The 143,835-nt window shown below is 34.0% G+C and overlaps 3 protein-coding genes across 3 annotated transcripts; 2 read left to right on the top strand and 1 right to left on the bottom strand.

The window, feature by feature from the left end:
- Positions 1 to 57,319: 57,319 nt before the first annotated feature.
- On the top strand, positions 57,320 to 61,860 carry LOC128230203 (BTB/POZ domain-containing protein KCTD7-like). The gene is made up of 2 exons (XM_052942270.1): positions 57,320 to 57,713; positions 58,939 to 61,860. Exons 1-2 carry the CDS (start codon positions 57,534 to 57,536, stop codon positions 59,653 to 59,655), a joined length of 897 nt encoding a protein of 298 aa, XP_052798230.1. The 5' UTR covers positions 57,320 to 57,533; the 3' UTR covers positions 59,656 to 61,860.
- Positions 61,861 to 66,566: 4,706 nt separating this feature from the next.
- LOC128230305 (glutathione hydrolase 1 proenzyme-like) lies at positions 66,567 to 81,160 on the bottom strand. Its single transcript, XM_052942474.1, has 16 exons — positions 81,096 to 81,160; positions 80,657 to 80,727; positions 79,737 to 79,869; positions 78,660 to 78,768; positions 76,680 to 76,831; positions 76,042 to 76,165; positions 75,370 to 75,437; positions 73,769 to 73,842; positions 72,958 to 73,163; positions 72,266 to 72,359; positions 70,971 to 71,184; positions 69,722 to 69,871; positions 69,417 to 69,513; positions 68,695 to 68,818; positions 68,221 to 68,337; positions 66,567 to 67,805 (listed from the first exon to the last, which is right to left on the bottom strand). The coding sequence occupies exons 2-16, from the start codon at positions 80,703 to 80,705 to the stop codon at positions 67,639 to 67,641; spliced, it is 1,878 nt and encodes a 625-aa protein (XP_052798434.1). The 5' UTR covers positions 80,706 to 80,727; positions 81,096 to 81,160; the 3' UTR covers positions 66,567 to 67,638.
- An 11-nt stretch (positions 81,161 to 81,171) lies between these two features.
- LOC128230304 (serine/arginine repetitive matrix protein 2-like) lies at positions 81,172 to 134,190 on the top strand. Its single transcript, XM_052942473.1, has 13 exons — positions 81,172 to 81,263; positions 86,171 to 86,427; positions 91,670 to 91,783; positions 118,178 to 118,345; positions 121,397 to 121,471; positions 121,640 to 121,711; positions 126,726 to 126,773; positions 127,011 to 127,085; positions 127,650 to 127,751; positions 128,080 to 128,259; positions 129,920 to 130,072; positions 130,693 to 130,805; positions 132,252 to 134,190. Exons 2-12 carry the CDS (start codon positions 86,189 to 86,191, stop codon positions 130,787 to 130,789), a joined length of 1,323 nt encoding a protein of 440 aa, XP_052798433.1. The 5' UTR covers positions 81,172 to 81,263; positions 86,171 to 86,188; the 3' UTR covers positions 130,790 to 130,805; positions 132,252 to 134,190.
- The last annotated feature ends 9,645 nt before the right edge of the window (positions 134,191 to 143,835 follow it).

Below are 143,835 nucleotides of genomic sequence, written 5' to 3'. Positions count from 1 at the left end.
ACATCTATGTAGAGTAGATGTTCAACATCTATGCAGAGTTCATGTTATACATCTATGTAGAGTACTTGTAGTTTTTATGTAGAATTGATGCAGTACATCTATGTAGAGTTCATGTAATACATCTATGCAGAGTTTATGTAGTAAATCTATGTAGAGAACATGTAGTTCATCTAATAGTATGTGGAGTGCATGTAATACATCCATGTAGAGAATATGTAGTACATATATGTAGTGTACATGAAGTTCATCCAATAGTATGTGGAGTGCATGTAATACATCTATGTAGAGAATATGTAGTACATATATGTAGTGTACATGTAGTTCATCCAATAGTATGTGGAGTGCATGTAATACATCTCTGTAGAGAATATGTAGTACATATATGTAGTGTACATGTAGTTCATCCAATAGTATGTGGAGTGCATGTAATACATCTATGTAGAGAATATGTAGTACATATATGTAGTGTACATGAAGTTCATCTAATAGTATGTGGAGTGCATGTAATACATCTATGTAGAGAATATGTAGTACATATATGTAGTGTACATGTAGTTCATCCAATAGTATGTGGAGTGCATGTAATACATCTATGTAGAGAATATGTAGTACATATATGTAGTGTACATGTAGTTCATCCAATAGTATGTGGAGTGCATTTAATACATCTCTGTAGAGAATATGTAGTACATATATGTAGTGTACATGTAGTTCATCTAATAGTATGTGGAGTGCATGTAATACATCTATGTAGAGAATATGAAGTACATATATGTAGTGTACATGAAGTTCATCTAATAGTATGTGGAGTGCATGTAATACATCTATGTAGAGAATATATAGTATATCTATGTAGTGTACATGTAGTTCATCTACGTAGAGTGAATGTAATACTTTTATGTATTTAAAGGTATATGTAGTACATATATGTACAGTACATCTGGTACATCAATGTTTAGTTGATTTAGTACTTCTATATAGAGTTGATGTATTTCATATATGTAGAATTATTGTAGTACATCTATGTATAATACATGTAGCGCATTAATGTGGAGTTTATGTAGCACATTTATGTACAGTACATGTAGCACAATTGTGTTAAGTGCATGTAGATTATCTTTGCATAGTTTATGTATTATATATATATATAGGGAGAGAGAGAGTAAAAGTAGTACATCTATGTAGAGCTCATGCAGAACATCTATATAGTGTACATGAAGAACATCTATGCAGAAAACATGTAGAACATGTATGTAGAGTACATGTAGTACATATATGTAGAGTTCATGTAGTACATCTATATAGAGTTGATGTAGTGTATCTTTGTATAATTCATGTAGTGCATCTATAGGGAGTTTATGTAGTACATCTATGTACAGTACATGGAGTGCATTTAAGTAGAGTACATGTAGTACATCTATGTAGAGTTCATGTAGTATATATATGTAGAACCATTTATTGAAAAAAAGTGTTTAAATAGGTACAAGTATGTCTATGTAATGTACATTTACCAATTTTGGGTTTTCGTCAGATTCTGTGATGGAGGGAAAATAATGGATTATCTGACCCAGTAAATTGCACCTTTCCTTTTGAGTCCAATTCTGTATATAGCTCCACAAATTATCACACAAATTAAGAGTAAGAAGTAGCAATCAGATATTGTCTGTCACCCTATTTTCTTGCCGACTTTTTTAACCATTTTATGGCGCAAGATATGAGGGTTATTTATTATGTTCTAACTAAAATATATAGAATTAAAAAATGGTGCTATTATCAGTAAATGGTCCTACAAGCAGCAACTATCATTAAAGGTAATAAAGATCACCCAAATGATCAAATAACCTGGAATTGATAACAATTATTTGACTAACTATCTGTTTGTCTTTTAATTTTAGATATTTTTGTGCAATTTCTTAAGTGTTTCACTTTTTAGAATAAGGAATTTATAAAGGCCCCCAAAACAATCAAAGGGAATGGCACTGACAATTAATTTACTGTATTTTAAAACCATTGTCACAACAGAAAAGCTGACGTTTGTTTCACTATTACTTACAAGTACACGTTGAAACATCCAAGGGGAGCTCCCAACCCGTTTGATTGGTTCCACTTTCAGGAGCATGGCCACGATTCGCTACAAATCTGCTTCTGCAGCTACTTAGAGTTTTATCCCCTGAGATAATCTCTTTAAAATGCCTGCCAATATGACTGCCAATTCCGGTCACGCAGTAATTTTCTGATCCCAAAGAAGCATTCAACTTTCCCAAAGTATGTCAATGATGGACCTCTTTCCTGAGCATTCATATCTTTGCTGTCTGTGTCTTAAATATCTATTTTTTCTTTAAAAAACTTCACATGACCTATTAAGAGTCATATAATGATCATGTGATTGCAGGCAACAAGCACAGCCAAAGGCTGACCAGGACACTTTTACCAACAACTGGCACTTCAGTTAAATGATTTCCTTCTCTAAATTATGAAAATTAAGTATAATATTACTTACATCTAGTCTTACATGGCCCTTAGTGCAGGAAGCGCATAGAATTACATACACTTTCAAAATGTTTTGATTCATATAACATCATCAATAGAACAATTAAAATCAATCAAAGTCACATTACGGTCTCATTAGCGAAGTAGAGATGCAATTAAACTGTTCAAGGAGATGTTTCATTTTTATTAAAAATTCATCCTTCTCTTCCTACATAATCAACTGAGTAATCCTTTGACAAAAATGAAATTGAAAGATATTAATGCATCACGAAACGGATAACAAAACTTTCAACCAAGAAACAAGAGAACCTTATGACGTTGTAAGTGCTTGTCGGAAACTCGACTATAATACTGATATTAAGTTGTTTGCGAGGTTGTAAAATACAATATGTACTTGTTACTTGTCATAAATGTTACAGTTGCCGTTTTCCATTTTAGAAATTTGCTTCAAACGTGCACGTGTAAGCTCGCTGATAGTCGCGTAAATTCTTTCCTCGTAGAGGTCATTCCAGACATGTGATTTAAAATATACATAACTGTTTGATAAAGTACACAAAAAGTAGAACACACGTAAACATAACCATTCGAGAGGTTTTTGCTTTGTCTCTAAATGATACCCCAATTGAGTCAATTGTATGTTAAAGAAGAAGGCTTTTCAATAATCTATTTAGCTAGTTAGCTTTTCGAATTCTCTTAATGAAATGTAAATGAAAAGTATAAGTTGTATTCAACGAGAAAAATAATAGGAGAAGTTTGATTTTACTTTTTGTCAAACCGTTTTCCATCAGCAACAACTCATAATTCAAAACTTAAAGTACGTCCACTGGGACAACGCTGTAGAATCTTAATTCAATGTATTCGCAAAAATAAAATTGTAACTGAAACAGATCCACGAAATAACAAAAAAAGAAGTATCAGTAAAAATTAGAAAATAGTTTTAAAACCTCAGGGGCATTGAGATAGAAATTAACAATAATATGAAAGTCTTTCTTTATTATCTATCCTTCCACAATTTAATTTAATTTGTATTTTGGTTCCTTCATGCTGCTCTTTCTTTTTAAACCTTACGCCAGATATATGTGGTCAGATTTGTATGCAAAGTATTATCTTATATACTTAATTATTGAACTGCTTTCAAATATAGCCTAATACTCGTACATCAGAGAATATTAACAACCGCCTAAACTGATTTCATGTCCACAAGAACCTAATAAAAAGCATTATTGCATGCTGGATTTATTTATGGCAGTATAGACCTCGTTTTAACAATCAACTTGCTGGTTTTGCATTCTATGAAATGCTAAAAATAAGCAAAACTTTAGGAGAAAACAATCCGAGATCCAAGTACATATCACATTATTATATACAATTTAGATCCGAACTCCTGTTGTGAAATGATCTCTGATTTCGTTTGACCAAAAGGGGGACTGACAAACTGGAAATAAAGAGAGCGTAGCCTTGTGCATTAATTATGAGGCACGTGTGTATAATAAAATGGTAAAAAAGCATCATCATGCTGATTTTGTGGTAGTTGCATATCTAATAAAGTTGATTGTCACGTTTCCGTTAAAATTAGGATTTAGGAAAACCCTAGAGAAAATGTCGAGGATGTGAAGGACCCAAGGTACAAGGAGTTCCAACGCATACGATCTTATAAATATCATTTGTACTTCATTGATAACACAGGTAACTTTTGCAAAAGCATAAAGTATTGAAAAATCTGAATACAACAAATTAATGAAAATTAGAATATCACGCTCAAATAAATAAAAATTGATATGAAAATAATCAAACAAACTGATGCTTTAGCCAATTACTATGACACAATAGAAATGCCTTTTAATATCCTGGCGATTGATCTTTCACCTAAATGACTCACAGAAAATCCAAAAAGCACCAGGAATATTTCTTTCCGATGACACTTTCAAGAATAATTGACAATCTCCTAGGAACATTGTCGACGATACTGACCAAATTTGTTCGGAAATTGTATCAGCAGCAGTATTGCTTACGTTACTCGATTTAAATTTGAAATGACAGATCAAATGGAGAACATAATTTGACTGGTTAAACTTGCCCTGGCAACACATATGGCCTGGTAACACAATTATCACTTCAACCTTTTTTTTGAAATCCTACATTATAAAAGAGCCGATTTGGACGAGTCACCTGATCGTTGTCCACTCTCAACCCAAGTATTATACCAATATAAATGTAAATGATGCAATACTGTGTTGAAAGTTTTAAACTTTGCTATGTTTAACATGTATTCAAACATGAAAAACGAACTTGAACCATTCACTTCGCCCCGCCCCCCCCCCAAAAAAAAAAACAAAAAAAAACACACACACAAAAAAAAACATAAAAAAACAACACAACAACACTGTCTCAAGTCTTAATATCATTGAATGATAAATACTAGATATTTTCTGCACAAGGTTTAGCAACACAACAGCCACTTTGAACTACACCTATTTTATCCCTTTAAATGTTTACAACAACACGCAAGCTCAAATCTCTTAACGATATCTGGAAACATAATTTCTCTGCAATTTAAATTATTTATATACCCTGAGGGTATCAATTAAAAGTTCGTTGAATAATGTTTAAGAAATATCATGTCAAACTAATATTTAGTAATATGATTCTTGTTTTTGTGGTGCCACAAATGTTACTTGCCAGCATTAATCCTTCTAAATCAAGAACTGCCCTCATCCCGTCATCCAATGGTGTGCCCTGACGGGGCAAGAAACCAAACAAAATGGTCATGTTTCATAAGGACTGATAGAGAGATTAAAACACTTTATAGTTAATACCCATCGAAATACAGTTCCAAAGTTCAGCAATTTCTTAACATTGTTCCACAATGACTGCTTCAGGGCAGCATTCTGATGTAAAGATGTTTGTAGCCAAACTGGTTCAGTAAACCTCTATTAAACCCAATAAAGCTTACTTTATCCCAAGGAAATTCAATTCAACAGACTTTAATTGTCATACAACCCTCAGAATATAACCAAGGCTTTTGCTTGGATTAAAACAAATGGTAAACACTGACACTATGTCAAATGTTTCTAGAAACACTAAAGGTGGCACAAAGTGTGCTTTTATGTTTCTAATATGCTGTGTTTGATGCATGTCACAAATACCCAAAGAACAAGAAAATAAACATCCATAATTTTGTTGTAGGGTCAATTCTACCTGCAGACAAAGGAGACTGAGAACCAACAGTTAAGTTGACAGTGTATACAGTTTCATTTTCTGTTGCCGGTTGACTGGTTTTCCAGAGCTTATCCCCCGGTACAAAAACATTGTTCTACTTTAACAGACATCGTTGATTCAAAATAAATAAAATCATTGATCAACAGTATGAATTTTAAAACTTTCATATAACCTTTTATTTATACCAGCATGGGTAAACCCAGTTATGTGAATATTTGTTACATCTATTAAATAAAACTTCTTCATTCTATGGCATTACCGGTCATAATTACCGAAAATTATGATGGATTGGTCAAATTACCCAGTCATTACTATTTATCAATCAATTCGGTGTATTGTGCAAACTAGAATAAAATAAAAAGTGGACAATTCTGCACAATTTTATTCAAATGGCTTGATACTACCTGCAGTGATCCAAAAACATGTTGACTTCTCTACCTAGTTCTAAATACAGGAATCTTGATCCGTAAGATTATGTTTCCTTGGTTGGACCTTAACCCATCTCTAGGTCATTAGGCATAAAATAATATCACTAAATCTTTCTTACCATCGGCAAATCCATTGAAACTTTTAAATTATGAAAAGCAACAGGTTCCTTAGCAGGAGTTAATAAGCACCCTAAATTAAATATCCAAGAAAAGAGACGCTGAAATGAGAGAAAACATTTTCTTGTGAAAAGGCAAAACCCCCAGAAGAAATGAAGTCTGTCGCTCATAAATACTTCTTTTCTCCCCTCTGGGGATCCCATTTGCCAAAGTCAATATAGACCCACATGGCTTAATCGTTTTGATGAGGCAAGACATCATTTTGATCCGGCTTAAAACCTTCCCTGATGATAGGATTTAATTACATTATCGTAATTAATTATTTAATCGAGCACTAAATCTCCTGTACAAAAATGAATGCATCTACTAAATACATGTTAGAGTAAATTAGTTATAAATGTAAACTTTTCTCTTAAATCTGCACTCTCACAGATTGAACATTTTGATGACTTTTTTATTTTTTGTGTTTGAACGAGCCAATTTTTGCTAAAATCCATGAAAACCAGTTATATTAAACTGCTGACAAAAAATAAGATCGCATATTTTTATATTTAAGTTCAAAAATTGATGCTTTATGTATTGTTCTTAAACCATTAGTAACGGTTTAAGACATAAAGCATTAAATTTCGTACGGAAATAAAATAAATCTGCAATCTGATCTTTTGTCCGCAATCTTATATCATTGGTTTGCAGATATTTACGCAAACATTTGTTCTTTTGAAGACAAAAAATGAAAACGTTGTAAAAATGGTCAATCTGTGAGAGTAATCTCTTAAAGTTAAAATTTTTTCAAGTAAGCTAAGATAAACTTACGCCTCTAATCATTTCAGACTTAGAAAACAATACGCGAGACCTCCATAGAGTTATGTCTGTGTAGCAAAACATATACCTAGGTAGCTGTTTGCGATAATAGAGTTTTTGCCAACAAGTTTATCTGGGAATCTATTGGCAATAATAGTGTTTGTGCCAAAACACATACCTGGGTAGCATAATAGTGTTTGTGCCGAAATATACACAAAAGTAGCTTTTGGCAAATTTAGTCTTAGTGCAAAAAATACACCTTGGGAGCTTTTGGCTATTATTGTCATTGTGCCAAAATATACACATATGATGTTGTTGGCCATTTTAGTATTTTTATTAAAATATACACCTAGGTAAACTGTTGTGCCGAGATATACACCTAAGTAGCTGTTGGCCATAATGATCTTTGTGCCAAAGTATGCACAGAGGTAGGAGTATTTGTGTGTCAAAATATACACCTAGGTAGCTGTTAGTCATAATGGTGTTCGTGCCAAAATGTACATCTACGTAGCTGTTGACCAAAAGTCTTGAATTCAAAATTCACCTACGTAGCTGTTGACATATGGTCATTGTGCCAATACATCTATGGAGGTTGAACACAATGGTCTTTGTGCAAATACATACAGCTAGTTTGTTTGCACCTTATGACAACAATGGTCTTAGAGCTCCTTAACACCTAGCGGTAGGAAGCTAATGGCCAATTAATTATTGCAATATGGGAAGGAACCAAACGGCTACCTCAGATATTTTATTTTGGTATTTAAGTTGTCTATAAAGTTTTATTAGTTAAACAAATTGATTTTTTTATGAATCGTAATAATTTACTAACTCCAGTTGTTTCAATTCCGGCTTTCATTTGATTTTATTTTAACTGTGGGCATCCTGCTTGGCAATAACTGCAAGCATGTTTTTGGTAAGTAACAAAACAGTTCTGTGAATTGTTCCCGATCAATGTCTGTTATTTTCAGAAATATAAATAATGCAAAGGTGTGTCTTCTTTATGTCAGGCCCGTGGAAAATACAGAATAATTGCAGAAAACGTTGGTATACATTTCATTTGAAAGCAACAATGAACCCTTGTATTTTACAAGACATGCTTTTGAGATAGATATTGACGAAACAAGCGGAAGAATCGTCTAAATGTTCAATTTAACCAATGCTGACATTGACAATCACATTATGAAAGTAAATATTATTTTCAACCCCCTTTGTTTGAGTGATATGGTCTTAATTTTAAAATGATGTCCGTCCAAAGCTGTAACACCAGTTTTATTATCTCCACTCACTTTTTTTTAACATTGCAATTGACATTTGTCCACATATTTCAAAAAAACAGAATTCCAAAGTAAAAGCCTCTAGCACTAGGAAATTGCAGGATGAAAATGACTGTACAATGTTGATTGCTTCATGTAATTGTATTAACTTGTATTTACAATGTTACTAACATGACACCTCTGTCCATCTTTTGAATACGGGGCCAACTTTTATTAGATTTTCTCTTGACGATGGCCTTTCCCAGACAAATGATTTGATACTGCTGGCATCCCGGTGTTAAGTTTGGCCGTATTAAAGGCTATACTTGACATAAGGAAATTGAATCCCTGGAACAAATCAAAGATGTTACAGGGGGCAGATCCACGATTTTACGTTAAAGGAGCGCGACTTTGGGTTTGAACATTTGAAAAGGCAATAATCCGCTAGTGCGTTCACACAAAAATACAATGATTATTAAGGTTTGGAATTACAGGAGTTGTTTTGAAATCAGTGTATAATGCTGTCAGTTAACCTCAAACGTTTCATATTAAATGCTAGTCAGTACTCCCTGCAATAAAACCTCTTTACTTATTTATATGTATCTAAACTTGCTATTAATTACACAAACTTTGACTTTAATCTCTTACATTACAATGAGTTGCAGTAAATAATAACATCATTAAAAAGTTTGCAGTCTAATACTTACAAGATTTTAATTTGCATTTAAAATCAGGAATGGATAATTCAGGTACCTTTTTGTGTTGTGACAAGTGAATCCTTCTCATAAGAAAGAAATCTATCTCCGCCAAAAAATTCTGTTTAGCTTTTTTATTTCATAGAAGTTTCAAGACATGAATTTGATTCAAGATTCGATATGGAAACTATGGAATATGTTTTATCGTAACGAGAACATAAAACAGAAGACTCAGAATGGTTCTTATGATAATTGGTTAGTTTTGGTCTAAATCAGTGAAATATACAAAAGTAATATCCATTAACAAGAAATACAAAAGTATTTTTCTCACCATGAGAAATTATAGTTAATGCTTCATCAGATATGGCTACAAATTCAATTTACTGAATTATTCTCCAACCGTAGTAAATGGAAACGCATTTGCGAAGATAAATGGGATTATATTTTTCTCTTTAAACGCCGACATACTTGACTTAAACCATGACAATAATTTCATAATAACGATGTAGTGGGTGGAAACTCAGAGTTTATGTTTCACTTTCAATATCCTTTACGCCTTCTTTCAACTCGTTTTAATTTATGTCTGAGGCATTAATCATAACGTATTGTGTGGTTGCTGTTTTTTAATACAGAATTGTTCCTTTTTAACTAATTTTGGGCCGAATTTCGAGTCATACGAGATTTTGAGAGTTTCTAACATTTTTAAACTGCAGTTATTCTGAGTTATTTAACGCTAGATCGTTAATAGGAGTGACACCTTTGATAATACGGAGGAATAATAAATACTTTTAGGTTAAATGTCACACAATTGTGACGAGGTCATATGACACCAAAGCAGGACTTCATTCCCATTAAACAACCGTGGTATTGGTCAGTATAGAAGCATGTGTTTAGTGCAACAGTAACATGATTTTTTAGGAACGAACTGTTTTTCGTGAATAAATGATTTCGAATATATTTGGTTATTCGAGTTTATCAAGGTCTGCCAACGTCTTTTGGTTGCAATATGGCTTTACCCCGCCCTAATAATCTACATTGCATTTAAAAGCCATAAGAAATAGAAATCAGTTTATTCCCAGTCAAATCCAGATATAAGAGTGCTTGAATAAACAGAATGAGATACAAGAGATCCGGTAGTAATACGTTTTGCTATATGACCAGTTTGTTCATTAATGTGCTCGGTGTATAGTACCGATACTCTGGATACAACTTGCTTTTATTTTCAATAATGTTTTCTTTCTTTGTTCCTAGTTTTAGTACAATGATGCTTTTTATTATGAAACTCTTACAGTTTTAAACCTTTTAATTTATAAGACAGACAGACAGACAGACAGTTTATTGACTTGCACATAGTACATCGTCACAACACATACATATTATAATACAATTTGTCAACGTGTATGGGCAATGTTAATAAACAATAATAAATACAAATTATAACAAACAAATATGTAGAAAAAAAGAAAAAAGAAAAAAGACAATAAATAATAAATGAGAAATGAGAAGGTGAACATGGTTTATAAATGAAATTAAGTATTGACATTTAGTAAGTTTGATGTTATTTTAAGAGATTCTTTAACAAAGATACAAAGTTTTATAAGTTCCGTTCTGTTAGCTGAATTTATTAACTGGATATATTTAAATACTGACGGCTTTACAAAATAGTATTTCTTTAAATATTTTCTTCTAAGAGCATCAAAATGAGAACAGATGCATATAAAGTGAAATTCATCTTCGATATCCAAAGAATTACAGCATTGACAATATCTTTCAGCTCTAGGTATGTTATTTCTGGCATATCTACCAGTTTGAATACGAAGCGGATGAACAGATAGACGTAATCGACTAAAGTAAAATCTTAAATTTCCTGGTATAATATCTAAGTAAGTTTCATATGCAAAACATGATTTAACTGTTCTATATATATCCAATACGCTACTATTTTCAACTGTTCTGAACCAATCTTGTTTGAAAGTATCGTATAATCTACACTTGAAAGATTCAATAAAGACAGCTACATCAATATTTAGAACATTATCAAAGACGTGGCTAAAGCCGAAATCATTTAACATTTTTTTAACATTATAAACCCAATTGCGACAACCTTTAGTGCAATAGTACACAGCTCGGTTATATACTGTTTTGATATTATATTGTCAGTGGTAACAATCTTGAACCAATATTTTAATATATGAATGTATCTATGCAAATACAAAGGGTATCTGCCTAATTCCCCATAAACACACGCATTGCAAGTATTAGTTCTAACTCTCAATAGTCTTTTACAAAATTTTAAGTGAATTCTCTCTATTTCTTTAGATTTAGTAAATCCCCAGACCTCTGCTGAGTAATTTAATATGGAACCAACAAAGGCGTCAAAAAGTTGACACATAATCTTGGGTTTAAAATCGAAATCATTACACTTATGAAATAAAACATTCATTGCCTTAAGGGCTTTTCCAATCAAATGTTCTTGGTTCAAACTAAAATTACCAGTATAATTAAATACAACACCTAAATAATTAAAATCGTTAACCACTTGTATATCCTGACCATTATAAGTCCATCGTTCGTTAGGCAAAAGCCTGCCTCTTTTTCGAAAAACCCTAATTTTTGTTTTATCAGTATTTACCTTTAATCCCCATGCATTACAATAAGTTGATAAATTATTTAATTGAATTTGAATATCTTCAGGAGATTTGCCTACAATGGCCATGTCATCAGCAAATAATAACAATATTAAAACAATATCATCTAAGTGCAAACCAGAGTTAACATCATTCTGTAAATACAACTCTAGATCATCTACAAATAAAGAAAATAATAAAGGAGACATAACTTCTCCTTGGCGTAAGAAAAGAAATCAGAATATGAAGACATTGATTTTACACAAGATTTGACTTTTTTGTACATGTCGCGAACAATTCTAAGTATTTTCCCTTGTATTCCACATTTGTACATCTTTAACCATAGTGCATTTCTATAAATAGTATCAAAACACTTCATCATATCGACAAAAATAACGTATAATCTTTTTTTCTCAAACAAATAATTCTGAATTAATGAATAAAGTATAAAAATGGCATCCGTTGTAGATCGCCCTTTTCGAAATCCGAATTGAGCATCCGAAATAATGTTATGATCGTCACATAATTTATCTATACGTTTATTAATAAGGCAGACTGTGTGTGATGCTCATGGTTTCAAACAATGACTGCATCGTATGTTTGAAAAGTTTTTTGCATTAGGTGCTCTGAATTGTGTTCTTCCGTCTGCAGATAGAGCTGGGATCTCTAATCATAGAAGTACTTGGGGTTTACCTTTAAGTTTATAATCATTTGTTTTATTGTTAAGTTTCCTCAAGTTAATGCATACTTTGATAAGATTCGCCTATTGCGTTTTTTTTTCTTTATTTAGGATTGTTGGGATAAGAGTGAGGTTTGTGCACTTAAACTGGTTTAAACCACCAGTAAATTTACATTTTACTGACCGTTCCAAGGCGGTACCTAACAATCCTTGATAAACATACCCAGTTTGTTTATACATAGTGTGTATGCAATATGCTGATTGTGGAGTTTTATGATGTTGTTCTATTTTTCTTGTTTGTGATTTTTCGTTTTTATGGTCTGTCTTTGGCGTTTACCCAGTGCCATTTAACCGGGTTTATGTTTAAACTTTTGGCTACTGAGCTTGTTTCTGTTGTTTTTCGTATAAATATTGACTGGGTTTAACCAGAACCAAGTAGACGATTTCCAAGTATTACATTTTAAATGCCGAGCGCTAGGCAAAAGGGTTTCAGGTATTTTAACGTATTTCGGGTTGACGCGGCCGGAGTTTCAACCACCGACATTCCGCAACCAAAGCCAAAATTCTACCATTATGCTATCGGGGCGGTACTGAAAAGATAGGCGTCGTATTTTATGTAATTATCATTCTTTGCCAATCATGACAAAAAAGATATTAGACTAGTCAACAAATATCTTCTTAATATTTGAACAGACAATGTAACATTCTTTGGGAAGATATTTATTTGCATTGTGACAAATACATATTTTAGCACTCATAACATCAAAAAACTGTATTGAAATGGAAATATATAGAAAGATCGTGTTTGATAAATTCTAAATGAAACATTGTGGAAAATGGCTTATGATTATTTACAATGAACAGTTAAGTGATTTTCAATATTGATACAATACTATGTCAGTAGCATAATCAAAAATACAGCTTAAAAATTGCACTGCTCAACCTACTATGAATGTTAAATGTACCAAACATACACATTCTGAATGGAACATATTACCATACTAAATTATAAATGTTCAACATAGTGGGATATATACTTCATTCTCTTAGGTGTCTTTTCAGATATTTTTTTTATAAGTGTGGTACTAACGCATTATCTGCTGTTTAAAATTGACTAGTTGGTAATTTATTACATTTATTCATACACGTCATGATGGAAGGATTCAGTTTAAACACGCAGACTTATAATTTAAAGTAAAATATAAATATAAATAATGTGTTAATATTAGGAGCAGGAACACCAAAAACTGAATAGTAATGCATGCTAATATAGGACACAGTTTTTGGAGTAGATTTACAGATTTTGGACCAATTCAATTCTCTTATATTAATTGGATAATATAATATCCTAAATGAGATTCATATTGTTGTTTTTATTATTATTTAATTTCATCTATAAATGTGACTGCTGTTACTGCTATGACTTCGACGTCGGCTGCTGTGTCGATGTGATGTCTTGTGTCGGGAACTACTGGTGTGTAAATGACAGCGATGTCGGTGGCGGTGATTGTGACGTTCATCTTCGCTATCGGAACTGCTTGGTGGGGGTGTAGGGCGGTGGTATGGTACAGGGCGTTTACGAGCACTGTAATATCATATTTTGTACGATATACTACTGAGATATGACAAGCAAGAGTCTCCAATTACTCTTGTCAAATCCTATTATCATCAAAATGTAAGAACAACCAGTTTTTATTCTAATCATTATGTCGGTATATCATATATTTCATTAACCAAATTAAAACTTGCGATTATTTTTAAATAAATATATACAAGACTTTATTTAATCACATTTACATGTTTAATCACCTATTTTCGGTATTTATTCCAATTTCTTTACAAAATAACTGAAGAGTCTTTATTTCTACACATATGCTCTATGTTTGTCAATTTATCAGTAGTGAGCAAGTGTCATAGTGCAACAATCTGTTATTTGTAAATTGTATCCAACATTTCTAAATCAAATAAAAAAAATATAAGTTTATATACATGTATTTCATTAAGTAGCCAATAAACCCGGTATTCAACAGAGAAAAAACACGCTAAGTCCATCAAACTACTATTATTCAATAACACTAAATAAAACTTCTTTTCTTTTTCCTAGTAAAAACATGTATAATATATTCATGCAGCTTATTTATGCATCAGACACCAGCTTAAATAATATCTTTAGTTTAAATTTTATTTCTTTTACAATGATTTAGAAGAAATTTATATGAACTTTGAGTTTGATCTTGTGTAATAAGGGAAACCGGAGAACCTGGAGAAAACCTGCTTGTCCGGCTTGGTGACCATTAAAACATTTGACAAAGCCGGGACCCAACCCAGAGTTGCTTTGGTAAGAAGTTGCCCTAATCACTAAGATATTTGGACAACTCTATTTTTGAAATTCTCTTCTTGTAACTATGTATAATGCTAATATGAATTCTTTTTATTGTCCGTAGTAAAATCAATTCTCAGGAAAATGAAATTTAACATGCATGATGTCAGTAAATATTTCTAATACTACATTCCAGTCAAACTAATGTATATTTTTATAGTGGCACTATAAATACTTTTCCTTCATCATAGTTTTCTGTTTAGTTTGGAAGGAAGAAATACATGTTTCTGAGCAATAACTTACAATTATGAGAAATTTCCAGGTTCGAACAAGAGCCGAAATGAATGAGTATTAAATATGTGGGACTTTTACAGAAAAAAGTTTGCAAGTTTGCAGAAACTCTAAAAAAAAAACATATCAGGACTCTAAGCATAATTCTCAAATCTCAAAATCAGATTTATATAATTCATTGTCTGTTCTTTCCAGCTTCATGCTCATTCTTTGGTATCACAGAAAAAGAGTAATGTACGAATTAAGGTATTTTGTTCTTTTCCAATTTCTTATTCGTTTATGACTGTTAGTACATATATAGTAAGTAAGTGAATAGCCGCTTCTAAGTAAGCTCAAACTTCTCCATAAAGCAGGTGTAGGCACAAATTGTAAACATCACAAATCTATGGACCATGATAATACCAGCTGATTGTGGGGATAAGTATCTATTTCTGGATCGTGGAGGGGGTGAAGGTGATCTCCTTGGCGACCGATTTCTATCTTACCTTGACTTCTCAACACTGGCGACCTTGCCTTTCAGGTGAAGATATAAATAGCAAAAACATAAAGAAAAATAAAAATCAACAGAATGTGAACACAAAAAATATAGGTGTCATATTATCAATCAGCTTTTGGCAAAATATCAAAGTATTTTTAAGATTAATTAAGAGTCCTTTATTTAACCCTTTATTATAAAGGCTTTTTTCGAAATACTTACTCAGATTGTTTTCTTTAAAATACAAACGGCATAATTTATTTGCTAGTATTTTAAAAATATGAGTTCCTTAGAGCGATCATACGATGTAAGTGATGATAAATTGGTCCCATAAAGTACAATATTCACTAGGTAAATAAATAGCGATGGAAAAACAAAATTGACTAAAGACACCACAACCGAAATTAAGCGATAAATAAAGCATGTCAAGAATATACATAAAAGTATAACGTGTACTATTCCAAGTAATCTTTTTATGAAACACTTTAAACGCAACACTAATTCAAACCTAAATATTCCCCTTAAAATGACCTCAATAATTTGAAATTATATACATTATTTGACGAAAACGCAACATTACACCATTTATACCACAAAATTTAACAATGTCACTTCTGACTTATCCCAACCAAGGGGTACCTAGTTATTCTTCTTTTATCCAGGTGGCTAGGAGAACCCTTACGTCGTCTAATGGACGGGCTCCTAGACTCACGATCTAGGTCACGGACGCGCTTACTCCGAGCAGTAGCTATAATAAAACACAATTCAAAGGAAAATACTAGTAAAACCGTCTGGAAACTCAGTTGAATAATTAACATCCAGCTGTACAGAAGCAACCCCTCCCTACCTTATAAGTAACTGCCCACCTGAAATCACTGCTCGAGCATGAACTAGAGCTGACCAATCGTCGTCTGTGCTTCTTCTTCTTGGACGGAGAGTCACTAAGGGGAGATAAAAATGTTGTAGATTTTTAGCTCGTGTTTCGTCTACTTAAATGCAAACATAAAGTCTGTTATGTCAACAAGCTTAAGGTACATATTATCATCAATAACATATTTGCAAAACTGTTCAACAACAAAGAAAATAAATATCTTTATATTTTGTAGAGTTTGATAAGCATAAATATAAAAACTTTATAACTTTAATAACATTCACTTTGCTTATAAATAGATATTCTACCCATATCAGTCATGGATAGAAAATTACCTTTTCATACGTTTATGCTTGCGTTTCTTGCTTTTTCGACTCACGTACCTTAAATATCAGAAGGCCATGTTAAACATGGTAGAATCTGTAAAAGCGATTCTTATAAACATCATGGGAGTACATGTTCCTACAAACAATAAAATCATTGTTTCATGCCCGCAATGCAATTAAAATGGAAAATTGATAAACAAACATTTCAAAGTATTGTATATATTTCTAAGTTTAATGAATGAAATTTCAACTCGAAAGTTTTTGGAGCCAATACTTATGTGAAAAACTACAGAAAAAAGTTCGGTAGCAAAACGTTTAACACAATTCATGTTTAATGGCACTGGGTAAACGCCAAAGACATAGAACACAAAAACAAAAACAAATCACTTGATTAATATTTGTACAAAAATAAGTCCGATTTGATTTTTATACAACGCCAATTTATGCGTTTGATTCAACATTAAAGACCACTTAAAACCTGAAAAGCAAACTGTCTAAACAGTTTCTGCATGAAAGATTTTTTCAAACACCAATATTGAATTGTTACGGGTATGAACATTTTTTGTTAATGAACATATTTCTTGAATTAAGAACAGCAATGCATTATTGAAAACAATTTGAAAATTAAAATTTTTACACGAAAGAAGATTTGTTTTATGTTGGTTTTTTTCACTGACAGCTGGGGATAATCTCGATATGAATCTTAGGAGTTATTTCTTGCCTAGGTGATATTTTCAACAGTTCATTTTTTATTGTTGAAAATTTATCCTAGGTACAAATGTGTTCCTAGAATTCTTGATGCGTAATTCCCCTAAAATGCTAATTAACAATGTAACAACTCAAGATTTAAGTAACTTCATTTAAATACCAACTTGAGAAACAATCTGATGAGAGAGAATAATAAAATGTATGACTACAAACAGACAAATATACAAAATCTCTGTCACAACTTTTCTTAGCTTACCTGTAAACTGGTTCTAATGCTAACTTGCATCATTGTTAAGGTTGCAAATGAGGAGGTGCAAGGTTTAGTCATAGTGTTCACACTACAGTCAACGTATTTCACACTACAGTCAACGTATTTCATGGGTAGTAATGCAACAAATTACAAAATATACCCTAAAGATCATCTTGATAAGACAAATATTCCTTGATAAAATTTTGATGGTTGACTTACTGAGTTTTATTTTTGGAAGCATGCCAAAGGAACATAAGAAATGAATTCATACGACAAATACGGTGTAGGTGGAACATCGTTGATCACATTTATTGTTAATAAAAATGGGCAGTTATCACCATAACAGAAACAGTTAAATTCTACATTTCAACTATAACTTAAACAGTCAAATTTTACATTTCCACCTTTACATAGGCGGTCAAAGTAGAAGTTCACCATTACAAAAGCGATCGCTTTTTAAATTCCACCATTACAAAAACAGTCAAAATTTACATCTCCACCCTTAAAATATGGTCAAATTCTACAAAAGCACAATATATTTACATATGGCCAATATTGTCATTATCATATACATACAATAACAACGGGATAATCACATGCCCTAACAAAGGATAAATTCCATAACAAATAAAATTATATTTGGAAAAAGCACAATTCATATCACTGAACAAATATTTCCTCTAGTCTGAAGACCTAAGGAGGCAAATCAAAGCCATAAACTTTAATGATGTTAAATAAGGAAAACAACTTCAGAAAGATACAGAACCGGAAACTGTTGTAATCAAATACTCCATAGCTTTTCCATCAATTTACGACTGTAAAGTCCTGAGGGGATGTTGTCAAAATATTTCTGTTATTTTGGACAAGGCATGGTATGTGTTCCCATATCAATTTTAAAGAAATTTCCCAAAAGGATAAAACTTCTTTGGCAACAAGCCGATTTTGTTTCCAGCAAATACTAAAGGAAAAGGTGACAGACAGTATAATGAACATTTATACAGAATATGTTTTTTAATCGAACAAGAAAAAACTAGTCCAGACTCTTCACAGAAGCTAGTCCAGACACATTATATAAACTATATATGATCAAGATTTAAAAAAAAACAACAATCAGAACTAGAATTTGATTAATTTTAATGAACATTGATGTCAATAAAAATTATTCAGTCAGTGGTTACAAAAACTAGTAAAAGATTTACTATCTCTTAAATGGGTGTAGTCATTGATAATGTGAAAGTATCAGTTACATTTTTATTTTATCCACCAAAATGAAATTAGCAGGAAAAAATAACACATAACGTTAAATAAAAATATTGGTTTAGTTCACAAAAAATATATATTAGGATGATATCATGATTCTGTTATTAATAAAATACAGCAGTCAAAACTGTTTATTTAGAACATTCAACCTTAAAAAGAAATTATGTAAAGCAAAATGATATATATTTTTTACAAAAGTTAAGTTTTTTTCTTACAATATTTAGCATAACTTTCTATTATCAATTTTAAATATTTACACCTCACCTTCCATTCCTTAAATATTCTGCCTTTCGGCAATTGCGGTAATCATCCTATGAACGCAACATCGGACATGTTCGGATCGCGAATCATCGAATAACAATATACACGGACATTGTTTACCTCGTTAGTGTTTGTATTGTGTCAGCAGGTCCCGTAAGAAATAAATAAACATTTGAGAAAGTATTCATTTATGATATGTTAAATGATTGATGCCATTAGGGTTTCAATTTAACGTTTAAACGTGATTTCAAGTGGTTGAACTTTTCCCGCGTTATTGTGACATCATTTAATAAACTGGCCCCAATTTCTCGAAACTTCTCAAGTCCCTTATAACAGGATTAAGCTAATCTCACTATTTTTGTTGTTCTATAAAATGTGTTATATTTTCTTCTTCAATAATTTTTAGAAAGTATGTAGGAATAATCTGTATGATTATCAGAATAAACCATTTTTCATTTATCAAAATTTAAGTATGTATTTTGGCTAATTGAAATAAGCGACTTAAGCCTGTTTAGCTTAAAAATTGGGGCCTGTTTCCGATTACAATATGTACAAGATAATGTATGAGCTGTGTGATGCATGTATGTAATGATAACGACAAACGTCTGGTATAAAGTGCTGGGATCAAAATTAACTTGTTCACGATTTATAAGGTCGGAAATCAAAAAATATAATTTCATCTTATGAAATGTGAAGAAAAAAAAATTGAATCAATAATAATTTGAGTTTGTTTGTTAAAAATATTTTAAAAGGAGACTAAAACGCTTCATATTTCTAAAAGCTTTAAATAAGCTGTTATATATATCGCGTTTGAAAATAAAATTATCTTAGTCTTAGATTTACAAAATACAACTCGAATGCGTATCTGCCAGTTGCTGTTTGGTGTTTGTTCAATTACTACAACATTAAATCTATAAGAGAGTCCATAATTGTTTTTAGACCTGTGTGTGATACTCATAGTTTCAAACAATGACTGCATCGTATCTTTGAAAAGGTACTCTGAATTGTATTCCTCCGTCTGCAGATAGAGTTGGGATCATTTATCATTGAAGTACTTGGAGTTTACCTATTAGATTATTAATTATTTGTTTTATTATTATGGTTCCCCAAGTTAATGCATACTTTGATAAGATTTACCTTTTACGTTTTTTCTTTATTCAGGATTGTTGGGATAAGAATGAGGTTTGTGCACGTAAACTGGTTAAACCCCCAGTAAATTTACATTTTACTGACCGTTCCAAGGCGGTACCTAACAATCCTTGATAAACATACCTAGTTTTTATATAATATATATGCACTGTGCTGTGTGTGGAGATTTGTGCAGTTGTTCCATGTTTCTTGTTTGTGAGTTTTTGTTTTTGTGTTTTATGTCTTTGTCGTTTACCCTGTGCCATTAAACGGGGTTTATGTTTTCACTTTTGGCTATAACTTTTAACTATGTCTATAGGCCAATATTAGTGGTGGCTCGATTATCATCGGTAGTCGATTAATCGTCACTGCGGGCGGAAAGTCAACGACATTTTTCCGGAATCAAATTAAGTTTGTTTTATTATTTTGTTGACAATCTGACATAAATGAGCTTGTTGTCTACTGGAAAAAGTTACAAGATTACAAACTACATAAGTAGTTTTATTTTTATTTTATTCTTGAGCAATGCAATAAGTGTATTTTTTGCCAGTACTTAATTTACCGATTAATAAGTCCATCGTTCTGTTAATTCAAATTATGAAAATGCAGCCCTTTTCCAATCACAAGCTTATAGTAATTATGGGATATACCATTGCAAAACACAACATATGGACACATTATCCGAAAGTTTTACAATTGGCTGCAGATGTATAAACATCGGTACAGAACATTTTCCTCAGAATCATATACCAAACAGTAAAATTTAACAACACATAAAACATCTGTATTAGTATGAATTATAAATCAATATCTTATATTGGTGTAGTCCTTTCTGCGATGTATATATCAAGTTCTATGAAGCAAATAAAGATATACCATATTAAAAAGAAAAACAACCATCATATAGAAGTACATAAATATGAGGAGTATTTAATAGTATAAAAGAGAACCCCAAATGCACGAACAAAGCAGAAACACAAAGGTATACATGTCAGAGTATACCATTATATAACAGCTTTCTTGTTAAACTAAATTTTAAAATTTAAAGGAGATCAGAGTCATGCCAGATTTAAAAAAAAAATGACAAGAATATATTATGATCTTAATCAAATGTTTGAACATATTTTTTATTTTAATGCATTATTATGTTTAATCTATTTGACTTAAATGATCAAAGGAAAAAAAGCATGTGGTTTAGGTACAGATAATAAAGTATAAGCACTATTTTGGCGCTTTTTAAACTGGGGAATTTGTGACATTCTACTTATTAATTGAGAAACCCCATATAATTATAAAGGCTAAAATTCTGTATCTGTATACAAATCATTTTTAAGTCAGGCCCCAATTTCTCGAAACTTCTTAAGCTTAACGGGCTTAAGTCGCTTATTTCAATTAGTCAAAATACATACTGAAAAAGGATTTTGATAAATGAAAAATGGTTTATTCTGATACATATTATTCCTACATAATTTCTAAAAATTCTTGAAAAAGTTAATATAACACATTTTAAAGAGAAACAAAAATAGTGAGATAAGCTTAATCCTGTTATAAGGGACTTGAGAAGTTTTGAGAAATTGGGGCCAGATGAGTAAATAATGCATTAAATTTAACAAAAAATGTGCATTCACAAAGTATATTGTGCCTTTTTGGACAAATATGGTATGCATTTATATTAATTATCCTGTGTACATGACTTTTTACACGCATTACCTTGATTTCTTCTTGCGTTTACGAGTGGACGGTCCAGGAGATGTCTCATGCTCGGAATCAGAATCTTTCACAATCCTATAATACACAAATTGTTAATATGCAATAAGCTCCTTGAATAGAACTTTGTAACGGTAAACGACGTTATTAATGACATTTTTGTCATATTACAAACATGAGGGCTGAGGAGGGAACACCATTGCTCGACTGTTTTTATTTTTTCTAGTCTTGCATATGAAGAAATAATTATAAAATCTATAGTTATGAGCCTTGCTCTAAATGTGGGTATTGTATCTGGCAATGTGCGTACCGAATTTCATATTAATGTGTTTTTTCAGTCAATGGCAAGGTTAAAGTTGGCACCAAACCAATTACAAACAAGAACAGACAAGTTTAAAATGCTTTCTGTAGTTTGACCAGACCTCATTATCAATTTATCAAGTCTTGCAAATGATAAGTGAAAATTTGAATGAAGTCATTTTAAAACCTATAAGGAGTTCAATGAATATGGAGCAGACTGACACAATATATAATCAGTGAAAATTCAGTATTCCAAATAATACCATCTCAATCAATGTCAACACCAATACAATAAAGATATTAATTGATGTATCAAATCCATCATTACAGAGACGTTCAAAAACTAAATCATTTTCAGAATTCGCCATAGCATACTTTATATCTACGGATCAATTATATCAGTCTCAGAAAGGGATTTCAAAATTCTAAGCCTAATAAAGGGGATAAAAATATTCAGTAATCTTACCAAAAAGCAGTATTTTTTTTAATTTCAAAAAAGACCACAAATGAAACAATAGCTATTTACAAACTTCGCATTTGTGAACAAAGAGACCAAGAAAGAAATCTCAATACTGACTCGAAGGCATTAGAAAATCAGATGATGATTTTTATTATTTGTTTAAACGGCAACAGAATACACCGAACGTATTTCTTCATTGATTTTAATCCAAAATATTCCCATGAAGGTTTCGATAATACTAGTCATGTGATTAATCATGCATATTGTTATTTCCTTTTCATGGTATTTCTTATCCGATAAATTGGAATTAAAAGCAATTAAGGGAATAATAGGTTTATTTTTCCCAATTTCATTCCGTACATGTTGTTAATGTCATTAAGATTATCAAACATTAATATCAGTTCCTTTACAACCGAAGCTGTCACACTACTTTTAATACAGCAAAATGTGTCTGTTAATTTGATATGAATGTTGTTGCTTCGGATCAGTCAATTCTTAGTCAGTAGAAATCAATATTGAAAGTGTTTTTCTGATTACTGTATCTATTTTAATCAATTTTGAATGTCAATATCTTACGCAGTTTCTAAGTAAAGTAATATATTGTGTAGTTTACTATGAAGCGGGCAAACAATACGTGAAAAATCGGGAAAAAACTGAATTCAATAGATATGACATAGTGAAAATATTAAAACAAGCAGACACCATTTTCGCTTTGACAAATTTTATCCGTGAAAATGGCAAAGGTTTTTAATGGTAGTGTTGGGAATCGGTTCTAGTTTCGCTATCGATAATCGGTTGCACTAAGTACCCAATAAGTGATTGTGCAGTCAGTTTCTGACAATATCTTAATTTTATTTTTATTGTTGTACAAACACTAATAATCGTTAACAATATTAATGTTGTGTATGTATAATGCCATTTAATGTTGTTATTGCTTCCGGCCATAGTGTTGACGATACAACTGAACACTTCCAAATGTATAAATAAACCCAAAGGGGAAACTTAGCAGTCATAAACCGAACTCAAATAACAAGAGGAAACATGAAACCAACATAACGGTTGAATCGATGATTTATTATATCCATATACAATTGGTTGTCGCAGATTTCAGACCCAACCAATCAATTTTCGATAATAATTGATCATCGGAACATCACTTTCAAAAAGTAAAACACATACACATAAATTATTAAAAACAATCCCGATGTTGCTCTCCGTTGACATGAATTGTAATACCAACAACCGTATATTGTACATAGATGTTCTCAACATCTTAAGGTTTTACAAACACGTGGTATAATTCGTAGGACAAAGGGAGATTTACACAACTTCACAAACTGGCAGTGCACAATTATGCCAATTCACAATAATCATGTTTATTTATTATTTTAATAAAGATTACTACAAAGTAAAATCTATCGTTCAATAACGTAACTTTGAATTAATTTACTACGTTTATTGAGATTCCCCCGAATGATGCTAACTCTGCCCGACAAACACATTTTCTTATATTTATTTCTATATCACCTTGAAGCAAAATTGACTTGAAATGGTGCATAAGCCTAATACCATAAATAGGACACAGGCATTTGTTTTCATTGAATTACGAGGCAAAAGTGCGTATATATACAAAGTATAACACGGTAATGACCACTTTCAATTTGCAGAATGCTGACATCAATAGTGATTCCTCAACATATTTTTGACAAACTAACCGATTGAAAAACTCGCACAAATTAATCAAAAGACATCAAACTAAACACAAATTAATTGCCAACAAAACTGATTTTTATTTTAAATATTTAATGAAAATGCACAACTTACGCATATATTTTCTGTGCCATTGCAAGGGCCTTCGTTGCATCTTCCTTTGTTTTTCTGTAGGGATCAAAGGAGCTGCTATCATTGTAATAATCTCTGATGCCAAAGGCTTCCCCGAGGCGGGCATTCTTCTTGGCAGTCGCTTCATCAATTTGATGTGTCTGTTTCGCTCTGAAAGTATAAAAGTACAATGTATTCAAGTCCCCTACTGTTGCTTTCATAAAAACCCATTTTCGTACCTATTTAGCTATATTTAGCACACAAGCAAATCGAACTTGCTGTGTCTTAATCTGAAAAACAAATTAATCTAAATGCCAAATATAAAACAATATAAAAATATAATAAGAAAATATATAACAGTTGACTTCTTTCGGGTATCAAATTTAGACAAAAGAAACACTCCCAGTCAGAGTGCAGTCAGTTTAAGGGACATGCGTGTCAATGTGACTTGTCTATGTTACAGAGAAGGATAATGAGTATAAGAAACAAGATCGGCAACAGAAGGGGAAATTTAAGCAATTATATCGAATATTTCAGTGCATTTATGTTAAATATTCCTGTGAGAATAAGATCTAATAAGATCTAATAAAGTTTAAAGTCATTCTCTTGAAAAAATATTTTGTTCCATCTTAACGAATTTCCAAATAAGTATTAAGCTTGTATCCCCTGGCAAAATAGCTTTGCGATGCTTTCGTGTTTTAACTTAGTGTTTGACTTTACTGAACTAAAACTGTTCGCCCAATTTTTAAGTGCCCTACGCATCTGTTTGGACAAATAAGATTTTACTTTTTGAGGACTTGCTTAATAAATAGCCAAATATAAAAAAGACAAACATTGATAACATGTAGATTATATTGCCTTTAAAACGCACCATTTATTACTAAATGTGTTACTAACATAATTATTAGCTGTCCTGCACAAAACAAACATGCATACATATTTTATGACTAATTCATTAATAAATTCATCACATTAGATTGGAATAATTTAATGGCCATAGTATCTTCTTTATTCCATTCTTGTGACTTTTCATAATTTTGACATTACTAATTTGTGTTTTATACATCTTGAACACTAAGTTGGTTGATGTCAGAATTAGTATGTATATATCAAATAAAATAAGCCGCGCCGAGCTTCACCATATTCAATTTCATAAATACAAACTAAAAACACTAAACCCCTGCATAAATTAATAAGAATAATGTTTTTACAAAATACAACAGCATGGCTTCATTAATATAAATATCTCTTTGTTAAATTCCATAAGGAAAATACTGGAAAAAAGTGACGCCTGGAATCTAAATAATTCGTAAGCCGTTACCTTTGAAAATAAATCAGGTTTTTTTGTAACTGTCTGCAAATTTCTTACACTAAATACAAAATTATATGATCTAAATTTGTACCAGAAAGGTATTTTTCTAGGACAAATAAAGAGGTATTCAATAAAACCATATTAATGACGACAATTACAACCAATCATAGCAACAAATTTTCTGACAAATTGCACAAATAAGCCTCTTTCTTCGCCATTAAATGAGCAATATCTAAATAAGTACGCATTAATACAATGTTTCCGAATATATTCGGCGCAAAGTACGTACGTGTTTCAATTTAATGTTTATCACTCAGCTTACAACTTTGGCTTAGAGACTTACGTATGATTTTCCCTATTTTGGGCATAATGCTGTACTAGCATGTACCATCCCAATAACTGACTATCTATAAAGATTGTGGATGAATTTTAACTTAAAATCGCAAGCCATAAACAAAGCATGATAAGCAGAAAGTTTGATTCCTCTTCCTTTCAAGGTTCATTCATTACATTTTTCTAATGGCTGCAATACTGATGTGAAAAACTACAAAAACAATCTCAGTAGCCAAAAGTTCAATCATAAACCCCGTTTAATGACATCGGGTAAACACCAGTGACATAGAACACAAAAACAAAACATCACAAACAAACAAAAATGGAACAACAGCACAAAACTCCAAAAACAGCACAGCAAAATCCACACCGCCTGGATTTAATAATTCACAACTCCAGCAAAGATTATAAGGGACAAAGGAGTGTAAATAAATTAATGTTATCGAAAGGCTGTTTGGTGAAATCAATGATATTCCAAAAAACCTGCAACATAATTTATAGATACAATTAGGAGATAAAAAAACTGGCACTGCAATGGCGGCTTTTCTGCATCAAAGCTTTAACTACCTCATTCAGGGCTTGTTTCATTTCAGGAACTTTTCACACAAATATTGAGCTGACAGAATATCATATCACTTAACAAAATTTAAATCTACACCTAAAATCAACTACAATCCTTTAATGAAACAGGAACCAGTCTGTTTACCAAATTGGCCAATTGTTACTCTAATGATGCTTGTCCTTTTTTGCTTAGCATAATAATAATTATGAAATAATAATTTACTAATATGGAAATACAACAAACCTCTCAGTATTTAAAAGACAACTTGCATAAATACAGTATGGAAATGCTCAAAACAAACACATTATAGAGACAGAATTGTCGGATTTATTATTCTGGTAGGATAGAGGGGAAAATGGCATTCTAACGTATAATACAGGTAGTAAAACTTATGTAGAATACATGTAGTACTTCAAATGTAGAGTACAAATAGTACACATTTTTGAGAAGCGATTACGCTAGCCACCCCGATTACCGGACAACATCTATGTAGATTGCATGTAGTACATCTATGTAGAGTGCATGTTGTACATCTATGAAGAGTGCATGTAGTACATTTATTTAGAGTGCATGCAGTACATCTATGTAGAGTGCATGTAGTACATCTATAAAGAGTGCATATAGTGCATTTATGTAGAGTGCATGTCGTACATCTATGTAGAGAGCATGTTGTACATCTCTCTATATATTATATAGAACACCTTTGTAGATTACATGTATTACATCTATGTAGAGTCCATACAGTACATCTATGTAGAGTACATGTAATATATCTATGTAAAGAAAAACATATACTTGAACATCTATGTAGAAACATGTACTAGTACATCTAGATAAAACATGTACCAGTACATGTATGTATAAACATAAACTAGTCCATCTTTGTAGAAACATGTACTAGGAAACATGTACTAGTACATCTATGAACAAACAAAGCCTAGTAAATCTTTGTAAAACAGGGACTAGTACATCTAAAAGGAACATATACAAGAACCTCTTTGAAGGGACATATACTAGTACATCTATGTAGAAACATGTACTAGTAAATCTGTGTAGAAACATGCACTAGTACATCTTTGTAGGGACATGTACTATTACATCTATTTAGAAACATGTACTTGTTCATCTTTGTAGAAACATGTACTAGTTCATCTATGCAGAAACATTTACTAAAGCATCTATATAGAATTATGAATTAGAACATCTAATGTAGAGACATCTACTAGTACATAATATATAGAGTACATCTATGTAGAGTACATTGTTCACATTTTGAGTTATCGTCCAAGTCTGGAATTATTCATAATTTGACCCAGTATATTACACATATCCTTTTGTAATCCTTTCTGTACTTAGATTCACAGAAAATCACACAAAATAAGAGAAAGAAGCATTAATTAGACATTATCGGTCATCCTATTTTCCTGGCCGACATTTACGTTTAACCATTCTAAACTAAAATATATAGCATGAAACAAATAGCTGGTATTGAGGGCGATAAAGGTCCACCAAACAATCAAATGGAATGGTGCTGTAAATTGACTAACTATATTGTTTGATTTCCTTTAGTTATATATTTTTTGCATTTTTAAAGTTTCTTACTTTTAAGGAATAAGGAATTTACTGTATTTCAAAACCATTGTCACAACAGCAAAGTTGAAATTGCTTTCCTTTTTACTTACATGTACACGTTGAAACATCCAAGGGGAACTCCCAACCCGTTTGATTGGTTCCAACTTTCAGCAGCATGGCAACAATTCTCCACAACTCTGCTACTGCAGCTAGTTAGAGTTTTTTCCCCTGAGATGAGCTCTTCAAAATGGCTTCCAATATGGCTGCCATTTCCTGTCACACTTTCATATCTATGTATGTCGTTTGAATGATTTTCTGATCCGAACGGAGCATTGAATTTTTCCCAAAATATGTCAAAGATGGACCTCTTTCCTGGGCATTGATATATTTGCTGTCTGTGTCTTAAATATCTATTTCTTTTTATAAATCTTTGGTCACATGACCTATTCCGAGTCCTATGATGATCAAGTGATTGAAGGCAAGAGGCACAGCCATTGGCTGACCAGGGCACTTTTTCTAGAATCAGTACTCCATGGTTGTCACAAGGTATTGTCTTATTGTTAAACATAACTCACATTTCTGTTAAATGATTTCCTTCTCTAAATTATGAAAATTAAGTATACAGTCAAAAACATCTAGTCTCACATGGCCGTTAATGCAGTACGAACATAGACTTACATATATTTTCAAAATGCATTTTAAATATTAAGAATTCTGCATTGTTTGTTTTATTTCAATTAGTGAGATTAAAAGAGATATTACTCTATTGATTCATATACCAATCATCAAAATGATAATTAAAATCAATCAAAGTCTCATTTACAAAGAAGAGATGCAATTAAACTGTTCAAAGGAGATATTTCATTGATCTATCAGGATTCAAAACTCATCATTCTCTTCCTACATAATCTAAAGAAGTAAATCTTCTCATAAAGATTGAATTTTAAAGATACAAATGCTTCAGGAAATGATGATAATACCTTATATCATACAAGAAAGAACAGTATGACGTTGTAAATGTTCAGCTGAATTTCAATTTGCCTTTAAGCGTGCACTTGTTACAGCTGGCTGATACTCATGTATCCTCTTTCCTCATGCTATATAGAGGTCATTCTGAACTTATGTAATAAACACATAACTGTACAATAGAGTGCATCAACAGTAGTCCACACGTAAACATAAACATTCAAGTAGTAAGGATCAATTTCATTTTGAAGACGAAGGCTTTTTAATAAGTTATTTGACTACAAATAACGAAATATTAAAGAAAATTTTCTGTTGTTTTCAACAAGGAAATAATAGAAGAGGCGGGATAGAAAAAAATAATTTAACTTCATGTCAAACCGTTTTTTGTAAGCAACAACTCTAATTCAAAACGTCAAGTACGTCAACCGGGACAAGGCTTTAGAATCTTAAATCAATATGTCTTCGCAAACATTAAGTTTTAACTGAGACAATTCAAAAAGTAACAAGATATGTCCGTAAAAAGAAGTACATAGTTTTAAATACTCCAGGGACATTGAAAAAGAAATTAACCAGAATATTTACACAGTTTTTTTCTTTATGATTAATCCATCCACAATTCAAATATTTATTCTGTCTCATTCATGCTTTATAAAAAAAAAAATCATACGCGAATTATTTATGAGGCATGTGTGTATAATAAAATGGTAAAACAGCATCCTCTACTGCTTTTGTGGTGGGGGTTTTATTGTAAAATGGAAAATGTCAATTTTAGTGAGAAACAACAAAATTTAAATTAAACAAAATGCCAAGCATTTATTACAGACACTTCTTTCAATCTTCTTGACTATTTATTTTGTCGCTAAAATGTGTAACAATGAAATGGATCACTGTAAGTCAACAATACCCCTGAAAACGTCCCATGTTGACCATGACTAACAAATGTGTATGCCTTCTGAAACACAATCAGTAGCTGTTCCTAACAAGACGCCAAATACAGAACTGTCTTTTATCAAACAAGGGGCATCATTTAATCAAGAGTAATTGGCCTTGCTACACATATGTACATTGTCACTGGTTACATGTGTACAGCGTTAAAGATTTGTGCATGCTGATGCTTAAGCCGATGGCAAGAACAACACCAAACGGCAGCGTACGGCACTTGCTTTGAAATGCTTATAAAAACTCTTTTTTTCAAAACCAGAGGTCACACTTATGTTAGGCAAATCTACAATGACCAAATAAAACCGTCAACACTCATTTTCTGTATAGGCCTTGTTCCGATTATAGTCATCTTATTGTAAAAAACAACAATGGTAATCGGTTTCTGAGCTTCATTAATGAAATCTCATACTAAAGAAAACCCCACAGGTACCTTTACTGACTTTTCTACTTACAGACTGACTTTTCTACTTACAGCGGAGACTTTCAGTACCTGATACGATGCAATCAGTGCAGAGAGGCACAGGATCTCCAACAGACATAGTTGCGTGACCACAGCAGATTTGGGTAAGACATGAGGCAAAAACTGTAGCCTGATCTTTTTTATGTCAAGGAATAGCCATTTAGAAGCAATATACACTAAACAGATAGATGTAATGATAATATGACTATTCCTGCAAGAGGATCGAAGACGACTTTAATGATTTCAGCAGACATATGATGCATATGGTAAAAATGATTCCACCTGGTGAATGTATACAATTCACCATGGCTTTTCTTTTGATATAAGACACACAAATATTAACAAGAACGCCAACACTTATCTTTTAAGCGGCATCAAGTTATTCCTGCCAGAGTTATTCAAGCTTTGCTGTACATGTGCGTTCGTCTCGAAACATGACTGTATCAAGTTTACCATTTTTGAGTAGATTATGGCCGTGGTTAGCTTTAACACTATGAGGACAATGCTGACAAGTAAACAAATGGTATTGGACCTCCATTGATAACTCATTAGCACCAAACATATCAAAAACTGAATACCACAGAATGCATGATTTTCAAACATTTTCCCGGTCAAGGTTAAAGCTTTCGCACTACAAGGAATGACAACGCATACGATCTTATAAATAGCATTTGTACTTTTTGATAACAACAGAAAATATTACAAAAGCATAAGATATATAAAATATGAATGCCAAAAAAGATATAACATTTCAAATAAGCAAACATTGATATAAATAACAATCTAACAAACTGATGATTTAGACAATTACTAAGACATAAAAGTACTGCCTTTCAATATCTTGCCAATTGATCTTCCATCTAAATGAATTCTAGGAAAGCATAATTGCACCAGGAGTATTTACTCATAATGACTCTTCCCAGGTCAATCGACAATGTCCTAGGTAAATTGACAACGATAGTAGCCATATTTCTTCGACAAATTGCATTAGCAGCAGTACTGCTTACGTTTCTTGATTTTGTTTTTGGAAACTGACACAGAAACATTATTTAACAGATTAAATTTGCATGTGATAATATAATATTATCAGACTATCCATAACAAAGGCTTGGGAGTGGATTCTAATAATCTTATCTGTTTTTTTCATATCTGGTCAAGGGGTTTAACTTTGCAGTAATTAAATCCAGAGTTATAGTTTTTGCACGGCATATGCCCTGGTTAAACTAAACAGTGAGATTAATTAGATTCTTTTATATATCGTAGTGGTAAGATTTTTGATTTTACTTACCACACTATAGTTATCCGTAAAACAATCTTTTAAAAACATTTGAAACCCTGCATTGTATTTTAGCAGAATTAGACGTTCAAGAGAGAACGTTGATCATTGTTAAACCAATTAAGCTACCAATTCTAATGTAAATTGGGCAATACTGTATTGAAAATTTAAAACTTTGATTTTTTAACATGAACTCAAACAAATTATAAAACAACTATTTCAATTTAAAATAGGCATAACTGGTGTTACTAGGGCAACTTATCTCAATGATGAACTTGAACCACGCCCACAAAGCACTGTCATCAATTTTCATCATAATTGGATGATAAATACTGGAAGTTATATTATGCACAAATTTTAGCTAACACCACAGCAAATTTGCCCTTCGCCTAATATATTATAGATACTTTAACATAATTGAACACAAACAAGTTATAACCACCTCTATTTCAATTTAAAACAAGGATAACTCTTGAATTCCTTGTGTAATTTATCCCAATAATGAACTTGAACCATCAATTTCGCCCTCAAAACACTGTCATCAAGTTTCATCATAATTGGATGATAAATACTGGAAGTTATATTATGCACACGGTTTAGCTAACACCACAGCAAATTTGACCTTCGCCTAATGATAAGGCTACAGCTCAAATCTTGAAATGTTATCTCGAAACATAATTCTGATTTTCCAATTATTCATATACCCCGACGCTCACAGTTGAAAGTTCTTGACATAATGTTCAAGAAAAATCATACCAAAATATATTTTTGTTTAAGTACTCTTTTTTAAGTGGTGTCACAAATGTGTGTGACAAAGAAAACACTTACAGTCGTTAACTGCAGCGCCAGCATAAAATTATTTCTAAATCAAGTAAGTGTCTGTGGAATCTTTATTTAAAATCCAGGCAGCAAACTAGTTCACTGAGTGAGTTTTTCTAGTGTTTAACAAAAAAAATCTATGAGTTTTGATACTGTTATCATTCAATTAAATCGAAAAAACCCATTAGAAATGAATTTAAAGTGTATCGCAAATTCATAACAAAGTAAAGCTACATAGTTATCTGACAAAATTATGATTTATCTCTCTTAAAAACAGTGCAATAAACACAAAAAATAATCTGAAAGCACTCAATAGACAATAATTTAAGACATTATTCACACGAAAACTGTGAAGATCATCGGATACGAAAAATGATTACACAAAATGGTTTTAACTTATAAAACACATGCAACCGTCACACAAAATATCCATTTTCCCACATTATCCTATCATTTCGCACAAGCATCTTTCACTGTTGTATTGGAGAGCCGGTGCTTTAGGTACAATATGCCCCAATAATGAAAGTAAATCGAGACAGAAAATGTGACAGAAATAGTAGGAGGAAATTCTTTCGTCACTCGTTCTTATCTATTAAACATCAACTATTTGGCCAATATAGTAAGATAGTGCTCAAATAGGAATATCCACCTATTCTTGCAGACATAAAATAAACATAACTGCACTGTTGTATCCCAATAAATGTCAATTGCACAGTAAGGAAACAGTAATATTGTTTAGAGTTTTTCTACCAAAGGTTTTCTTAAAGTAACTATTGTAGGAATAAGGATTGTGTAGGACCAGTTGTACCGGGATCGTGAATAAAACGATGTAATTCCCAACTTCAAAAATCGTACAATCTGATTAGCAAGGGACAAAACACAACAAAGGAAAAGGGGCATATACAGTACACACGTGTTAAACCTTCCTTCAGTTTCCTTCCGTGGATTTTTGCTGTCGCGCCCAACACAATGAGTTTGTCGACTTTTTCGCGTTCATTTGAGGGGTTAACTCGGCGAAACTCCTCTGACACTTGATAATCATCTGTGCTAAAATAGATTTTGTTTGAATAAAGATTCATATCGATTATGATGGCTACAGTAAATTACTGTTTTTGTTTTCCCCTGCCCTTTCAATTTATTTCTCGGATCCACTTCCGAGAAAATATTTGACGGACTATAAAGCATTATATTTTGCATAAAGTTCGATTAAAACATAAAATGCAGTTATATTTAGCCGTGCATTTCAGAACGTGACATTTGCTCTTGTTCACAATGCTAAATTATATCATGACTGAATGTTTGCATTTTATATTGATTAAGAATAAACGTAAATTAAATTAATTTAACCCGTAACAAGCTGTGTAACTATTTTATTTTAGGTAAATTACAACTGAAAGATTTAATTGATTGAATAAAAAATATCCAATAATATCCAATAATTATTTGCTGCATTTTTTGATCGCGCACATGACGTCCGATGTCATGATTCAGAATTATGTAAAATGTTGGCTTTATACGATGAAATACACAGAGGCAATATTGTATATCAACGATTCAATGTTTATTACTAAAAGGACAAAAATAAGTATTTAAGGTTTACACGCACATAAACAAATACATATGTATTTATATAATTATATAAAAACAACTAAATACTCGTTCGGACAGTAATAATTCGGACACACAGAATCATTTTTTTCTTTTATTTTTATTTTGCCTATCTTATTTTCGTTCATCCAAAAGTTCATTCATATTTTTAGTGAATTCAAACATTTTTATTATTATTTTTCCGATCGTATGGTATTTCCGACCCAGCCTTTACACAAACGTGGTAACTACAGTAGTTAACCAGTTAACCAACCTAGAGTAAAAATGGGATCATACGGTATTCCACTGGCCGATTCAAATGTTCACCAAACACACCGCGCGTCGCTTCATTTAACTCCTTGCAATACATTACCATGGCACTTTAATCTATAGTACATTGTTCACATTTTGAGTTATCGTCCAAGTCTGGAATTATTCATAATTTGACCCAGTATATTACACATATCCTTTTGTAATCCTTTCTGTACTTAGATTCACAGAAAATCACACAAAATAAGAGAAAGAAGCATTAATTAGACATTATCTGTCATCCTATTTTCCTGGCCGACATTTACGTTTAACCATTCTAAACTAAAATATATAGCATGAAACAAATAGCTGGTATTGAGGGCGATAAAGGTCCACCAAACAATCAAATGGAATGGTGCTGTAAATTGACTAACTATATGTTTAATTTCCTTTAGTTATATATTTTTTTGCATTTTTAAAGTTTCTTACTTTTAAGGAATAAGGAATTTACTGTATTTCAAAACCATTGTCACAACAGCAAAGTTGAAATTGCTTTCATTTTTACTTACATGTACACGTTGAAACATCCAAGGGGAACTCCCAACCCGTTTGATTGGTTCCAACTTTCATCAGCATGGCAACAATTCTCCACAACTCTGCTACTGCAGCTAGTTAGAGTTTTTTCCCCTGAGATGAGCTCTTCAAAATGGCTTCCAATATGGCTGCCATTTCCTGTCACACTTTCATATCTATGTATGTCGTTTGAATGATTTTTTGATCCCAACGGAGCATTGAATTTTTCCCAAAATATGTCAAAGATGGACCTCTTTCCTGGGCATTGATATATTTGCTGTCTGTGTCTTAAATATCTATTTCTTTTTATAAATCTTTGGTCACATGACCTATTCCGAGTCCTATGATGATCAAGTGATTGAAGGCAAGAGGCACAGCCATTGGCTGACCAGGACACCTTTTCTAGAATCAGTACTCCATGGTTGTCACAAGGTATTGTCTTATTGTTAAACATAACTCACATTTCTGTTAAATGATTTCCTTCTCTAAATTATGAAAATTAAGTATACAGTCAAAAACATCTAGTCTCACATGGCCGTTAATGCAGTACAAACATAGACTTACATATATTTTCAAAATGCATTTTAAATATTAAGAATTCTGCATAGTTTGTTTTATTTCAATTAGTGAGATTAAAAGAGATATTACTCTATTGATTCATATACCAATCATCAAAATGATAATTAAAATCAATCAAAGTCTCATTTACAAAGAAGAGATGCAATTAAACTGTTCAAAGGAGATATTTCATTGATCTATCAGGATTCAAAACTCATCATTCTCTTCCTACATAATCTAAAGAAGTAAATCTTCTCATAAAGATTGAATTTTAAAGATACAAATGCTTCAGGAAATGATGATAATACCTTATATCATACAAGAAAGAACAGTATGACGTTGTAAATGTTCAGCTGAATTTCAATTTGCCTTTAAGCGTGCACTTGTTACAGCTGGCTGATACTCATGTATCCTCTTTCCTCATGCTATCATAGAGGTCATTCTCAACTTGTGTAATAAACACATAACTGTACAATAGAGTGCATCAACAGTAGTCCACACGTAAACATAAACATTCAAGTAGTAAGGATCAATTTCATTTTGAAGAGGAAGGCTTTTTAATAAGTTATTTGACTACAAATAACGAAATATTAAAGAAAATTTTCTGTTGTTTTCAACAAGAAAATAATAGAAGAGGCGGGATAGAAAAAAATAATTTAACTTCATGTCAAACCGTTTTTTATAAGCAACAACTCATAATTCAAAACGTCAAGTACGTCAACCGGGACAAGGCTTTAGAATCTTAAATCAATATGTCTTCGCAAACATTAAGTTTTAACTGAGACAATTCAAAAAGTAACAAGATATGTCCGTAAAAAGAAGTACATAGTTTTAAATACTCCAGGGACATTGAAAAAGAAATTAACCAGAATATTTACACAGTTTTTTTTCTTTATGATTAATCCATCCACAATTCAGATATTTATTCTGTCTCATTCATGCTTTATAAAAAAAATAAAAAATCTTACGCGAATTATTTATGAGGCATGTGTGTATAATAAAATGGTAAAACAGCATCCTCTACTGCTTTTGTGGTGGGGGTTTTATTGTAAAATGGAAAATGTCAATTTTAGTGAGAAACAACAAAATTTAAATTAAACAAAATGCCAAGCATTTATTACAGACACTTCTTTCAATCTTCTATTGACTATTTATTTTGTCGCTTAAATGTGTAACAACGAAATGGATCACTGTAAGTCAACAATACCCCTGAAAACGTCCCATGTTGACCATGACTAACAAATGTGTATGCCTTCTGAAACACAATCAGTAGCTGTTCCTAACAAGACGCCAAATACAGACCTGTCTTTTATCAAACAAGGGGCATCATTTAATCAAGAGTAATTGGCCTTGCTACACATGTGTACATTGTCACTGGTTACATGTGTACAGCGTTAAAGATTTGTGCATACTGATGCTTAAGCCGATGGCAAGAACAACACCAAACGGCAGCGTACGGCACTTGCTTTGAAATGCTAATAAAAACTCTTTTTTTCAAAACCAGAGGTCACGCTTATGTTAGGCAAATCTACAATGACCAAATAAAACCGTCAACACTCATTTTCTGTATAGGCCTTGTTCCGATTATAGTCATCTTATTGTAAAAAACAACAATGGTAATCGGTTTCTGAGCTTCATTAATAAAATCTCATACTAAAGAAAACCCCACAGGTACCTTTACTGACTTTTCTACTTACAGACTGACTTTCAGTACCTGATACGATGCAATCAGTGCAGAGAGGCACAGGATCTCTAACAGACATAGTTGCGTGACCACAGCTGATTTGGGTAAGACATGAGGCAAAAACTGTAGCCTGATCTTTTTTATGTCAAGGAATAGCCATTTAGAAGCAATATACACTAAACAGATAGATGTAATGATAATATGACTATTCCTGCAAGAGGATCGAAGACGACTATAATGATTTCAGCAGACATAAGATGCATATGGTAAAAATGATTCCACCTGGTGAATGTATACAATTCACCATGGCTTTTCTTTTGATATAAGTCACACAAATATTAACAAGAACGCCAACACTTATCTTTTAAGCGGCATCAAGTTATTCCTGCCAGAGTTATTCAAGCTTTGCTGTACATGTGCGTTCGTCTCGAAACATGACTGTATCAAGTTTACCATTTTTGAGTAGATTATGGCCGTGGTTAGCTTTAAAACTATGAGGAATATGCTGACAAGTAAACAAATGGTATTGGACCTCCATTGATAACTCATCAGCACCATACATATCAAAATCTGAATACCACAGAATGCATGATTTTCAAACATTTTCCCGGTCAAGGTTAAAGCTTTCGCACTACAAGGAATGACAATGCATACGATCTTATAAATAGCATTTGTACTTTTTGATAACAACAGAAAATATTACAAAAGCATAAGATATATAAAATATGAATGCCAAAAAAGATATAACATTTCAAATAAGCAAACATTGATATAAATAACAATCAAACAAACTGATGATTTAGACAATTACTAAGACATAAAAGTACTGCCTTTCAATATCTTGCCAATTGATCTTCCATCTAAATGAATTCTAGGAAAGCAGTATTGCACCAGGAGTATTTACTCATAATGACTCTTCCCTGGACAATCGACAATGTCCTAGGTAAATTGACAACGATAGTAGCCATATTTCTTCGACAAATTGCATTAGCAGCAGTACTGCTTACGTTTCTTGATTTTGCTTTTGGAAACTGACACAGAAACATTATTTAACAGATTAAATTTGCATGTGATAATATAATATTATCAGACTATCCATAACAAAGGCTTGGGAGTGGATTCTAATAATCTAATCTGTTTTTTTTTCATATCTGGTCAAGGGGTTTAACTTTACAGTAATTAAATCCAGAGTTATAGTTTTTGCACGGCATATGCCCTGGTTAAACTAAACAGTGAGATTAATTAGATTCTTTTATATATCGTAGTGGTAAGATTTTTTAATTTTACTTACCACACTATAGTTATCCGTAAAACAATCTTTTAAAAACATTTGAAACCCTGCATTGTATTTTAGCAGAATTAGACGTTCAAGAGAGAACGTTGATCATTGTTAAACCAATTAAGCTACCAATTCTAATGTAAATTGGGCAATACTGTATTGAAAATTTAAAACTTTGATTTTTTAACATGAACTCAAACAAATTATAAAACAACTATTTCAATTTAAAATAGGCATAACTGGTGTTACTAGGGCAACTTATCTCAATGATGAACTTGAACCACGCCCACAAAGCACTGTCATCAATTTTCATCATAATTGGATGATAAATACTGGAAGTTATATTATGCACAAATTTTAGCTAACACCACAGCAAATTTGCCCTTCGCCTAATATATTATAGATACTTTAACATAATTGAACACAAACAAGTTATAACCACCTCTATTTCAATTTAAAACAAGGATAACTCTTGAATTCCTTGTGTAATTTATCCCAATAATGAACTTGAACCATCAATTTCGCCCTCAAAACACTGTCATCAAGTTTCATCATAATTGGATGATAAATACTGGAAGTTATATTATGCACACGGTTTAGCTAACACCACAGCAAATTTGACCTTCGTCTAATGATAAGGTTACAGCTCAAATCTTGAAATGTTATCTCGAAACATAATTTTGATTTTCCAATTATTCATATACCCCGACGCTCACAGTTGAAAGTTCTTGACATAATGTTCAAGAAAAATCATACCAAAATATATTTTTGTTTAAGTACTCTTTTTTAAGTGGTGTCACAAATGTGTGTGACAAAGAAAACACTTACAGTCGTTAACTGCAGCGCCAGCATAAAATTATTATCTAAATCAAGTAAGTGTCTGTGGAATCTTTATTTAAAATCCAGGCAGCAAACTAGTTCACTGAGTGAGTTTTTCTAGTGTTTAACAAAAAAAATCTATGAGTTTCTTTCACTGTTGTATTGGAGAGCCGGTGCTTTAGGTACAATATGCCCCAATAATGAAAGTAAATCGAGACAGAAAATGTGACAGAAATAGTAGGAGGAAATTCTTTCGTCACTCGTTCTTATCTATTAAACATCAACTATTTGGCCAATATAGTAAGATAGTGCTCAAATAGGAATATCCACCTATTCTTGCAGACATAAAATAAACATAACTGCACTGTTGTATCCCAATAAATGTCAATTGCACAGTAAGGAAACAGTAATATTGTTTAGAGTTTTTCTACCAAAGGTTTTCTTAAAGTAACTATTGTAGGAATAAGGATTGTGTAGGACCAGTTGTACCGGGATCGTGAATAAAACGATGTAATTCCCAACTTCAAAAATCGTACAATCTGATTAGCAAGGGACAAAACACAACAAAGGAAAAGGGGCATATACAGTACACACGTGTTAAACCTTCCTTCAGTTTCCTTCCGTGGATTTTTGCTGTTGCGCCCAACACAATGAGTTTGTCGCGTTCATTTGAGGGGTTAACTCGGCGAAACTCCTCTGACACTTGATAATCATCTATGCTAAAATAGATTTTGTTTGAATAAAGATTCATATCGATTATGATGGCTACAGTAAATTACTGTTTTTGTTTTCCCTGCCCTTTCAATTTATTTCTCGGATCCACTTCCGAGAAAATATTTGACGGACTATAAAGCATTATATTGATTAAGAATAAACGTAAATTAAATGAATTTAACCCGTAACGGGCTGTGTAACTATTTTATTTTAGGTAAATTACAACTGAAAGATTTAATTGATTGAATAAAAAATATCCAATAATATCCAATAATTATTTGCTGCATTTTTTGATCGCGCACATGACGTCCGATGTCATGATTCAGAATCATGTAAAATGTTGGCTTTATACGATGAAATACACAGAGGCAATATTGTATACTAGTATCAACGATTCACTGTTGATTACTAAAAGGACAATAATAAGTATTTAAGGTTTACACGCACATAAACAAATACATATGTATTTATATAATTATATAAAAACAACTAAATACTCGTTCGGACAGTAATAATTCGGACACACAGAATCATTTTTATTTTATTTTTATTTCGCCTATCTTATTTTCGTTCATCCAAAAGTTCATTTATATTTTTAGTGAATTCAAACATTTTTATTATTATTTTTCCGATCGTATGGTATTTCCGACCCAGCCTTTACACAAACGTGGTAACTACAGTAGTTTACCAGTTAACCAACCTAGAGTAAAATGGGATCATACGGTATTCCACTGACCGATTCAAATGTTCACCAAACACACCGCGCGTCGCTTCATTTAACTCCTTGCAATACATTACCATGGCACTTTAATCTCTATACCGCTCGTGCTCTTACGTCACACAATGTACCGTTTGATATGCAGCCGACGCATATGAAACATTTCAATGCATATGTGAAAGGTTGAATCCTCGCAGTTGTTTGTTTTGATTTCATGCGGTTGGACTTTCATAATGCGTAATAAATTACCATTGATAATTATGTTTAAATTAATGTAACGATAAATGAAATGTGTATTAAAAATTGCCATTTAGCGTGAATATGCGCAAAGACTGATCGTACAAAATATGTTTTTTTTATAAGACATACAGAAAATAAAAAGGCGAACAATATCCAAAATATGTGCATTGTATAGTCTGTAAAATGTGTCTACTGTGATCTACCAAGTGTCTGGATATATTACAAGCGTCTGCCAATTAGAAAATAACTGAAATCGGTCCGGCGTGGTCAGAATCAGTCTAGACCGGCAAATTGTCCGTTTTAATAGGCCTGATTATATCTTGATTATCATCAGACGCGGAGTTCTGATGCGGGGTCACACTATCGGACAATTTCCAAAGCTACCGTTCATTTTAAACTCCGTAAAGAAGCAACCCTGAGAACTCGGAGGATTTTCAGCAAGTGAAACAGTTTCAACCTCGGAGAAAATCTGTGATCAATGACTTTGGAGGAAGTGGGGAGAATTCTACAGTGACTTTTTCTGTGCAACATTCTGATTAACAGCTGTTTGTAATAAAACTGACTCAGTAAATCTCTATAACAACCCAATAAAGTTATTTTATTACAAAGCTAATTCAATTCTTAAGATGTTAATTGACATACAACCCTCTTCTTGTTTCACAATCTCATTCTCATTACAATATCTTCACGGCCACTAAGCACCAGCTCCACCACTTATCGTTGATGCAAAAAATAAGCTTTCGCCACGTTTGTATGATTAAAATTTTAAGTGATAAATTTATTGAACAGACATATTTCGAAAATCGGAGAATGTGGTACCGTGGAAGAGCACTTTTACTGCAGGTCGACAATAATTTTGTTTCAATAGTGTGCGAACTGTGGTGCCAGACCCTATTCTCCCTAACATTTTTTGAGATCTGCTAGCATTTCAGGTACATTTTATTGCCTTCATACATAGTAAGAATGCAAATATAACTGTTATGTATAGTACTAACGCGGGTGCACAATAAAACTAATAAGCACTTCTTAAAAACGAAATATTATATATTTATAAAAGTGGTGGCGCTGTTGATCTAGTGATGACGGTGTCAAATAGTGGCTGCGCTTTCGAATGCGCATTGCGCCCGACGTTACAAAGATTTAAGCTTTTGGAATTAATACAAATAAATACAAAGTAAAGGTGGCTATGTTTATCTTACATTGTTTTGATTGTTAGACACACGTCGATTTAGAATCAATAGATTCATTGATCTATAATATTAATTTTAATACTTTTATATAACCTTTTTTATACCACCATGGGGAAAACCTAGTAATGTGAAAACTGGTTACATATATCATTAAAACATGGTAATTATGTGGTATTACTCGAAGAAAATTTTATCCATTCATTACTTTTAACGAATCAATTCAGTTAATTGTTCAAATTTATGAGCCTTAAACTAGCTAATGAACAACTTTTAAATTGTTATGCACTTGGGCAAAGTTGACAGATATATCCGGCCAGCGGCTCTAAAGCGTTGATTTCTCTACCTGCTCCTAATTCTATAGTAAAGTGCCCATAGACGACTTCTGATTCGCTTTAGAGTCTGTTTCCTTGGTAGAAATCGCAGAGGTTACTGTAGTGGGGCACGTATCGTACGATCTCTTTCCGAAAAAAAGATAATTTCTGATCAGATATATATTTCGAAACTTAGAAATTTAACGGTCAGGTATATTGAATATTCTTTTGATTTTGAACTCATGATCTCCATGTCAAGTGCCACACATAAGCGCCACTTGACATCTCTCATCAATGACAAAAACATTTAAATTTAAGAAACAGCAGGTTCCTTAGAAAGTGTTGAATAGCTCAGTAAAATCTTATATGCAAGAAAAGAGACAATGATATGAAAACAAACATTTTCTTGGGAAAAGACAAAACACAGACGAAATGTAGTGATGTTCATATGTATGTTTTACTCCCCTCTGGAAGTACCAGTTGCTAAAGTCAAATGTCCTACTCATTTTAAAAAGGCAACACATATTTCTGAACTGCCTTAAAAAACCCACTGATGAATAGACTTAATGACTAGTGGTCATTAGTTATTTCTCCGAAACCCATTTCATCAAGCACTAAATCGCCTGTACAAAATGAATGTGTCTACAATGTACATTTTTCGTTAAAAGTAATTACTCTTTTCTCTTAAGGCAATCGTATAAGGTGAACTATTGATATTTTTCTTGTAAGCAAAGATCAACACATGCCTCATTATCTCAACTTTTCTAATGCTTTGTTAGATAGCATTGTTAGTAATATGCTATTGACCATCAAAGTGTCTATGTTTAAACTAGGGATGGAAACCGGATACCAAATCGGTATCCGGATATTCGTATCAAGTATTCGAATACTATCCGGATACTCGTATCAAATTGTTTTCATAATAAGTAAATTTCCTATTATATGTCACCCACCTTCTGTTATTTGACATAATTGTCCTCTTAATTTATAATTCGTCATATGGCAATTTCACTTTTTCATTCATTCTTTCTCAGTCTTAATAATTTATAATGTTATAATTAAAGCTAAACAACTCATTTTACGTCTTAAAACTCATGATGAATACCACATAAACACCTCGCGAATTTGATAGTCACCTCGGCCGAGGTGGTTGCTTGGTTACTGCCACGTGCTTTCGAGTTTGTTATTTATCAGCAGGTTTCATGTTAAATGACGCTTTGATTATTTGATAGTCGATTGTAATTTTATTTCATTACATTGTTTGATTTAATGCAATACCTACAATTTCTGCAGTGTTTTGTAATAAAGCATATAATTGCGGAAAAGATAAGAAGACAAAAAGAAGATCCGATTTTTCTTTATTTACATGCGTGTACTTTTTTATTTATCGAATAAACTAAACGTGTTTACATATGGTATTTAAAAGAAATTACAAGATGCAAAATGATGGAAAAGTGAAAAGATAAACAAATTTGTTTTTGTATTTATTGTTCAGATAGCAATGATTTCTTCATGCATATTCATCAAAAATACGATTGGTCATTAATAGCTTTGATTGCACGACCCTTATCATGTGATTGGACGATCAATTCCTACGGATTAATGATCAATCCGTTTAATATCAACTAGTGTCAATTAAGCACATCTGAGATCATAAAACAACACTTGTCATTGTAAACAAGGTCACAGAACTTTACAAGGTGCTGCACAAGGACACAATATCACGCCTTGTGCAAACACCCAATTAGCAGACGATTTGTGACACATACCCGCTTCGCGACAGACACTGTTGATCACCTGAAATATTTCATCTGAAAAGTTTTATAACAATTGCTATGTCTCTGCTAAGCTATTTCATTGGAATTTTAATTCTTAACGAATATTCGAATATCCATTTTGGTATCCGAATACTTGTGTGATATCCGGATATCCGGATACTCGGATATTCGCTTCCAACATAAATTTGGGTAGCTGTTGGCCACAATAGTGTTTGTGTCCAATATATACCTGGATTAAAGGTGATGCTATGTGCCAAACATATACCTAAAATCTGTTGGTCACAATAGGGTGTGTGTCATAACACATACCTTGGTTGATCTGTTGTCCATAATAGAGTATGTTGGCCAATAGCTTCTTACCAGTTTGTGTTTATCTTCAAGACCGCTGTTGTGCTACAGCTAGTTCGGTGTAAACATACTATCATGGCCATCAGCTACCTGTTTTAGCACATTTACCTTATGGGGTCAAAAACAACATAGGTGTCTAATTTGGCTTCAACACGTATCGTTTACAGCTACGTAGATCTAGATATTGGTACGAAGACAATTATGACTTATCGCTATCTCGGGGTATATTTTAGCACAAAGACCATAATGGTCAACAGCTACCCAGGTGTTTATCTGGGCACAAACATTATTATGGCCACAGTTTACTTTGGAATAAACACTACTATGGCCAACAGTTACCTGTGTGTATATTTGTCACAAACAATTTTATGGTCAACAGCAACACAGGTATCTATTTTGGCATACACACGTTTATAGCCAACGGCTACCCAGGTATATTTTGGCACAAAGACTAGTATGGCTATCAGCTATCCAATTATATGTTTTAGCACAGAGGCTATTATGGCCAAAATTTACCCAGGTATTCATTTTGGCACAACGACTATTATAGGAACACAAATCAGCTGTTGGTTTGCCATATGGTCTTCAAGGAGCCAATAAGCAATCCCAATGATGTGTTTGACTCTTGAATAGTACCTTTAGCTCTCTTATTTAAACAGTCTAATTTTAATAGTGTGATAAATCTAAAGAATAGAATATCTCTAAACGTCTAAATTTCGGCTTTGATCCCTGTGGGGTATCCTTGTTGGTAATAACTGTATTTATAAGTGAAAAACCATTGGTGTCAATTGTTTCCAATCATGGTCTGTTATTTGTTGATTGCTTTTTTCACTGACACTTGCATCCCCCTCAAGGAGTTCAAGAATATAAATGTTGTAAAGCCCTGTCTTCCTTATATTATGCTCGTTGAAAATACAGAATAATTGCAGAAAAGGGATTGAATTTATTTCATTTGAAAGCAACAATAAACGCTTTGTGTGTTCAACACTTAATCTCATTAAGTTCTTACCAGCAATTTGTAAATGTGTTTGTAAATGTCAAATAAAATTTGTCTTGACTTGTTATTAAGAAGCATTGAATCAAAAATATATATAGCCTCTGTATTTTATCGTAATCAGACAATATTTTACACCATTTTGAACCATGTAATCGGATGTCATGCACGTGATCAATACAACGTACCGTATAACTACATGTATATGCTATTTATTATTGTTGGTTTTAAAAAAGCTAGTGACAGGTTAGGGATTCTTCAGTAAACCAGGCTAGAAGGCCTTCAACAATGCGCTGTTCGTGTTGAAAGGGTGTTTGACCCGAGTCACACTTAATTAAAATAGTGACATAACCTGTAGCCTCTGGTGTAATGTATTTTTCAATGTCCAAGCTATATCATTGACAAGCATTAGTGTTTTTGGTAAAGGTAAGTATATTGCAAAGAAATATCCTTCAAAAAATTAAAAATAGCCACCTTCATACCTGTTTATTTACACTTCGCAGCGCTGAGTATAGCGTTAAGACTCGACGCAGGCCAAATTATAGTAATGAGGTTAGCGTTAATATGCTAAAATGGCGAGGTATTGCGAAAATTAGATTAAACAGATAACGCGGCGAATAGCAAAATCTGTTATTCGTGTGCTTTTGTGGTGTTTTTTTCTCTCTTTTTGTTTTGTGACAAATGCACACTTCTCATAAGAAAGAAATTTATCTCCGCCAACAGACGTTTTTTTTTTGTTTGTTTTGTTTTTTGTTTTTTTATGTCATAAAAATATCACGACATGAATATGGTTACAATATTGATAGGAAAGCTACAGATTGTTTTACAATAACAAGGACATTATAAGAAGAGTGAAAATCATCGGGTTCTTTTGATGATTGGACAGTTTAGGGATGAACCATAAAATTCAAAAAAGGGAATAAACAATTTTCTCACGTTGGGAAATTCTTTACTTTCTATATCAGATGAGGGCGTATATTCAATTTACAAAATTATTCTCCAAGGTAAATAAATGGAAACGCACTTGCGAAGATAGATGGGTATCATTATTTTTTATTTCACTCTAATAACGCAGACGTAGTTGACTTAAAACCATGAAAATGATCTCATAATTATGATGTGTTGCCTGGCAACTTAATGCTCATTTTCTTTCTTTATCAGACAATAATTTGAAATTGATATTTCACTTTCAAAATTCTTTGAGGCTTATAAAAACTTGTATTAATCTATGTCTGAGAAATTAATCATACATTTTTTTTGTTATTGTTCTTTTTTAATTGATACAGAATTGTTTGTTTCTGTTCAAGAATTGGCCGTATTCTCTATGCTGACCACTCTTTTTTGCTACACCTTGTTTCCGGTTTTTTTATAATTGCTATGACATATGCTCCTGGACAACACATGTGTAGAATAACAAGGACTCGCTTACTAGCATATGTCCTGAACTTGTTGAATAAAATGGTGTATTATATGGAGACGCATAGCAGATCCTACAATATTTCAATGTAAACATAATATTCCAATTTTAAAAAAAAACTAAAACTTTTTGTACTGAAAAGTTGTTGTGTAATTTTAAAGGTTATTAATTTTACACATATTGTGCTAAAAGTCATATTAACTAACACTAAGTCACTCTTGTCGGCAATTTGTTGCACGATAGTGGGGTCTTGTGTTTGGAGGGAAAATAGTAGAACCTGGAGAAAATTCACTTGTCCGGCATGGTGATCACCAATCAAACTCAAATGCCTAAGGCGGGAATCAAACCCATGATGTCTTAATGAATAGCTAGTGCGCTAACCGGGCAACCAATTTGGTGTGTTCTTAAAGAATGTAACTTTTAGTCAAAATGGCATTTTTGTAAGCAATCAGAAAGTCCCAGCCCTATTCCCAATTTGGTTGAAAATACCCCCACTGTAATGTAGGGTTTAGTGATTAAATCACGTCTTTTTGAGCCAATTGGGGTGATGCAAACCCTAATGGGATCACCACATTCTGATGTGTTCATTTAAAAAGTTTCCAACAAAAACCACAATCTAAGTTACATTTAGTCATATAGTGGTCTTATTCATTTAGCCATTCATGTGTGCACGCTGGTAATTATAGAGACATTAGCTCCAACGCTTATGAATCAGTTTTGTTTTTGCTACAATAATAAACAATAGTGAAGTATGGATAGAAGGAAACCTGAACTATAACCGGCGCATGTTTCAGAAATCTGATATCTCATATGAAAAAATGCCATAACTTCATTATACTTCTAAATTCAGATTTTTTTTTCAAATGTCATAAGCTAACATCCAGAAACAATTTGCAGAGCATGATATTCTTTTTGATGTTCTACTCAAAACTAATATCTAGCATTGCATTGCTTGGAATAGAATGGCAGGGAAAAGAAATAGTTCAACGTATTTAAACATCATTATCGCATTATGTTGCATGTCAACTCTTTCTGGATAAAAAGCAATTAAATTGGTTGGACACTAATGGGTGTGATGTCTGGAACTCCTAAATTTGGCACGGATTCCTAGATTTGGTGTTCGTCAGACACCTTCATAATTCGGGCAAACAGAATGATTAATGCTTTATTTTATCTTTGAGTATTATTTTCGAATTTCTGAAAACTTCTCTCAAACTGAAGACTTGCCATAATGGCTTTATACTAGCTAGTGTGCTACCACATTCAGATACATAATGAAAATTTCGCTGTTGTATTCATTTCTAAATGGAAGGATGGCCGCCATAATCTTTTCAATGGACTTTGGTCGTCATCGCTTTTCTAAATAAGCAAGTGTGATTCTGTCCAGTGATATTGGCGGAGGCACTACTGTGTTTTGTAAAGCTTATAATCGCTTCAAATAGTTATCCTTTCTCCTCGGCGATAATTTATTTTCATGGCCGTCTTGATTGTAAAAGGATAGTCCGATGGACTTCTCCGCCTAAACAGTGACTTATACAGAAAAAATAGTTTTTCATCTCAAGGCACAAAATGACAACATTTGATTTGGAAGTATAGACACATAAAGAGATGAATGTTATTTCATAATTTTCTTAGGTCAAAGAATATGCTTACAGAACACAAATTGTTAATGAATGTTTATATACATGTACCCTTGACATATTTCATGTGGGAACTTATTCATATGTCATAATAAATGCACTTAAACTATATCAAAATGCAATAAAAAAAAACAACATTCATTCCGCATTCCCATGCTTGAGCAATCACACATCAGAATTAATGACAGTTTCCATTAATTCTGCAAATACTCCAAATACTGGCAATTTCTTTAACATTTTTATTTTTATTTGACATCACGGAAAATTTGCCTATCTGCCTTCGTGCATTTCCTGATATGTCTCTCGAAGAGACAATGATATTTACTGCCATCAATTTATATTTCTGCTCCATGAGGCTGATTTAATCAGCCATACCGTTTAATCACCGCGGCCTTATTCAAATATTAATTTCCTTCTTTTGCAAGCGCAACAATGCTACATTAGTGTTATTTTCTCCTATGGGATGTATGGATCGTTGTCGTCTGTTTAATATAACAAGAAAAAGTCCTCCCCCTCCCACACACACACACAAACACACTTCAGCAAATGTGCAAAGATCAATGAGTATGTCTCTCAGGCTCAGAAAAAAACAAAGTCATGCAATATGAACAATGCACCGACATAACTAACAGAAAAAGTATGTAAAATAAAAAGTTCACACTGACATCAAAATTAGTACATTGATAGTTTCAATCAAAACGGGCTAGTTGAAAATATTGATGCACGGAAAAATAACCCTTTACCTTCGCCACATCAACTATAATGTTTTAAAAGGCATTGATAAAACATAAATAACAGATGTAGATAAACGTGTTGCTTTCCATGGTGGGACGAAATTAACAAATTCGTTCAGAAGTAATATGGGATAATTCCACTGAGTTATTTTATGTTTGGCCATTTCTTCGCTTTATTTTCTTACTAGCGCTAAAATTTTCTTTTTCATTCATCTCGACTTTTTCCTGGAGAGTCAAATAGTATTCGCTGTGTTCAGAGTTAGCCATTTCTTTGTACATTTATTGCGTCAATAGTTCAGGCTTTTGTACTTTTTGAACTTTTTTAAAATACTCACGGCCTATTACAGGCATACAGAGTTAACAAAAAAAAATGCAATAATAAAATGGAATGGCGAACAATGGATACACATAACATACAAAGAATGACATGGAAATTACTCTCTACAACACTAAAACAAGACATATGTACAATGAACAATGACAAAATAGTTATCTCAATAGATAATGAAACTCACCACCAAGGTCATTTATATCTCATAATGTACACGTTCGTAAAGCCCTATCAACATTCATATAACGACCACTCACAACAGGAATAAAATTGTTCAAACATCTTAATTTACATATCATATAAGCAAGATTCCATGAAACATTTGTAAGATAGTTTTCCAACTTAAATTCTATTTTGAATAATCTGTAGCTCATACATTTAGAAAAAGTGTTAATGTCACTTGACCAAGTTTGCTTATACTGATCTTGCAAAGTCAATTTTACTTTACTTTTAAACATATTTACATTTATAACCGATTGGGAGAGCCAATACTCAGACAAACCTAAATTATTTAATAAACTTTCCACTTTAACAATCCATGGGCAACTGTAGACATTATTGATATGCAAATTATATATAAGTTTATATAGGACAGCACAATATTTATCTGCTTTTCTGGAGACTAAAGAACTCCAAAAGTTGAGCATTCTTCACTCAATCTTAAGATTAATAGGGTAAACACCAAGTTCACCAAGAACCATAACAGTTGGAGTTTATTTATTTAATTTAAGTATCGTTTTATAGAATTTGAGTTGGAATTGAGTAATAATATAATTATTTTCAAAGCCCCATACCTCACTACCATATAACAAAATAGGAGTTACCAATGTATCAAATAGCTGTATTTGAATATCTATAGGAAGTAAAGGTTTTCTAATTTAAATCATTACTGAAAACAGTGCTTTTCGACAAACGCCATTCGGAGCTCCTAGGCGGAGTTCGAGGAGTTCCGAATGGACAAATGCATTTCCAATCGGAACACCTCGACCAGTATTATACAGAATTGTCTATCTTGAAGCTTGCCGGAGATGACCGAGTTGTTACGATTGACGCATTCCATGATACTTCTAAGGTTAGACACGGGCACCCATTACGTGACGAGCAATAAACAATAGCGTCCTCTTATCAACAGGATGACTGACACGCCTGACAACATTAGCCAGAATACTTCAAATAGTTGATTAATTGTTTTCTATACTTATTAGAATTTGTAAAATACCTTTTCATGCTTATATAAAATTATTTGCTATCATTGATTATTTAAATATAATTTGGAACACATAAATCGTACATTCGTAAATATCATTTAAGGAAGGTTTAGGTATTTTACTTTAATAGGTAGATTATATATTACCATTAAGAATATCAACTGTCGTTCGGCGCATATAAATAGTATGGAGGGCATTCTGTCTCCGTTCAGTTGTCTTGTATCGACTAGTTGGTGCAATAAAATCGCATCATTGAGCCACGTATTTTTTTACATTTTATGTTTCTTTTAGTAACTCCGAGTTCATTTCATACTGTTTCGATCATATATGGCTTGGCGGACAAATGGAAATGCCTGATATATTTATCATTTACCTTCGTAAGACACTTCACCAGATAAAGTGATAGTGTCTGATTTTGATAGACCGATTATTACTGATTTCATACAAATAATGTCAACCTACTTTTAAATGTACTTATATTTTCGTATCGCACTCTCAAAATTACGAATTTTTGCACATTGAGTGTGCTTTTGTGGTGTTTTTTTCTCTCTTTTTGTTTTGTGACAAATGCACACTTCTCATAAGAAAGAAATTTATCTCCGCCAACAGACGTTTTTTTTTTGTTTGTTTTGTTTTTTGTTTTTTTATGTCATAAAAATATCACGACATGAATATGGTTACAATATTGATAGGAAAGCTACAGATTGTTTTACAATAACAAGGACATTATAAGAAGAGTGAAAATCATCGGGTTCTTTTGATGATTGGACAGTTTAGGGATGAACCATAAAATTCAAAAAAGGGAATAAACAATTTTCTCACGTTGGGAAATTCTTTACTTTCTATATCAGATGAGGGCGTATATTCAATTTACAAAATTATTCTCCAAGGTAAATAAATGGAAACGCACTTGCGAAGATAGATGGGTATCATTATTTTTTATTTCACTCTAATAACGCAGACGTAGTTGACTTAAAACCATGAAAATGATCTCATAATTATGATGTGTTGCCTGGCAACTTAATGCTCATTTTCTTTCTTTATCAGACAATAATTTGAAATTGATATTTCACTTTCAAAATTCTTTGAGGCTTATAAAAACTTGTATTAATCTATGTCTGAGAAATTAATCATACATTTTTTTTGTTATTGTTCTTTTTTAATTGATACAGAATTGTTTGTTTCTGTTCAAGAATTGGCCGTATTCTCTATGCTGACCACTCTTTTTTGCTACACCTTGTTTCCGGTTTTTTTATAATTGCTATGACATATGCTCCTGGACAACACATGTGTAGAATAACAAGGACTCGCTTACTAGCATATGTCCTGAACTTGTTGAATAAAATGGTGTATTATATGGAGACGCATAGCAGATCCTACAATATTTCAATGTAAACATAATATTCCAATTTTAAAAAAAAACTAAAACTTTTTGTACTGAAAAGTTGTTGTGTAATTTTAAAGGTTATTAATTTTACACATATTGTGCTAAAAGTCATATTAACTAACACTAAGTCACTCTTGTCGGCAATTTGTTGCACGATAGTGGGGTCTTGTGTTTGGAGGGAAAATAGTAGAACCTGGAGAAAATTCACTTGTCCGGCATGGTGATCACCAATCAAACTCAAATGCCTAAGGCGGGAATCAAACCCATGATGTCTTAATGAATAGCTAGTGCGCTAACCGGGCAACCAATTTGGTGTGTTCTTAAAGAATGTAACTTTTAGTCAAAATGGCATTTTTGTAAGCAATCAGAAAGTCCCAGCCCTATTCCCAATTTGGTTGAAAATACCCCCACTGTAATGTAGGGTTTAGTGATTAAATCACGTCTTTTTGAGCCAATTGGGGTGATGCAAACCCTAATGGGATCACCACATTCTGATGTGTTCATTTAAAAAGTTTCCAACAAAAACCACAATCTAAGTTACATTTAGTCATATAGTGGTCTTATTCATTTAGCCATTCATGTGTGCACGCTGGTAATTATAGAGACATTAGCTCCAACGCTTATGAATCAGTTTTGTTTTTGCTACAATAATAAACAATAGTGAAGTATGGATAGAAGGAAACCTGAACTATAACCGGCGCATGTTTCAGAAATCTGATATCTCATATGAAAAAATGCCATAACTTCATTATACTTCTAAATTCAGATTTTTTTTTCAAATGTCATAAGCTAACATCCAGAAACAATTTGCAGAGCATGATATTCTTTTTGATGTTCTACTCAAAACTAATATCTAGCATTGCATTGCTTGGAATAGAATGGCAGGGAAAAGAAATAGTTCAACGTATTTAAACATCATTATCGCATTATGTTGCATGTCAACTCTTTCTGGATAAAAAGCAATTAAATTGGTTGGACACTAATGGGTGTGATGTCTGGAACTCCTAAATTTGGCACGGATTCCTAGATTTGGTGTTCGTCAGACACCTTCATAATTCGGGCAAACAGAATGATTAATGCTTTATTTTATCTTTGAGTATTATTTTCGAATTTCTGAAAACTTCTCTCAAACTGAAGACTTGCCATAATGGCTTTATACTAGCTAGTGTGCTACCACATTCAGATACATAATGAAAATTTCGCTGTTGTATTCATTTCTAAATGGAAGGATGGCCGCCATAATCTTTTCAATGGACTTTGGTCGTCATCGCTTTTCTAAATAAGCAAGTGTGATTCTGTCCAGTGATATTGGCGGAGGCACTACTGTGTTTTGTAAAGCTTATAATCGCTTCAAATAGTTATCCTTTCTCCTCGGCGATAATTTATTTTCATGGCCGTCTTGATTGTAAAAGGATAGTCCGATGGACTTCTCCGCCTAAACAGTGACTTATACAGAAAAAATAGTTTTTCATCTCAAGGCACAAAATGACAACATTTGATTTGGAAGTATAGACACATAAAGAGATGAATGTTATTTCATAATTTTCTTAGGTCAAAGAATATGCTTACAGAACACAAATTGTTAATGAATGTTTATATACATGTACCCTTGACATATTTCATGTGGGAACTTATTCATATGTCATAATAAATGCACTTAAACTATATCAAAATGCAATAAAAAAAAAACAACATTCATTCCGCATTCCCATGCTTGAGCAATCACACATCAGAATTAATGACAGTTTCCATTAATTCTGCAAATACTCCAAATACTGGCAATTTCTTTAACATTTTTATTTTTATTTGACATCACGGAAAATTTGCCTATCTGCCTTCGTGCATTTCCTGATATGTCTCTCGAAGAGACAATGATATTTACTGCCATCAATTTATATTTCTGCTCCATGAGGCTGATTTAATCAGCCATACCGTTTAATCACCGCGGCCTTATTCAAATATTAATTTCCTTCTTTTGCAAGCGCAACAATGCTACATTAGTGTTATTTTCTCCTATGGGATGTATGGATCGTTGTCGTCTGTTTAATATAACAAGAAAAAGTCCTCCCCCTCCCACACACACACACAAACACACTTCAGCAAATGTGCAAAGATCAATGAGTATGTCTCTCAGGCTCAGAAAAAAACAAAGTCATGCAATATGAACAATGCACCGACATAACTAACAGAAAAAGTATGTAAAATAAAAAGTTCACACTGACATCAAAATTAGTACATTGATAGTTTCAATCAAAACGGGCTAGTTGAAAATATTGATGCACGGAAAAATAACCCTTTACCTTCGCCACATCAACTATAATGTTTTAAAAGGCATTGATAAAACATAAATAACAGATGTAGATAAACGTGTTGCTTTCCATGGTGGGACGAAATTAACAAATTCGTTCAGAAGTAATATGGGATAATTCCACTGAGTTATTTTATGTTTGGCCATTTCTTCGCTTTATTTTCTTACTAGCGCTAAAATTTTCTTTTTCATTCATCTCGACTTTTTCCTGGAGAGTCAAATAGTATTCGCTGTGTTCAGAGTTAGCCATTTCTTTGTACATTTATTGCGTCAATAGTTCAGGCTTTTGTACTTTTTGAACTTTTTTAAAATACTCACGGCCTATTACAGGCATACAGAGTTAACAAAAAAAAATGCAATAATAAAATGGAATGGCGAACAATGGATACACATAACATACAAAGAATGACATGGAAATTACTCTCTACAACACTAAAACAAGACATATGTACAATGAACAATGACAAAATAGTTATCTCAATAGATAATGAAACTCACCACCAAGGTCATTTATATCTCATAATGTACACGTTCGTAAAGCCCTATCAACATTCATATAACGACCACTCACAACATGAACAAAACTGTTTAAACATCTAAATTTACATATCATATAAGCAAGATTCCATGAAACATTTATAAGATAGGTTTCCAACTTAAATTCTGTTTTGATTGATCTGTAGCTCATACATTTAGAAAAAGTGTTAATGTCACTTGACCAAGTTTGCTTATACTGATCTTGCAAAGTCAATTTTACTTTACTTTTAAACATATTTACATTTATAACCGATTGGGAGAGCCAATACTCAGACAAACCTAAATTATTTAATAAACTTTCCACTTTAACAATCCATGGGCAACTGTAGACATTACTGGTATGCAAATTATACATACGTTTATATAGGACAGCACAGTATTTATCTGCTTTTCCAGACACTAACGAACTCCAACTGTTGAGCATTCTTCCCTCAATCTTAAGATTAACAGGGTAAACACCAAGTTCACCAAGAACCATAACAGTTGGAGTTTATTTATTTAATTTAAGTATCGTTTTATAGAATTTGAGTTGGAATTGAGTAATAATATAATTATTTTCAAAGCCCCATACCTCACTACCATATAACAAAATAGGAGTTACCAATGTATCAAATAGCTGTATTTGAATATCTATAGGAAGTAAAGGTTTTCTAATTTAAATCATTACTGAAAACAGTGCTTTTCGACAAACGCCATTCGGAGCTCCTAGGCGGAGTTCGAGGAGTTCCGAATGGACAAATGCATTTCCAATCGGAACACCTCGACCAGTATTATACAGAATTGTCTATCTTGAAGCTTGCCGGAGATGGCCGAGTTGTTACGATTGACGCATTCCATGATACTTCTAAGGTTAGACACGGGCACCCATTACGTGACGAGCAATAAACAATAGCGTCCTCTTATCAACAGGATGACTGACACGCCTGACAACATTAGCCAGAATACTTCAAATAGTTGATTAATTGTTTTCTATACTTATTAGAATTTGTAAAATACCTTTTCATGCTTATATAAAATTATTTGCTATCATTGATTATTTAAATATAATTTGGAACACATAAATCGTACATTCGTAAATATCATTTAAGGAAGGTTTAGGTATGTTACTTTAATAGGTAGATTATATATTACCATTAAGAATATCAACTGTCGTTCGGCGCATATAAATAGTATGGAGGGCATTCTGTCTCCGTTCAGTTGTCTTGTATCGACTAGTTGGTGCAATAAAATCGCATCATTGAGCCACGTATTTTTTTACATTTTATGTTTCTTTTAGTAACTCCGAGTTCATTTCATACTGTTTCGATCATATATGGCTTGGCGGACAAATGGAAATGCCTGATATATTTATCATTTACCTTCGTAAGACACTTCACCAGATAAAGTGATAGTGTCTGATTTTGATAGACCGATTATTACTGATTTCATACAAATAATGTCAACCTACTTTTAAATGTACTTATATTTTCGTATCGCACTCTCAAAATTACGAATTTTTGCACATTGAGATTGACAGTAACTATATACTAATACAGCTGAAAGCATTTATGTCTTATGCAACATGAATCATGTGTAATAGAAGTCTTGAACCATATTTTAAAATATACAATATTCAGTTACTCCTTACACTTGTCTTTCTCAAACTTCATAACAGTATATTTTATAAAAACAAAACATGGGTGACAAAATTGAACAGCAAAAATGCAAAGTTGCGAATGAATGCAAATGTCATCGCATCTTAGATTATATTGATGACAAATTGCATAAATTAAGAGATAAACTTTATGTATTTCATTCTATTTTGTAATATTAATAGAGCGAATCAGAATGTCGATTTCGTTTAACGAACATCGGCAAAAACAATCCGTTGCCTAATTAAAGCCATAAGTTATTTCAATATCCGGTAATTTGGAGACCGGGTAATACGGGGAGAGACCGGGAAATAGTATAATGTGCTATTTCTATGACCGTAATTGTTGCACTCATCGAACCGAAACGTTATTATTGACAACAAAAAACAAGTAAAATTTTGACTTCCAGGTCGTTGGCATATTACTCTTAGATTGTGTTGCAGTTATCAGAAGATATGTAAATTCATATATCTGAAATTATTTTAACTTCGTGAATTGACTTGCCAAGGCCAGAAATTATGCAAAACTCGTCTAATTGATTATGGTCAAAGTGTAGTAAACTTCTGAACATGAGTGATTCAGAGACAAGTGATAGCTCCGTGGAAGAGATTGAGATAAAGCCTGTAAGGCCTGTCCCTAGGTCCAGACCAAAACAGAACTCAAAAGACAAAGCAAGGAGCCCGGCAAGATCCCTGAGTCCAACTTCGGTTCTAAATGGAGAGGGGACCGTTGCAAAAAAAGTTTTAGATGTAAGTATTTTTCCTGACTGCAATGTAACGTCACACCAATGCCCTCTCAGGCTAGCACCTAAACAGAATTTCTGCACATGTAGTTCCATTGGCACTGAGCAGGATTTGGATAATGACGATTGTATTGGGGTAGTCCAAATAATTGTACGTTGGCAGATTTTCTTTAGATTTTTGATATGGCAAATCCTTCACGTACAAATTGTTTAGTATCAAAAGTGGGTAGTTGTTCTGATCAGGATTCCGGGTTAAAGCATATAGAGTCTATAAAATATCATAAAAACAAGAAATATTACTAGATAATGTTATTTTATATTAGTTCCGTACACAAAAAATAAATATCCTACTTATAATTATGAGTTTGACGGCTTTTTTTCATTTCATTCTGTCAAAGCATAACGATATATACATGAAGGGCACCTGCAAGGCTTCAGGGCACAGTTTTAAATCGCTCGGAACATTTCGGCCATGGCCGAGTTGTTACGATTGTATAACGAGGTCTATCTCGAAGCTTTGTCGGAGGATAGTCATTCTAAAATGCCGTCCAGGCTTTTGTTTTAATGATGGTTAGTCATTCTAAAATGCCGTCCAGGCTTTTTTTTTTAATGATGGTTAGCCTGGACCAGGCTAACCATCATTAAAAAAAAAGCGTGGACGGCATTTTATAATGACTAACCAGGCTAACCATCATTAAAAAAAAGCCTGGACGGCATTTTAGAATGACTATGTCGGAGGAGGCCGAGTTATTACGATTGTATCTAGTAATTCCCCTTCGCATTATTATTTTCTGTGTCAGTCAACTTTCGTTTTATTGGAAATGTAAACAACTTGTTTTAATGCATTAAATGCTTGTTCAGTGCAAAATAACATTTCACTTACATGGTAAAATATGAATATAACTCTTTATGATCAATTTCAACCATAAAATACTTCACTTAAAACAATTTCAATATTTTTAAAACACCCCCGTTTTTTGCACATTCCCGTTTAGACGTTAGGGATTGGAAGAATCCCGTATAACACGTCTATTATTTTAGACTAGTATTGGATAAACCTAAATGTTAAGCAGAAGATTAAATTAATGTGTTTGTAGTGCCATATAATTATTATTTTTAATCTTAAATTTATTTATCATATATATATTTTTGTGTTAAATTATGTATATAAAGAATCTTGTTTTTGCATGATTTGTTGAATAGATGTTAACTTGCATTTTTATTATTTTCAGAATTACACTGTTACTTCTTCTATCAATACGAAGATTGAGCCCTTTCCAAATGTTATCCCTTTGAATGTCGGAGGAGTCAAGTACATGACCAGACTTTCAACTCTAAAGAAATTTCCAGACTCCATGCTTGCTGCATTGTTTAGTGGTCGTTACACTGTGGATAAAGATGCTGATGGAAATTATTTCCTAGATTCCAATGGAATTTTGTTTGGATATTTGTTAGAATTCTTACGCAATGGATTTGTCCCTCCCAGGGAACACGCAGTTCCTTTATACAGAGAAGCAAGTTATTATGGACTGCATGAGTTGGCTGAAAAGTTAAACTTAATGCCCGCTGTAGTTTCTCTTATTGTGAAAGAATCACATAAGTCGCAATTTCCGAATTATGAAGAAATAAAAGAGGAGGTTATTAGAGTTGCCATGGAGAATGCAACATTTACGAAAATGGGAGAAGTTTTTATGTACGTGTTTAAGTCAGAATTCATTCCAAAGACAAACACTTTCAATCCAAACCATGGCTGCATTATTGAATCTGCTCAAGTGAAGTGTGGACCTTGGGATGGTCCTGTGGATGAAGAAGTCTTTGTCAAGTGTCTCGAGTCCGATTTGATTGACGATGGTTTTGACGTTAAACCTCATGAACCGAAAAAGAAATGCCGATATTATCATGGTCAGAGTTGTCAGAAATTTGTGTACAGGCTTCAAATTATGTTCTGATATTTATTCATATCTGTCTTTCAAAAGGATCAATGACTAGATGAACCTTGCCTTTTGATTTGAGAGCAAGCCATAGTTGCAGTTGGTCTTTGACTTCAGACTTTGTAAATATTTACCAAATGTGATATTCAAATTATTCTGTGTTTCTTCTAGGGTAAACAAAGGGCATTGTAGTTTTTCTAAAAAGGGGTCAACTGTAACGTTCCCTTGCTACAAGGCACCCAAAGACCTCTGACATGTCATCTAAAAGCTTACATACATATGTGCATGTATGCATCTGTTAGTAATGCATGTGACTTCTGAAACCGCACCCCAAAACATTTACCCCACCCCACCCTAATTCCCAAAAAAGCTTGCATTGGTTTAACATGTTCTTGATGAGGGTGTTGAAAATGAAATGTACTGTACCATTTTAACCTCAACAACATTCAATTAGCGCTAGTTTTCAAACAGTACTTCTTCATATTTAATAAACAAAAAATCTGATTTTAATAGGAGCCTTTCGACAGTCAAAAGGCAGAATGGCGCAACAAAAGGCACATCAATTTGAAATACCCTTATGATTTACTAGTATATTTTGTATAATATAATTCTTTATATTTATAAATTATTTAGGGCTAGGTCAACAATTTGATGGCCATAATGGTTAACTGTGTCGGCTCTGAAAGAAGTTTGTGTTGAAAATTGTTCATGGTACATGTATAATTTATGAAGCAGAGTAATAATATAAAAAAAAAAAATTGAAATTATTTCAGTAGTTTGTTGAAAAATGAGTGTCTATTTTACAAATTATATTCAGTTTGTTCATAGCAGTAGTAGATAGTTTTAATAATGCTCTTTTTTTCTAGTGTAATACATCAATTACATATTTTGTTGTATAACTTTAGTGTACCAGTAATATACATTTAATTGATAAAAAATTGCCCTATTAGAATATCCTCAAACTTTAACCGAAATATGAATATAAACTACATTTTTTGTGATGCAAGTGTCATTTGATAAAAATACCCGGTAAATTTACATGAGTTTTCATTTTATGCTTTTAATTGCTTTCAGACTCTAAGGAAAAGTTGTAAATTTCATCAAATGCTTGCTTTTTTCCTGAACTTGTTTGATAAATGTTTGTATTTAATTGCAACTCACATAATTATTATGAGATCCTCTATGTTTTGAGTGCTAGTCATGGTTGAATCAAAAGAATGAATTCCATTTAATTCAGCACAGATGTAAAAAGTGTAAAAAAGCCTCATTTGTCGTACATATAATTCTTGATAGGGATGACAGCTTTTCTTATGTCTCAGCTGATATGAATCACTATCTAGTCATTTTCTGGGGTAGAAACACTTTTTACAGAAATACATTTTCTTATAGTTGCACTTGTCTATCGTTCCAAAGTTGTTTAAGCTACACTCAAAGTTTTGACAACTTTTTTTATTTTTTTGTCTTGGAATGAGCCAATTTTGCAAAAATGCATGGAAACCACTAATATTAGACTGCTGACAAAAAATTAGAATGCAGATTTTTATATTTTAAGTTATTTTTTTTATGTATTTTTCATTTTCTTAAACTGTTAGTAACAGTTTAAGCCATAAAACATTAATTTCAAACGGAAATAAGAAAATCGGCAATCTGATCTTTTGTCAGTAATCTTTTATCATTGTTTGCAGATATTTATGCAAAAAAATGCTGTTTCCAAGACAAAAAATAAAAAAGTAGTAAAAATGGTATATCTGTGAGAGTGCAGCTTTAATATGAGCATCAATATATGACATAAATTTATATTATAATAGTATATCAATAAATATTGCATCAATCAGGCGCAGCTTCAGAATTTGGTGTAAGATTGGGCGTAACTTTTTTCTATTATTTGATACATGTAACATGATTTTTTAACAGCTCTTCTGCAATTAAAATGAGGTCAATGGGAGCCTGCTCTGCCAGCTATAGCCACTTGCGTGTTAATTTGTTATCTTACCATTGTGACATTATATTTGTTTTGGGTACATAAGTTATGATACTCTTATGTTTTCATTCTGTTGATTGTATTTTTGTTATTGCTTGTTTATGTGTCTAATGTGTTATGTTTGCAGACAGTTAAATATGAGAAATAATTTTTTTTTAGAACAATTGACATATATATTAAAAATTCTGTGCAATTAACAATGACTACTTACAATATAGTGTAGATTATACAAGATGAAAGGAGATTGAAATTGTTTTCATTCTTAGCTTGTCCTTTTTATGCCCCCAAAGGTGGGCATCTTAAAATCACACTGTCCGTGTGTCCGGCTCAATTACTCTTGTCCGGGCTGTAACTTTCCCTTGTATGGACAGATTTTAAAATAACTTGCCACATGTGTTCCTCATACCAAGACGACATGTCGCGTGCAAGACCCGTGTCGTTATCTCAAAGGTCAAGGTCACACTTAGTCTTTATTCACAATTGGGAGTGCTGCATATAGGACATAGAGTATAGGTTGTCGTGTCTTGCCTGTAACTTTCCCTTGTATGGACAGATTTTAAAATAACTTGCCACATGTGTTCCACATACCAAGACGACCTGTCACGTGCAAGACCCGTGTCCCTACCTCTAAGGTCAAGGTCACACTTAGTGTTTATTCACAATGGAGTGCTGCATATAGGACATTGAGTATAGGTTGTCGAGTCCGGGCTGTAACTTTCCCTTGTATGGACAGATTTTAAAATAACTTGCCACATGTGTTCCACATACCAAGACAACGTGTCATGTGCAAGACCTGTGTCCCTACCTCTAAGGTCAAGGTCACACTTAGTGTTTATTCACAATGGAGTGCTGCATATGAGGACATAGAGTATAGGTTGTCGTGTCCGGGCTGTAACTTTCCCTTGTATGGACAGATTTTAAAATAACTTGCCACATGTGTTCCACATACCAAGACGACGTGTCGCATGCAAGACCCGTGTCCCTTCCTCTCAGGTCAAGGTCACAACTTAAGTGTTTATTCACAACGGAGTGCTGCATATAAAGATATAGTGTATAGGTTGTCATGTCTGGGTGTAACTTTCCCTTGTATGGACAGATTTTAAAATAACTTGCCACATGTGTTCCACATACCAAGACAATGTGTTCCTCATAGAGTATAAATTGTCGTGTCCGGGCTATAATTTTTCCTTGTATGGACAGATTTTAAAATGACTTGCCACATGTGTTCCACATACCAAGACGACGTGTCGCATGACAGCCCCGTGTCCCTATCTCTAAGGTCAATGTCACACTTGGGTGTTTATTCACAATGGAATGCTGCATATATAAGGACATAGAGTATAGGTTGTCGTGTCCAGGCTGTAACTTTCTCTTGTATGGACAGATTTTAAAATAACTTGCCACATGTGTCCGACATACCAAGACGACATGTCATGTGCAAGACCCATGTCCCTACCTCTATGTTCAAGGTCACACTTGGTGTTTATTCACAATGGAATGCTGCTTATAAGGACATAACAGTGTCGGTTGTCAAGTATGGGTGGTATTTTTTATGTTTAGAGGCAATTTAAAATAACTTGCCATATGTATTAGACATGTAAAGGCAAGATCAACTTTTCATGTACTGACCTTGTTCATAGGTCAATGTCACAATCGGGGGGCATTCTCACATACTGTGACAGCTCTTGTTTCAAAAGAAATTTCGAAAAAAAGGTTGAGGCTTTCAAAAGGTTTTTGTCACGCATGAGCTTTAACCTTTACCATGGGCAGTGATTACAAACAGTCTCAAGTCTGAGTTCAAACTCAAAACTCAATATGGCAAAACTTCATTCTAGCAAAGCATTGATGTTGTAATTTGCTGAAATATATCACTTTAGGAGTGTTGTACTATTATTTATCTTTGTAAAAGAAATGGAATAAATATGATTTTTTGTTCCTTCATAAAAAAGCTTTTCTGAGTCGAGTCTCGACTTGGACTTGAGACTGTTGTTAAACATGGCCCCAGAACTCTCAACAAGAGTCATGACTTATTTTGTATTTTTTATCCAGAGCATGTCCATACTAGTAATAGGCAAGATACTTAAGCCACATTTAAAGAAAAGCATTCATTGAACCATATGTTGTTCTGCTTTTTTGTAACAAAGGGCAAATGGAAAGTGTCACTTTAATAATGCACAACTCTCTATAAAAGTTGTCTCCCTTAGAGTATACTTTGATAGGGCTGCAGCATTTCAAGGATAATAATCCGGTCAAGCATAGGCAGATCCCGCTGTTTTCCATAGAAACTGAGCTCTCTTGAAAATCTAAATCTAACTATCGTGTTCACAAGCAACTGTTAACTGACACATGTACATTTAACGAATACTGGCCATCGCATAAGCTCTTCTGTCCTTTGGCAAGTAGAGCTTAATCTTCTTCAAGATATTCAAATTAAACTTAGTATACAGGAAACAACGCATCCATGTAAATCAAGGCCCATAACTCTGAATTATAATTGTCAAGTTATGACCCTTTGTTTGCATGAAAAAAACAAACAACAGACAAGTGTCGGCATTTGCACAGCTCTAATTAACATTATTAAATACATGTACCTTTACCAGATTTAACTTATGTTATTAAAAGTTCATGTATTTAGCTGTCCATCTTTTGCCAAGTTCACACACATGCTTTTGTTGAATATTAAATTTTAAAGGATTTTGCAAGTTTTATTACAATGAAAATGCAACCTATATATACTCTCACTCATTAGTACGGTGGTGCCATATAGTAAACTAGAGATTGCTTTTTTGAAAAAGCGCTTGTCTCCCCTATTGTGTGGTCGTAGCTGAGAAAAAATAAATGATAGACATGAAATTTGTAACTTTGGACTGGAGACAAACCAACAGTGAAGTTTGGTTTATTCGATTATATTAAATAGTGAAGAGAAGAAAGTGTTGTTGATTAATCATGGAAAATGTAAACGAAGTTTGCATTGTATGAAGTTCCTGGGCGCAAGCGTTATTCAATTATTGATCGGAAACCATTTTTCAGCTCACAGTCATCGTGACCATGACCTTTTACCTACTGATCACAACATCAATAGGGATCATCTACATAACCAACTTGCATACCAAGTATTAAGTTCTTGGGTGCAAGTGTTCTTTAGTTACTGAGCGGTAACCATTTCTTCAACTCAAGGTCATGGCAACCTTGACCTTTGACCTACTGATCTCAAAATCAATAGGGGTCATCTACTAGTCATGACCGACTAGCGTACCAAGAATGAAGTTCCTGGGTACAAGCGTTCTTAAGTTATTGAGCAGAAACCATTTTTAAGCTTAAGGTCACCGCCAACGTATCATTTTTTACCTGAAGGTAACCTTGACCTTTGACCTTTTGATCTGAAAATCAATAGGGGTCATCTTCTAGTCATGAACAACTAGCTTACCAAGTATGAAGTTCCTGAAACCAAAGGATCTTTAGTTATTGAGCGGAAACTTTTTCTTCACTTCAAGGTCATGGCAACCTTGACCTTTGACCTAGTGATCTCAAAATCAATATGGGTCATCTTCTAGTCATGACCAACTAGCATACCAAGTATGAAATTCCTGGTTGCAAGCGTTCTCTAGTTATTGAGCGGAAACAGTTTCTTCACCTCAAGGTCACGGTGACCTTGACCATTGACCTACTGATCTCAAAATCAATAGGAGTCATCTACTAGTCATGAACAACTATGAAGTTCCTGGGTACAAGCTTTCTTTAGTTATTGAGCAGAAACCATTTTTAAGCTTAAGGTCACTGCCAACATAACATTTTTTACCTGAAGGTAACCTTGACCTTTGACCTTTTGATCTCAAAATCAATAGGAGTCATCTAATAGTCATGAACAACTAGCATACCAAGTATGAAGTTCCTGGACCCAAAGGATCTTTAGTTATTGAGTGGAAACCGTTTCTTCACCTCAAGGTCACGTTGACCCTGATCTTTGACCTAGTGACCCCAAATTCAATAGGGGTCATCTACTAGTCATGACCAACTAGCATACCAAGTATGAAGTTCCTGGGTCTAAGAGTTCTATAGTTATTGGGCGGAAACGAAGTGTGACGTACTGACTGACTGACTGACAGACTGATGGACTGACTGACGGACAGGGCAAAAACAATATGTCTCCCCATGAATGGGGGAGACATAAAGATATTACACGCAAATGATTTTTACATGGAAGGTCACCACGACCTTGACTATTGACCTTGTTACCCCCAAAACAATTGGGATCATCTAGACATCATGACCAACCTCACTTCAAAGTTTGGTGAACCTAGATCAAAGCATTCTCCTGATATTGCACGGAAATATTTTTTTACATTAGAGGTCACAGCGACGTTGACCTTTGACCTTGTGACCCCCCAAAATATAGGAGTTTTCTAAACCTCATGATCAACCTCCCTACCAAGTTTGGTGAACCTAGGTCAAACCATTCTCAAGATATTAAGCGGAAATGTTTTTTACATTGGGGGTCGCCGCGACCTTGACCTTTGACCTAGTGACCCCAAAAACAATAGGGATCTTCTACACCTCATGACCAACCTCCCTACCAAGTTTGGTGAACCTAGGTCAAACCGTTCTCAAGATTTTGAGCAGAAATGTTTTTTATATTGGGGGTCGCCGCGACCTTGACCTTTGACCTAGTGACCCCAAAAACAATAGGGATCCTCTACACCTCACGACCAACCTCCCTACCAAGTTTGGTGATCCTAGGTCATGCGGTTTTCCAGTTATCGATCGGAAACGAAGTGTGACGTACGGACGGACTGACGGACTACCGGACTGACGGACAGGGCAAAAACAATATGTCTCCCCCAGAGAGGGGGAGACATAATAACACAAGTGCTTAAAGAGTATAATATGCCCATATCATCTATCGGGAATGAAATTTATTTAAAATTATGGATTTGTATTAAAACACAAACAAGGTGGGAAATATTTATTACCTGATGTAAAGGAATGTGCTACAGAGCAATGAACATAATCGTATATTGTCATCAATGTACCAGTAAGAAATAGTTAACAAATCATGTACATGTATACATAAATAGTCATCAATGTACTGTAGAAATATTTACCCAGTCCTATACATGCATGTTGTCCTTAAATAATGGTGATGTTCATTAATACCAGTGCCAGAAAATATGTAGTTAAAATGTAGCTATTTAAATAAAGGATATTTTACAAACGCATGTGGTCAAACAAAACTTATTAAACCCATTTTCTGGCCTTGGCCAATGTGATATTCTATTTACATGTATATCATACATACATTTACTAATTTTATGATAAAAGCTTAAAATACACAAAACATGGCTTTCTAGGCACACATTTTAATCGCTATTTATTTATGATGTCAGGATTTTTCAAATATAAATTTAACCAAAGACAGTATTGATTATTCTTGAACATGTATTCTTATTTTTTACTTAAAGTTTAAAACCATTTATTGCAATGATATGCCTAAACTCTGATTTAGCAGGACACACATTTAGCATGCACTTTCCTAAAATTTGCAATATGAGGAGTATTTACTATTGGATTGTGGATTTACCCTGATCAGATGTATTGAAATCAATTTTGAGATTCTCAAAACTAGAGCAAAGGAATGTTTGTGTTTGAATAATAAATATACAAGAACATAAATAACAAAATAATTTTACTGAAAAATAAAATCAAAACAAGGTCATGTAAATTATTAGACAATATAATTAATTGGCCACAAATTCTCATAACTTCTTAAGCTTAACAGGATTAAGTATGTTATTTTAATTAGCCAAAATACATGCTTAAATTTTATTTTGATAACGTGAAAATGGTTTAAGGTGATTACCAGGATATCATAGGATTTTTTCCTGTTTAAAGTTTAAAAACTCTTTGATACAAGTAAATAGAGTTTACCTAACTCTTGTCATAAGGGACTTAAGAAGTTCAAAGAAATTGGAGCCTGAATATTTAAAATAGACACCTAACTTAGTACATAACTAGAGCTAATCTCATTTAAACAATGCTGATCCGGACCCTGGCTTTCTCTTATCAGCAACAGATTCTATATTGTCTTTTATCTTGAGGACGGCATTGACGATACTCAGCTCTTTTGGAACCCTCTGTATGGTGTGGCCCATTCCCTTGAGACCACTAAGAATTGGCTCAGAAAATCCAGCTGAAACAAAGCAAGGGACCTTAAATACCTCATTTTTAACCTGGCCCCCAGTTTCTCAAAACTACTTCAGTAATGGCCCCATCACTAATCCAATCTTAAATTCATTCAACCACTTGACAGACTTGCATGGCACAAAATATTAAATGTTTGTAATCTGTTAGAATCACATGTACATTGAGTAAATACTTGAGAATTTTTATGATACAAGGACCTCATCAACACACCTCATCTACAACTATTAATTCCCTGACTAGGGGTTTATGAATGTACAAAATCAAGCTATGATAATAGGATTAAGAACCATGTGTCTCCGGTAAGCTATGGATGCTGTCATGCATTGCCGTAAAGATATAATGAGAGTTTACCCTAGACATTGATTATTGACATACAAAATCAAGCTACATATATTTTGTACCTTCAGCTTCTACAACGCTGGGGTCGGGGTAGAGCGCACTGTGCAGTCGTGGGGCAGCTATGGCTGCCGTCAGGTCTTTGCTCAAAGATAAATTGTTAAACAACACCTCTGCTACACCTGAAGATGGAAAGAAACTATTTCAATCCATTACAAAGTTTGTGATGGAAAATGAAATAATGGTGTAACTAAGCTGTCTGCAATATTTATGCCCCCAGAGTGAGCCATATAGTTGTCACATGGTCCATACTGCTGTCAATTTGTTACCAAAAGTCTTAGCTGTTACTTACTCCATTTAAATTGATCTTCGATCAAACTTCACATAAATGTACAAGAGCATGAAAAAACTGTGTCCTCCATAGCATTCTTGCTCTCGCATCAAAGATCATGTTCATATGACAGCTCTTTCGGTATAAGTTCTTTAATATTCTAGCTTGATGGCCCGAATAAAATAGCAATGCATGAAAATGTACATACCAGTGATAATTCTGGAGCCATTTACACCACCACAAGCCATCCTTAACCCACAAAGGTGACCGGTCTCGTATACCACAGTAGGAGCCATACTTGAGAGGGGCCTCTTCTTCCCCTCTACAGCATTCTGTAACACAAGAAAATAGTAAGATAGTTAGTGAATTAGAATTGATAGGATGAATACTATTTTATCAATAGTCCAATCATCCTATGGTAAGGGAGAATACTATTTGTTCAATGAGTCCAATCATCCTGTGGTAAGGGAGATTACTATTTGATCAATGAGTCCAATCATCCTGTGGTAAGGGAGATTTCTATTTGTTCAATGAGTCCAATCATCCTGTGGTAAGGGAGATTACTATTTGTTCAATGAGTCCAATCATCCTACGGTAAGGAAGACTACTTTTTGTTCATATATTCAACCATTCTGTGGTAAGGGAGACTACTTTTTGTTCATATATCCAACCATTCTGGGGTAAGCATGAATACTATTTGTTCAATGAGTCCAATCATCCTATGATAAGGGAGAATACTATTTGTTCAATGAGTCCAATCATCCTATGATAAGGGAGAATACTATTTGTTCAATGAGTGTGTGCGTGCGTGCGTGCTTGCGTGCGTGCGTGTAAGATATTCCAGTTAACAAATCAATCCATTATGTTTGCATGAACTCCACATGAGTTACAATACAGCAAACACTGGGTAGTAAGTTGTAGTTTACTTACCATTGGGTCACCAGACTCCCCAAAGTCAGCCATCTCGTTATTCAGCAAAATCCCTGTGTCGGTTAGAACCATGCTTCCAAACCATGTGTTGATTGTCCTGAAAGTAAAAGAATAAAACTTTGAATGATTTTAAAATTTCAAGATTTTTTACATAATTTCAGACAAAAATATATTTCACAGCTTTACTGTAATTGTAGTGGGGAAAACCGTAATGTTCTACTATTACAAACACTCGCAGTCCAAGATACTCCAAAGCTTACTTTTTGTAGCAATACCATCAATTAACTTAATTATCATAAACTTACGTGGTTACGGATACCATGAGTTCGGCAGTATCTATGACCGAGATGTGAGCAGTGCCGGCATCTTCAGGAGTCTTGATCTTACTACGGTAGAAACTGGCGTCCTGGGTTGTGTCGGTTGTCAGGTTACGTAACTTTGCAGCCTCTTCTTTACTAAAATGTTATAAATATTATTACTATTTGTTTAAGTTTTACATGCTAGTCGGTTTCTATCTTTACAATGAACTTATTATAAATAATGCATCATTTTTGTAATACTATAATTTTGTCACATACCAAAGGTTGGCCGCTGATAGGCCATGTGTAAAGATATTGAATTACAACTGAAATATTGACATCCCATTATTACATAACAATGTACAAGATTGATAATTTACAAGTTTAAAACATGACATTATTAAGCATTAAATATCTTTATAGGTGGGTAGTTTCATCATAAACTAGCCCCTGTCCCGCATTTTCTGAAATGAAAATGTACATGTAGCAATGCAGTGTGGTAAATGGGGCAAATTCATTGCGGTACTTGCTGGGCATGTGAACTTAAATCAAAGGACAATAATACTGTGTCGCATCATTTCAAGTGTTGGTAATTTATCTAGCAGCCATAGAAAGGGCAGAACAGGGTTCAAATTACATGGAAACGAAAGCAAGTAAAAACAACATTCACACTTTGTGTTTACAACTTGAACATGTAAAATACAAAAAAGGATGGAATAAAGATTTTAATACATATTAGAGTACAGTTCTACTTTAATAGCAAAAATGCCACAATGTGGAGTTCATCTGACCTTACCATATGCTCAACAGCAGAAATTTTATTTACAAAGCTTATTTAATATTTTATCACAGGAATGAGACAAATGTCCCTAATATGGCCTTGTAAGAGTGCCATTAAAAAATATTGCCTCCTTAGTGTGAACTCGACCTTGAGGGGAAAGCAGGACCGTTTTGCATATCACACTTTCCCATGCTGCTGAACACTTCTGTAAAGTGTGATTGACATTGAGTAACTGTAAATAACAGCTGAGACACAATTGTAACAGACAGAGAGATAGTGAGACTATTAAACATCTCCCTTTAGAGGCATACAAATGCTCAAGATAAGGACTCTGAGAGTGGACAACAGAGTATGAAAGAGCAGAAAAGGACAAGGCCTGACAACGTGATCCCTATATGTCTGCCATCCTATTCAGGCAACATATTTTGATTAAGTCAAGTTCAATTTGGGATTATAAAGATTTAATTTACCAACCTGATCATGATCTCAGTCGCCTGCTTGATCCTTGCAGCATTAAACCCCGGGTCTCCGAGCTGTTCCTTGTGGGCGTTCCCAAACTTAAATGCCTCAACAAGCTGATGATATGTGGCGTTATCCTGGGCCGATTTGCCATATCCCTCCATGAAGTTAAGAATAAACAGAACCACAGGGCCACCACCAGGGGCTGGGACGGATTCAACAGTGTAACCTAAACATACATGTCACTAATTTAACATCATTGGTTTGTTTTACATGTACTCATTTTTGATCCATAAAAGTTAAAGTTTACAACCTTAAGAGTAAAACTTACAAAATGGAGGACTGACCTATAATCGTAAGCTTGATGCAAATGTAAGATGTTTAAATGGCAAATATCTGCTTTATCATGGACTTACAAGTAAATAAGTACATAATCTTTATTTGTTTTAGGTGTCAACATATTAAGACACAACTGTCATATCAGTACATCTTAAGACATACCGGGTATCCAATACAATACATATCTTATTTACAATGTGGCCATCTGTATAAAAATCAAATGTGGAAGCTGAATCACAATAACATGTGCATAATAACTGTTGAAAAATTATTTTAATTTCTTTGTTGTTTAGTGAAAAAGAATAAGGAAAAGATAATAAAATAAAATAAATAAATAATATGCAAATTAATGATATCTAATTATTTGTCAGTCAAATCAAAATGTGTAAGGCAATTTATAAGCTTTAGGTTTGAATAGCTTTTTGAATTAAGCCTTTTTATACCGTATTGGAGTAATTGGTTTGTCTTTGTTTATGAATTAATTCAAATACCTAAAGGGTAGCCAGTAAGAAGAACTTTTTGTGTATACTTTCAGTAACTCAGCTAGTGGTTGCAGTAATTTTACTTTAAGTTGGTAGAAATGTAAGTGAAATGATGCTGTCTGATCTCCCTAGTTGACTGGGGCCCATATCTCAACAGTTCAGGGGCTATATATACACACCTAGACATTGTGCACCTGAATTTTGACAATGTACCCGGTGATTATGTTTTTAAAATCAGACGCACTCATGCAGGGGCCATATTTTCAATGCACTTCTCATATGATTGCTTTTTTGCAAACAATATTGAACTATTTCAAAACTAAGTGCTTAATTGGTCATTTTTTACAATGTTTATTTGATTTTAAAAATACAAAGTTTAATTCAATTGGTAACCCTCGCATAATATTTTATCTTTTATCTTATGATACTTTTTCATAAAGCTCACTGTTATGATGGCCCGTCTGTGGGTAAATAAAAAAAAAATCTCACCATGGTATGTTGTCTTTACAACTTCCCTCATCTCAACACTGTAGCTCATAAGATCCTCCTTGGTCAATACCCCTGGATTGTCTGCATTCACTATCTGAAATGAGAATTTTACAATCTGAAATGAGCATTCACAATCTGAAATGAGCATTCACAATCTGAAATGAGCATTCACAATCTGAATTCTGAAATGAGCATTCACAATCTGAAATGAGCATTTATAATCTGAATTCTGAAATGAGCATTCACAATCTGAAATGAGCATTTATAATCTGAATTCTGAAATGAGCATTCACAATCTGAAATGAGCATTCAAAATCTGAATTCTGAAATGAGCATTCACAATCTGAAAAGAGCATTCAAAATCTGAAATGAGCTTTTTACCATCTAAAAGGAGATTTTACAATCTGAAATGAGCATTCAAAATCTGAATTCTGAAATGAGCATTCACAATCTGAAAAGAGCATTCAAAATCTGAAATGAGCTTTTTACCATCTAAAAGGAGATTTTACAATCTGAAATGAGCATTCACAATATGAAATGAGCATTCACAATCTTAAATGAGCCTGTCTTACCTGCGTTCAAACAGCATAAACACAATAATATGTTATAAATAAAATTCCATCAATCCTCAAAATAACACATTGGTTTAAGATTAGTTAACCCTTATAAAATTTAAATAAAACTGAAATTACAGCTTCCACAATGCTATCAGCAATGTTCCCCGAGTAGAAAGCCTCCGCCCCATCTGCTGCAATCTGGTCCAATGTGGCTGCAAGGTCAGATCGCACTATAAGGTCACCCTCTTTTTTCATTGTCTTATCTTCGTTCATGTAAAACTGTGCTAGTTTTGATTCCTTGAAGGCTTCCATGTTGAATTTCGGGCTGTTCAGCACCACATCTGTGAAAAGAGAAAGGATAATGTTCTCTTAGCAAAATATTTGCCAGGAAGGTGTTCTGCACTTACCATTCAAATGTCACTGACAATTTCTACAGTTCTATGACAAAGTTGGACAATGCTAAGTTCATTCTTGATTTCGCATGAAATGATGGCTCAAGATCAAACAAGAAAAAAATTGAGTTCCTCGAACTGGAAAGTTTAATTTATTTTCATTTATGGACCACTTAATGCGTATGACCTTGTTATAAAAGTTTCATTGTAAAATCTGTATAGTACTTATCGTCTAAGAAATTAAACTTTTTAAATGTTTTACAAGGCATTTTGTTCGTTTTCTTTTCCTGCAAAAACGAAATAATAAAAACATGGAGGAATAACACTGTTTTTCAAGGATTTCTATGAGGAATATTGAATTAGTGAAGTTGTAGTATATTTGTGAACTTGAAATCTTGAAATCATGATATAATCAAGGGAACTTATGAAACCTTAAATTTTCAAAGGTCATCACCAGTTATTATTATGCTTTTTTTGCACACAGCCCTCAAAGTATTAAGTGAACAGATATGCCTAATTTGATGGTTTTTCATGACCCAGACGGTACACCATACCTGTATGTCCAGTCATATGGAAGCCATTCCGGGCCAAATCTGCAGCAGGGGAGACAACATTCTTCCACTTCAGTCTGGTTAAAAGAAAATATGCAAAATCTCCCATCTTTTTTATTGAAAAAGATAACACAAACCATTTAATATTGTGGAAAGGCCTTGAACACTGAAAAAAAACCTTATTTTTGCCTAATAAAGAGACAATTTATAAACACCAAACGCCGTCAACACACAGCTTGTCAGAAATACCCTTTTATACAACAACCTTAACCTCAGACAATAGTCGACATATCAAGTTTGATACTTAAGCCAAATGTCGTGCATCACAGAGTACCGGTTTAGAAAATATAATTTGGTAACCTAGACCTTCAAATACAAAAATATGATTGATGGCCTTGTGAAACTCTTAGTCGGCCAATAATGGTCAACTCTTAGACATTCAAAATGGAATCAAAGATGGCTGCCAATAAATCAAAACTAACAGTATTTGTGTCAAATACAGTACACTCAATGAGTTAGAGCCACTTTCCGTGTCCCTCCACAGATTTTTGCTATCGGGGCCAACACAATGATTTTATCGACTGTCCGCGTTCCTTGGAGTTTGAAGTTAAGGCCCTCGGAGGGCAATCAGTCGATCGAAGAATAACGAACTTGGCATTCCTCGGAGGGGTTAACTCAGCGAAACTGTGCGGACACTTGATAAGGATCTACACTAAAGTTATTTTATATTATTAAAATTTTCAACAGATTACGACGGCTTCAGTAAATTGCTATTACTCTTATTTCTCTGCCCGTTTTGCATGAAGTTAGCTTACCTCAAGAATGCAGTCGTATTTCACTAGTTGCACATGCATCTTATAAACGTGTTTTTGCTAATGACTGATAAACACATTTCATCCGAGAAATTCTAGGTTACACATTTTCGGAAAATCAGGAGGTCAAACACGCGTTCAAAGTTCAGCGCATGGTTTTGAAGGCCTTCTTGCCTCGTTTTCTGTGGAAAATTCCATGAAACGTCATAGCTGTTTTTAACCACCAATAATAAATAGTATATTCTACATTGTATTGATTACGCGCTTGATGTCAGAGGTCATGGTTCAGAATCGTGAAAATAGTCGGCTGCTTTATGATGCAATAAAATTAGTAGCAATACTTAGTATACAATACAATGATTCAATGTTTATTATTCAAGACAATATTCAATTGGTGTTTACGGACATAAATACAAATTAAACGTTGGTACATGTAAGAATCTTTTAAGCTTAACAATGTGCATAAGCATAAAAATAAATAACTTCTAAACAAGAATGATTTCTTGCTTATCTGATTAGACTCCCGAGTTCCGCCGCGGGATCATAAAATCGGACGATTCTCAACGCTATCATTCATATTAAACTCAGCGGTAAGCCAGCCACTCGGAGGAACTCAGGGATATTTTAGCGAGGCCAACAGTTTTACCCTCGGAGGAAACCCGCGATCATCGACTTTATCCCTCAAGGTGAGCGAGGAAAGTGGGTCTAACTTGTTGAGTGTACTGTACTAGCATAACATAAGCTATACTTAAGGGCTTGTCCCTATAGCTGTCATTGTATAACTGTACTTACATTCCATATTTCTTGTGGGCTTTTTCCATGCCTCTCAGCTCACCAGGCACAGCTACATATAATGGGCCCTGGAATACCGGTAAGAGTTATCACCAGCACAAATATTATGTATTGGTCTATAGTTAAGCTAAATCTGACACTGTTTAAAGGCACTGTAATGTTATTTCTATGTGCTGATTTGCCTTATGAAAAGTTCAGAACTTAACGTTAGCAACATTGTTCACTTCAGCGTTGTTAACAATTGCTCTAGAACTTCTATGTGCACATAAGTGATCTGCCTGCAGTATTTATAAGAAGGTTTGATACAATTGTTTCAGCTGTACATGATTTATTAAATGTGTGAGCATAACATGAATAACTTCACCTTTCAAAGTTAACTACGATCGGTTATGAAAGTTCTGAACAATCCGCCCATTGTATTACAAGTCAGAGTGGTATAATGTCAACAATACACCTACCAGCGCCCAGTAATATTTTCTTCCTAGATGCACCTTTTCACTTTTATACAATCATATTAATGAAAATTGTGCAAGCTAACCTATAATCCTCAACTTCAAGATCAATGAAAATAAACATGAGAAAGTATCTAAATGGGAGGTTTGAAAACTGATTTTGAATTCCTAAGTTATGGAGAAAATTAGTCTATTAAGCTTAAATAATAAGCTTAAGTACCAGCTCCTTCTGTGAGCTGTCAGCGCTGAACATATCGGGCTTGGCTTGATTGGGGGCCATCTCACGAAAGTCATACACTTCTGACTTCTCCACCTTGTGGTCATGGACAAGCATGAAACCACCCCTGAAAAATGGCAAACAAATCTGACACAGTTTACATTAAAAAACACATATTTATAGAGCATCTTTAAGGTTTATATGGGTGAGTATATGTGTAGAAACATTTTAATGTGTGGATGACAGATAATGATGGTCAATTAACATTGGCCACAACTTCTTAGCTAGGCACTATATACCAGCAGCCAATGGTATAAAACATTTTCATTTTTTTGGCTTGGTCAAAGTTAGTAATGATTGGTCAATATGCATTCAAAAATTGCTGTTAACCAATCAAATTGCTGTTATGTACAAACTAGCCAAAAGATAATAAATATTCATACAATTTACTGCAGTAGGGTTTGTTTAACACCTTCAGTTGTCAACATGTTATCTTTTAACTAGTTTGCACACTTAATCATTTGATTGGTTCATAGGAATTATTTGATAAATATTGACCAATCAATAAACAATTTGGCTAACTTTGAAAAAAGAAGTTTTATATTTTTGGCTGGAGGTGACTTAAACAACAACAAACCTACCCTCCAAGCCCCGAGCTCTCCGCATTCACGACACCCATACAGAACATGGCCGCCACTGCTGCGTCAACTGCGTTCCCACCCTGAGTTAACATCTGTAGACCTATGTCGGAACATTTCTGTACACCGGTCGATATCGCAGCATTGGCCCCGATCTGTCAACATTTTAAAATGGGTATGTACATTTGGCTAGCCATAAAGACAATACATACTAGTACGGGTATATGTTTTGGAGATTCACAATTGCAAAGCATGAGAAAGTGAAGTTTGAACCAGGGACCTCTTGGGTTGCAGGGGGCTGCTTCATTAAGAATCTATGGAGCAGTTATGTTCCTAGCAGTAATCTTGCTTTGTTAAAAATCTCTCAAAAGCATGAAACTGCTTCTAAAATCCTTGTTAAAATAAGCCCATTGGAAATTTATTCTGCTCACATTGTACTCATTATATTTTGTTTTCTTTAATACCCTAGAGCTATTTGTTTTAGAAACTAGAATGATTTTGTTGCTATTTTTCAAGTGGAAAACAAAATACACAACCCTAATTTGCACAATGTTACAAAATGAAGTACAATGTACTTTGTCTTCTCATATATTGGTAGTTGGATTTTAGCTTATGAGTTATAGGCAAATGCTGCACATTGCCCTATTTTGGTAGCACTCATCTGCTCTCATGGGACCAGCATATTCAGCCTTTTTAGCATTGATTGCTTGAAATAATCAAACATTGCCTTTGTTTTGTTTATAAATCTCTTATATGATTATAAATACATAAAATCTTCAAATATCTGGTAGTTGAAACTGAAAATACTTCAATTAAACATATTTCTTGTCTAACTTTAATATCTAAGTTCATTACAGCCTGATACAATACGCCCTTTTATTTTTAACACCCTGCTCTTAAGGCTTTTATGAAGCAGATGCCCTTTTAAAGCCAGGCTAAAACCCTAATATAGCTGAGTGAGTCCCTTTAACGACGAATGGACACTACACAAAAGACATATGACACCTCTGAAAAACAAAGACAGAATAGCATGCATCAAAAAATCTTTATTAGCAAGAGCTGTCACAGAGATAGCGAGATAGACTATTTCAACGCCTGTGACAGGAATTGGTAAGTTGAATAAACTCAATGAAAATAGGATATTATTAGTATTAGAAGGAAGATATTTATCTGACAGATTGGATGGTGGGGAGCCATTGTATAAAGATTCAATGCAATTCAACAAGTACTTGCTGCACGCTAATGTGCAAAACAAGAACTATTAAGTTGAATAATAAAGGCCATAATTAGCATTGTAAGGAAAATAGAGTTATCTAACTTGATAAATTTAGTATGATGGTTTGTTGACAACCATTGTTTATCATCTCATATCAATACATAAATTTAGTTGCTGAGATATTAAATTCGCAATTAATACAGTGTGTGTATACCACGTGATAAATTGCTTCATAAGTGCTACGTTGGAAGGCAATATTTTGATTTGAAAAAAGTCTTTAAACAAACATAACTTTACTATTTCTTCACCATTTTAAATGAAACATAGCACACAATCTACGCCGCTTACGGAGCCCTGCCTTTGGTCTTTTACCAGAGTTTGATTGAGCGTTTAGTTTCTTAAAACACTTCGACAAACCTTTTCAAAATACGGCCAACTGATGGAGCACTGTCAAATATTATTTTGGAAACAGGTTTGTCGAAGTGTTTGATGAAACTAATGACATGATCAAATTTCGGTAATAAAACAAATGCAGGACTCTTTAAGCAGCATAAACTGCCCTTTGTTTTATTTAAAATGGTGTTGTTAAAGAAAAGTTATCTTTGATTTAAGTCTTCATTTTAAGCAAAATGTTGCCTTGCGACGTAGCATATATGACGTAATTTATCACGTGTTATACACACACTGTAATATTAAGGTTACTAACAAAAAACATGTTCAAGACAGTTTAAACTAGTTTATTAGTACTCGACCCTACAAGGTTTTACCTGAGGAGGTCCGAGATAAATGGAGAGAATGAGAGCAATGGTGATGATAATGGAGAAGATGAACGCACAGATCACAATGATTCTCAACCCACGGCTCTGATCCTGCAGTCTGAAACATACACATTGTGATAATAATTATGGAGAAGATGAACGCGCAGATCATGATGAATCTCAACCCACGGCTCTGATCCTGCAGTCTGAAACATACACGTTGTGATAATAATTATGGAGAAGATGAACGCGCAAATCATGATGAATCTCAACCCACGGCTCTGATCCTGCAGTCTGAAACATACACATTGAGATGATTATGGAGAAGATGAAGTGACAATTCTCAACCCTCAGCTCTGGTCCTGACTAAGCTCTTATATACACAGTTGATGTGTACTTGACATGATGCCCAAATCGGATTGTGTCTATCAAGTTTTGCAACAAAAACTCTATTGAAACCAAGACATTGTGCATTTAATTGTCTAGGGTCAATCTATTCTTTCAATGGTTTAATAACTGAATTCTGAATACCGTATCTTAGTTATGGTGGCTCAATATTATGTAAATGTAAAAGGTGTAAAGGTTATAATATACTATATAGCATTTCCTTTATATTGCGTATAAAATCAGGTCATGTTCAAGTGCATCAAAGAGGCATTTCTAGAATTTTATGTAGAAAGAAAACCATATTCTTTTAGAAAATTCAAGGTTTATAACTTAAAGTAAATGAAAAAGATACATCAAGTTTCCTGTAATAAAGACAATGTGAAAACTCGAAATTTGTCTATAAAATTGATGCCGCTGATCTGTTTTGACTAAATGCTGTTTCCTGGTCAGTGCATTCCTGTGTAATCTTTACATCATGGTTTCATACAAGGAAACAAAATTACACATAGCGCCTTGTATCAATATTATAGCAATTACCCTGACCAAGAATGGAGAAAGAACTGAAAAGACACATGCTTTCAATGCAAAAATTTTGTTAATAGTACATCCTAGACAACATACCGGTATTTCAATATGTACACCTATACCATAATGTAAATGTGTCCCTAATCCATTAAGCACGAACAAAAACTAGCTTACACAGCTTTTCCTGCCTCCAGAACCTTTCTAGGGTCCTTGAGTGAGTGGAGATCAGTAAGGCCCACAGGACTCCCGGGGGAGTTTGAGCGAAGGCCGTCTTCTTCATCATTGTCCAACAGGTCAGCCTTGTCTCCTGAATACGGTAAGATTTTATGGTTATACAAGACAGGTTGCAATATGCTACTTGTACATGTACACTAATGTGTGGGCTACTTTTTATGCACTACGTCATCCAGGTATGTGTACAAAGTAACACAGCATTTATTATGAGGACAGACTTGGCTAGGAATCTGGCCTACAATTACAAGTTTAAAAAAAACAGAAATGACACCACTCCAACTTTTACAAGAACCTGAATGTGGTAGTTTATGTTGTGTTTTGCATTCTCTTTATAATGAAGATTCTACCTCAGTCTGGACTACAGTCATCAAATTAAGATTTTCATGATTTTTTTCCAAATAACAGAGGTTCATATTATTATAAGGTTTTAAGCCACAAACCCAAACATATATAAACATGAACCAAAACCCACACATTGTTACAATCCCGGGCTTTAGTCAAGCTTACAGGCTTGTGCTAATTTCAGTCGCTGGTATTGTAGATGGCATTTTCAACGATCTATACAATCGGTCAATTATGAAACTACTCTTTGACAACCAACCATAGCAATTACAGTAACTAAGACCTAAATATGATATTAAGACCTAAATAAATGATAATACATCTCAAATTATTTAAAAACATTCAAGGCATCAAAATGTTTAATAAACCAACCAAACACATCAACTACAAGATATGTTTAAGAAAATATTTACTGTCTTGGGTACCTATTAAATGACTTAAATTACACTACATGTTCATGTATAATAGTAAAAAATCTGATTACATTTATAAAATAAAGTTATTGTAACTACATGTACCTGAATTTATTGGTTCTTCTAACTTGTCATATTTCCCATCTGATGCCATTCCGACTCCTTCAACTTGAAATCTAAAACAAATACAGTGTATTCAAATAAAATTTATTTACTTCAAATGTCTCTTTATAATATGTAACTGATATATCTGACTAAATAATACTTTTATTACACCTCACTAAAAGCATAATGTATTTCAGTTGGGGACAGCGCCAAATCGTTGAGTAAGGAGAGTGAGATGAACCAAGGATCTTAGAACTGTACAGTTTCCTACACAGTGACCGCCTAATCAACATATATCATTCTATACCATCTTGAACAACATTTATTTTGGAATTAACTCATGGAACTTATTTTAGACTTGCATAAATGTTCGTTATCATTTTAAGATATTTAAATAATCCTGAATTGCGATATATTCTTTAAATAACAAAGATTTTACCAGTTTGTTGACAAATTTGACAGATTAACAGGAAGCTTGACACGTCTATTGCATTCGCTCCAGTGACTCTGACTTTGCTGATTTCACGAAGATAGAAATAAATTGCACCGGAAGCGATCGAAAATCGAAATTTTCATAATAAATCAATACTTTGACTATTATTTGCAGGTATTTATCATGTTTTGTCAATTTTCTCTGAAATTCCATCCCTTTATATGACTCCCTTGCGACCAAACGTTATGTTTAGGTGCGAGTTTATTAAACGTTATTTTTTTTCAACTTCTATAGCAGTAAACAGAAAGTGAGAAACTTAATGAAATAGTTAAATATTCAAAAAAGTTCAGTTTGTGTTGGAAGTGTTTGCTTATTGTTGTTTTAATTAAATATAATGCTATATATCACAAAGTGTTTTCACTGCCTAGATACATACAGTTCACAAATTTCACTTTCCTCAGTCAGCGTGTTTTACAAGTAGTCTAAAATAATAGACGTGTTATACGGGATTCTTCCAATCCCTAACGTCTAAACGGGAAAATATTGAAATTGTTTTAAGTAAAGTATTTTATGGTTGAAATTGATCATAAAGAGTTATATTCATATTTTACCATGTAAGTGAAATGTTATTTTGCACTAAACAAGCATTTAATGCATTAAAACAAGTTGTTTACCTTTCCAATAAAATGAAAGTTGACTGACACAGACAACAATTATGCGAAGGGGAACAACTCGATACAATCGTAATAACTCGGCCTCCTCCGTCAAAGCTTCGAGATAGACCTCGTTATACAATCGTAACAACTCGGCCATGGCCGAAATGTTCCGAGCGATTTAAAACTGTGCCCTAAAGCCTTGCAGGTGCCCTTCATGTTTATATCGGTTATGTTTTGACAGGATGAAATGAAAAAAAGCCGTCAAACTCATAATTATAAGTTGGATATTTATTTTTTGTGTACGGAACTAATATAAAATAACATTATCTGTTAATATTTCTTGTTTTTATGATATTTTATTGACGCTATATGCTTTAACCCGGAATCCTGATCGGAACAACTACCCACAATCCTTAGCGTGCGCTCTGCAAATATTGGAAAATTCTGCCGAATCTCCGATTGGTGATTAACGGCGATCTTCGGTTATTTCCGCCAACTCTGCTAATAATGCCTTGTTTGATATAGATTTGATTATAATTAATAACTGTGATTTAAATCAGATTCAATTTGATTATTATCAACTCAAATGAAAGTACCGCACATTTGAGTCAATTTTAATTAATGTTTTTCTACATTTATATATTCGGCTGATGTGGGACGTCTCGAAAATGACCACACGGTAAGATCTGTGAATGAAATCCCACTGCACGCGTGAGTTTGAGATTATCGCATTAACACAGATGAGAGTTGCCAATCCACGGTTTATAGGTCCATGACGTAACCCAGTTTTTATGCCAAATTTGGTACTTGCCAGATCATATTGATTTATTGCTACTTCATTGCTTCTGTTTGTATTAAATAATTACATGTGGATAAACATATTCCATTTAAAAGTTCATCTATATTTTGTTCAGCTGGGTGGGGGTGGTGATAAGTTGATTTAGACTTGCGCACCAAAGCCCATTTGGCGAGTATAACCCTTTAGCGGCTGCGCATATATACGAGATAGGCCGACATAGCTCATTAGCAGATGTAAACGCATCTGGCCGATCCTATACACTACTGGATGTAAACGCATCTCCCGCATATTTCAATAGGGTCATTTCAATACTTCAATATTGCATCTTTCTTTTTGTAAACAATATCCCGATGTTTATAAAGTTGAAGTTTAACCTTTTGTGTATTGATTTTCCCTCGAAAATGTTGTCTGCTAAAATTCGAAGGTTATTATTTATACTGCCAATCACAGGTGTGAGATCCCACTGTGACGTAATAAAACCTCGAGGAATGGCAGTACTGTACAGTATGGAATTTCCCCCAAAACATTGATGCGTAAATCATTGAATATATTATGTCAGTTTAATTTACCATTGAAATCAATAAAGATAATAATTATTTGTAGATAATATTTTGTGTTACAAACAATAGAAACAATAAGTAGCTGAGAAAATGATGAGTAAATTTTCTGCTTAGCTAATCGATGGCCAGCATGGTTCCGGTCGTAAAATAGGTCAAGTAAACAACATTTGTGCAAGCGTTTGATGATTTAGCTCTTTTTATTCATTACTTGGAAAACATTTATCGGCTTTCTTTTTGTAAAGAATTTTATGAGGGGGTAACAGGGGTTTTCCTAACGATTTGACTTTCACTTGCCCCAGGGGCAAGTCAATTTGAATATCTACTTGCCCCCTGTAAAATTTGGTTGCCCAATCTTTGCAAATGTTTATATGTATACAATTTTAATCAATCTGTATTAAAGGCAATGATATCTATTAATAAACACAAAGAATAACTTTGAACAGATCTTAACTGCTACATTTTGTTTTCAAACGAGCATCATCCAGCCATGGCCTCACTGTCACTTCTGGTTTTTTGCATTTTCTATCTTTTCATTTTTACAATGACCTTGCGATTCTTCATGAGCCTTTAAAGAGTCTTTTCGAAAGAAGTTTGAACCCGTAACAAAAGAACCAACATCATCATATTTCGTACAAACTTTACATTTCATGAGATGATTTTCGTATTCTAACCATTTAAATTCGTTTAACCAGGAAGATTGAAAGATTCTCTTTGTACTATCTTTTTCATATTTACTTTTTCTTTCATTATCGGTAGTTTTCGGCTTAGGTTTTGGTTTACTTTTAGAGAAAATTGAGAAAAAAGTGTTCAGTTTCGCCCAGTTCGTCTCCATCCGCCATCTTGCCAAGGCTGACGAACGCTATATGTTACGATTCATTTGATTGGCGTTTTAAAATCCAATAACCAATCAAAATTGGTTTAACTTATGCTTATTAGGAAATATTTTAACCCAAAGAAAAATAAAATAAAACTACCTGAAAGCGTTCACTACGAAAGCTCACTTGCACAGCGGGCTACCTGCTTTGAAAAATCACTTGCCCGCGGCGATTTTAACCCGGCGCGGGCAAGCGGGCGTCCGCTTAAGAAAACCCCTGGGGTAATAAAGTTAAACAGACACTCTGGACTGGATCTCTCAGCTGGATGACACCGGATATTCCTGCCACATTTCTGTGTATTATACACAAGAACATCATTTGTCGGCTTTTTAATCCAGATGGGTCTTTTTTATGATAGGGGTAATAAAATTTAGATCGATCCCAGCATATTATTACCCTTTGATTTAATGCAGTTATGACATTTCAAAGAAATGTTACAATTCCATCTTGGAAATGCATTCACAGATGAAATAAAATAATTTTATATTTCATCATTGACACCATTAATTAGATAATTTAATTATCTATAAAAAATGTATTCACATAAAAAAGATTTGGAAACAATTATTTGGAGTAATATTGATTTTAAGGTCATACTGCTGTATTCATTTGCTCATTTTCGAATATCCTGAAAAGTACCTATACAGATAAGGACTGCTTATCAGTAAGATGGCTATTGACTGGGAGGTGTAATCTGGCCACTTGTCTATGTGCTAAAGGGATAAACTGCAGAAATTATAAACCATTGTTCAGTTAATAAGTATAAACTGCAGTATATATATCTTTGTTTAGATAGAAATCATTGTATATAAAACTTTGTTGTACTTCACTGCACAAAACACCGAGCTCTAGATGTAACGGCTAATTCAACTGGTCATGTGACATCACAGCCAGAAGCGGTCAGATGTTTGACCTGCTCCCTTTCGGGTGTTCTGGCTGATGATGTTCGGCTGTTGATTCACGCTTATAACTTATACTTGCATTAACCTTCATCAACATCATAAATTGCCTGTTGTTTTTAATACTATTGAATTACAACACCAGACTTAGCATGTGTTTGTGATTTATTATATAAAATTATATATTATACGTACAAGTGGCTGTATGATTCCAATGCAAATGAGGCCAGACTGTTCCTCTCACACTAGGAGATTTGTTACAACTATACCTCAAGACATGCAAAATTCTCCAGTAGAACAATTTGTCAAATTCAAACATAAGATTCATAAATATTTAATTAACATTATATACTACTGTACATGAAAAATAAAATCAATGTCACATTGAAATTTAGGTAAGTCTAGGAAGTGACTTAGGTCAGTTATGAAATAAATGTGTAAAGCCACTAAAGGAACAGGATGACCAAAAACTAGAGGAAACAAAATGGCTTGGGAACAAAATGACTTTCAAGCTTCAGTCCTTAGGTGTAATTTTATCTGTTTATCCTTAAAAGATACTTGTAACTTTCTTAATCTAAATTCTGATGATCTATTAAAATTCAGCACCAATCAAAAGCACTAAAATCATTTAAGGTGAGACACACCAAATTTTATTATTATTATTATTATTATTATGTATTCAGGTTTTCGATATATAGCGGCACTTACACTGTCGCGCTATGGAGCTAGCTTTTAATAGCGACAGTAGCTACAGGGAAGAGTATTCTGTCTACAGAGCGTTGGGTCCTAGGCTTGATCCCTACGATATGCACAAAGCATATTTGTGTAGTTTGTCACTTTGTTAGTACGAAAAAATGCATCCATGAACACAGTAATAAAATGAAGTGATTGGCACTAAATTTCCTAGGCCCTTGTACAATGGGGATGCAGGATCAACCGTCTTCGCAGTCATCTAAATAAGATTTTTAGATGTCCAAGTCTAAAGTATTTCACTAGAGATTAGTGTCAAAATTTTCAACCATGTCTGCTGTTTTGAAATTCAGAATTTGAGCAAGCTTAGAAAGTATATTGCCAGTGTGTGGCTTGCCGGCTTTGACCTCTGTCTTTGTAGCTCTTTATGGTAGTCTGACAGCTACAGCATTTACAGATGCCAGAATGCAACACAACATTTTAGGTACACTGCTTGTCATTACATCTGCATAGAGAATAGAACAGGTAACATCAACTATTAAAATCACTTATATTAAACCTTGGAAATTGCAATCATTATTTAATGTGTTTTCCATTTACAGATCTCATAAACAAGCATAATGTACAATGGCATTGGCCTACAGACTGCCAGAGGCAGTGGCACAAATGGATACGTACAGAATAACAAAGCCTTCATCCGGCATCACAAGGACCGTGTGGACTACAAGTCAGAGGAAGAAATCAAAAAGCTTGAAGCACAGATGATAAAGCAGCCAAATAAAGAGATTCTAGCACATGAGCGGAAACGCAAGGTGGAACTGAAATGTATGGAGATGGAGGAACTGATGGAAGAACAGGGGTAAGATAAGATGTGTCAATATAAATGTAGTAAAGCAATGGTAAGCTTTATTGTCCTTTGGCTTTGCAGGTTCTAATGTTTTCAACTTTTGAGGAAACTTCTTATCTATTGATAAAAGGTATTTTACAACATTATTTTTGGGCATAAAAAGTTTCTTTTAAGTAGTTCTTGGAGGGAGGTGTTAGGCTTTTTAGGCCTGTCTTTACCTTCGATATGTTGTTATAGCTTTGTTACCAACCCGGTTTGGCATACTTGTTATGACTTAAATTGGTACACATTCTCCAGAAAAGACCTCTTTGCTTGATCTAGTTTTTACTTAAAATTTATCACATTAAAGGCATTTACTACTTCTGCAGGTAATGCATTCCAAACTCTATGTGTGAACAAGTTTAGTCAAATTATTATTGAATTGGGTCTTGGTTTCTGTAATTTGCTATGAAGTTCATGGTTTGATGGATGCTTGATAAAGTAAACTAAGTAGTGAAGTGGATGTCATTGGCGTCATCGTTTTAAACACTTGTTTAAGATCACCTTGCAACCTGCCACATGAAAAGCAAACTCAGCTTAATCAAACACTGCTCATAATCCGGTACAAACTTTGGCAGTTTTCGATCATCAGTTAAAGAGTTTCTCCATAGTCAAGATGGGGTTGAAAGAGGGTTTTGCACAGCATACGAAAAAGCCTTTTTCACGGTCCAGGCTGTTCCTTTTGTTAACCATTAATGATTTGGTTTATAAATATGTGAGTCAAATCTGAGTTTATTTGAAAACAGTATAAAAGTCTTTTCAGAGACGTTTTCATAGATTTCAGAATAGATGTTATTGAGTCAAACATGACATTATTCTTGTCAAAATGATCATGGCCAATATGAAGAACCTTACTCCTTTTGGTATTGGATTTCAGTGTATTGCTTCTTACATACATTGATGTCATCTCATTCTAGGTCGTCGTCTTGAAGTACAATGTATACGCACATCAGCAGCTTTTTTTATGACTCTATATCCTTTCCGCTACCATAGCCGCCTAACGCAGACCCTAAATTCGGGTGTCTCCCTTACCTCTATCATACACCGATGAACTACCGCAGCAGTGTAAACCGTACAGATTTTTTAGCTTCTGATTACAGCTATCGTACAACGTGGGAATACCACTTATTTCTATAATCTTGTACATGTTTTGCTAAAAGCAGAGACTTAAATCTCCCGATTAAAATTCGTTACCAATAAGGTAAAATGTTTATTAATTTCGAAACAATGCAAACTTTTAACACAATAAAAGAAATTAATTATAAACATTATATAGTACAGAAAATTATATAATATAACACCCTTATTAATCAAGTTTGCATTTCAGGAATTAGAGGCATATACATTATCCCTAATTAGGTAATGTTCTAGTGAAATTGTACATTTTTCCTTTTACTTAAACCCTTTTATAGACATATTAATACAATAAAATGCATTTTATTGGTTTTATTATGTAACGGCAATTAAAATATTCAATTATAAATAGATATGACATATCGGCATAACTACACTCTGGTTGACTTCGGAAAAATACAAAACTTTCATTAATACACTATGATGAATATTGAACAAATGTAGCAATAACCGTAGACGTGTGTTGTAGTAATTTAATTGAAGACCATCATCAGTAGGTAAACACACATGCAAAACAGCGCAATGGTAATCCTGTTATGTAGATTTTGGTAATTTTCAGCTTCGGTATTGGCTACTTTTTAATATAATTTACAAAACTACTATAGGCGAGTTTTATAGATAGGAATTGCTTCTTTGAACAATTTGTTAAATACATAAAGGATAATATTATGCATAAATACACTCTGGTAGTTCTCGTACAAACATTTCATGTATATGTATTTCAAAATTGCCGGAGACGTTTAATGGTAGTTCTCGTACAAACATTTCATGTATATGTATTTCAAAATTGCCGGAGACATTTAATGTTATTATTAATCTTGAAATTATACCACGTGTGCGTGCATAGATACACTATGGCAGTTTTGACTATTTGTAGTAACTCGATATTAATGTCTGTTGTTTTCCTCATAAATACGCTACGGCCAGTATTTGATATTTCGTAAACAGCAAATTTGTACTACAGTAGTACAAAAAGGTTTTCCAAAATATTTCCAAAGTACAATGCTTCAGAAGATGTTTGGTGTAAGGCATCGTTGCGAAATGTTGTTTATTTCACTCAATTTATGCATGTGTGTGCTTGATTCTGAGTAAATTGAAGAAATCCACATATATACACTCTCTGGAATGCCATGTATGACTAAACTATGTATGTATAAATACACTTTTTTAGCCGTGCTAAATTTTAATGCAGACATCACATAATCACTGTTTTCCAGGCGCGTGTAATGTAAAATGCAGTAATAAAACAAAAAGTGAAACTTTTGGTTTTAGAAGTGGTATGTTTATATGTTTGTGTCTCTAGTTCATTGTTGTTTGGGTCCTTGACTTTTACCCCTAATCAGGGCTTATTTTTTAATGTTCAACTAATGGGCTTGTCCCTGTAGTTTTCAGTATATTATGCATATATATTTTTTGTTTCTTTTATAATTTACACATGCATTTTGCGATTACAAAAAAAAATGTGTTAGGAGCACCAACGATTCTTAAATGGTGACCGTGACATATGATCATTACTTCATCGACAGTTATGTATTGATGCATGTTATATTAAGTAATGCTGCTTTCCCATAGAACTTACATAACAGGGGTCACTGTGGTTTCAATATAACCTTGATAGCGACCTTGTGATATTTGTCCGGTTGGTTTATTTTCTTTTGCAGTGGTTTTCATGGCAACTGTGACAGCTATTTGGTAATGGATGTTCTGTTGATATATTTGCAGTCGCTATGGTTTTCATGGTAACTTTATAGCGATAAGGTAATAGATTTCAGGTTGGGTTTATAAGAATGTTATAGCTAATATTTCAACAGTAAAAGGGAGCGTAACTAGCTTTAAATGACCTTCAAAGGCAACTGCATTCGCCTTTGAAATGGGTTGTGTCATGTTGATTACGTATTATGTTTATACCGGAAATACCGCTGCGTAGTTTTGCATACTTCTAGATTCGAGATTGCTACCAAAGTGCACTTAAGTGACTGATCAATCATGAAATTTCTATCTTATCGAAGTTACCACACAGTCCGTAAAACAAATCTCACAGTAATACCACTGTGCAGTTTTGCTCATTTCTTAAATTTAACAGTGATACCACAGTGTACTCTTGATACAAGAGGAAAAACATAAGCATGCTCTTAGTTTGACACATTCTGTGGTGACACACACTGTGAACATCTTAGTTTGACATACACTGTGAACATCTTAGTTTGACACATTCTGTGGTGACACACCCTGTGAACATCTTAGTTTGACACATTCTGTGGTGACACACACTGTGAACATCTTAGTTTGACACATTCTGTGGTGACACACCCTGTGAACATCTTAGTTTGACACATTATGTGGTGACACACACTGTGAACATCTTATTTTGACACATTCTGTGGTGACACACCCTGTGAACATCTTAGTTTGACACATTCTGTGGTGACACACACTGTGAACATCTTAGTTTGACACATTCTGTGGTGACACACACTGTGAACATCTTAGTTTGACACATTCTGTGGTGACACACACTGTGAACATCTTAGTTTGACACATTCTGTGGTGACACACCCTGTGAACATCTTAGTTTGACATATTCTGTGGTGACACACCCTGTGAATGTCTTAGTTGGACACACACTGTCAATGTCTTAGTTTGACACACACTGTGAACATCTTAGTTTGACACACACTGTGGTGACACACACTGTGAATGTCTTAGTTTGATACATTCTGAGGTGACACACCCTGTGAACATCTTAGTTTGACACTTTCTGTGGTGACACACACTGTGAACATCTTAGTTTGACACATTCTGTGGTGACACACCCTGTGAACATCTTAGTTTGACACATTCTGTGGTGACACACACTGTGAACATCTTAGTTTGACACATTCTGTGGTGACACACCCTGTGAACATCTTAGTTTGACACATTCTGTGGTGACACACACTGTGAATGTCTTAGTTGGACACACACTGTCAATGTCTTAGTTTGACACACACTGTGAACATCTGAGTTTGACACACACTGTGGTGACACACACTGTGAACATCTTAGTTTGACACACACTGTGGTGACACACACTGTGAATGTCTTAGTTTGACACACACTGTGGTGACACACACTGTGAATGTCTTAGTTTGACACACACTGTAAATGTCTTAGTTTGACACACACTGTGGTGACACACACTGTAAATGTCTTAGTGTGACACACACTGTCAATGTCTTAGTTTGACACACACTGTGGTGACACACACTGTCAATGTCTTAGTTTGACACACACTGTAGTAACACACACTGTCAATGTCTTAGTTGGACACACACTGTGGTGACACACACTGTCAATGTCTTAGTTTGACACACACTGTGAATGTCTTAGTTTGACACACACTGTGAATGTCTTAGTTTGACACACACTGTGGTCACACACACTGTGAATGTCTTAGTTTGACACACACTGTGGTCACGCACACTGTGAATGTCTTAGTTTGACACACAATGTGGTGACACACACTGTGAATGTCTTAGTTTGACACACACTGTGGTGACACACACTGTAAATGTCTTAGTTTGACACACACTGTGGTGACACACACTGTGAATGTCTTAGTTTGACACATTCTGTGGTGACACACACTGTGAACATCTTAGTTTGACACTTTCTGTGGTGACACACACTGTGAACATCTTAGTTTGACACATTCTGTGGTGACACACCCTGTGAACATCTTAGTTTGACATATTCTGTGGTGAGACAAACTGTGGATGTCTTAGTTGGACACACATTGTGGTGACACACACTGTGAATGTCTTAGTTGGACACACACTGTGGTGACACACACTGTGAATGTCTTAGTTTGACACACACTGTGGTGACAAACACTGTGAATGTCTTAGTTTGACACACAGTGTGTAACACACACTGTGAATGTCTTAGTTTGACACACACTGTGAATGTCTTAGTCTATCACATACTATGAATGTCTGGGTTTGTAATGTCACACAGTGTGGTTTAGTCTGTCAGACACTGTGAGTGTCTTAGTCTGTCACACATTGAATTTCTTAGATTTTAATGTCAAACTGTATTGCAGGTACAGCCAAGAGGAAATAGACAACAAAGTGTCGCTGTTCCGTAAGATGCTCATGGACAAGGAAGGGGTTCAGGATGGACCGACTGTCGAGAAGGATGAATTTGGACGACCAATGTAAGAATCTCTGTTGTACATGATTAAGCTTAGAATATGTGCTATGATGCAGAGTTTGCAGAACTCATCTGACCCTCCAGCTATGTCTGGCAAAAATGAAATGGGATTGGTTAGTGTTTTTACCAAATTAACGATGGACAAAACTATGTGAGTAAGTTTTTGTTCTGATAAAAGCTGACAGTTGTTTGTGATGTCAAATATAATAACTATCTTTGATTTTCATAAACCTGAACTTGAAACAATTTTTTCTGTAGTCAACTTTTTGAGCGCACTTACCGTAACTGGACATTAAGTCTCATAATGTCTCTGGGCAGTACGCAAGACTATTTCATGTCACGGAGGACACAAATACAGATACCACCAAAGTGGTAATGTTTTTGGCATGGAAACACAAAATCTTTACATGCATAAATAAGGCCACAGAGATTGCCATCAGGGTGGTTATCCAATATACTCATTCTTCTCATCATAAATACTTTATGCCCTATTGGTGGTATTCCAGACAAGATTGTCTAGTGTGTTCTGCAGTAATGATGGACAATGTCAACCAGCAGCGTCTGACTGTCTGTATGGTTTCATGTTCATTGACTATCCGGTTAGTTATTACATGACCAGGAGGGTTAAATAAAACAAAAATAATACACAGAAAATTTGACACAAAAATTGACAAAATTCTTATTAGATGGATTCTGTTCACATGCTACTTCTAATTTGTAATTTACACAGAAAAATAATTTTAAACAATAGAGCAGAAGAAGGAAAGACTCTTAAATTATTTTGGTACAGTATTACTGTACAATATTGCAAAGTTCTCTGATTTGGACTTACTTTTTTACTATTTAGTTAAATAATTTTATTGACTAACTATTTGGACTTACTTTTTTACTATTTAGTTAAATAATTTTATTGACTAACTAAAAAACTGACATTTTATACAATTAAAGATTAAGTGAATTTCGTTAGAGGCATCACATAATGTTAAACGTATAATGGCCCTTCATTTTAGCATTATACATACTTTGTAGATGTTAATTGTGGTGTGTATTTCATGATTAGCAAAATGCACAAACAAAAGTAATCATTATTAGTGAGTCCTCTGTCTATATTGCATTGTGTTCATATTACAGGACTTTATTTTTTTCTGAGTCTGAGAGGCATACTCATTGATCTTTGATCTTTTGCTGGAGGGTGGGGGCACAGGACTTTTCTCATTAGATTAAACAGAAGACCGTAACACTATCCATACATCCTGTAGGAGAAAATTACACAAATGTAGCATTGTGGAGTTTGCAAAAGGGGGAAATTAATATTTGAATAAGGCCGCGGTATGGCTGATTAAATCAGCCTTATGGAGCAGAAATATAAAATGATGGTAGTAATTATCATTGTCTCTTCGAGAGACATATCAGGAAATGCACGAGGGCAGATAGGCAGATTTTCCGTGATGTCAAATAAAGTTTTTTTGTTAAAGTAATTGTCAGTATTTGCAGAATTAATGGAAATTGTCATTAATCCTGATGTGTGATTGCTCAAGCATGGGAATGCGGAGTGAATGTTTTGTGTTTTTGATATAGCATTTTGATAGTTTAAGTGCATTTTATATGACATATTATCAGTTCTGTATGAAATATGCCAACAGTACATGTAGATAGATATTCAGTTACAACTTATGTTTTGAAAGCCAATTCTTTGACCCAAAAAAAATAAGAAATCATATTTATGTTTATGTTATTATGTGTCTATCCTTCCACATCAAATGTTGACATTTTGAATTGAAAGATGAAATATATTTTTTCCTTGTTAGTCACTCTTTTTAACAAATTTTTGGATTCCAAATTAAAGAGGCCAGTGCATGAAGAAAAAATCATTGTGGCGGAAAAGAGAAAAATATTTGAAGTGAGTGTAAGCTTTAGAAAACTAATAGTGTTCAGGGTCATTCCTCCGTCAATGTCACTGGACAGAATCACACTTGATTATTTAAAAGAGTGATGACGACCAAAGTCCATTAAAAAGATTATGGCTGCCATCCCTCCATTTAAAAATGAATACAACAGCGAAATTTTTATTATGTATCTGAATGTGGTAGCACACTAGCTAGTATAAAGCCATTTAGTAGGCATTTCAGACTGAACACTAAGGAAACTAGCATAGATTTAGGCATTCTTCATGATTATTTGGTGCTGAGCTGTTTCCGGGCTGACACCTTTTTATGCCCCCGAAGGTGGGCATATTAAAATCGCACCGTCCGTCCGTCCGTCCGGCTCTGTAACTTTCCCTTGTATGGACAGATTTTAAAATAACTTGCCACATGTGTTCCACATACCAAGACGACGTGTGTCGTGCAAGACTCGTGTCCCTACCTCAAAGGTCAAGGTCACACTTAGTGTTTATTCACAATGGAGTGCTGCATATAAGGACATAGAGTATAGGTTGTCGTGTCCGGGCTGTAACTTTCTCTTGTATGGACAGATTTTAAAATAACTTGCCACATGTGTACCACATACCAAGACGACGTGTCGCGTGCAAGACCCGTGTCCCTACCTCAAAGGTCAAGGTCACACTTAGTGTTTATTCACCATAGAGTGCTGCATATAAGCATAGAGTATAGGTTGTCGTGTCCGGGCTGTAACTTTCCCTTGTATGGACAGATTTTAAAATAACTTGCCACATGTGTACCAACCACATACCAAGACGACGTGTCGCGTGCAAAACCCGTGTCCCTACCTCAAAGGTCAAGGTCACACTTAGTGTTTATTCACAATGGAGTGCTGCATATAAGGACATAGAGTATAGGTTGTCGTGTCCGTGCTGTAACTTTCCCTTGTATGGACAGATTTTAAAATAACTTGCCACATGTGTTCCACATACCAAGACGATGTGTCGCGTGCAAGACACCTGTCCCTACCTCAAAGGTCAAGGTCACACTTAGTGTTTATTTACAATGGAGTGCTGCATATAAGGACATAGAGTATAGGTTGTCGTGTCCGGGCTGTAACTTTCCCTTGTATGGACAGATTTTAAAATAACTTGCCACATGTGTTCCATATACCAAGATGACGTGTCGCGTGCAAAACCCGTGTCCCTACCTCAAAGGTCAAGGTCACACTTAGTGTTTATTCACAATGGAGTGCTGCATACAAGGACATAGAGTATAGGTTGTCGTGTCCGGGCTGTTACTTTCTCTTGTATGGACAGATTTTAAAATAACTTGCCACATGTGTTCCACATACCAAGACGACGTGTCGCGTGCAAGACCCGTGTCCCTACCTCAAAGGTCAAGGTCACATAGTGTTTATTCACAATGGAGTGCTGCATATAAGGACATAGAGTATAGGTTGTCGTGTCCGTGCTGTAACTTTCCCTTGTATGGACAGATTTTAAAATAACTTGCCACATGTGTTCCACATACCAAGACGACGTGTCGCGTGCAAGACCCGTGTCCCTACCTCAAAGGTCAAGGTCACACATAGTGTTTATTCACAATGGAGTTCTGCATATAAGGACATAGAGTATAGGTTGTCGTGTCCGTGCTGTAACTTTCCCTTGTATGGACAGATTTTAAAATAACTTGGCACATGTGTTCCACATACCAAGACGACGTGTCGCGTGCAAGACCCGTGTCCCTACCTCAAAGGTTAAGGTCACACTTAGTGTTTATTCACAATGGAGTTCTGCATATAAGGACATAGAGTATAGGTTGTCGTGTCCGTGCTGTAACTTTCCCTTGTATGGACAAATTTTAAAATAACTTGGCACATGTGTTCCACATACCAAGACGACGTGTCGCGTGCAAGACCCGTGTCCCTACCTCAAAGGTTAAGGTCACACTCAGTGTTTATTCACAATGGAGTGCTGCATACAAGGACATAGGGTATAGGTTGTCGTGTCCGGGCTGTAACTTTCTCTTGTATGGACAGATTTTAAAAAACTTGCCACATGTGTTCCACATACCAAGACGACGTGTCGCGTGCAAGACCCGTGTCCCTACCTCAAAGGTCAAGGTCACACATAGTGTTTATTCACAATGGAGTTCTGCATATAAGGACATAGAGTATAGGTTGTCGTGTCCGTGCTGTAACTTTCCCTTGTATGGACAGATTTTAAAATAACTTGGCACATGTGTTCCACATACCAAGACGACGTGTCGCGTGCAAGACCCGTGTCCCTACCTCAAAGGTTAAGGTCACACTTAGTGTTTATTCACAATGGAGTGCTGCATACAAGGACATAGGGTATAGGTTGTCGTGTCCGAGCTGTAACTTTCCCTTGTAAGGACAGATTTTAAAATAACTTGCTACATGTGTTCCACATACGAAGACGACGTGTCCTGTGCAAGACCCATGTCCCTACCTCTAAGGTGAAAGATACACTAAGTATTTATTCACAAGGGAATTCTGAATATAAGGACATAACAGTGTAGGTTGTCAAGTATGGGTGGTATTTTTTATGTTCAGAGGAAATTTAAAATAACTTGCCATATGTATTTGACACATAAAGGCAAGATCAACTTTTCATGTACTGACCTTGTTCGTAGGTCAATGTCACATTCGGGGGCATTCGTCACATACTGTGACAGCTCTTGTTTATCTTTAAAAAGACCAAAAGTAAACATGCGATATTACTTGAAGTGGCAAGTCTGCAGTTTGAGAGAAGTTTTCAGAAATTCGAAAAAAATACTCAGATATACAATAAAGCTTTCATCGTTCTGTCTGCCCGAATTATGAAGGTGTCTGACAGACACCAAATCTAGGAAACCGTGCCAAATTTAGGAGTTCCAGACATCACACCCATTAGTGTCCAACCAATAAAAATGTTTTTTTTCACTAAGCATTTAGGTCTTTCTAATGATGAGTCGGTCACAGGTTGTGCCTGGGCTATCCACTTGTTTAAAACACTATAATCTTATTTAAGTGGCAAGTTTTTCAGTTGGAGAGGTACAAAAAAACATTCATCGTTACTGTCTGCCTGGATTTTGAAAGTGTCTGATGTACACCAAATTTAGGAATCCAGGCCAAATTTAGGAGTTCCAGACATCACACACATTAGGTGTCCAAACAATAAGAATGCCTTTTCCAGAAAATGAGTTGACATGTGGCCTAATGAAATGATGATGTTTTAATGCGTTGAAATATTTCTTTTCTCTGCTATTCTGATCCAAGCAATGAAACGTTAAAAAAACAATTTTGAGTAGAAACATTGAAGACAAAAAGAATATCATGCTCTGCAAATTGTTCCTGGATTTTATCTGATGACATGAATTTAATCTAAATTTAGTCTAATGAAGTTATGGCAATTTTTCATATGTATCAATTGAAAATTTTGCTTTGTGTCATTTGATTAACACGATATCTGAAACAAGCGCTAGTTATATAGGTTCATGTTTATTTTTGCCATAGTAAACTATGGCATTGTCTAGTTTCATAGCAAAATGAAAACTAACTTCCTAAGCGTTGGAGCAAATGTCTAACCAGCGTGCATCTATGCATTGCTGAATATCCCACTTAATAAGACCACTGTCCGACTAAATGGAACTTAGAGTGTGGTTTTTTGTTGGAAACTTTTTAAATGATTAAAATATAATGTGCTGGGGCAATAAAAGGTGGAGTCATCCCTTTGGCTCAAAATGGCAGGATGTAATCACAAAATCCTACATTACAGTGGTGGTATTTTCGATAGGGCTGGGGACTTCTCATTGGGACAAAATTGTCATTTTGACTAAAACCTTCTTTCCTTAAGAACACACTAAATTGGTTGCCCGGTAAGCGCAGTGGTTAGCGATCTAGCTTTTCACAAAGACATCATGGGTTTCATTCCCGGGCATGTGAGATAAGTTAATGGTCAGTAAGCAGACAAGTGGATTTTCTCAAGGTTCCCTGATTTCCTTCACAACACAAGACCCCACTCTTGTGCAACATCTTGCCGACAAGAGTGTCTTAGTGTAAGTTAATATGACATTTCTTCACAATCAATGTAAAATAAATAAAGTTTAAACTTACACAACAACTTTTCTGTACAAAATGGTGTGTTTTCAAAAACATCAATTTTGAATGTTATTTCTCATTTGAGAAATTGTAGGATCTGCCACGAGTCACCATGTAATATACAATTTTATTCTACATGTTCAGGAAATATGTTAGTAAGCCAGACCTTGTTATTTTACACATGTGTTATACAGAAAATAATGTGATGACTAATAAAAACAAGAGGGCCATAATGGCTCTAAATCGCTAACCTGAGAAAAAGAGTTTTATAAACCTTTGAAATCAATATAGCTTGATATTTGCTCTCAAAGAATATTGAAAAACATACTGGTCAAACATGTTGCCTGGATTATCACTGACAGGACTTGTCACAGTTGCCTGCACACTAACAGGACTTGTCACAGTTTCCTGCACACTGACAGGACTTGTCGATTGACTGCACACTGACAGGATTTTGTTCAGTTGCCTGCACACTGACAGGACTTGATGATTGACTGCACACTGACAGAATTTGATTCTCATACCTACACAATGACAGGTTTTTGTTCAGTTGCCTGCACACTGACAGGACTTGATAATTGACTGCACACTGACAGCACTTGGTACAGATAACTGCACACTGACAGGACTTTTTTCAGGTGCCTGCACACTGACAGGACTTTGTTCAATTGCCTGCACACTGACAGGACATTGTTCAATTGCCTGCACACTGACAAAAATATGTTAAATTGCTTGCACACTGAAAGAACTTTCAAGTATAGATACACAAACAACTGACAGGACTTCGTTTAATTGCCTGCACAATGACAAAACTTTGTTACATTGCTTGCACAATAAAATAACTTTTAGTATAGATACACAAACAACAAACAGTGCACCATCAAATAACATCAATAATCTGCTCTAATATCTAAACATCAAAGAGCAGTTCACAATCATATTCTATTATTGCTCCTTCCATCTAGGACTACATCACTACCCTTCAAATTGTGTTAATCAATTTTTTCTGTATAAGGCTTATTCACTATCCACACAGAAGATAAGATTTGTTGCACAGAATAATCTACATGATGTTTACAATAATATACATAAAGTTCAATGGAAAAGTCTGATTATTTAATTTACCATTAATTAAAAATGAAATTTCTTCTAAAGAATAAGTGTATAATGATTGTTTTAATCTATAATCCTAAAAAAGAACAATAATTACCTTAGAAGTGACTTTGTTGAAGACTTAATAAAATTTAAAATATATTCCCTTAATACCAAAAATAGAAAGTAGTGGAATCCCCAATAAAAAGGGAGACCATATAGCAAGACTTGCTGCCCTTGCTTCAAGAGTAAACTTTACATTACTATCAACTTTTAACAAAATGTATTTATAATGAATTTGTAACCCACTGGGTGAGTCCAATTTTTCTTCAGGGGCATAATTCGAATAAACATGGTAGATAACCAATAGACAATGTTACACACCAAATATTTAAGCACAAGGCCTAATAGTATTTGCCAAAACAAGTTTTGCAAACTTTCCTTAAGGCTGCCATGGCAACCAGAGTTCTGTATGGAATTCCATTCTTTTAACAATTTTGAAAAAGCACCAACCAATGATCATTCCTATGAAGTTTCATCCAAATTGTCCAAGCGGTTTAGGAGAAGATGATGATTATAACCAAATTGTTGACATTTTCCTTTAGTTTGCCATGGCAACCATAGTTCTGCATGGAATAAATTTCTTTGAACAATTTTGAAAAAGCACCAACCAAGGACCATTCCTGTGAAGTTTCATCAAAATTGTCCAAGCGGTTTAGGAGAAGAAGATGATTATAACCAGTTGTTGACGACGGACGACAGACGCCGGACATAGACCAATCACAATAGCTCACCTTGAGCACTTTGTGCTCAGGTGAGCTAAAAACAGCAACAAGGTGTGGCATACCATAAAATGAATATGTGTCAGCATAGAGAACGTGGCCAGTTTTTGTATCCTAATTGGTCAGAAACAAACAACTCTGTGTTAATTTGAATAAACAACAGCAGCACTGTATGGTTTATTGCTCAGACATAAATTAATAGGAGGTTTTATAAGCTATGAAGAATTTTGAAAGTGAAATATCAATTTCAAATTATTATCTGAAAAAGAAAAAATGAGTATTTAGTTGCCAGGCAATACATCATTATTATGAAATAATTGTCATGGTTTTAAGTCAACTACGTCTGCGTTATAAGAGTGAAATAATATAATAATACCCATCTATCTTCGCAAATGCATTTCCATTTATTTTGCTTGGAGAATAATTTTGCAAATTGAATATACGTCCTCATTTGATGTAGCATGTATAGAATGAATTTCACAATGTGAGAAAAACGTTTTTTGTTCCGTGTGAGTTTTATAGTTTAGCTAAACAAAAATGGAGGTACACTACCATTCATGGGATTTGGCAGATTTTGCTTTGCGCCGCTTTTTAGCTGACCTGAGCACAAAGTGCTCAAGGTGAGCAATTGTTATCAGTCTATGTCCGGCGTCTATCGTCCGTTCCGGCGTCAACAATTGGTTATAATCATATTCTTTGCCTAAACCGCTAAGACAATTTTAATGAAACTTCATAGGAATGATCCTTGCTTGGTTCTTTTTCAAAATTGTTCAAAGAAATGAATTCCATGCAGAACTCTGATTGCCATGGCAACCTAAAGGAAAATGTCAACAATTGGTAATAACCGTCATCTTCTCAATAACCCCTTGGACAATTTTAATGAAACTTCATAGGAATGATCCTCAGTTGGTGCTTTTTCAAAATTGTTCAAAAATGAATTCCATGCAGAACTCTTGTTGCCATGGTTACCTAAAGGAAAAATTACAAAACTTTTTTTGGCAAACACTATGAGGCCTAGTGCTTAAATATTGGTGTGTTACATTGTACATTGGATATCTACCATGTTTATTCAAATTATGCCCCTGGAGAAAAATTAGCCTCACTCCATGGGTTACAAGTTCATTATAAATACATTTTGTTAATATCTGATAGTTATGTAAAGTATACTCTTGAAGCAAGGGCAGCAAGTCTTGCTATATAGTTTCCCTTTTGTTGGAGATTCCACTACTTTCTATTTCTAGTAACGAGGGAATAGATTTTAAATTTTATTAAGCCTTCAACATAGTCACTTCTAAGGTAATTATTGTTCTTTTCTTAAGTTCATGGATTCAAATAATGATTATACACTTTATTCTTTAGAAGAAATTTCATTTTTACTTAATGATAAATTTAATAATCAGACTTTTCCATTGAACTTCATGTAGATTATTGTAATTTTCATGTAGATTATTCTAAGCTACAATCTTATTTTCTGTGTGGATAGTGAATAAGCCCTATAAAGAAAAATTTGATTCTCATTATTTGAAGGAGGGTGATGTTGTCCTAGATGGAACAAGTAATACTATTAGTTGAAGGTGACGAATGTGTTCTGATATTTGATTTTTAGAGCTTAAGGCAGTGTATTGATTTTATAGAGTGGTGTACTGTTTATTGTTTGTGTATCTATACTGAAAGTTTGTTCAGTGTGCAAGCAATTTAAAAAAGTCCTGTCACTGTGCAGATATCTGTACCAAGTGCTGTCAGTGTGCAGTCAATTATCAAGTCCTGTCAGTGTGCAGGCAACTGAACAAGGTCCTGTCAGTGTGCAGGTATGAGAATCAAATTCTGTCAGTGTGCAGTCAATCATTAAGTCCTGCCAGTATGCAGGAAACTATGACAAGTCATGTCAAGCTATATTAATAACAAAAGTTAAACTCTTTTACTCAGGTGAGCGATTTAGGGTCATTATGGCCCTCTTGTTTCCCTTACCGTGGACATAATCTGTTCAATCCTTTTTTCACAATACCCCGCCATTTTAGCACATCACACTATGTTCATAACATAATCTGGCCTGCGTCGAGCCTGAACACTGTTCGCAGCGCTGCAAAGTGTAAATTCACAGGTTTTAAGGTAGCTGTATTTCAATACCTGAATGCTATTTCTTTGCCATATACTTACCCTTATTCAATTTACTTACACTTCTCAATGATATAGCATGCACATTAATAAATTCATTACACCAGAAACACCCTTTCAACTTTCACAGCGTATGGTTGAAGTCCTTCTTGCCTCGTTTTCTGTAGAAAATTCCCCAAATAGTCATTTTAAAAGCTTTTTTTAACCACCAATAAAAATATCATATAATAATATGCTACGTTGTATTGATCATGCGCTTGACATAAGAGGACATCGTTCAGAATGGTGTAAAATGTTGGCTGTTTACCATGAAATACGGAGGCAATACATCAATGATTCAATGTTTCTTAGTCAAGTCAAGACAATATTTATTTAGGATTACAATCACATATACATTTACAATAAATCGCTGGTAAGAACTTTATCCAATCTGCGACTAAATGTTATAATGTTGAGGTTGCAATTTAATTATATTTACTGCAAAAAAATCAAGTTGAGCTTTATGTAGAAAATCGGCATAATAGACATATACGTATTGGGAAGAGGTCATAGTTAAGAGAGAAGTGACCAGCATTTGATATGGTTTGAAAGTAGCTTACAGCATTTATATTATAATACACTGATTTCAAAACAACAACTGGCCTTTCCAACTTTTCCAATTTATTTCTGTGTGAATTGGATTTCCGGTGCTCGTCCAAAGTTTCACCCCAAAAGTTGTGCCCACGTTGTGGTGGATGTGCCCTCTGGAATATCTTTGATATTTTCCAGGAATGTAATTTCCTTATGTCAAGTATAGCCTCTAATGTCCCCGAAATAAACACCCAAATGCCAGCAATATCAATTCATATGTCTGGGAAAGGCCACCATCAAGAGAACATCTAATAAAAGTTGGCCCTGTATTAGAAGAAAGATAGAAGTGTCATGTTAGTACCATTGTTAACACAAGTAAATACAATTAAATGAACCTATTTTTAACTGGCTATTTTTATCTTTGGGGCTATGGTTTCTACTTTGGAATACGTTTTTTTTAGATATGTGAACAACTTAGTAGTTGAATGTTCAAAAAAACAATGTGTTTTAAAAATAAACCATCTGTTGCAGCTTTGGACCGATATCTTCATGAAATTAAGTTCATATCTCTCAAAGAAACGCGTAAAAAATAAGCTTAACAGTCATTATGAGTTTGTCAATGTCACCATTGATTGAATTAAGCATTACGGCTTTATTTTTCTGCTTGTTTTCTCAATATCTGAAAAGCAAGTGTTGACAACACAAAGCGTTTATTGTTGCTTTAAATGAAATTAATTCCATCCTTTTCTGCAATTATTCTGTATTTTCAACGGGTCTGATATAAAGAAGACAAGGCTTTACAACATTTATATTCTTGAACCCCTTGTGGGGGTGCAAGTGTCAGGAAAAAAGGCAATCAACAAATAACAGATCCTGATTGGAAACAATTGACACCAATGGTTTTTCACTTACGAATACAGTTATTGCCAAGTAGACTACTCCACAGGGATCTAAGCCGGAATTTAGGCGTTTAGATTTACTGTATTATGTAGATTTATCATACCATCAAAATCAGTTTTTGTAACTAAGAAAGCTATAGGGACAAGCAAGATACAAAAAGTTCAGAGGTGGAATTAAAATATTTTTGCGACTAGCAATTTTTTGCTAGTGCCATTTTTTTAATTGCATTATGTAAAACTGTTTACTAAGTGAACTGAGATAAGAATAAAATATAAAGCTTTACATTTTGTTTTTTATTCATACCATAGTTTAAGTCATATACCCAGCTGGGCTAAGCAAGCAAAGCTTCGGGATACTCAAAAGTATGCAAGTTCTTAAAAGTCTTAAGTAAATTAAATTCCACTGAGACCTTTGATAAATTACTGTTCACAGTTGAGCTATAACTTGGCAACTGGAAAAAGGCACTATTCATAAGATGCACCTCATGTCTTGGACCATATGGCACCACATTTTTCCTTTGACCTGATATCCACCACCTGTTCACAACTGGTCTTACATTAAAATCCTCAAGTGTAGGCCCACTAAGGACAATCCTAAGAAATTGGTCCAGAGTCTCAGTAGAAAGTCTGCATCTCCAGTCATTTTTCTCTCTTCAAAGCTTAAAATGGTCTTTTACAACATGCATTAGACAAAGGATAAACACTAGTTAGATGAATGATTTCAGTATATTTATAAAGTCACCTTTGTTTCTTCTTGGGTAATGCATTGCCAAACTGCCAAAGGGTGAACCCTTTGATACTTCTGTGGATTTCTTGTAACAGGTAGTTTCAATTCAGTAAATTCTCTCAGAGCACCATTTAGATCACAGTATTTTCCAGCACTGGCTGCAAGTGGTGGAAGACATTTTTTTCTTCATCAGTCCCATACTAAAGCAGTGCACTGTTGTCATTGTTTGGCCAGTTTTTATGATCAAATGCATTAAACACAAAAAAATCTTGTCTTTTAGCTGTTAAATTTTCAAACCTGGCATGAAAACAATCAATTATCCTTTGCACATTCTGTTTCTTATGCCTAACCAGTGTTTCATCTGGAATGAAGTTCTGTAGTGAGTTTTCCTTGTACATGTATCTATCTACTAGTATATCATTATAAAGATCAACTTTATAATGGAATTCATCAAGGCTCTGGCTTTTGTTATCATGTATATGTTTCAAATTCAGTTCTGATGATTGTAATTGGGTCACTGCACTAGAAACATCAATGTCCTCACGCTGAAATGTCAGACTTACAGTTGCAAGTTCATTCAACAAATATTTCAAGAAATGCAGGAATCAAACTAACTTATATTGAAGCAGTTTCTTTAAGATGCCTTGGCTTTTGCACGATCACTATTGCTGTTTGTCACATCTTCTGCATAGTTCTGTATATGTGCAACTATAACTTGCCAGTTTCTTAATAATTTAGATGCTGCTCTGAGCTTATGGTATTTCCACCTTGTTCCATTTATCTGTTCTGGCTTCAGAAACTCCTCTTCAATAATATCTGCAATTTCTTCAGCCTCTTTGTTGCGTTTAGATGAACCATTGTAGAAATAGTATATCAATTTAAGTACATCACTGATATCATCCATATATGTCCCTTTGAATCATTATTTTACAGCCAATTCAAGACGGTGGGCCAAACACCAAACTGTTAACACCCGAGTTGCATTTTTAGTATCTTTTAAAAGATTAATAACACCTTTTTGAGCCCTGCATAACACTGGCCCCATCTGAACAGTATCCATCTACTTTCTCATTATAGTCAAGAGACTTGCTTTCCAAAATCAGAAAAAGCTTTATAGGCACACTCTAAGATTTCTTTGTGTTATTTGGCTCTTCTAGTTTGAAGTATTTTGTAACTGGATAGAAATTATCAACGAACTTGATCATTATACAATCTTTTTTCACTTTCAGTCCTGTGCCATCAGAAAAAATGCTAAAATAGTCAATATGTTCCAGTGCCTTTTTCAAATTGTCAAAATAATGTCCTGAAATTTCAGTTATAAAGTTTTTGCAAGCCTTATCATTACCAGAAGATTATTCTTTTTCTGCAGCTTTATTAATTGTTCAAAGTCAGTGAAAGGTTTTTCATTTCTAGCAATAGGTTGAGCTGTAATAAATAGGTATTCCATTTTCACCATTTCACATTCCTCGGGTTTTTGAAAAGATGCCTCAATTTCAGTTAACTGTTATTGTTGAATTTCCTTAGCTGCTGCCCTGGCATTTAATGATCTCTGGCATGATTCAGCCTTCTGGTGGGCAACTACACTCTTCTTCTTTATGTATGTACTTCCGGTAACAAACTGAAATAGACAAAACAAAAATGCACCTTTAACATGCATGTAGATATTCAAAGGCCAATTCTGCAAACAAAAAATCTAACTTTAGGTAAATGTTCATACAGGACAGTGGCATTAAGAAACCGAAGCCTCCAGAGGACAATAGCGGTACAAAATTTATTCAGTTCTGTATGTGTGCAAAATGGAGGTTTTTCAAAATTAGAAAACTTCATAAATTTGGAGGGTTTTTTTGCATACTGTGACATATCGTTATGTGGTTAAAAGCTTCTGAATAACAAGGTGCCACGTAAGTCCAGTTGGGTAGAGGACCAGACTTACAAGGAGGAGTTCATGGGTTCAAATCTTACAGCAGAGTTGATGTTTTTCTCTTGACAATTACTACAGTGACACTTCTCATGGTAATGATTTTTGCACAACTGCCCCAAGGATGTAGGATCTAGCAAGTGTTATTGGGCAGGATGCGAGCTCGTGATAACTTAATAAAATCTAAAAAACTACAGTCCTTACTGATGATGTTTTATCGCTGTCGAATTCCTCACATCGCACCACATTTAAGCAACAATGTTTGCCGTCATCCTCTTTTGTTTTCAAATGTTGAGCTCAGTTTCCCATTTTCTAACAGTTCTGACGGATGCCGTAGGATCGGACCGAGACTTTTTTGTTTAAGATGTACCGACGATGGCTGTTTTCCGCTGGAGGGGGTCTTGGGGGCCTTTGAGTCAATCCCGGCGTCGCCACCAGCCTTTTCACCTTCTGCAGGCCTTTTCCGAGTAAAAAACTAGTTATCTTCCTCTCCATTTTTCGCATTACAAGACGAAAAGAGTTGTCTCCTAGGCGCTTACTTAAATATCCGATGGTAACATTTGTATACAGCGACAAGCGTCCATTCACAATCACGTGATTATCTCAAATAGTTTTTTCGAAGCGCTTGCATAAATGTCCGATAGTAACATTTGTATACAGCGTCAAGCGTCCATACACGGTCACGTGTTTTTCTGTTATAAACATCCGGAAAGGATTTTTTAAAGCGCAAAGGACAATTTGAGCAAAATCTTCTATTTTATACGGGGTCGCAAATATATTCAAGTGTCAGGATTTTCTTCTCGCATTTTTCGATTCTTATTCGCATTTTGCAAGTTAGCGACCGTTAAATTCGATCCCTGAAAAACATCCTTCAGGTAGTTGTTTGGCTCCTTGAAGACCATAGTGCAAACCAACAACTGTTTTGTGTTCCAAGAGCATATTTACCAACAGTTGTCAACAGGTGCCTTCATGGCCATATTATCAACAGCTACCTAGTTGATTTGGCACAATGGCATTATTACCTACGTAGGTGTGTAGGTCAACAGCTACGTAGATGTATATTTTGAATCCAATACTTATGTGAAAAACTACAGAAACCAGCTCAGTAGCCAAATGTTTAAACATTAACCCCGATTAATGGCACAGGGTAAACCCCAAAAACAGAACACAAGAGCAAAATATCACATACAAGAAACATGGAACAACAACACGAAACTCCACAAACAGTACAGTGCATATATACTATGTAAAAAAAGTTATGTTTATCAAGGACTGGTAGGTATCGCCTTGGAACGGTCAGTAACATGTAAATTTGCTGGGGGTTAAACCAGCTGTGTGCACCTAGGCGTATACTTTGGCACAAATACTTTTATGGCCAACAGTTTCCAAGGTGTATGGGTTTTTTTGCTAAAAGACAATTTTGGCCATCACCTACCATGGTGTATATCTTGGCACAAACACTAAAACTTATTTGTGTATTTTGGCACAAGCACTGCTACATGTATGGCCAAACGCTACCTAGATGTATATATTGGCCCAAACATTACTATGGCCAAGTGCTTCCCATGTATATGTTCAATCACACACACTACTTGTGCTACCCATGTATATATTTTTTAACAAAGATTAGTATTGCTGACAGTGTTATTCAGGTAAATGTTAAGCACGGAACCTATTATGGCCAATATCATGTTACTTACAAAGCTACAAAACTAAGCGTCAAAAAAGTTTAAAATTTAACATTTATTTTCCAACAGTAGGTAAAAATGAAAGTTAGAGGTATGTAGAATTGTTTTCTGAGTCTGAGATGATCAGAGGCTTTGCTAACAAGAACAAAATTAATGTTTCACCTTATACAATTGCCTTCAGAAAAAAGTTAAGAGTAATTGCTTTTACCCTAAGATGTTCATTGTAGATATATTCATTTTGTACAGGCGATTTTGTGCTTGATGAAATCTGGGTTCCGATGAAATATTTAATGACCACTAGTAATTAAATCTTTTCATCAGGGAGGATTTTAAGCTAGTTCAAAAAATGTGTTGCCTCTTCAAGATGATTAGGCTATTTAGCTCTGTATTGACTTTAGCAATTGGGATCTCCAGAGAGAAGAAAATAATTATTTATGAACAAGAGCCTTCATTTCTTCTGTTTTGTGCCTCTTCCCAAGAAAATGTTTGCTTTTATTTCATCGTCGCTTTTCTTGCATATTAGATTTTACAGTTCTATTCTACACTTTCTAAGGACACTATTATTGTTTTAATTTAAAAGGTTCATAAATGGATTTGTCATTGGTACGAGAGGTTTAGTGGTGTTAATGTATGCCTATTGACATAGAGAGCATGGGTTCAAAGTCAAATTCCAGACATTCCAAAAACCTTTCAAATAAATCTTATGAAAAATATCTCAGATATTTTTTTTTATTTCATCGTACGACTTTTTACTGCAGTATCTACCAAGGAAACAGAGGGTCAACGGGCACTTAACTCTACATTTAGAAACAAGTAGATAATTCTTCTCTTTGGGATCATTGGCCGGTTATATACGCCAATTGTTAGTTTGGCTAATTTTGGCCAGTAATACCATATACTTTATTTAAGTTTTAAAGTTGTAAGTTTAATAAGTCTTATTTAATAGATGTACCCCGGGTTTTCCCATGCTTGTATAAATAGATAAAAAAGTTATATAAAGGTTATAGATCAATGATTCTGAATCATCGTGTGTCTATTGATGTTGTTGTACCGGAGCTGGGGAAAATCATTACACAACAGAAATTGAACTGTATACACTGTCAACTTAAATGTTGGTTCTAAGTGTCCTACGTCTGCTGGTAGCATTGACCCTAGAACATTATTCGGGATATGTTTTTCCTTGTTCGTTGGGTGTTTGTATTAGGCATCAAACAGAACAGACTGGAAACACCAAAGCACTCTTGGACAACCACCTTTAATGCTTTTAAAAACACCAGATATAGTCTCAGTGTTTACCATTTTAATACTGTCAGAGACAAAAACCGTGTTAATATTTCAACATCATGGTCAGTCTTAAGGTCCACAGTCACATTTTGGTCTTAAATTGTTTGAAATCTGTAGAATTAGCTATTGTTGCTTTAAAATGGATTAACGTGTTTCCTGCTTTTCCTTTTGAAAAGTTTGAAAGTTTGATTACATTTTGCGAGTTATTGTTGAGAGAAAAAGTGATGTTTCTCATTGTGAAACAATGAGATGGTCGTACGTTAATTAACGTCTTTTAAATTGAATTAGCTCTGGAATAAAGTTAACTTTATTGGGTTTTAATAGAGATTTACTGAGCCAGTTTTAATACAAACAGCTGTAAATCAGAATGCTGCAAAGAAGCAGTCACAGTGGAATTGTGTTAAGTTATTGTTGAACTTTGGAACTGAATTTCTATGGTTATTAACTATACATTTCTCACATCTCTCTTTCATTCTTTATGCACCTTGCCTTGGATTTTTTCAAAAGTTGTTGCAATGGATGTTTTCTATGCAATGAAAAAAACATTGAAACAGCAATCTGGCCTAGTCCTTTTCCTGGAAAGGCCTGTCTTAAGTCCCTTATACAGTTAATGAGTAAGACCCTTTCTCTCCGCTTTCTCCAATTCCAATGATCACAGGTTTCCTCTGAGGTTAATACTGTTCCCATCCATGAAAATCCACCGAGTTCCTCAGCGTTGCTCTTTACGGAGATTAATATGAAAGGTAGGGTTGGAAATTGTCCGATTTTATGATCCCGCATAGCAACTCCGCATCTGATAAGATAAACAAGAAATAAACTATTCTTGTTTAGAAGTTTGTCAATTTTATTCATATGTACATTGTAAGTCGCATGAAGTTCTTACCAGCGATTTATTTGTAAATGTTTGTGAACACGTCAAATAAATATTTTCTTGACTAGTTGATGATAAACATTGAAATATTGATATACGGTATTGCATCTGTGTGTATTTCATCGTAAAACAGCCAACATATTTCATGGTTCAGAACCATGACCTCTGACGTCATGCCATGTGCTGTGAGGTTTGAAATCGTCTTTGGGAATTTTCCACAAGGCAAGAAGGCCTTCAACTATGCACTGTGAGATTTGAATGCGTGTTTGACCCAATTCACTTTCAGTCATGATGTTTATAAAATATTATAATAGTAGCATAACCTGTTTCATGTGTAGTTATCAATGTTTGTGCTACATGTGTATCAATATTAAATGCCATTACTCAGTCATGATATTTTTTATAATCAACCATTGTCAACAAATGTCACGATCTGAGATGCATGGACAAATACGACTGCATTTCTTGTGGTATGCTAACTTCATGCAAAACATAATGTTTTAAAGTTTCTCAAATATTTTCTCGGAAGCGGATCTGAATAATAACTTTGAGAAGCAGAGAAAAAACAATAACAGCAATTGACTGTAGCAATCAAAACCGATTGAATTTTAAATTCAAACCAAATTCATTTTAGTGTAAATTCTTAAAGTGTCAGAATTTGGCGGAGTCAACCCTCCAAGGAACACCGCGTTTGTAATTTTTCGGTTGACTGATCACCCTCCGAGGGGCTAAAATCTAAATTCCCGGAACTAAGTCAGTCGATAAATTGTTGGCTGCGATAGTGCAAATCCGCTGCAGGTAATGTGTGGGTTTAACTCATTGAGTATTTGCACCCATCTCTCTATTGTTGTGTATTGGCTCGTGCTTATCAGATTGCAAGAATCGTGCTTATTCATACAATTAACAGTATGGGGAAACCACTGGTAGAAAAATAAACACTGGAAACATGAAGACAATATTATACTTTCCTTACTGGGCAATTGACATTTATTGTGATACAACACTGCAGTTATGTTTGTTTCATGTCTGTAAAAAGGTAGATATTCGATATTTGTGCACTACCTTACAATAATTGCCAAATGTTTGATGTTTAATAGATAAGAACGAGTGGTCGACGGGATTTTTCTCCTACTAGTTCATTCGCATTTTTGGTCTCGATCTAAACTCCTTATTGGAGGCAATATTCTACTAACAGCATCGGCTCTCCAATATGTTCTGTCGATGGCTTGCAACAGTGAGAGAAGCTTGTGCGAAATTAAAGGATAATGTTAGGAAATTGATATTTTTGTGTGACGGTTACATGTGTTTAATTAGTTAGAACTATCTTGTGTATTCATTGTTCGGATACGATGGTCTTCACGGTTGACGTATGAACAATGTCTTAATTTAGTGTATATTGAGTGTTCTCAGATTGTTTTTATTGCCTTGTTTTTAATAAAACATAATATGATTTTGTCAGATAACTATGTAGCTTTATATTGTTATGAGCTAATCAGACATTTTAAATTCATTTCTTACCATGTTCTTTTCTTTTTAAAATTGAATGTTGACAAAAGAAAAAAAAGCGTGGAATTGTCCGCTTAAATACTAGGAGAACTCACACACTATTATTTTGCTGGCAAGATTTTAAATAAAGATTCTCTTGAGCGATTTTTGATTTAGAAATATTTATGCTGGCAGCAGTTAAAGGCTGTAAGTGTTTTTATTTGTAAGAAACATTTGTGACACCATTTCAAGAAAAATACTTTTTATTATTTATATCATTTTTCTTGAACAATTTTCCTAGAACTTTCAACTGAGACCCCTTAGGGTATATGAATAATTTGCATTGCAGAGAAATCGTGTTTCGAGATAACGTTACGAGATTTGAGCTTGCACATTGTTGTAAACTAAAACAGTGACATGAGGAATAGGTTATAGTGGTTGTGGTGTTGTGCAGAAAATAGCTTGTTCATCCAATTATGATTTAAGTTGATGACAGTGTTTTATGGGCGTAGTGAATGGTTCAAGTTCAATATTTTGATTAATAGGCCTAGGAACACTAGAGTTATGCCTTTTTTAAATTAGATCAAGTAACAGTACTGCTGCTAATGCAATTTGTCGAAGAAATTTGGTCACCATCGGTGTCATTTTACCTAGGACATTGTCAATTATCCTGGGAAGTGTCGTTGTGAATAAATATTCCTGATGCCATACAGCTTTCCTGGGAGTCATTAGGTGAAGGATCAATTGGCAAGATATTGAAATGCATTTCTATTGTGTCTTTGTTATTGTCTAAGGCACCAGGTTGTTTGATTATTTTCATGTCAGTTTTTACTATATTGAAATATTAGCGTGCTATTGCATTATATGTTATTTTGCGGTATTCAGATTATTATATAATATTTCATGCTTTTGTAAAATTTGCTGATGCTATCAATGAAGTACAAATACTATTTATAAGTCGTAGGCCTAATCACTCCTTGTAGTGCGAAAACCTAAACCTTGGCTGAAAAAAAATGTTTTAAATTCATACATCCTGTGGTGTTCAGATTTTGATGAATTTGGTGCTGATGTGTTATCAATGGAGGACCAGCGCCATTTATTAACTTGTCAGCATTGTCCTCATAATTCAAAAACTCAAAACGGCCATAGCTCAAAAATTGTAAACTTGATGCACATGTTTCAAGACGAACGCACGTGTACAACAAAGCTTGAAAAACTCTGGCAAAAATAACTTGATGTCCCTAAAAAGATAAGTGTTTGTGTGCTTATTTAATATTTGTGTGATTTTTATCAAAAGAAAAGATATGATGAATTGTTTACATTCACCAGGTGAAATCATCTTTACCATATTCATCATAAGTCTGCTGAAATCATTAAAGTCATCCTCGATCCTCTTGCAGGAATAGTCATATTATCATTACATCTATCTGTTTAGTGTATATTACTTGTAAATGGCCATTCATGGACTAAAAAGAAGATATTGGGTACAGTTTTGGCCCATGTCTTTCCCAAATCAGCTATGGGCATGCAACTTTGTCTGCTAGAGTTCCTATGGCTCTCTGCAGTATCTTATTAGGTTGGAAAGTCTCCGTTACAAGGAGATAAGTCAGTAACGGTACCTGTGGGGTTTTCTATAGTATAAGATTTTATTATAATGAAGCTCAGAAACCGATCACCATTGTTGGTTTTTACATGAAGATGCCTATGATCGGAACAAAGACTTGAAAGGAAATGGGTGTTAATGAATTGATTTTGTCAAATGTCATTTCTGGTCTGCTTAACACTTGAGTGCCCTCTTGTTTTATATAATAAAATTTAATGTGTTTATTAGCTTTTCAAAGCAAGTGTCGTACGCTGCCATTTGGTGTTGTTTATCTTGTTGTTGCCATTGGCTTTAGCATCAGCATGTACAAATCTTTAACCTTGGCCATACTTCAAATACAGTTCCAAGATATGCATATGAATCTTTGTACACATGTTACCAGGGAGAATATGCACATGACTATCAAGGCCCATAACTCTTGATTAAAGTATAGTTAACTAATGACCCTTGTTTGATTGAAGAAAAACAGAAGAATTTATGTTCTTGCTAGGAGCAGCTGCTGATTGTGATTCGGAAGGCATACACTTTTGTTAGATATGGTGAACATGTGACTTTGTCAGGGGTATTGTTGACATACAGTGATCCATTTCTTGTTACAAAATTCCAGCCACAAAAAATCCAGTGTACAGAAGATTGAAAGAAGTGTCTGTAATAAATGCTTGGCATTTTGATGAATTTATTTTTTCGCCGTTTCGAACAAGAAATAGACATTTGCCAATTGACAAAAAAACAACACCACAGAAACAGCATGAGGTTGCTGTTTTACCATTTATTATACACACATGCCTCATAAATATTTCACATGGCTGCACTCTCTTTATTACCAGTTTGTCACATGCATTTTGGGTCTAGGAGTAAAACGCTAATATAATTCATTTCAAAACAGGAGTTCAGATCTAAATTGTTCATGAGAATGTGATTTGTACTTAGTTTTCAGATAGTGTTCTCCTTAAGGGTGTCTATTGTTCTCCTTAAGGTTGTCTATTTTTAGAATTTCTCTGAATACAAAACCAGCTAGTTGATTATTTTAACGAGGTACTTCTAAACTGCCATGAATCAATCCAGCATGCAAAAATGCATGCTTGCGGATATGAAAACGTTTTTGGTAGTTGTTAATATTGTACAGAGTTTATATAAAAATCGGAACACTTTAATCTGGCGTAAGATTTAGATTATTGGTTTAAAAGCATGAAGGAGAAAAAATAAACATTTGAGTTTTGAAAGGATTAATCTTAAGGAAAAGCTTCCTAAATAGTATTGTTATTTCAATGTCCCGGAGGTTTTAAAACTATGTACTTCTTTTTACGGACATATCTTGTTTCTGAATTGTCTCAGTTAAAACTTAATGTTCGCGAAGACATATTGATTAAAGATTCTAAAGCCTTGTCCCTGTGGACGTACTTGACGTTTTGAATTATGAGTTGTTGCTTATAAAAAACGGTTTGACATGAAGTTAAATGGGTTTTTTCTATCCCGCCTCTTCTATTATTTTTTTTTTTGAAAACAACAGATATTTTTCGTTAATATTTCGTTATGAGTATTCAAAAGCCTAAGTAGCCATTTTTAATAGTTTATTGAAAATCCTTCTTCTTAAAAAAATATATGGTATATAGAGAGAGAAAGCAAAAACTAATTAATCATTTTGTTTACGTGTGGACTTCTTTTTGTGCACTCTATCATACGGTTATGTGTTTATTACACGCGTTCAGAATGACTTCAATGACAGCATGAGCAAAGGATTTACGCGAGTATCAGCGAGCTTAAAAGTGCACGTTAAAAGTCAAATTTCAAAAAAGCCTTCTAAATTAAACTGAAACTGGAACATTCACGTGAAGTTAAACGTACAGGTTGTATTTAACAACCTCTCAAATAACTAAATATCAGTATTGTAGCCGAATTTCAGATGAGCATTTACTACGTCATATGGTCCTCTTGTTTCATAACTGAAAGTATTATTATCTTTTCGTGATGCCTTTATGTCTTTAAAACTCAGCTTTATATGTGAGGATTTACTTCTGTATTATGATTATGTATGAAGAGAACGATGAGTTTTGAATCCTGATAAGTAAATGAAATATCACCTTTGAACAGTTGAATTGCATCTCTACTTTGTGAATGATACTTTGATATATTTAAATTATTCTGTAGATAATTGTTATATGAATAAAAAAAAGACAAATATCTTTTGAAATATTGTGATTAATATAAAATAAACTATGCAGAATTCTTAACGTTCGAAAAACGTTTTGAAAGTGTATATAATTTTATGCTCTTACTGCATTTACGGCCTTTGAGACTAGATGTAAGTGATTGTATAACTTTCATAATTTAGAGAAGGAAAGCATTGAATAGAAGTGGAGTTATGTTTAACCATAAGACATTACCCTGTGACAGCAATGGAATCCTTATTCTGGAAAAAGTGTCCTGGTCAGCCAATGGCTGTGCCTCTTGCATGCAATCACATGATCATCATGTGAACCTAAAAAAGTTTTGTGACCAAAGAATTATGAAGAGAAATAAATATTTGAGACACAGACAGCAAAGTTATGAATGCCCAGGGAAAAGGTCCATCTTTGACATATTTTGGGAAAAAATCAATGCTCCTTTGGGATCAGAAAATCACTGTGTGACAGAAACTAGTATTGGCAGCCATTTTGAAGAGCTTATCTCAGGGGTGAAAACTCAAACTAGCTGCAGTAGCAGAGTTGTTGAGAATTGTGGCCATGCTGCTGAAAACTGGAACCAATCAAACGGGTTGGGAGTACCCCTTGGATGTTTCAAAGTGTACTTGTAAGTAATAATGAAAGAAATTTCAACTTTACTGTTGTGACAATGGTTTATAATGCAGTTAATTAAATGTTAGTGTCATTCTATTTGATTCGTTGGGTGCCTTATCACCTTACTTGATATCTGCTGCTTGTAGGGGCATTATTAAAAGCAATTTGTTTTATGCTATATATTTTAATTAGAACATGGATACACTTCATATGTTGTGCCATAGAATGACTATTAGTAAATATCGGCCATGGAAGTAGGACATTTGATGTACTGCTTGTACTCCAGTTTGATGTAGTACATCAAGGAAAGAAGTGCGACCTATACACGGTGATTTACGTCACTCTACATCTGACGTACTACATGTACTCTACATTAGAAGTACTACATATACTCTATAATTATAGATGCACTACATGTACTCTTTATTCTACAGTATAATGCCATTTTACTTCTACCCGACCAGTATAATCAATCCTAGAATGATGTTTTAATACGTACTGTGTATTTTGAGCATTTTTATAATGTATTTTTTCGATTTGCCATTTTAAAATACTGAGATGTTTATGGTTATACCATATGAGTAGGCATTTCATAATTTTGCTAAGTAAAAAAGGGACAAGCATCTTAAGAGTAAACATTAGCAAATTTGGAAAGGAGACTGGTACCTGTTTCATTGACGGAACGTTGTTGATTTCAGACCTAGAGTGAAATTATGTAAGTGATATAATTTTGTTATTCTGTCTGCTCAATATTTGTGTGAATTGAACTTAAGTATTAAAAACAAACACAAATATAAGGAATTAAAATATATAATCTGTGTTTTGCGTAGTTTTTCGCATAAATATTGTGAAGTTTATAAAGATTTAAGGTTTTGATCCTGTAATGTAACAGGCCCCTAATAAGATGGGTGAAGACCTGATGGAGAAAAGCCACCATTGCACCGTCAGACTTTTTATCTCCTAATTGTATCATTGTAAAGTAGGTTGTAGGTTTTATGGAATATCATTGATTTCAGCAAACAGCCTTTCGATAGCATTAACTAATTTACAATCTTTTATTTCTTATAATGTTTGCTGGAGTTTATAGATATTGTGTTTTAATGGGGATGATACATGCTATTGCAACATTATGCCCAAAATAGCGAAAAACTCGTACGTAAGTCTGTTAGCCATAGCTGTAAGCTAAGTGATAAACATCAAATTGAAACACTTACCTACTTGTGATCAGAAATATTTTTAAATACGTACTTATTTTCATACTGCTCATTTTATGATGGAGAAAGAGGCTTATTTGTGCAATTTGTTAATACGATTTGTTGTTATTGTCACAATTGATTGCTTTTTATTGAATACGTATTTTATTGTCATGGTATAAGAAGCTTTCTGTCACAAATTTATGTCAAATAATTGTGCATTTAGTGTTAAAAATTTGAAGACAGTCTGCAAAACATAAAATATCATGGTTTACGAACTATTTGTATTGCAGTCATCACTTTATCCCAGCATATATTAATAAAGGAAGCAATGATGTTGCGATTTGTAAAAGCATTATACTAAATTAAAGAACGCATGGGCTTAGCGTTTGTTAGAAGGCATTTGTGAAAATGAATATGATGAGGCTGGACATGACTTATTTTATCTGATAAATGCATTCTAACACTGACATCAACGGACTCAGTGTTCAAGATGTATCGAACATTTTCGAACTCCTGTTGAAATGGTTAAGTCACAACAATGGAATAAAAAAGATAGCATGGCCATTAAATCATTCCAATCTGATGTGATGAATAAGTTATTGAAATGGTCGTTAATATGCATGTATGTTTTTGTTATGCAGGGCAGCTAAAAATGATATAATTAATACAAAATTTTAGTAATAAATGGTGCATTCAAAAGGCAATATTAGTGACTTGCTATATATATCAATGTTAGTCGCTTATTCTTCAATATTTGGCTATTTATTACGCAAGTCCTCAAAATTAGAATTGTCCAAACAGTTGCGCAGCGCACCAACAAATTGGTTTATCAACAGTTTCAGTTCAGTAAAGTAAAAAATTATGATAAAAAACACAAAACCTTTTTTTTTCAGGGGAAATTAGATGAATATTTTTTTGGAAATTTTGACAAGATGGAACCAAATACACTTTCAAGAGAATGACTGTTAACTTGATTAGTTCTTATTGCCATGGGAATAGTAAACATTAATGCCCTGAAATATTCGATAAAAATGCTCACATTTCCCCCTTCTGTTGCCGATCTTGTTCCTTAAACTCATTATCATTTGATGTAACATAAACAAGTCAAATTGACACGCATGTCCCTTAAACTGACGACATTCTGACTGGGACTGTTTCTTTTGCCTAAATTTGATACCTGGAAGAAATCTGGTCAAGTGTTGTATATTTTCTTTTCAAATATATTTGGGGTTTATATGTATTGGTTTTTTAGATAAAGACACGAGAGACTTCAATAATTTTGATTTGAAAGAAACGCATGTGTGCTAAATGAAGCCGAATATGTCAAAAAGTTGTTTGGTTTTTTGAATGGAAGTGAAAGTATGGGTACATAGATAAATAAAGTCATTGTACTGTTACACTTTCAGAGCGAAACAGACGCATCAAATTGCTGAAGCGACTGCCGAGAAGAATGCCCGCCTCAAGGAAGCTTTTGGCATCAGCGATTATTACCAAGATGGCAGCTCCTTTGACCCCAACAGAAAGACAAAGGAAGATGCAGCGAAGGCATTGGCGATGGCACAGAAAAAATATGCGTAAGTTGTGGGCACTGATATTGCTTTTCATTGAATTATTTAACTAAAAATTAGCTATGTTGGCAAATAATAAGGGTGTAAAGTTAAATGTCTTTTGATTCTTTTGTGATAGAGAAATCATTTGAATAAGTTAGTTTGCCGAAAAAATGTTGAGGAATCATAATTGCCTTTTGATGTCAGCATTCTTGCAAAATGAATGTGGTCGTTACCGTATTTTTGTGTACAGTTTGCATTTTTTTACATCGAAGGGAGGTCACTCACTTTGGTTTATGGATTTTGTTATATCGGCAGTGTAAAATCGTGTTCGCTTAGTATCACTTGGGTGAGTCGAAATAATCCTAGTTCATTATTTTAAAGTTTCGATAATGTATGATTGATTTTTATGCCCTCGAAGGTGGGCATATTATAATCGCACCGTCCGTCCGTCTGTCCGTCCGTCCGTCCGTCCGTCCGTCCGGCTCTGTAACTTTCCCTTGTATGGATAGATTTTAAAATAACTTGCCACATGTGTTCCACATACCAAGAGGACGTGTGGCCTGCAAGACTCGTGTCCATACCTCAAAGGTCAAGGTCACACTTAGTGTTTATTCACAATGGAGTGCTGCATATAAGGACATAGAGTATAGGTTGTCGTGTCCGGGCTGTAACTTTCTCTTGTATGGACAGATTTTAAAATAACTTGCCACATGTGTACCACATACCAAGACGACGTGTCGCGTGCAAGACCCGTGTCCCTACCTCAAAGGTCAAGGTCACACTTAGTGTTTATTCACAATGGAGTTCTGCATATAAGGACATAGAGTATAGGTTGTCGTGTCCGGGCTGTAACTTTCCCTTGTATGGACAGATTTTAAGATAACTTGCCACATGTGTTCCACATACAAAGACCACATGTTGCGTGCAAGACCCTTGTCCCTACCTCAAAGGTCAAGGTCACACATAGTGTTTATTCACAATGGAGTGCTGCATATAAGGACATAGAGTATAGGTTGTCGTGTCCGGGCTGTAACTTTCTCTTGTATGGACAGATTTTAAAATAACTTGCCACATGTGTTCCACATACCAAGACGACGTGTCGCGTGCAAGACCCGTGTCCCTACCTCAAAGGTCAAGGTCACACTTAGTGTTTATTCACAATGGAGTGCTGCATATAAGGACATAGAGTATAGGTTGTTGTGTCAGGGCTGTTACTTTCCCTTGTATGGACAGATTTTAAAATCACTTGCAAGACCCATGTCCCTACCTCTAAGGTGAAAGATTGTGTTTATTCACAAGGGAATTCTGAATATAAGCACATAACAGTGTAGGTTGTCAAGTATGGGTGGTATTTTTTATGATCAGAGGCAATTTAAAATAACTTGCCATATGTATTTGACACGTAAAGGCAAGATCAACTTTTCATGTACTGACCTTGTTTGTAGGTCAATGTCACATTCGGGGGCTTTCGTCACATACTGTGACAGCTCTTGTTTAGTATAATTACGTATTATAATAATAATTATTTATAAGTAAGGCGAATTGAAATAATTGCGCACTTCAATTGTGTGAACTTGAGAAAAACTCTCTCTGTCTTAAGCATTATTCCACGTGTTTGTAATACCTAGCTAAAGGTGTTGCCATGTTGATAACATTAATGTACCATATACGGCTGTTGCTTTTACAATTCGTGTCTACGGAGAGCAACGTCGGGATTGTCTTTTAACTACTTATGTACATGGTTGAGGAACCGATTATCGATAGTGAAACTGGAATTGATTTCCAGCATTACCGAATTTTATAACCTTTGGCGTTTAACGATTCAATAAAATTTGACAATTTTTTCTGCTTGTCTTGACATTTTTTATTGTGTCCTTTCTATGTTTATAAGGTGTTTTACCCGATTTTTTAATAGATTCATTTTGCCTGCGTCATGTACACATTATAATACGGTAATTAAAAACTATTAATTAGTGGCATTAAAACTTGATTAAAATATCTAAACATTTATCAGAAAAATACTTCCAGTATTGATGCCTTCAGACTAGAAATTGACAGATCCGAAGCCTCAACATTCATATCAAATTAACAGACCTATTTTGCTGCAATTTATTAACACTCGTGACATTAAAAGTAGTGTGACAGCTTCGGTTGTGAAGGAATTGATATTAATGTTTGATAACCTTAATGGCATGAACAACACGTACGGGATAAAATGGGGAAAAATAAACCTATTATTCCCTTAATTGCTTTTAATTCCAATTTATCGGAGAAGAAATACCATGAAAAGGTAATAACAATATGTATGATTAATCACATGACTAGTATTATCACAGTCTTCATGGGAATAATTTGGGTTATAAACAGTGAAGTAATATGCTCTGAGTGTTCTGTCGCCGGTTAAACAAATTAAAAATTCATCAGCTGTGCTTCTAGTGCCCTAAGGTCATTATGGAAATTTGTTTCCTGGCTACTTTGTTCAGAAATGCGAAATTTGTGAATACATGTTCCTATTGTTATATCTGTGGCCTGTTTGAAAGTAAAAAAAGTATTCTGCTTGTTGTTAAGATTACTGAATATTTTTTACCCATATATTTTGATTTTGTTTTCATACTGATGTATTTGAGATGTATTTGACCTGTATATAATTAGTAATGTATGCAACACTGGCGAATTCTCAACTTGATTTTGTTGTCCAACGTCTCCGTAATAATGGCTTTGATCCATCAGATAATATGTAATTGTATTGGTGCTGACACTTAAATATATTGATATGTAATTTGGTACACATGTTAACAGAGACAAAATTCACATGTAGAGCAAGGCTTTATTTATATGCTCTGTGTTTGACTTAATAAATAAACAGCAGTTGAGCGTTTGTATTCCCTCCTCACTCTCATACTTCTTCAAGTATGTAATGAGACTCCTTTATTTTCTAGTTTTATTTAAAACTCTCAGCACATCATAGACTATCTGACATTTAAAAGTAAACAACGATGTCATTAAGCAACGTTGGTAATCGAAGCAAAAGTCTGTCCCAACAGCTCATTGAAAATTAACAATTTGTGTTTTTAGGATTGTGAAAGATTCTGATTCCGAGCCTGAGACCTCTCCTGGACCGTCCAGTCGTAAACGCAAGAAGAAATCAAGGTAATGCGTGTAAAGAGTCATGTAAACTGTTCAATTAAAATCTAACATGATTCTCCTTTAAACTTAAGAATTTTATTTAACAAGAAATGTGTTAGATAAAGGTATAATCTGACATAAGTAAAACAGGAATAAGTGTATTAACTTTGGTAATCACATGTTGTTTTCCAGGGACAAAAGTGAGTCATCACCTGAAAGAAAGTCTTCAAAGAAAAAGAAAAGTAAAAAACACAGGCATGATCGGTAGGTTTTTGAAGGTGTGGCCTAGTGTGTCTATAAATAGTTACAGACCATGTGACCTTGCTTACTGTAACTAACAGTCTGTTGTGCGATATGTTCACTCACATTTATGTTTTGAATGAGACTGCAGTTATATTTTGGGATACTTTTGTATGATATGAGCAGACATAAGTGTGTCAGTTTTGTGTACTGGAGGATGTACATGAACATAGTAATCACATTGGCATGTTGTTTCCGTTTTGGAAGTTTAATGGCATTTTCATGTCGCTTTCCGCTTTAGAAATTTATTGTAATGGAAATCACATTGTCATGTCGTTTCCAGTTTTGAAGTTTGATGGCTTTTCAAATGACATTTGGCCTGTAGACGTTTGTTGTGGATACCGTTTTTAGCCAGAGTATGCACCAAAATCGTTACAAAGACTTATTCGGGTAGTTTGATTTGCAGTTTTACTGTTTTGAACCAGGAAAACTATCCAGGTGAAACAGTGTAAAATCTGACAAAAGACGGTATCCGCAAAACAGAACTATATTTTGTTTATTCAATTTCAATTTTTCAGTCACAAATATTTATAGACACCTTATGAAAATGCTCCTATCTGAGATTAGTAACATATTACCTATCATTATTTACTTTCATACTATATAAATGTGTTCATAAACCATGTTTTGCAACAAACCTTTTATAAAGAAAGAAATACAGTACTGCTGTAGTATGGTTGAGGTTGATATTGATTGTAGTTAGTTTGCACCCCCATTGTTGATAAATCAGTTTTTCTAGGCTACAAAAGAGATTTAACGCGGCAAATAATCTGAATCTTTATTGCATGGTTTCCTATTAAGGCATTTTCATTTGGTGTTTGTGCTTTGATTTGTTTATTTCCTTTGTAAAGAAAAACATTTCAGGGTTCGGCTTTCAATTTTGTTTTGGGGATAACTTTGCAAATGGAAATGGGAATATAAATCAGTCAATCTCTGCATTGATCGTAACAAATGAGCTGTGTCATAAACAGGTGCATTGTAATCAACCTAACGTATCTTAATTCTAACAAAATTTCTGTTTAGACGATTAACATCATGTGTATTCTGTTTTCCGAAAGAGGAGTTAAAATATATATTACTACCATAATAGCCTTGGTATTGCAAGCCTCTTCTTTAAAAAGCAATAACCTTGGCCAGAACTCTTAAAACCATTCAATATATGGACATGCAACTTTGAACACTTGTTGCAAGAGGTAACGTGCATCTGTGTAACATGTCCAATTACTTTTACTTTAGTGCTTAATATGCAATGCCTTTTATCGCCTGCTGAACAGATGAGCCTTGTGGTTCTCTTGTAAACACTTTTTTTTAATTCGAGAAGAAAATCTTCTGTTTTCATCAATAAATGAATAAGTAAATATATCATCCATACACTTTTACTTTCAGCATGTATTAAACATTTTGAGTTGCCTTCAAAGTGTGTTTAGGAGGCTTAGTACAAGACCGTTGTAACGCGTACTATTTCTATACTGAGATGCAACCATCTTGCAATAAGCCCATGGTTTGCTGTTGTGTTTCTGCTCTAATCTTGCATTTGTGGTTCCCTTTTAGACTTATACTATATCAATGTACTTCTATATGATGGGTGTTTTCTTTGTTTGTATGACTTCATTTTATTTTCATCATAAACCTTGATATGTAAAGCGCATGAAGGACTGTAAGTTGAGAAATATAAGATATTGATTTCATAGTTCATTCTATTGCAGATGTTTATGTTGTATTCCTAAATGTAACTGTTTGGTATATGATTCTGAAGGAAATGTTCTGTACCCAAGTTCATACAACTACAGCCAATTGTAAAACATTTGGATAATGTGTCCACATGTTGTGTTTAGGTTAGTTTGCAATAATTTATCCCATAATTACCATTGGCTTGTGTTGGGCAGAGGGCTGAATTTTCATTATCGATTATTCATACAGACAAAAACGACGGACTAATTGAACGGATTTATCGATAATTATCAGAAATTTCAAAATTATACATTTTATTTCTTTTCGCATCTAGTTAGTAGATACTGATGAATAAAATAAGTGAAAGTGAAATATTTATGGAGTTTATAAACTTGTATTTTTTTCCAAAAAAACAACAAGCACATTTATGTCAGATCATCAACAAAACAATACAAAGGAAACATTATTCCGGCAAAATGTCGTTGATTTTCAGCCGGCAGCGACGATAAAGCGACTAGCGCTCATAATCGGCCCACCATTATATTAGCTTATGAAAATATTTATATGTGTAAACTTTCCTAAAATTAACATGTGAATAGCTTATCCACTTTTATGCAATTGGCTGCTGATTGACTTTATGGTTTGAATGAAGTTAAGTTTAAACTCAGAACTTTATACCAGACGTTTGTGGTTATCATTACATACATGTATCACACAGCTCATACATTATCTTGTACATATTCTTTATCATAACATCCATTCATTATTTCATTTTCTTGGGAGTACAAGACACGAATAAAAAAAATTAAAACAGTTTTTTAAGCATGTCTGAAGGAGGAAGGTAGGTTTTACCTCTAATATACTAGATTTGCTGTTTAAGTCTGTAGAGGCTATTGATTTTTTTCTAAATGAATGTTAGATAGTTATGCTAAATATGATTAGAAAAAGCAACACTTCTGTTAAATAATATCAGCATTTCATTCTGCTATGTACAAAATTTTGGTTGGTCGAATTGTCTAAATAAAAGTGGCGAATTTGAGTTTGCAGTTTTTGACTGTATTTTAATAATATAAACATAAACATATTACCATCTTTTGATAATTTATGTGTACTTAACCAATATTCTTGTTATCATATTATGTTTTATTTTTTTTCCTGCTAATGTCATTTTGGTGGCTCAAATAAAAAGGTAACTTATACTTTCACTTTGTCAATGAATTAATCCATATAAGAGATGATAAATCTGTACTAGTATTTGCTACTACCCATAGAGTAATTTTCATTGACATCAATGTTCAATGAAATATAATTAAATTCTAGTTCTGGTTGTTTTGCTAAGCAAAATAAATCTTTTTCATCAAATGTTTGATCATGAGTCTGGTCTATTTTTTTACATGAGTATGGACTTTTTAATGTCATAAGACTGGATCAATTTTTGTCTTTTGTATGATTATGATTCACATTCTTTTTAATGCTCAGTAAACTGTCTCACATTTTCTCAAAGTTTTTGCTGGAAAATAAGTAGGGAAATTATTTTGAAATTGATATGAGAACAAAAACCAGGCATTTTCCAAAATAATAGAAGATTTTGACAACATCTTCTAGGACTTGCCAGTCGTAATTGATGGAAGATGGAAAAACTTTGGAGTATTTGATTACTATAATTTCCGGTTCGTTTCTTTCGTAAGCCTTTTCTTTATTTAACATTATTAAAGTCTTTGGCTTTGATATGCCTTCTCATTTCTTCAAACCAGAGGAAATTTGTTTACAGTGATATGAATTGTGACTTTCCAAAATGTAATTTTATGTGGTTTTGAAATGTCATTTGTTAAGTCAGGTGATTTTGCAGCTGTTATTATATATGCTAATGAAGGTGCTGGCCATATGTGAATAAGTATGTGCGTTTGTCCATTTTTGAATTTGACCATTTTTGTAATGGTGATATTTAGAATTCGACCGTTTTTGTAATGGTGGAATTTGTCATTTGACCATTTTTGCAATGATTTAAACGAAGGAATTGACATTTGAAATGGTAAAATTTAAATTTTGACCGATTTTTGTTAAGGTGGAAATGTAGAATTTGACCGCGTTTTTAATAGTGGAAATTTATAATTTGACCGTGTTTGTAACGGTGGAGTGTAGAATTTAACTGTGTTTTTGTAATGGTGAAAACTGGCCATATTTATTTACAGTGAATCTATCTAACGATGTTTCAACTTATTTGTCCTATGAATTTATTTCTTACGTTCCTTTGCTATGATCCCAAAAATAAAACTGAGTAAGTGAACTATCATAACTTTTTTAAAGGAATATTTGGTTTATTAAATCATCTTTAGTGTATTTATTCAACGTTAGTATTCTTTTCATTACAACCCATGGAATACGTTAACTGTAGTGTGAAATACGTTGACTGTAGTGTGTACACTATGACTAAACCTTGCACCTCCTCTTTTGCCTGCTTTACAATGATGCAAGTAAGCATTAGACCCAGTTTAAAGGTAAGCTAATCCACAGTTGTGACAGAGATTTTGTTTGTCTGTCTGTCTGTATTCATTCATTTTATCATTCTCTCTCATCAGTTTGTTTCTCAGTTTTGTATTTAAATGAAGTTGATTAAATCTTGAATTGTTACATTATTAAGAAGCATTTCAGGGGAATGTTTAATTAGGAATTCTAGGAGAGATTTTGTACGTAGGAGACATTTTCAAAAAAAAATGCACTGGTGAAAATACCACCTTGGTGAGAAATCACTCCTAAGATTCATATTAAAATTGTCCCCAGCTTCAAGTGAAAAAAATCAACATTCAAAAACAAATCTGCTTTCGTGTAAAAACTATTAATTTTCAAAATGTTTTCATTAAAGCATTGTTGCTACAGGTTCAATACATCTGTTCATTAGCGAATATTCATCATACCCGTAACAATTCAATATTGGTTTTAGAAAATCTTTAATGCAGTTACAGTTTAGGATTTTTGCTTTTCAGGTTTTAAGTAGTCTTTGATATTGAGTCAAAAGCATAAATTGGCGTTGTATAAAAATGTTCAGATCAAAACAAATCAGATATATTTTTATAAAAATGTAAATCAAATTTGTCTCCAAAACCTTTGGAGATGAAGTTTGCATTCATGAAATATGGCTTAACAACTCCTGTACAGTATTGTTAGATGTTGTTTTTTTTCCTTTTTTATCGCAATTGGAACATGAAACAATTATTTTATTTCTGATAGGAACATATACTCGCATGCTGTTTACAAGAATCGATCATACAGCTTGTACTATGTTTAAAATGGCTTACTGATATTTAAGGTCCGTGAGTCGAAAAAGCAAGAAACGCAAGCATAAACATAAGAAAAGGTAACTTTCTACTAATGATATGCAGAGAATACTATTTATACCGAAATTAGACTTCCATGCAGTTTTACATAATATCTTATTGACAAAAAATGTAAAGTGAAAATAATTAAACAGTTTTTAGAAAGTTTTCTATTTATGCTTCTCAAACTATATAAATATAAAGATATTTGTATTGCTTGTTGACATTACAGACTTGATGCACAAACACTAAAAAATCTACATTTTGATCTCATTTAGTGACTCTCCGTCCAAGAAGAGGAAGCACAGAAGACGATCGGTCAGCTCTAGTTCATGCTCCAGCAGTGATGACAGGTAGGCGGCTGCTAATAGGGGATAGGGGGCTTCTGTACAGCTGGCCATTCATTATTAAACTGAGAGTTTCCAGACTGCTATTCAAGTATATTTCCATTTAACTACATTATTTTATAGCTACTGCTCCCGCTATATGGGTAAGTGCGTTGAACAAAGTCGTATAATTTTAAGTCATGAGGGTTGTGGATGAAGTAGCGTTTGGAATCTTGTTGCCAAGGACTTTTTTCAAAAATATAAGTGAATAGCGTTATTATTTATCCACACTCTAAAGATTGGACGGTAAAGCTTCGATTGTTTGTTACCATTCCGCTATGGTAATAAATGTTTAGTCAAAATGGCTCCCCAAAATGATACAACAGATCATTTAAAATTATTATGATAGAACATAATTTTATAAAGTGACTGTTGTAGAACATAAATTGACCATGGTAAAATAAATTGAAATGGCTGGTAGAACATATAAAATGATCGGTAATTGTCTATCATTTCGGGAGTATCGTGTTTTTAGATAATACACTAATGATGAAAATATCACTTAACAAATTTCCAACTTGTATTCTTCAGTTCTCACCCATCAGACCATGAGCCCAGCAGCAGATCAAAGCCGGACCAGGATCGGTCACAGTCTCGCAGAAGCCCCTCTCGGTCCAAATCACCTGAAGAAAGGTATAAAGCTTTTGAAAATTGATTTAGTTCATTTTGTTGAGTATTTTCCATTTATAAAATTGTGTTGATGTTTGTTAATGTTGTCATTTTGTACAGTATTGAGTCCATATTGAGCCCACATGAGTCCATAAACACCTGATTAAAAATGGTCTGTTCTGTTCTGTTCATATAAGATTGGTTAGGTGCTCAAATTGACAGGTGCATAACTCCATGCCGAAAGTCTCTGGTTGTTGGTTAACAAAATATTTCTTGAATAAGTTTCGTTTGAAAACTGAGAACAAAAGAGGTATGTGTCATTGCTGAATGGTGCAACAATTTGAATTTACAGGCGACCCCGGCAGGAGGTTCGACACCGCAGTGAGCCACTGTCTTCATTGAGCCCGTCAAAATCACCAGGACGAGGGCGATCCCCCTCACCTTCAGACAAGCGTTCATCTCGGAGGTCAGATTCACCCAGCAGAGGGGGTAGCAGACATGGCAGGGAGTCAAGATCTCCAAAACAACATAGGTACATATTTAATAGAACTTAGGGAAACAATGTAGTGACGATCTCCCGAACAACATAGACACGGATTAATTAGGATTTTGTAAACAATGGAGTCACAATCAATCGAACAATATAGGTACAGGCCTAAAAGGATAAAGGGATGCAATTAGAATAGACGGATTTAATAGGATTTTGGAAACAATGGAGTCATGATCTTCCAATCAACATAGTTACAGATTTAATAGCATTTTGGGAAACAATGAAGTCACGATCTCGAAAACAACATAGGTACAGGCTAAGAATGATGAGGGAAACAATCGAGTCACGACCTCCCACACAACATAAGAGCAGACTTATTAAGATTTAGGGAAATAATGGAGCCACGATGTCCCACACAACATAAGAGCATGCTTATTAAGATTTAGGGTAACACTTGAGTCACGATGTCCCACACAACATAAGAGCAGGCTTATTAAGATTTAGGGTAACAATTGAGTCACGATGTCCCACACAACATAAGAGCAGGCTCATTAAGATTTAGGGAAATAATGGAGTCACGATGTCCCACACAACATAAGAGCATGCTTATTAAGATTTAGGGTAACAATTGAGTCACGATGTCCCACACAACATAAGAGCATGCTTATTAAGATTTAGGGAAATAATGGAGCCACGATGTCCCACACAACATAAGAGCAGGCTTATTCAGGTTTAGGGAAATAATGGAGTCACAATGTCCCACACAACATAAGAGCAGGCTTATTCATATTTAGAGAAATAATTGAGTCACAATCTCCCGTACTACATAGGTACAGGCCTTATTGCATTAAGGGAAAAAATGGAGTCACAATCAATCGAACAATATAGGAACAGGCCTAAAAGGATAAAGGGATACAATGAAAATATGTTTACACTTTTTCTGAATTATGGGTGAGTGTCATCTTTTATATTGTATAAACGAAATGCATGTTTCCCCTTTTAGGGTATGATGTATTGGGTATCTCTCATTCCTTAGGTTGATAATTTGGGCTTTAAATTTTTGGAGTACAATGAATAAGATTTCAAAAATAATTGGGTTTGATTTCTTTTTGATTCCAGGCTCAATTTCCAATGGGCTTGTTTAGAATTCACTAATCCAGGAAGGGGTTTTGAGTTCCAATAAAAGATCAAACTATTTGTGTGCAATATATATGCAAAAGCTACAGAAACATGCTCAGTAGCAAAAAGTTTAAACATAAACCCGGTTTAGTGGCAATGGGCAACGCCAAAGACATAGAACACAAATTCACAAACAAGAAACATAGAACAGCACACAACTCTACAAACAGCACAGTGCATAAATACTATATATATATATATATAAATAATTGGAATGTTTATCAAGAATTGTTAGGTACCGCCTTGGAACGGTCAGTAAAATGTAAATTTACTAGGGGTTTAAACCAGTTTATGTGCACAAACCTCACTCTTATCCCAACAATTCTTAATATAGATAAATCGCAAAAGATAAATCTTATCAAAGTATGCATTACCAGTGGTTTTAATCAGCGGATGTATAATAGGTACGAAAAATTGCCAAATCAGTCCAAGAATTTTAATCCAGGCGTTCTCAAAATTCCTCTTTAGCCTCCAAGAAGAATAATAAGAAAATAAATAATAAATCCCACTAAATTCTTCCCAGATCCAGATCAGACTCGCGAGCAAGAAGATCTTCCAGGCGTGACCGTTCGGGCTCTGACAGTAGAAGTAGGTCAAGGGATCGTGAGTCTAGGAGCCCGTCCATTAGACGACGTAAGGGCTCTCCAAGCCACCTGGATAGAAGAAGGATAACTAGGTACCCCTTGGTTGGGATAAGTCAGAAGTGATATTGTTAAATTTTGTGGTATAAATGGCGTAATGTTGTTATTTTTTCCAAATGACGTATAAAATTTAAAATTATTGAGGCTATTTAAGGGGATTTGTAAATGTTAAGGTTTGAATTAGTGTTACATTTAAAGTGTTGTCATTAAAAGATTAATTTGATTAGTACACGTTATACTTTCATATATATTCTTTACATGCTTTATTTATCGCTTAATTTCAGTTGTGGTGTCTTTACTAGAACATTTATTTTTCCATCGCTTTTCAGTTACCTGGTGAATATTGTACTTTATTGGGCCATTTCATCAACGCTTTCATCGTATGATCGCTTTAAGGAACTCATATTTCTAAAATACTAGGGAAGAAATTTTGCTGTTTGAATTTTAAGTGTAGAAAAAAATCTGTCAGAGTAAGTATTTTGAAAAAAAGCCTGTATAATAAAGGGTTAAATAAAGGACCCTTGATAAATCTTAAAATACTTTGATATTTTGCCAAAAGCTGATTGATAAGATGGCTCCTATATCTTTTTTGTGTTCACATTCTGTTGATTTTCATTTTTCTTTATGTTGTTGCTATTTATATCTTCACCTGAAGGTCAAAGTCGCCAGAGTTTAAGAAGTCAAGGTCAGATAGAAATCGGTCGCCAAGGAGATCACCTTCGACCCCTCCACGATCCAGAAATAGATACTGATCCCCACAATCAGCTGGTATTATCATGTTCTAAAGACTTGTGAAGTTTGCAGTTTGTGCAACTACCTGCATTATGGAGAAGTTTGAACTAACTTGGTAGCAGCTAATGACTACTAACTAACTATATATGTACTAACAGTCATGAACTAATAAGGACTTGGAAAAGAAAAGACAAACCATTAATACTTATATTACTCTTTGTCTCTGATACCAAAGAATGAGCATGAAGCTGGAAAAAAACAGACACTGAATTATATAAATCTGATTATGAGAATTGAGAATTAGGCCCAAGATCCTGTTAAAAACCCTGATATGTTAGTTTTTGAGTTGCAGTTACCTTGCAAACTTTTTCTGTAAAAGTCCTACACATTTATACTTATTCATCTCGACAGTTGTTCGAACAGTCTATTGAAACCTGGAAATTTCTCTTACTAGTTCGTAATTGCTTGACAACATCTATTTCTTCCTTCCAAACTTATCAGAAAACTATGATGAAGGAAAAGTATTTATAGTGCCACTTCGAAAACTATACATTATCTACTGGAATGTAGTATTAGAGATATTTACTAACATCATGCATGTTAAAAAAAATCCTGAAAATTGATTTTACTACATACAATTACAAGAATTCATATTAACATTATACATGGTTGTCCAAATAGTTCAGTGATTAGGACACTAAGTAGGTTTTATCCGGGTTCTCCGGTTTCCCTTACAATACAAGATCAAACTTTCATGCAACATTGTGCATTAAGTTAATATAACTTTCTTCTCAATCATAGTAAAAGAAAAAAAAAATCCCAAGAGAAGGTAATTCACGGTCAGACTGTAAGTATTTGGGCTGGTGGCTAATGCATGAATTAGCTGCATGAATACATTATGAATGTTTCTCATTTTGTTATTTGCATGTTTCTATTTGTATTCGTTGGTTTTAGTAGGAAAAAAGGAAGTAGTTTTATTTAGTGTTATTGAATTATAGTAGATTGATGGATTTGAAGGGCTATTTTCTCTGTTGAATACCGGGTAAATCGACTACTTAATGAAATACATGTATATAAACATTTAAACTTAAATGCTTTTGACTAATAATTTTGACTAACAATTAACAAAGTACAGATTGTTGCACTATGACACTTGCTAACTACTAATAAATTGACCAAAATAAAGCTAATTTGTAGAAATAAAGACTCTTCTGTTATTTTGTAATGAAATTGGATTAAATATAAAAAAATAGGTGTTAAAACATGTAAATGTGATTAAAATGAAGCATTGTATATATTTATTTTAAAAAAATCGCAAAGCATTAATTTGTTTACAGAAATATATGCTATACCGACATAACGATTAGAATAAAAACTGGTTGTTCTGACATTCTGATGATAAAAGGATTTGACGTGAGTAATTATAGACGCTTGCTTGTCATATTTCAGTCACACATTTTATAAAACATTATAATCTTGCAGTGCTCGTAAACGCCCTGTACCATACCATCGCCCTACACCCCCACCAAGCAGTTCCGATAGCGAAGATGAACGTCACAATCATCGCCGCCGACATCGCAGTCATTCACGCAACAGTAGTTCCCGACACAAGACATCATATCGACACAGCAGCCGACGTCGAAGTCATAGCAGTAACAGCAGTCACAGTTATAAATGAGATTAAATAATAATAAAAAACTATTTGAATCTCATTTAGGAGATTATAGTATCCATTAAGTTTAAGAGAATTGCATTGGCCCCTATAAAATCTGTAAATCTACTCCAATTACTGTGTCATTTATTAACATGCATTACTATTCAGGTTTCGGTGTCCCTACACCTATTTTTCACATCAAAAGTCTTGATTTTATATCATAGGTCTGCGTGTTAAAACTGAATACTTCCATAATGACGTGTATGAATAAATGTAACAAATTACCAACTAGCCAATTTCAAACAACAGTTCCAAGTTAACAATGTGCTCAGAATATTTTGAAATCGTAAGGGACTAGTTAAAATCTTATTTGATTGTTGATTGTCTGATAAAGAGAAGGGATAAAATGTTACTGTGATGGTCTAGTCAATTCAAAGAGATTGTGATTCTTTGCTTGTCGGGAAGGCTTGGCCTTGAATTGTAAAAAATATTGCCAAACACTTGTTTTTGTTTCAAATATAATTATGTATTTGTGAGGAGGGGTAAATTTCCTGGTGTTGATAGTATTTTTATGTATATTTTGTAGCTTTGCAAAATTCGACAGTGTATTTTTGAGAAATTAGGGCAATTAACTCAGTCTTTAAAAATATGTCAGTCAAATCCTTCAATGGTATCACATAATAAGAACTAAGTTTGAAACTCGTATTTTTGTTTGTCTAGAAATGTAAATTGTTTCTTAAAATCTGTATGTTTTTATCTTGCAACATTTTTATTTTTAAGTTTGTTTTTTTATTAGCCAATTTTGATAAGTTATTAATTCACAACTCAATTGTCCAAAGACTTACGTCACACATCAGTAAATTTAATCTGTTGGTTTAAAGCTCGCATCTTCATCGATGAGCGAAAACTCACAAATAGTTCATCCTTAATAAATTGAAGCATCTTGATTTATTCAAGAAAAATCACCAATATTACACTCTTGTCAATTTAAGGCAGTTTAAAATGTTTCGTGTTCCATCAGATTTCATATTTAAGGTCTTAAAATAAGCCAATCACAGCAAAGTGTTTCGTGCACTGTGTTTCGGTAATTGGCGTACATGATTGAGACACTGACCTGAGATTTAACAAATAAACTAAAATTGTTAGTTCTGAAAAAATCAAGCAGTTGCTATCCCTGTCTTTGAATATTTGTTTTAATATGTAATTCATGAACTAAAATCCATTATTTTAAAATAATTATTTAAGGATTGTGTAAATAATGCTATGAGTTTATAAATCTATGCATATTTAAGGAATGTAATGAAAAATGGTTTGTAGAGTTTTGTATGTATTTTGTTAAATTTAGTCAAGATAAAGATTGTAACAACTTTAGATACATTATTGATGTGTAAGTACCAAATGTGTGACATTTTGTATATAAAAAGACACCTAAGAGAATAAAGCTATATATATCCGACTATGTTGAAAATTAACAAGTTATTATACATTTAGAACGTGTTTGATTTGTAAATTTAACATTCATAGTAGGTTGAGCAGTGCAATTTTTATGCTGTATTTTTGATTATGCTACTGACATAGTTTTGTATCAAAATTGAAAATCACTTAACTGTTCATTGTAAATAATCATAAGCCATGTTCCTTTATGCTTCATTTAAAACTTGTCAAACACGATCTTTCTATATATTTCCATTTCAATACATTTTTTGATGTTATGAGTTGCTTAAAATATGTATTTGTCACAATGCAAATAAATATCTTCCCAAAGAATATGACATATCAATATTTCACAGACGTTCATCTGCAGATATAATGTCGTTTAACATGGCTTCTATATCAGCGTTTATATTAGACATCACATAATTCACGGGCAAACAATAACCTGTTTCAGGCCAGTGGCTGATTAGAACCAGTCTAGAATGTATGTATTTACCACAGCATCTGACGGTGAGATACATTAAGTGAGAGCACTGATTTTCAACTGACATTTTTCTTGTTTTGATCCAAACTTCTTCAATGCCTTACATGCCTAATATGACTTACCATATAATCATAGCACTCGTCGAATGGACCCTATCCGAGTGTTGTATAAACCTGATATCAACGCCAATTTAACTATTTGGAATCATGACGGTATATTGCAATTAAGTTATTTAACATTGATCTGTACGATGCGGGATATATTTTGACTCGTACACAACAGAGAAAACAACATTCTACTGCAATATTGTTTTCCCTGCTGTGTTGTCGTCCAAATATTATTCCATATACTATTTTAGTCTAAGGTATTTTGTTCACGAATGTCATAGAAAGTCATATGTTCACTATTGGCAAAGAAAAATAATAACGATAAATATGGCGCCAATCTCTATGCGGAAAAAAGGGGGGGTCAAACCTCGGCAGCGACAACCCGAAATACGGGTAGCTCCCTTGCTTAGCGCTCGGTATTTAAAATGTAGTACTTGGAAATGGTCTTCTTGTTACTGGTTAATCTCAGTCAAGTTGTATACCGAGTATCAGTGCTATACACCGAGAACTAAGAGGCCACTTCACAAAGAGCTATGGTATCACGCTGAGATCTCTTGAATCACAGTCTGTTTATTTAAGCCTTCTAATATCTGGATTTAACTGGGAATAAACTTAATACTCATGAATAATCTCATGTCACTTATGACTTTTAAACACAATTTAGATCTAATGGCGGTGCCAAGCCATACTGCAAACCAATGTGCGCGGGCAGATATTGACTCAGTGCTCCAGCCAGGATTTGAAAAGGGCAGGGTGCTAGGTCAGAAAGGGCACTTTTAATGCGCAGTAAATGAGCCTAAAAGGGGCACTTGCAAAGTTCAATACTGTGTCTGTTTTGTAACTTCGTTCAATACTACAGTAATTGTTATGAATTCTTAAGGTATTGTCATTGAATCAGAATTATGTATATCCATTATTTTCATACTAATTTCTGAAAGATGACCTGGCCATATGTTCATTTAATATCAAAATTAGTTAAAAACTATAAGATTAACCAGATTGTAAAAAACAAATGCTTTAAGCACAAGTTATTGCTTTGTTGGAGTTTTTATACTGTATTGTACTTAGTAGATCTTCTATAAACATATTTCAATAAATAGTTTCCCTTGAATGACAGTGTTTTTAAAAATAAAAAAACTTTAACCGTTCGCTTGACCATTTAATATGTTGTTGCACTGTTGTTTAAACTACAGATAACACAGTAATCGATTTCTAAGCCTGCCACTGAGTGAATCAGGACGATCGTCTGCTTACTTCCTGCCATCTGTCAAATCCGATATTTTACCTAATTGTGAAAAGCGCTTTAAAGTGTAAAGTCCACTAAATTTTAATCGCATAAACGCTGTGTTGTCGTCTGGTCGATAAAATATTATTTTTAGAAGTGAATCATCGTGTCTTAAATTGTATTTAATGACATGGTAATGTTGATTTAGTTTGAGTATTTTTAGGTACGTAGACTTGTGAACAATTTCACTCAGGTTGCCGAGTGCATTTCCATATCGTAACATATCATAATTCATCATTAAATGATTTACCAGGGTATAACATTTCCATCTAAACGCCCCTTTTGCATTCCTACCGACATTTATTAGTTGTAATGCCTAATGACGCATAATTAATTTATATAAACTTTTATGCAATTAAATAAAAGTAACAAACCATGCTTTATTCGTAGTTTATTTTTGGCATAGCAATGAGCAACTCTTCCAAAAACAGTATTATAAATGAGAATAAAAATATATACATACACGAACGGTAATCTAAATGAAAGGTGAAGTCGAAAAACATACATGTACATAGGTCAATCAAACTTTACACACAAATTTCCGCCAACCACTCGGGCTACAGTAGCACACTCAATCACACACATCACACGTTTGTTACTATTGTTTGTTCATGTATGACGAGATTGCATTCACTAGGCGTCTGTCCTTCTTGGAGAAAAACTTGGTAACGACTTCTGGTAAAAGTCGTTCGTACATTTCCGTTGAACAATTTAATTTTAAGTCCAGGGTTTGTCTGCGAGGAGCAGGAGGATGTGGAGATTCACCGGATTCTTGAATTGCTTTAGAATGCCGTTTCCAACGCTTGGGCCTCCAAGTCCACCACCAGACTACGATATGTCCGAACAATGGACGTGACTGACTTGGAATGGCTAAGCCATCGGTAGTGTTTGGCCTATTTGATGTTCAATGGCGCCTCATGAAAAGACTTCTGGACCTCACAGAGACTGGCCGTTCGTACCGACGAATATTTATAGTAGCGGTACAGGTCTTCAGGGAGCTTGTCTGTTTTCTTGAAAAGTGGGACCTCCTTGAAACTGTCGCGGCAAGCCAGGGCATGCGATGGTCTTTGCAGTGAACATTTACCAAACTGGGAAGACGTTCCTTTAGGCGTGTAGATACACCGGCTTGGTGTCACATCAGCAGCTTTTCTATATCACTTTGAGTCATCAGAGAAAGGACGAAACACACATTTATCTATTTCTAGTACATCATTACATAAATGACAAACACTAGTGGACATAATATTGAGCCGTGGTGTATTCCAGATAAAACATTTCTCCGCTGGGATGCATATCCATACACTGGTACTCTTTGTCTTCTGTCTGAGAGAAAACTTTAATCCATTTCAACAAAAATCCTATTATTCCATAAGCTTTCTGTCAAAATAAACAGATTTAAATTGCAATTTTTCATCCAATGCTGCAGTTCAATCTTCCTGTAAGCAGTTGTATAATAGTACTTCTATGATGTCTATAGTCAAACTGACTTTCAAATAATTACTTTTGATTGTTTACACATTCAAGAATGCATGTATATGACATTTTCAATACTCTTGTGGTCAAAGGTCAGCTACACTGTGCGATAATTTATAGGTTCGATTTAAGGTCTAAAGGTCATGTATGCTTGTAACATTTGCGTGTTGCGATCAGCAGGCCTTTAACCTGCTTTGTTAGATTAACTAAAATTATCAAAATGTTATCCACAGTCCATGAGTAAAACAATGTTTCGTTTTAAATGTCACAAACTGTTAACTGAACCGTCGAAGTTGGTAATGACATCCACTGTGAACTGTGGATGTCTAAGCTTGACACTCACTGTGGATGTCTAAGTTTGGTACACACTATGGTGTCACGCACTGTAAATGTCATAGCTTGACACGAACTGTGGATGTCTAAGTTTGACACACACTGTGGTGACACAAACTGTGGATGTCTTAGTTTGGCACACACTGTGGTGAGACAAACTGTGGATGTCTTATTTTGACCCACACTGTAGTGACACGAACTGTGGATGTCTTAGTTTGGCACGAACTGTGGATGTCTTAGTTGGGCACGAACTGTGGATGTCTTAGTTTGGCATACACTGTGGTGACACAAACTGTGGATATCTTAGTTTGACACAAACAATGAATGTCTAAGTTTGACACACGCTGTGGTGACACGAACTGTCGATGTCTTAATCTGACACACACTGTGGTGACATGAACTGTGAATGACTTAGTTTGGCACATACTGTGGTGACACGAACTGTGGATGTTTTAGTCTTAGTTTGACACACACTATGGTGACACGAACTGTTGATGTCTTAGTTTGACACGCACTATGGATGTCTTAGTTTGACACGAACTGTGGATGTCTTAGTTTGACACGAACTGTGGATGTCTTAGTTTGACACGAACTGTGGATGTCTTAGTTTGACACGAAATGTGGATGTCTTAGTTTGACACACACTGTCATTGTCTGAGTTTGACACACACTGTAAATGTCTTAGTTTGGCAAACTCTGTCATTGTCTGAGTTTGACACACACTGTCAATGTCTTAGTCTTTCACATACATGTACTATGAATGTCCTGGTTTGAAATGTCACACACTGTGTGGTTTAGTCTATCAGACACTGTGAGTGTCTTAGTCTGTCACAAATTGAATCTCTTTAAGACTTAGATTGTAATGTCAAGCTGTATTGCAGGTACAGGCAATAAGAAATAGACAACAAAGTGTCGCTGTTCCATAAGATGCTCATGGACAAGAAAAGGGTTCAGGACGGGCCGACAGTCGAGAAGGATGATTTTGGTCGACCAATGTAAGAATCTGTTGTACATGATTAAGCTTAGAATATGTGCTATGATGCCGAGTTTGCAAAACTTATCTGACCCTCCAGTTATGTCTGGTAAAAATGAAATGGGATTGGTTAGTGATTTTACCAAATTAACAATGGACAAAACAATGTGAAATAAGTTTTTTGACTGATAAAAGCTAACAGTTGTTTGTGATGTCAAATATAATAACTATCTTTGATAAACCTGAACTTGAAACAGTTTTTTCTGTAGTAAACCTTTTAAGCGCACGGCCGCAACTGGACATTTAGTCCTCTGTCTCTGGGGCGTACACAAGACTATTTTTTGTCACGGAGGACACAAATACAAATACCACCAAAGTAGTTATGTTTTTGCCATGGAAACACAAACTCTTTACATGCATAAATAAAGGCACAGAGATATCCATCAGGGTGGTTTTCCAATATACTCATTATTCTCATCATAAATACGTCATGCCCTATTGGTATTCCAGATAAGATTGTCTAGTGTGTTATGCAGTAATGATGGACAATGTCAACCAGCAGCGTCTGACTGTCTGTATGGTTTCATGTTCATTGACTATCATTTTAGTTATTACATGACCGGGAGTCTTAAATAATTCAAAAATAATGCACAGAATATTTGACAAAAAAAGTTTACAAAAATAGTTTTAGATGGATTTTGTTCACATGCTACTTCTTCATTTACACAGAAAGTATTAATTTTAAACAGTTGAGCTTCCGAAGGAAATACTCCTGAATTATTTTGGTACAATATTGCAAAGTTCTCTGATTTGGACACAGATTTTTACTATTTAGTTTAATAATTTTATTTACAAACTAAATTTTCATCTATAAATAGCTCACATGTTAAACTTATAATGGCCCTTCATTTTAGCATTGTACATACTTTGTCTGTTAATTGTGCGTGTGTATTTTATGATAAGCAAAATGCACAAACAAAAGTAAACATTATTGGTGAGTCCTCTGTCTATATTGCATTGTGTTCATATTACAGGACTTTATTTTTTCTGAGTCTGAGAGTTGTACGCATTGATCTTTGATCTTTTGATGGAGAGTGGGGGGCAGGACTTTTTCTCATTAGATTAAATGATCTTTTGATGGAGAGTGGGAGACAGGACTTTTTCTCATTAGATTAAACAGAAGACCGTAACAAGATCCATACATTCCATAGGAGAAAATTACACAAATGTAGCATTGTGGAGTTTGCAAAAGGGGGAAATTAATATTTGAATAAGGCCGCGGTATGGCTGATTAAATCAGCCTCATGGAGCAGAAATATAAAATGATGGCAGTAATTATCATTGTTATTTCGAGAGACATATCAGGAAATGCACGAGGGCCGATAGGCAGATTTATGTAGAAAAGTAATTGCCAGTATTTGCAGAATTAATGGAAATTGTCATTAATCCTGATGTGTGATTGCTCAAGCATGGAAATGCGTAGTGAATGTTGTTGGGGTTTTTTATATTACATTTTGATAGTTTAAGTGCAATGTGACATATTATCAGTCCTGTATGAAATATGTCAACAGTACATGTACGTGTAGATAGATAATCATTCACAATTATGTTCTGAAAGTCAGTTCTTTGACTTTAAAAAAATAAGAAATCATATTTATGTTTATGTTATTATGTGTCTATCCTTCCACATCAAATGTTGATAGTTTGTGCTGAAAGATATTGTTTCCTTGTTAGTCACTCTTTTTAGCAAATTTTTGGATTCCAAATCAGAGAGGCCAGTGCATGAAGAAAAAATCTTTGTGGCGGAGAAGAGATAAATATTTGAAGAGAGTGTCAGCTTAACAAAACTGAGAAGTGTTCAGGATCTGATCATTCCTCCGTCAATGTCATTGGACAGAATCACACTTGATTATTTAAAAGAGTGATGACGACCAAAGTCCATTAAAAAGATTATGGCTGCCATCCCTCCATTTAGAAATGAATACAACAGTAAAATTTTCATTATGCCACTGAATGTGGTATTAAGTGTGTTACTTAGAAGCTGCCTCATTCACACTAACTAGTATAGAGCCATTCACTAAGCATTTAGGTTTTCTAAATGATTAATCAGTGACAGACTGTGCCTGGGCTATCAACTTGTTTAGAACACTACAATCTTAGTTTAAGTGGCAAGTTCTCAATTGGAGAGATACAAAAAGCATTCATCGTTACTGTCTGTCTGGATTTTGAAAGTGTCTGAGGTACACCAAATTTAGGAGTTCCAGACATCACACCCATTAGGTGTCCAAACAATAAGAATGCCTTTTCTAGAAAATGAGTTGACATGAGGCATAATGTTATGATGATGTTTTAATGCGTTTAAATATTGCTTTTCTCTTCTACTCTGATCCAAGCGTGTTTAGTTTCATAGCAAAAAGAAAACTAACTTCCTAAGCGTTGGAGCAAATGTCTAACCAGTGTGCATCTATGCATTGTTGAATATCCCACTTAATAAGATAACTGTCCGACTAAATGGAACTTAGAGTGTGGTTTTCGTTGGAAACTTTTTAAATGATTAAAATATAATGTGTGGAGTCATCCCTTTGGCTCAAAATGGCAGGATGTAATCACAAAATCCTACATTACAGTGGGGTATTTTTAATCACTTTCGGAATAGGGGACTTCATATTGGGACAAAAATGTCAGTTTGACTAAAAGTTTCTTTCCTTCAAAACACACTAAATTGGTTGCCCGGTTAGCGCAGTGGTTAGCGCACTAGCTTTTCACTAAGACATCATGGGTTTGATTCCCGGGCATGTGAGTTTAGTTAATGGTCACTAAGCAGACAAGTGGATTTTCTCGCGGTTCTTTGATTTCCCTCACAACACAAGACCCCACTCTTGTGAAACATCTTGCCGAAAAGAGTGACGTAGTCTAAGGTTAATATGACTTTGTTCACAAACAATGTAATATAAAAAAAAGTTTAAGCTTACACAACAACTTTTCTGTACAAAATGGTAAGTGTTGTGTGTTTTCAAAACATCAGTTTTAAATATTATTTTCACACTGGAAAAATATAGGATCTGCCACGAGTCACATAGTTATACACAACTTTGTACAGCACATATGTTAGTAAGCGTGACCTTGTTAGTTTACACATGTGTTATACAGAAAATTATGTGATGGCTAAAAAAAAAGAAACAAGGTGTAGCATACCATCAAAAGGAATGCAGTACACTCCACGCGGAACTACCACTTTCCTCGGTCATTCCGATGTTTTTTTAATTTATCGCGGACATCCGCCGAGTACGTAACCGCTTTCCTCGCTAAAATCCGCTGCGTTTCGCCGAGTTGCTCGTTTTCCGCCGAGGGTTTTATTGCCAGTATCGCCGGTGATCGTGTTGTTTTATTGGCCTCAAAGCAGAACTCCGAGGTGTATGCTTTGCTACTACCATGCTACTATTGAAAATAAGTCATTACATTTGCAGTTATTTCGTTTATAAAAATCATTTTTTCTCGTAAAGAAAGAAAAAATACATATTCAATAAAACAATACTTATATATCTCGTTCGGTTATTAGTTTACCTTTTAACTAATATTCGTTAATTGCCTGTTGATATCCACACATTTTAGATATAACACCACGTGTTGTTTGTTTACCATTATTAGGTCATACTCTTTTTGTGTTGTTGAGAACTAAATTGGATTGGAGCAATGCAGGTGTTGAGTACCATGTGAGTGTGAATATTTTTCCTGTCACTATTTCTTTTGTGATACATATCAGTTGATTTCCGCATTCCAGATAATATTTTAATTGCATTGTTAATTATGACGTTACAAAAGTATGAAGGTAACTCAAGTTCTGTGGTTTAAAAATCGCCGATTTAATCTCCATCCGTATGAAGATCTTGTCGTAATCTATTTCCTGCTCTAAATGAATATAATTCAGCTTTCAATTGAACTATTTTATGAAAGTTACGGTGTTAGTATGAATATTGTGTTTACAAAAATATTGAAACCATTTCTTCTTAGTTAATACTTAGAAATTATTAGTATGAAACGCAATCCAGTATTTTTGACAATGTGGAAGTCACGTGATATGGAAATTTCGTAGTGAGGTATCGTGCGATAAATTTAGACTACTTTTGGTTATCTGGCATGTTTGTTATTGCGAAAAATTAATATTTTTTTTAAAATCAAACTGCAGGTTTAATTGTAAACAGTAAAGAAAGATTAATTGAATATTCATAGCAGACAGAATGTTTACATTGCTTTAAGTAACTGGGACTTTTGTAAGTCAAATGAGTAAAATATAATTAGAACTGGGTCAAAAATGGACATCGACATATATTGCATTTTTGCGCCGTCAAAGGATTACAAGTCCTATTATGTGCAAGTTAGTCTGAAAAATATTGAAACAACACAATAACAGAACAGTATTCAAATAAATTACACAAAATCAGATACATGTACAGTAGGAGATTCTTATCGGTTTCCACGGAGTTTCGCGGTGTTTTCATTTCCGAGTAACGCGGCGATTGTAATTATACGGTCCACTGATCAGCCTCAGAGGGTGAACAAGTGAAAACGCCAAGGAAGGCGGATTTCAATAAATTTGATTTCGTGTTTGGATGACGAAAATCCGCCGAGGAAAACGGAAAGTGGTAGTTCCGCGTGGAGTGTAAATGTATGTGTCGGCATAGTGAATGTGGCCAGTTTTGTAGCCAAATTGGTCAGAAACAAACAACTCTGTCTTAATTTAAATAAACAACAAGAGCACTATATGATTTATTGCTTAGACATAAATTAATAGGAGGTTTTATAAGCTATGAAGGATTTTGAAAGTGAAATATAAATTTCAAGTTAATATCTGAAAACAAAAAAAAATGAGTATTTAGTTGCCAGGCAATACATCATTATTATGAAATTATTGTCATGGTTTAAAGTCAACTAAGAATAATTTTGCAAATTGAATATATACGTCCTCATCTGATGTAGCATGTATAGAATTTTACAATGTGAGAAAAATGTTTTTATTCCCTGTTTTGAGTTTTATGGTTTAGCCCCAATCTAACCAATCATCCTACGAACCATGTTTACTCTGATCAGCTTATGTCGTTGTTATTGTAAAAATAATCTGTAGGTATTCTATCAACATAGAAATAAAATTCATTTCTTGATATTTCTGTGAAATAAAAGCATGCCTGTTGGAAGAGATACATTTCTTTCTTTTTTTGCATTTGTCACAAAACAAAAAGGGAGGTATACTACCATTCACGGGATTTGGCAGAATTTGCTATGCGCTGATTGTTTTCCTTTACCATGGACATAATCTGTTTAATCC

Source organism: Mya arenaria, chromosome 4, assembly GCF_026914265.1.
Source record: "Mya arenaria isolate MELC-2E11 chromosome 4, ASM2691426v1".
Taxonomy (NCBI): Eukaryota; Metazoa; Mollusca; class Bivalvia; order Myida; family Myidae; genus Mya; species Mya arenaria.
Note: the sequence above shows the minus strand (reverse complement) of the source record. Positions and strands in the feature narration are given on the sequence as shown.

Coding starts and splice junctions, on each gene's coding strand:
- LOC128230305 (XM_052942474.1), bottom strand. CDS start 80,705: ATGGCATCAGATGGGAAATATGACAAGTTAGAAGAACCAATAAATTCA. Junction 68,819..69,416: donor GGGAGTCTGGTGACCCAATG/GTAAGTAAACTA, acceptor CTTGTGTTACAG/AATGCTGTAGAGGGGAAGAA. Junction 67,806..68,220: donor CAGCGTTGTAGAAGCTGAAG/GTACAAAATATA, acceptor GCTTTGTTTCAG/CTGGATTTTCTGAGCCAATT.
- LOC128230304 (XM_052942473.1), top strand. CDS start 86,189: ATGTACAATGGCATTGGCCTACAGACTGCCAGAGGCAGTGGCACAAAT. Junction 126,774..127,010: donor AAGCATAAACATAAGAAAAG/GTAACTTTCTAC, acceptor GATCTCATTTAG/TGACTCTCCGTCCAAGAAGA. Junction 127,086..127,649: donor TGCTCCAGCAGTGATGACAG/GTAGGCGGCTGC, acceptor TGTATTCTTCAG/TTCTCACCCATCAGACCATG.
- LOC128230203 (XM_052942270.1), top strand. CDS start 57,534: ATGAGTGATTCAGAGACAAGTGATAGCTCCGTGGAAGAGATTGAGATA. Junction 57,714..58,938: donor TTGCAAAAAAAGTTTTAGAT/GTAAGTATTTTT, acceptor TATTATTTTCAG/AATTACACTGTTACTTCTTC.